The following is a 123,299-nucleotide window of genomic DNA, read 5'->3' as shown; positions in this document are numbered from 1 at the left end:
GCAAGGCCTCATTTAAAATGATATATTCCTTCATTTTGTTTACAAGGGAGGGGCTCGCAGCCACAGACTCAGATTTGCTTCATATCTAATGGAGATAGTATTGAACCGCTTCATACATGGTAGGAATGCAAATTAATCTCTACTTATATGGATGTATGGGTTTTAAAAAGCCATGCATAAATAAAGAGAGATCATGTAATTTTGAGTAGTTCAGGGTTTTGCATTTTCGGAGGAAGGAGAAAAAGAAAAAGAACTCTGCCAGCTTGGTCTTGTTTTCGTATCCACTCCTCATATTTGCAGCAGCCTTTAGATTCAGTCACCACAGATCCCTGTAAATAAGCTGATTTGCTAAACATCACATTATTTACATGATAAGATGCAGTATATTTAGAGAGATATCCAAGAGAGCACTGAATCGCTGTAGATTCGTCTTGACTTGTTTCCTCAAGAAGCTTTCAATGACCTCTGGAGATTTTATGTGTTGGATATTGGATCTTTTTTTTTTTTTTGAACTGGATAGTGATCCACTTTTTTCCTCTTCTTTGACACATGTGCAGCTGCTGTATCACCACCGCCATCCACCATTCAGTGTCTGTCTGGGTCTCCTCCACTATGATTTTTTAATTGTGAGACCTCTGTACTTTTTAAGTTTGACTTTCATGGTTCATATTGGACTTGTGTCCCAACAGGGTTGAGGAGCTCTCAGGGAACCAGCTGTAATATCTGTATCAGCCTCTCCAGTCAGGGTGAGCCATCCCTTTTCAGAGCGACTCTCAGGGCTTCCATGGCAATTTACTCTCACGACTACACAAGAGTCCTCAGAGTCCGCAGAGACCTCGCCAGATAGACAACTAACAACTAACAGCATCTTACGAAAAAATAACACTTTACACAATTTCCCAACATTGTGACTGCGAAGGCCTCGCAACAATGGCGCCGTGCCGAATGCATTCTTTTTAATAAAACCCAATGATTTGATGTGATAAGAGGGAAAATAGTGGGAAATGAATTATATAAACACTGATTTTATGAACTTTTTAGAACAGCTTCGGGGGCTTTGCAGTACACTTGTCAGTTTATTTGAAGTATGTTTGCAATTATTGCATTTGTTAACTCGTGCCACAATTTTTTACTTGACATGTTGCTTTAGGGCATTGACATTATTGATTTAAAAATAAGATGGTTGCGGTCTGAACTCCATTTATGAGCATATCCATAAAACATTTACATACAGTAATATGTTCCCCTCCTCTTTTCCACAAAATCCATTCCACTGCCAAATATTACTGATATTACTGACATTATTATTATCACAGTGCGTCAACATGAGTCAACGTCCACACTCGCACAGCAGGCACGATACTTTCACAAAGCTGTACACAAAGGTTTAACACAGCCTTAGGTTATTAAATGGAAACAATAAGAGCATATATGTCTGTTTTCCTCTTGTCAAGACTCTTTTCAATTTGATGCTAAATGTTTCTGCTAATGAGCAATGGGACTAATGGAGAATAGAGAGGATCTGTCTATTCATTGCATGAGTCAGATTCAAACATTTCACACAAACACCCCAAGGGTATTAAGTTTCTCTCAAGGAAATCACATTGTTTCATATGACGAGGACAACTGAGATTATTCATACAATGAAATTTTAATTGGAAAGAAATCAGGGAAGAGATAGAAAACACACGACTTCAAAGCAAAGTATGACAGGAGTGCTCCATTTTTGTCTCTCTGTTTAACTTTTGAATGTCTCGCACAGCTCGAATACTCTCGGGCATTTATGCACCTTGTTATTCTGATGACAGAACATCAATTACAAATGCCTATCGTGCTTGCTTATCTGTTAGTTACAGATGAGAGTTGTTTCAGCTCGACAGATTGAGATGTGGTGTTACAGATTAAAATCGCCTCGGCAAAGAAGACTCTGTTTGAACTTGAGCACTATTTAAAGCATACCGTGGACTGCAACAACAGTGAACACAATAGAGAATAACAGGGAGCGCATCACAAAAGACAGCTGAGGTCTGTGCATCTTTAATTACACTGAACCTCCTTAGCTTAACATGATACCAGAAACACAGAGAGAATAATTGTTATAATACAGCCTACAGCGAGTTTACTTATTATTATCAGGCTCTTTCTGGTTTGTTTGCTTCTTTTCCTGATTCTGTCTTCATATGTCGCATATAGTTTTCTATATATATATGTGTTAGATCGAGATGAGATTTTGTGTTTCATGTCTTATGATGCTGCAGTTTAATTCACTTTAATTTGTAACATGTTTTGTGGGTGCAAATGTGTGTGTTGTGTCACAAATGTGTGCCGCATGTCAATGTGACAATGTGTCAGCTTCATTATTTGTGTGTACCTACCGTGTGGTGGATATAGGGCAGAGCCTTTGTTTGATATTTATATAAGCAAGAAACACAAAAGACTACAGTACATGTTGAACAACTCCTTTGAACATATAAAGTAAAAAAAAAAAAAAAAAAGAAGGAGAAGAGAAGGGAGCACAACAAAGTGAGGACAGACAGTGCTGAATTGTTTTTTTTTTTAGGGCACATTGGTTTCTTGTGATATATCTTCCAAACTAACAGGGTCAAATGGGGGGGAAAAAAAGAAAAAGAAAGAAAACTGAAACAGGTGGACAAGCGAAGAAAATGAGACAGCTGTAAACAATCAGTGACTCTTTAAAAAAGAATCTAAACACTTTAAATGCCATTTAGACTTGCTTAGAATGACTAATTCTCAACGGGCTCCACTGGCTAATAATTGAGTGTGTAATTGGCTGCTTTGGTTTCACAAGGCGTCGGGAATATTTATCAAAAGGAGAAACCGACACCTCCAGCAGCGTCAACAGTCTGAATCCCGCTTCAGACCCTCCCCAGCATACGGGCGATCCACCAGTTGCACGGCATGATGGTTTTACAGATGACGTGGCCTCCCCGGTAGTAGTACGGCCACGGGTTGAAGCCACCCAGGGGAGCGAAGTAGCGCTGGCAGTGGCGGTAACCACGGCGACAGTGCTGGCAGCAGTAGCCGCGGTCATCCAGACGGCCGTCCAGCTCGATTCCAACGTCTCTCTGTAGAGGACACAGGAGCGGGCAGGGTTACAATCACACACATGACAAATGTCAGTCCTCTCAAGGCAAGGGCAGGAGAGGAGGAGGAGGAGGAGGAGGAGGAGGAGGAAGGCGTGAATTGATGAGCCTGCTTTAGACACAAGAATATATGTTAAAAAAACAAAACAAACCAGAGTGAAAAGATGTGGACGGATGATGAAAATGCAAAGTTGTGTCCTGCGTGATAGCTGTGACAAAGAGATCAAGATAGCGTTGAGAAGGAGCGAGCTTGATTTAAGCTCCAGGAGCATAAAACATGATATAATACCCTTGACCTTTCTATTATACCGGCGGTGGCGCGACTGTCGGTTGCAGAGTGCGCCACCTCTGAATCCTGCATTCACAGCCTCTCAATCTTCAATCAAAGGAACTCCAACATTGGTAGTTACCAGCATAATTACACTATTTCTTTCATCTCTGACCTCTTAACTCCCTCGACCGAAGCCCACACTCTGCACCAAAATGGCTGCCCCTCCTCCAATAGAGCATTCAAATTAGAGCTCCCCACGTCTTGGCGCCCTCCTCCTGACCTTGACTTTAAGTGCGTGGCACATTCCTAAAGCAATTAGCAGAGTAATGATCGCCTAACAAGGATTCTTTCATTTGCTCTTGCTGGCTGCCTCTGAATTTATAGAGGGGCCAAATGAAACCCAAACGAAAGGTAAATTGGGTAGAATTAATGGCCCTTGGATTTTTCCATTGTGCTGGCTGGTTCATGCCCTCGTAGACTCACGGGGGCTGAGTGCCATGCCTTTGATCAAGAGCAACTCCAAATGGGGTTCGGAGAAGTGCCACTTAACTCGGCGCGCGAGTTGAGGCAGCAACTGCCCTCAGTATGCATTTGACCACATTTCAATCTCTTTTAGTAAATGAATCCTCGGAGACAATCCCGCGCCGTCTCGTTAAACTGCTCCGGATCCAGGAGACGACGGCCTGCGCTGACTTCACATTTGGAGAAAAACTGGCATAATTCTCTGCAAGCAGTTGCAATGACTCAGCTACATGCAACAGTGCAGAACAAAACACATCCACTGTTGGGAGTAGAAAATGTGTGGGAATTGTTTAAGAGGACAGGACCCACAGGAACACATGGCTGAGTCCCTCCAGTCCCCTGCTACATTAAGGACGGGAATTAGGGGGGTTTTCTTGCATCCACTGTGTAAGTCAATGCAGTAGTTTTACACACACTTTTTTTTCAGACAGAAAGCAACAAACCCATCAAGCATGACTTATAAAGAAAGCAACCAATGCATTTGATGCTATGATAAATGCTGTGATGTATTGAGTGAAATTACACACTCACGAGACATAGTTAAAACACATAGAGAGGGTGGGACAGATGATATCTGGGATAGCTAGGGCTTGATTTATTACTATGACAAGCACAGGTAGGCTTGCTAATGATTTATTGTTTCAGTCAAGTTTCAGGTCATCAGCTTCCAGGCAACAATCTGTTATGGAAACAACACGAAAGCTGTCAATGGACCAACGATAATCTTATCTGCTCCTCGCAGCCCAAACTGGGAATGTTATGAAATCTAAGGGGCTCCGGCTCCGGGAAAATGAAGAAAAATATTTTATTCAAATGACGTTGTGTTTATCAAAACAAACAGCCAATGGGCAGCATTGTACCTTAAAGACAATTAATCAGAGCTATCCTTTTAAAACGGAGGCTACATATTAATCACTCTGGCTTTGAGTTGCCGTCTCTAGTGGGATGCTGCAGTGATAAGAATGGTTCACCTTGGGAAATCTGAGGCAGTCACTCACAAACAAGCAGCATTAATGAAGAGTAAAAGCCATTACCCCCTTGCTGCATCTGATTTCATCACACACTCAAGCTCATGTAGGCCTATACACATGCAAACACACACTCGCCCACGCGCAGACACCTCCGTGCATAATATGAAGCACTGGATATGAATGAGTCTACAAAGTAGAAAACTGCATCAGTCATTCAATAAGATGTAACGAATCAAAGCACGACTCCTCTAATCTCCACACTTGTTGGTGTTATTTCACACACGCTGATCACCGCTTTTCATGAGCTCATGCCTGGATGTGTTATTAAATCTCATAGCAGAGCTCATCACGTTCATTCTGGGATCCAAACGGCAACGATAACATTTCTGTTTCATACGCTGCTTTGTATTCAAAAAGATTTTTTTTTCTCCAATGAAGACACACACAGGCCAGTGTAACATACGAAATGCTTTGCTGCGTGTCCTGATCTCAGATTTTCATCTCACTGTGCTCTGCAGTCAGCTGGAATGACAATGAAATTGGATGTAATTGAATAAAGAGATAGTCATGTATTTCAGTAAACTCTGCTGGTTTACCAAAGTGATAAGGAGCTTTAGCTTCAGTGTAGCGATTCCTCTGGAGGCAACGACAGCTCGTGCGTTCCTGGATTTGAATTCCTTCAGCTTTTTGCACCTCGGTTATGCATGAATAACCAGCTAGCCTCACCCTGAACATGTCTCCCAGAGGTTTATAACAATGCTCTAAGTTAAACACACAATGCAAACACTCATATACAGGCAGAAAAGACACTCCAAACATGTTTACGTGTGTATGTATGCGAGGTAAATTCATTCTGAAATCCACGCTGTGTGGGTCAAGGACAGTGGCACCATCCTTTCAGCCTTGTCAGATGGTAGTTATTCAGTTTGAGATTTCCAGGGCCACCTCTGACATGGCAGCTGTGGCAAAGGTCAGCTTCATATATCTGTCAGCATTTATTCTGGCAACCATTATTCTGCTCTACAAATGTGCGCCATATTGGGAAGGTGCAACTGAATTTCCGACTTATGAAATGCAGATGAAGTGAATGCATATAAGTGAGAGTGTGTGTGAGCATGACAGATGAAAGGATGAAGGCAGGCAGAGGAATAGTGTGCACGCCTTCTGTCTGTGCGTCTGCACGTCTACATGAGTTCCAGATGAAGCAAGGAAAAAAAAAAAAAAAAACAGGTTTGGCTAACACATGTGGCGTCCTACTGGCATGAGCTAGAGTTCAGACTCCCAATTACAGGCTGCTGCCTGCCCTCCGCTTGGCCACAAAAGCCTTTGTTATCACCGGACCCACAAACAGAGCCTGGATGTGCTGCTGGAATGGATTGCAGTGGTATGCATTACTCAGCTGATAGAGGCAGAGCGTTTCAAAAGGAGAGCCGAGTTTTTCATCCCCTGGTATGTTTTAATTGCATAGCGCTGCATCTCCTGCCGCAGACGATGAGGGAGAAGACAGGGGAGCCGAGGGGAAATTGAAGAGTTGAGCGGGAGGTGTTTCTGGGACGTGCCTGATAAATGTCAACATTATAGGACGTCTCATTTCTCTGCATGTCTCTCACCGTTTGTCACAGCTCTGAGGAACAGACCGAGCTTGGCTCATTATCCCTAAATTTAGCTTTAGTGGCTATTCACCTGTAAGTGCTGAATGTTTGTGTGTGTGTGTGTGTGTGTGTGTGTGTATGTGGGGTTATATGCTTGTGTGGGACCTGTGCATGTTCCTGGTATCTTTAGTGTGCAACTGCTGCTGTTGTTGTTGTATTTCTGTGTTGCTACGAGTGCACAGCTCCCGTGTAATATCCTGCTTTACGTGATTTCCCCTCAGAGTCGTGGGTAATTAATCATACAATATTGAGTAGTTTACATACGGTTCACCAAAACATGCCACCAGCCCTTTCCACTCATTTTATATGCTTTGATAATTACGGCATTATAAATAAATGTAACTTATCTGTGCAGCAATGAGTGACCTTGAGAATTTGCCTTTGTACAGTGCTTTCCACTGCTTCAGAAAAAAGGAAGTGAAAAAGGCACTAACGGGTGCTGTGAGGCACAAGTTGCTGCCTTTGAAAGGCTGGATATTCCTCTCAATTAATGGGGAGACATTAAGGGAGTCTTCAATGAACTGGCCTTACTTAAATAGATATATAGAGCAATTGCTATACCCTCTGGTGCACAGAGTCAGTTTTAACATCAATTAGTGAGCGATTTATATGCAGAAAGAGTCGTGACAGAGCCGGAGCTGATTGAAGTCGCTCTACTGTATCTCGTGGTGTGGTCCCCGGGTGACGTGGCACAAAGCCTCCCACTCACATAGTCGCTGACTGGAACGTGCTCCTCGACGTCACGGGCGAAACGCTGACCTGTGACCTCGGCGTCGGGCGCATCCACATTTCCCTCCTCAGCATCTGACATTGTTGAACAGAAGGAGAGAGAGAGAGAGAGAGAGAGAGAGGGAGGGGGAAAATGTTGTTGAGATGTTTATGTACTTGTGACTGTTTTTCTATTGTTTGATGTAAAATGAGAAAGCTCTTAGATTACATTTTGGCTTGTTCACTCTATTTTCCCAGTAGCTTGATGCTAATTACTACCATTCAGGAGAAATACGCTGGAATTCAGTCCAAGCTTTTTCATGCCCCAGTCAAAGAATGGAGTTGTTGCTGTTGTGGTACTAACGCACAAATCGTTTTCCACAGATCCTAATTAGTAAAGCCTACACATCCCTTTGAAAGAGAATGAATGCCTGAATAAAATTAAGCCCATTGACTCAAGTAGCCTACTCTACTTAAGTACAATTTCTTATTTACTTGAGGCTCGGAGAAACATTTTACTTTTTGTTCCACTACATTTATCTGATGACTGGAGTACATTAACATTTCACATATTGCACACACACTGCAAAAATCTTCATCATCATATCACTACATTTTTACCAAAAGGTTGTCTGCATGTCTGAATAAAGAGATTGTATGTGAAATACATGGAAAACTCACATTTTGAGTTTTAACTTAATTCCTTTACACATCCAACAGTTGTGGAGCAACACTATCATTCATCATTTTCATTCATATTCTTCATCGGTCATGTTTCTTAACACCTGGTGAGTGGGAGTCTCAATCTGCACTTTGTTTTAGCTCTGTTTTTGGTCTCTACCACCTCCTGAGGGAAGTGTTTGGACCATAAGCTGTTAAATGCTCCACTATGTATCTGTCTGCAGTTTGGTGCTATACAGGCCGTGCACAGTGGGGCTTTTTTTTTTTTAGAGATTTTTTCTGTGCTGAAAACAGCTGCCTAGTGCAGCCACAAGAGATGCTATGAAACCATTGAGTGAACCAAAGCATTAAAGTTGCAGGCCTGACAGTTCAACAATGAGCTGAAACTCACTTTAAAGCTCCATAAAGCTGAAAGGAGCTGTCGATTCAGGTGATAATTCTCTGTAGTTCATCACGATGAGCCACCTATTTCATATTGTTTTGACATTGTTATGTCAAACTATATAAAAGCGGTCAATTGCAGCTGCTGTAAGAAAAGTCACATTCATCCATTCAGTTACACATTCATACTGCGCTTTTTTGTACATATTGCATATGGTGTCTAACCAGTCGAGCATTGGTTCAGTGTGTTGCCCAAGGACACATCGACCTGTGGACTGGAGAACCCACGAATCAAACCACCAATCTTCAGGTTAGTGGACGTCCTGCTCTACCTGAACCTGAACCACAGCCAGACTCAGTAGCTATGTTTACCAGTTTAGATGTTCATAAATTGGTAATAATTGTTAATTCTAATGTTGCATTCTGTAATAAGCTGTTATGCTGTAATGAGTATATTCATTCTTAAAGGGATAGTTCACCCTAGAATGATATTTCGCTCATTATCTACTCACCCTCATGTTGACTAAGGGCTGGAAGAATTATCAGAGTCCACCGTCCCTTCTCTGAGTTACAGGGGGTCTCGGCGTAGCAGTGCATTTCAATGCAACGGTTGCAAAGGGACACCAGAGCTCTTCGTAAAAAAACACACACAAAAAAACATCCAAATACCTCCATGATGCTCGTATGTAATGTCCGTCTTGTGCTGAAGCCCCAAATTGCGTAATTGTCCCGAAAAAAATTAAATAAGTCTATATTTTAAGCTTGTTTGTAGCGGAAGCTTCTCGAAGCTCCTCTTCCTGGTCCGTCCAAATCTCGCGTGATTTGCGCCGGCGTCAGTGCGGTTACTGCGAATCACGCGAGATTTGGACGGACCAGGAAGAGGAGCTTCGAGAAGCTTCCGCTACAAACAAGCTTAAAATATAGACTTGTTTAATTTTTCTGGGACAATTACGCAATTTGGGGCTTCAGCACAAGACGGACATTACATACGAGCATCATGGAGGTATTTGGATGTTTTTTTGTGTGTGTTTTTTTACGAAGAGCTCTGGTGTCCCTTTGCAACCGTTGCATTGAAATGCACTGCTACGCCAAGACCCCCTGTAACTAAGAGAAGGGACGGTGGACTCTGATAATTCTTCCAGCCCTTAGTCAACATGAGGGTGAGTAGATAATGAGCGAAATATCATTCTAGAGTGAACTATCCCTTTAATATAAATGTTATTGATACTATTTCAGTGTTCCTACTAAAGTAAAACCTGCATAACTTTCACTTGGACTGAAGTATTTTCACACCAAAAGTTGTAAAAGGCAAAGTATTGATAAGTTTACCCCAGTAAATCATCTGAGAGCTTCTCCCGCCACTGAGCACTGACCATGAGTCTCTCAACTTTCCAAACACACAGAGGGTAGCCTGGGCGGGCTGCTCATATGGTCGAGAAATCATGCGGTCTCTGTGGGCCTATACGTATGGCCTGTGGGGGATGCCCTCCAGCGAGAGTGTTAATAGTCTGCATTTAGAGGTATTGATGCCCCCCTGCTCTCACCACTCAGAGGGGAGGGATGAATCCAGTGGATGGGCAGCTCCTGGCAAATCTCCCAGATCTTGGAGTCGAGGAGGAAGGCTGGATTAACGATGGGCTCCTCCGCAGGAATCCACACTTGGGAGTCCTCCACCTTCATGTCCATGGCCTCAGCCTCATCCACCTGCTAGAAAACACCACACATACACATGCACACACAGTTTACGCATATATGATATAGCACGTCGGAGCTTGCTGAGATGAGTAGGCTTGCGTTTGCACTCTCCTCCCCTGAGCCGCGCAGCAGCTCGAGCCTCATCGTTTTATCTATCACCTTACTGCGAGAGGGCGGCAACTTCTTGACTCCCTCTGCCCTGACTCCCTCCTCTTTCTCTCTCACCCTCTTCTCGAGCCTCCGGCGTGCTCTTTCTATTATACATCATTGAAATTCACAGACAGTGATGATTTGACTTTTAAATGACTTTAGAAGTGGTCTTCATTACTCTGAGTGTGGCTGCAATATCATTTAATGTGACAGACACAATAAAGCCTTGCATTCTCCTCCCTCCTCCCCCTTCGCACCCTCCCTCCCCTGCCCTCCCTCCCTCCCTCCCTCCCTCCCCCTCCACCACAATGCTTCACTTGGCAGCCAGCACTATCAGTGGGCTTAATTTGTTGATACTGTAGTTCATGAGCTGTAAAGTAAACTATTATTGCTTAATGATAGGGACTACATGTCAGTGTTGTCTAATAGAGACATATGAAGGGGATTTGGTAATGCTCTCCCCTAACAGTGCAGATATTTATTTTCTTCATGTATATGTAAATACACACACAAACAAACCCCTCTTCCCATTCCCTTGTTAATTAGCAACCCAGAACAGAAAAACAGTTCACTTGACAAATGTTTTTACAAGGTGATTTTCTCCCAGCCTAAAGCTTAATTGCACATTAGTTAAGCTTGACGTAGATTCCTGGGGCTATAGTAGGAGCAAGAATCATTAATATTGGGTCGCGCACCCTCCCTCCCGTTCACCCCTGTCACTCTCGCTTGAATTAGACTTTCGCTTGCTTCTTGTTTGTCGTTGGGCGACACAGTTGTGACCTGCACAGGAAAACAAAAAAGACTTAAGCACATTCTGTCACATCAAAGCTCGTGTTTTGGGCGCGGCAGGTGTTTAGCCAAGCTTTTGACACACTCTCCCTCACTTTTAAGAGCCGGCCAGTCGACTAATGATGACTCGGAGGACTAGTGTAGCGGGGCGGTGGTGGTACAGCGGCTGGGGTACTCTGGCATTGAGCTGGCACACTCACTGTGCCCGTGCTTGAAGAAATTAAAATCAAACTTGAAGAACACAAACAGCACTCTCTAATTGGACATCTTAACCGCTGAAGCCAAGTGAGTCTTCTCCGGAAAGTAAATGGAGGTCACGACACAGGGCTCACAACATGACTTTGACTTCACAGTTGAGAAACGACTCCAATAACTTGTAGGAGAAAGTGCCTAGGGGGAGGTGGTAAAGGTCAGGAATTTAGCATGGGGTGGGGATTTCTAAATGCCAGTTGACAAGCACAAAGACAACATGATTACACTCTTCTAGTTTATACACACTTTTGAAAGACTTTTCCATTTAGCTATTGACAAATGATATATTATTATGATGTATTACAGACATCTTTTCTTTTTTTTATATCAAGTATTGAACCTTGGGAATGGTGGTAATTTGTTTTGTGTGGCCTGCTCCTGGTGTATGTTCGCGTTGCGCCTACAGTGCACCACTTAATTATACACCAGTTGTGTTGTAGTTAATGAATTTACCCTCTCCCGCCACTGTGTCCCAAGGGGGGAAACACTGTCTACATGACACATTGTTTAAAGTGGTGCTATGTTTGCCAGAGATCAACAAAGATTTTCCCATGACACCCTAGAGCATTCACATAGCGCGCATATAACACAGACAGGAGGGTGTTTATTATGCTGTGCAGTAAATTTTAGTTAACACCCATATTCAAGCGACTCACTCTCATTGAGAGTACTGGTACTCGCTTGAGGGCACTAAAGGCCTGGTCGCGACAACGTTTACAACACTGACGCTTCACTGCAAAAAATCAATTCATCTCAATGGAATCATAAGTGGATTTGCTAGTGGGGGCATATCTGTGCAAATTTTGTCCGTCCAACTTTGGTGAACTTTGATATGCAAATTTGCATCGACAAATGGCAAAACTGTCTTGATCGTGCTGACCTTTGAGGGAACAGACAGCAAGAGAGGCTAAAATGGCGGAAGCTATCGTAGCTTATTAGCTGTGTTGCATAGTCTTGTCAGAGCTGAAACTTCTCCCTAAGAGAAGAGCCACTTTAGTGAAGTAATGAGACAGTCAAGTCAATTGTCCACTTCTATCAAATGGCTCAATACAAGAAAAAAGAACCCCAAACAGCTTTTATCACTGATTAGCATTAGCATATATAGCAGATTGGTGGTAAGCTCAACAGGTAACCAACTGTACCGCTCTCTGGTGAACAGGCCTGGCTGAATACGTCAGCTCTCAGCACTGACTGAGCTCTTATCCAATAAATACATGAGTTAAAATAAACCATGCTGTACTTCTTGCAGGACTTTGTAAGTATCTCATCCTTTGCCATGATGTTGTTCCTCAGCGCACTGTTTTTTCCATTTGCAGTTTTTGTCCGAGTGGGAGGTTTTGGGTTGCTGGGTGAGCTTTGGTCATCCATATTAAGTGGCTGTTTAATGGAGCAAGCAGCATCCATTGACGATGTTAAGGGGTGTGAGGGAGGCGGATGGCGATTTCCATGTCAGAGTGGGAGAACTGGAATGAAGCTCAGGGATTACTCCCTCAGACGTTTCATAGAGGAGGCAAATTGAAAAGGGAGGAAAAAATCCTGGCAAACAAATCATGTTCGTCACCTGGTTCTCCCTCACAGGGGCTGCATTTCCTTATCAGCCCCTTGCAGTTTTTCAGCAGTTTTTTCCATTGTTTTTCACCCCAGCTCTAAAGCCTGCCATGGCTGCTCTGAGCCCTCTCTCCTAAAAGCCTGCAGCTGGGTTAAGCTAGGACCCATTAACATTTGGCTTTAACCCCTGTGAGCTTTATGTGTTTCACCACCCGAGGATGAACTTGTGCTGATCTTGTCCAGGGTCACACGTGGGTGTATTTTCACAGAGGACGGATGCTCTAATGTGAGGACAGACCTTGTTGAGGTCAGGCCAAGGTCACTGTTTATTACCTAAATGTGGCCTCCCTGATATTTACTGTATTTCTCTGGTGCAATCGATTGTTTTTGTGATGAAAATATCCTCTGCAGCAATATCAACAGCAGCAGGCTACACAGTGGTGCACTGCTAAAAAAAAAAAGGAGTAATGACGAAAATAAACTTCCTTGCAGGAAGGAGTGAGGAGAGATGTGTGCCATTTGTATGATATTTTGAATGCATGAATTGAGTAATTGTTTTGACATTTTGGGGAATACATGTATTTGGTTTCTTGCAGGGAATTAGATGAGAAGATCAATCTCACTGTGTCGTGTCTACCAACAGATGGTTGTCCTGTGCACAGCTATAAGCTTGTTCATCTTCCCGGGTGCATAGCTGAAGCCGGAACAATATAAGCAGATATTCCACTGCGCTCTAGGAATGTCTACACCGTCTTCTTTCTCATTAATTTGGTCGTACATCATCACAAATTTGTGAAAAAAACAAACAAAGCAAAACTGTATTTTTGCACTGTAGCGTCTTGGGGTTGTCACTGTGAAGTGGCCACGCAAATTACTGTACCCAGCAGATAACCCCCTGCAAGACCTCAATATGTTCTTTTTTCCAATTTGTTTTCTGCATGGAGTAAACAAATGAAATATAACATATTAATTAGCGCACTTCAATGGTAGACAGATTTTCTCATCTAAACTCTTGGCAACAAAGCCAATATTTCCCAAAGTGTAGAACTATTCCTTTAAACTGCCATCCAAACTACATTTTCATCTAAATAATGAGGAAATATTTTTGATGGACACATCTCCCAGGCAGCAATATGCATCTCCAAAATAATTATTGATACCATATTTCATTAGTTTTCCTACTGTTTCCTACAAAAAACCCATTTGTGGCAACAAAAGCAATATTACTAAAGTGCCTTTGTTTCCTAAACTCTTGTGTGCTTTTTGTATTTGCTGAGTGATGTGATTCGGTCCTCTTCCTTAAGCTCAACCAGTAATCAATACCTGCAGTGTAAAGGCTCTTCACTACACTCTTCACCAGGTCTAGTCATCAACGTAACAACATTTGCAGGTTTCCCAAGACTTGTGTGTTTGGTTTCCTTGTGTTGACCTGAACCTGAACCTGAACCTGAACCTGAACCTGAACCTGAACTCTGCCTTTTCCTCAGATCCCTTGCATTCAGCCCTCTCCGCACGTCTTCCTTGCCCAGCTTGTTGTCTGTGTGTCAGTCTCCTGGTTTGCCTGCCTGCCCTTCTCCATCTACGTAACCATAGCCTCTCGCTCTGGATCTCTCTGTCCCTCCAATTTGTATGAGACGGTTGCATGTTTGGCCGCCTGGTTGTCCCTACCAAGCCTGGCGGTTGATTCAAGCTTCTATAGTGGAGCTCCTGGTGGTAGCAGTGTTCAACTAATCACCATGATTGTTAGAACTACTTAATGCAAACCGTAGTTTAAAACACCCTTTGCATTAATATCTTATGGAACAGAGTGCAGAGTGTTTTATTTCATTAATGGTACTGTAGTCATAATACAAGCTCCTTTGAATACTTGTATGGGCTTGAAGGTATAAGCCTTGTATACGTCACATTCCTGGTCTTAGACAATTCACTTTGGAGCTGTGAATAAAGCCAATTAGGCTTCACTGTGCACAAAAGAAGACAGAAATGGCATGGACATATGGTGCTGCCTGGGCAATTAGTATCTGTAAACGTGGATCAGACATTAAGAAGATGAGAAGGAGGGGGGGGAAAAAAGCAAAACTGTGTTTGGTTTTTGGGTGTAACAGCTTGTGTTCTTAAAGTTAAAACCGAGACTGGGTTTTTACTTGGACTGACAATTGGCTTATTCTGTTTTTTAAAATGAAGCAGTGAGAGCCGAGATATTTGCCAGCTACTTCTTCCCATCTACAATGTGAAATGTAAATGAGAGCATGCTAGCAGTAGAGACATTTGAGAGGAGGATTTTCTCTTTGAACATACGGCTCACTCAGTGAATTGCACTGTGACACTGAAAAATTGGGAATTTTGATTGATTGAATTTCTTCCGTTCCTTTTGCTGAAGTTCACATACAACTGTAAGAACTCAGAAAAGTAAAATGAATCTCTCTAAACTTGGAGAGGGAGCCTCGTGAATCTTACAAAGAAAACATCTTTTAAAAAATACCATTTTAATGGCTTACCTCTCACTCAGAGCTCTCTTGCACCCTTCCCCCTTTAGGCTATTTGGGTAGAGCCTTTGGAGGAGATGATTAAAAATTAATATTGGCTCAAGATTGACAGCAAACACTATTTGATGTGAGCCACAAAGAGGCTATGGGTTTGTGGGCAGCTTTCTGACGGTTTCACAGGCACCACAAACCCCAGTTTATTCTTCAGTGAGAGGGGTAGGGGTGATAGGATAAGATGGACAGGCTGAGGATTCGTGTGGAGCTCGCACTGCTCTACTCTGGTTATCTCCCTACAATATGCATGACAGCTTCTGTAGGACTACAGAGAGTCTGAGGAACAGACAGCTGAGAGAGGAGGCATACCAGTAGCTCCGTGTCCTCAGCCTCCACCTCTGCCACCGTGGGTAGTTTCCTAGTTTGGGTCCTGATGTAGCACCTCTGATGTTTGGCAAAGCGGATCCCAGTGATTCCCTTTGAAAAAAGAAAAAGAAATGAAGGGATACTCAGCAATTCAGACATATGTATCATTCATTAGCTTCCTGTGATGTGGATATCCCACAAGCACTGGGGCGATCGTTTTAAAACGCTCAGCTTTTTGCTGATAATCAAAGCTCTTAAAAAGTCAGAGAAGTTAAAACCTAATGAGTGAGAGGAGGTGCGTTTTGATCTTTTTTTTTTTCCTCCCCGTTTGGCATGGCATGAAGTTGATCGCTGCTTGGACCTTGCACCACCACGGCAAGCTGAATGGAAGTAAAAAAAAAAAAGGCAGGGTGCTCCACATTGGCTGTTTAATACTTCATAGTAGGATATAACGCACAGGAGAGCCAAGTGACATTGTTGAGAATGAAGTGTTTTCTACAGAGAGTGCCCCCATTGAATTAGCCAGTCATAGGTCCCTGTCACTCTCTTAATCTGTGCACTCAAGTGTGGAGTCACTCTTCAGCTCCACTGATGATCCTCCACCATGTGGACTGTAGCTCTATTCATGCTGACACACAGAGCCTCAAAAGGCAAGAAAGATCAGTTAATTCTCTCTCGCTGCCATTCTATGTTAATCTAAGATATTCAGCCAGAATAAGTCTGAAAGAATCTCAGCAGATCAGATTGTATCCAATTTATTTTCTGCCGCGTAGAGCTGCTCATTCAGCACACTGTATTAGTACAGACGGCAGGATCTACATCTGCCACGGCTGCTTTAAAATTGTATCAACTGAAAATTGTAAGAGTGGTACCATGAAAATGGACTTGATTCAATCTAAATTTAATTACAGTAACACGGTGATTGCTATGACATCTCCTTTGAATCGGTTAACTTGACCATGTGGGTGCTATTTCTACATTTTCTGTGGTGCTGTCAGTCTGAAAACCAGATACCAGCCGCACAGGACATGATACAAAGTGATGCCTGTCACAATCTACTGCATGTAATTTCATCTGTGCGGAAAAAGGATGGGACAATAATAGTCTCAAGCACAAAAGCATAATGTTTATGCCGGGCTTGATTGTGATGAGTCTCGGTTTAATTTGGGTCTACTGTATTGGTGAGCTGTAGCAGAAGAGGAGAGGGCAATGTTGTGATGAGATACAATGATTACTGAGGTTGGTCAACCAGAAAATGAAGAAAGACACATTAACACAGAGATGAGAAATGGAAAAGCGATGTCACTTTAACAGACCATGTTCAAATATCCACTTGGCGTAACTGTGTGGAAGATGCTCATCTGCATCTATTCAGGAGAATAAAGAACATGAAGGCGCATGCATCATTCAGCTCCTGTGAATAAAGAACTAAAGTGATGAGAGCATGTACTAGTTTGGACGATGCCTTGATGCTATCACCATCATTTTTTTTGTATCTCAGTCCGACAGCTCACGTTTGACACATTTATCACAGCAGCAGAACATAGCTGGACTTTCTCCCTGCAGATATATCTCCATATGGTGGTGGTGGTATCTTCAACTCCCCCCTAGCCAGAGCCTGCAGGTGGATGCTGGGATGATGGTGGTTGTAGGACTGAAAGAGGGCAAGGCAGAGATGAATGGGAATTTTTTTTGCAGCTTAAATAGACAGCCAAATAGGGAAGGTGTGTTTGTTAGATGATTGTGGACTGTAAGGTGTGCTGCATCTGTAGCAGTAGCTTCTATTGCCGGCCTGAACTTCAGAGACTCACAGGTGTCGCTCACTTTGAGTGACATTTTTTACACATGAAATATCTAAAATCTGCAATACCAATATTGTTGACTTAAATGTCAATGTGAGAGCTATTTACCTGGAAAAGGTGTGAAAAGGCTGAATTATAATTACAACACTTAATCTTGTTTTCAATTTAAGTGCAATAAATCTAACATCTACTATGTATCTATCTACATGACTGTCTCTTTAATATTAGGTATCCTATACTGTATCTGCAAAACTAAAAAACTCAAATGTTAGCCTATATTTTTCAACACTATAGGCTACTTATTTGCTGTTAGTAATGTTGATCATGGTAAAGCCCAAAATCCGAGCAGGATGTTAGGTTACCGTAGGCTATCCTCAACATCAGCTTGTAGCTTTTCTGCAGTCATGGATTTCAAAAAAAGCTCCAAAGATTTAAGGATGGTTGAACGCCAGAGGGGATTTTTGTAGTGTCCGTATTATTTACTCTGAAATAGGATGCAGTAGAGTGTTGAACAGAAAAAAAGAATGGTTAGATTTTTTTTTCAAATTCCCCTTTGACCAACACATCCTTATGGCTAAAGGCTATCTGGAAGACAGACAGCACTGACTACATAGGATATAAAAAGTATAAACCTACAAAGCAGCATTTGGTTGTAGTGACTGTCAAAGAAGAGCCCCTGAAGGCACACAGTGGGGCTAGATGTTGATATTTAGTTGAGTATAGTTTGTGACATACAGTAGCTCGAGTAAAGTTCTGTCAAAGCCAGCAACCAATGCCAACTTCACTTTCATGTGAAATATTGATGACAGCTGATGTTGATAGTTTGTTGTTTTAAGTTGTGTTTTAAGTCACCAAAATCCAACATCTTCCAAATGTCTTATAGCAATGCCATCTTCACATAGGCCTACAGTGTCATCTAGTCATGCGGAAAAGGCGACATCTGTACATTATGTCAAGTAGCCAATGATGAATGAAGAAAATAAAATCACAGGGGATAAAAATTAAACATTAAAATGACAATACAAACATGAGGAGCTTTAAAAGTAATCAATAAAATCATTAAATCAATCCTGAAACAAACAGGGATGTTTGTTTAAATAAGTTTGTATTTCTTGGCACCAGTTAAAAGCCTATAGCTGAGTTCTGTAGCTACTAGATGTAGCCTAATCGATTCAAGGCTTTTTGGTTGATACACAAAAAGAGACTGTTACAGTAGGCTAATCAAGGCGCGAGGTCGAGGATATAAAAGAATGTACTGATTTCAGCATCTCTAGAATTTAAAATGAATCGTAGGCTATTTTAGCGATATTTCTGAGATGGTAAAAGCAAGATTGGACAAGCTTAGTAGGCCTAATGTGTGGTTTAAAGCTAAAATTGCTGACAAAATGCACACCAAGATTTCTTGCAACAGGTTTGATATTTTGCAACCAGCGAGCAGTAGATGGCACGATTTGTTGTCTAAGACTTGGGGTGGGGGCAATAAAAACAATTTCTGTTTTTTAACTGAAAATATCAGTCTACTAAAGTATTTAATTTTTTTTTGGTAATGGCCTTGAGGCTAGCCCTTTCTTGCCTCTTTGCTTTGACTGGCTTTCTCATTGTTTCAGGGAATTGATGACTGGACCTGTGACCATGACAGGTATACAGCACCCCTGAGCAGGCTAAGCTGGGAGGCATAAAGCATCTCTCAGGCTCTTCCCTAAACTGCTCACCGGCCTTGTCTTTTGTCAACAACCTGACCTGCACACAACCTGACAGTCCATCCTATTCCTCCTTCATTTATTAATAAGCACAGATTATGTACGGGCTCCCTCTCTGAGCTAGGTTGTAACATTTTAAAAAGTTAATACTTACTTATTTTTGGTAGCTTGGCACAGTTTTTTTTATTTTTATCTTCCAGATTTTAATAGATTTGCTCAAGGATAACTAGCCTACGGTGTAGCCGCCTAAAGTTGTTTTCTGACTACAATTAGGACTAAAAATGGTGACCAAAATGGATAGACACAAAAAACAATTTGATATCTTACTGACTAAAAAGAGTAGAGAAGGTTGTATATTTACTTGATGATCCAAAATCCGGATGACTATGCTGCATGTTTTACTTCCTGTTTGTCTGAATCGTCTTCCTGGTAAATTGACCTACACTGGCAGCGGCACCATGAATGCACCACCGAGACGTCAGGAGCTAGCTTAACAGTGAAAGTGCTCAAACCAAAGATACTCCTATTTACCGTATTTGCTCAAACTTAAAAAGAATAGGAAGAAAAAGAAAAGAAAATACACGGTGACGGAAAAAGGGACATGCCAACGACAGCGTCGTGACCGGTCGTAAAGGACAAGTTGATTGCTGGAGCCAAGAGGAACTGGTGGTGAAACATGAGGAAGTAGGCTAACTGCCGAGAGAGGATTTCTGTTGCTACCATGGAAACACCTCACCTGACAACAGTCACCAAGCAAATATCAGGTAAAGTTAAGTACACATTTCAAAATGATTTATAAAGAATGCAATGAGGGAGGAGTGCCATTGATTTTCTGGTATGGACAGTGTGTGAGGATCTGAGTTTTTGTTTTATTGGGCTGATTTTACATGGCTGCTACCTTGGCCAGTCTCCCTTTCTGATCACAATGGGATTTCCTGGTCACCTGCTCAAGCCAAGAGTTTAACGTTACTAGCCCATTCATTTGTTTTTAAAAAAAATAAAAGAAAGAAAAGAAAGAAAGGGGACATTACAATCCATTACACAGTACATTATTTTTTCAGATTAGGTCTTAGCCGCACTGAAAAGCCAGTAGCCGAGCTAGCTAAGTTTTGTTTAACATGCTAATCCACTGCTAACTCACTCCTGCTGTGACACTGATTTGAGCCCATCACGCTGCCCTGACAATGCTGAGCAGAGGGATTTGTTGCTGGGCTGTTGTGCAGAGCTTTCAACTGTGATGATGGGTTTTCTCATGTCTGGCTACTCAGGGTTTGTGTTATCAAACAAAACATCATAGAAATGACTGACTCGTCGCAAGAGCTGGATTTACTAATGTTGTTGCATCCTTCTGGACTTCACTGCTTTATCCTCTTTCATGTCTGGATTTATTGCCTAAATTAATAACATCAGACCAGACACCCTGTCTGCAAAGCTGCATTTTTGATCATACAACCTGTCACTTTGTGGCTTGTTGCCGTTGTTATTTTCTTTCACGCTAAAATAACATGGATGAAATCTTACTTGACAGCCAAATGCTGAAGTTTGAATCCAATAGTCTACTCTGCCTGGTCTAAAATGTTCACAATATTTTGTCGGATGACTAATTAAAGACTAAAGTGTCAAGTTAGGCTACACTGTTGTTTGTCTTAATTTATTTATTAACTAAAAATAAAAGGGTTAACTATATGACTGAAAATAACAAGACATCTCACAACTTAGACTTGTATAAGACTAATGATATTAATTGTGAGATTTTAAAGGTTATAGCTACAACTTTTTCATCAAAACGATTAAATTTTCAAAAATAATAACCTACATCTACAGAACGTCTAGATGGGTGCAATTAAAAGTAATAATTTGACAGATTTAGCATTAAGCGGTTAGCAAATTAGCTTAGCTTTAGCTACTAGTCGCTCTAGGCGTACAGCAACCAGTACAATTGAGGAGTATGAGTGCGACACTTACTGTACTGGCTGGTAGTTAACACCTTTAAATGTCCAAAAAGTCATATGGTAAATGGCAATAGGTTTTGTCAAGTTGAGGTTACTACTCTGGATAATCTATGTGGTTAATATACAGTTGTTTGAAAATTGTGAGAAATGAAGGAAAAACATTACATTGTACACAATTTTTTGCTTATTACAGATTGACTACATTCACCTGCAGATTCTTCCAGCTAATCTACTTGTTTATGGATGTTTGGTACCACAATCCAAAAAGTGAGATGCCATTTGAAGGTAAGTAGCTGAAGACTGAGAACTGCTGCATAATGCTCTTAACCATGACTGAATCAGCTATAGCCAGGAATACCTGTAATGAGAGTCTGGCAGAAACAGGGGGAAGTCATGGGTTTAGTAGCTTGTCCAGTTGGCTTGTTTTGTTTTCACTGCTGTTTACACAAGTTGGCACGGTAATGCAGTGGTAAGCTGACAGCAAGAAGCTCTGGCTCTGGGTCCACTGGTTTTCTCCCATAGCTCCACTGAGTAGGAGGATGACCAAGAGTTGTCTGGTTAGTGCACACCACTAACACATCATGTCACAGCGGTGACATAGAGACGATTTGACCGCACATTAAGCTCAGATGATTTCACTTTATAACCAATGGTTCAGCCACACTAAAGAATGACTGAGTGTGGTCAAAACGAAATGGGAAGTGTGGTCAGAACGGTTACACAAACCATTAACAAGAGGCTTACAGCTGTGCAGTCTGGATATGTTCACAAGGACTCAGGACAGCACATACCTCAGTGGTTCACATACAGACAAGTTGACCCCTTAAACACACTGTCTGTGCAGTAGGTCAGTGGGTCTGCAATGTTGCTGCCCTAAATTGCATACTGCTGTAATGTGAAACACTGGAATAGGAGATCACCAATAAAAATAAATGAATAAATAACAAACTGGCATGCAAATAGCACAGTTGTCGTTTCTGTATAGTGGCACAGCCATGGTGATTCACTTAGTTTAAAGGCATTATGGATGAAATGGTAAAGTAAGGCACCCCTTAGTTGTTCTACAAAAAAGATACGTCTCAAAAAGATAACTCTACTACCGATGTAGCTGATGGAAATACAACACCATCTGGTGATGAGTTTGCGTACTCTCTAAAGACATATTGTTTTTTTTTTGTTTTTTTTTATGCTAGACTGTCCATGTTGTTTGGACTAAGTCACAGTAAAAATGAGGTTTTATTAAAAAAGGGTTTACTGATAGGAAATCCTTATCTAAAATGTATCAGTTGCTATAGTTTTGGTTGCTTCACCCCCAATTGTTATCTAGTTTTGTAGCTCTCCTTGGTTGAACACTTAAAAATAAGCATTAATTTGTGTGGTAACACAAGCGCAGTTTGTAATTTTACTGAAGCAAAAATTCAGAACAAGGTTAAGGCCAATTTTCCCATGTGTCTTTGTTTTAATGTAAAAATGATTCTGTTTTTTTCTCTCTCAGGATGTCTCTTTCCCCATTTCATTCCTGTCTCTCCCATTAAAATGAGGTTGGTATTGGCCAGGAACAATAGTGAGTGGATTTCGCCTGTGGTCCACAGTTCTGGTGGTATAATCCCCTCATTTTCCATTCCTCACACACCCCTCAGGCTTGATGGAGATTGTTTTTGAGGTGGCTTTGGTCCCTTTAATGACATGCAATATTCCCATTTTTGCGTTAAACAAAATCAATTCTAACATCAGAGCAGAGGCCACTACTTCATATAACCCTGTTGTAAGTTTAGTGTGAATTTCCCTCCTTTCTTTTTTTGTTATCAAAGTATTTAATTACTCTGCTCGCTTGCTTGTTTGGTCGTCTACCTCAGTGGGACAGCACACTGAATCAAAGAAAATCTCATCAGGGGATGTACTTCACTAACAGGAAGTGGAAAGAGCAACAGGCGCATGTGTTTATGCATGTGTGTGTGAGCTGATCTGTGAGCTGATAAGGAGTCACGCACACATATTGGACTTGTTGAGGGAAAGAGAGAGAGAGAGAGAGAAATAGAGTGATTGCAGAGGTTAAGGTTTCCCGGCGCTGTGCTGGTTTTCCATCATATAGCCATTTTAGATTCACAAAGACCATTGTAGCAAAAACAATAACAACTCAATGCAGGTTTTTGTTTGGGATGAAGTGTATCCTGTAACATTCAGCCTTGCAACCAAACATTTCACAGTAAATAATGGTTTGAGAGAAAGAGCATTCATTACCCAGTCAGGCAGAACGCACCCTTCTCTGAGGTGCAGCATGTGTAACCTCCTGCACACTCGAGCAGGATTTAGGAATGAAAGGTAAGTTAATGAGTTCTGCTGGAGACAAAATTACAGTTGAAAAAAGGTGTAGGAAACAAAAAGAGATGGGCTTCTTAATGGTGTTTGTCTTTGTACTGTGAGGAAGTTTCTGTATGGAATTAACAGTCCTTTACCAGCCCCTCTCTCTGTGGTGCTGTGTGTGCACTTAAAACACACTTAAGTACAGTTGCCACTTTTGCATCAATTACTGGTAGTGTGTGCATGCACGATATTCTTTAAAAGTGTATTCCTGACCCCTGTGTACTCTTTACTTGGAATACTTTCCATTATTTTGTTTTTCAAATGTGTCAAAGGTTTGTCACACCATTTTTTAGTAAAAGTGACAAGGGAGGGGAAAATGCTGCTGAAAAAGAAAATAATATCTCAACAAAGGATTGATCAGGTCAGCTCAGCCTTGTCTCACCAAATGGTGTATAATTAACACACCAATTTCTTTAGTCATTTCATGTCTTGTGCACTTTTTGCTTTTTGCATGTCATTTCACGGCAAGCCATTTCTTCTATTGACTAACCCCAAACCAAAACACTAACCTTATGACAATAAATGACATGCAGGGTTGAGTGGCTTTAAATGAAATGCAAAAAACTTAAAAAAAAAAAGTGTAGACATGACACACAAAACATCCATGGAAAGTGGTGTGCTATTTATACATCATCTCATGTATTACCTAGGTCATCAGCTTCTTTGAAAAGGGCACGGTGTGAACATCCTCATCCTTCCCAAAATAAGGTCGAGGCACAATTACAGCACCAGTTTTTCAGCAGAAGAAGAATAGCTCACACCTTGTAGTTATACTTACATTTTTGAAGTCGTGCACCTCAAGTACCTCCTCACTCCCGTTTCCCATTCTGAAGATCTCAATGCGCTGACCTGGGTCAATCTCCAACATCCCTTCTGTCTCTTCGCCATCCAACACGGCTTTGTATGGGTGGTCATACACCTGCAATGACACAAACAACCATTTGGTAGCTTTACTAATGCAGCATGTCACACGCCTCCATCTATTGTTGGCAATGTTGTTATTCTGCTCCATAGAAATGTAATTATCTGTAGAAACAAAACACTCAGACCAATTTATAAATTTCTCAAACTTCAACATCTAAGAGCTCTGAGCTGAACAAAAGATTACCCCTGTGAATCGCTGCCCACATTTCAGATTGTTTCAGCTATTCAAACAAGTCGGTCGTTGTTCTCATTGACAGCTGTTCCCCTGGTTGGAAAAACAATTGTTTGTGTTCTGGATTAAGACTCCAGACATCGTCTTCCAGTGACAGAGTTAAAAAAAATAAAAAGCTACATCCGTGAAACAGTGACAGAAAAATGTCACAAAAATTACAAGTGTAAATGAGAATGACACAGCTGTACAGGTTGGTGGAAATAAACTAATTAAATAACAATCCCTGTATCAGCAACCCCCATTTTTTAGTCATGGTAAGTCAAGTTAGTCGTTTCTGGCAAACTTTGCCACAGCTTTACTGAAAATGATGACGATTGGACTGATGTGCCACTTGCCTCTGAAAACACAAAATAAACAACAAACAGCTGACACAATGTCAGAATGAAAAATGTAGCGTAACAGAATGGAAATTCAATCTGAATAGGCTTGCATGAGATAGGAAACAAAAATTGTGCTCATGAGTTTAAAATATCTGCTTTGTACTTCTTATGAAAATTTATAAAATGTTAAACCTGCATTAATTAAGGTTTTTTGGCTACTTGCAGGCAGTACAAGTTGTTTTTGTATGGAGAACATGGTAGCAGTCAGTTGTTTATTAATACACCCTAAGCAGACAAGAGAAACACCAGCACTGAGAATCATGCTTCTGGCCACCAAATGAATTTAAGTCCAATATTCACTGTCCCTCTGGAGCTGCCTGAGGGAAATATCTGGTTCTTTCAATGCTCTACTATGTTCATCTGCAAGTTGCTAACTTTGTCTGCCATTTAATGCCGAGCAGGTGGTGTACAGTAGATTTTCTTTTCCATTGAATACACTGTAGCCTCCTGCTGCACCTGGTGAGAGCGAATTCAAGAGAAATTGTAGATTGTAAAATCTAAACCGAGATCCCCTGCTAGAGCTGAGGGAGACTGCAGAGCTGGATGATAATTCTCTCCAGGTGCATCACTAAGAGCAACCTTTTTCAAATCAGACCCATTGTTTAAATTACTGGCTGTAAAAGTTGGGTATTTTCTTTTAAGGATCCTAATCAGACCTATGTGAGAACACTATGATTAATGCATTTTGTGCAATCGTTAATCGCAATTTTTGTATGGCAATTGCTCGTCAACTAAGATTTCATGATTGTGACAGCTCTACTCATTGAAAAATCTGGATCAGGCTTTATGTCCCGCCCACCACTTCCCTAGTCAAATCCAGACTCGGATGAAGAGGACTTCAACAAAATCAGTGACGACCAGACATGTTTGTGCCTAGTTAGTTTATTTTATTAGTTCATGCAGTTTCTTAGCTCAAAACTGGAAACAACTGCCACAGTGCTAGTGATTTTGTTCTGTAGATATATATGTAAATTAATCTCTGGCTGTCTGGATCCCATAAGTATGAGGCTGTCTTTGGTCCTTAGCAGCTCTGAGATGGACATGCAGCCATGACATTGAATATTTATTTTGCTTGCATATTATTATATAAATAACATAATTTGAACATGTTAATTTTTATGGGAAGGGGTCTTTAATTCCTTATAGCTGCTAATACCAGTTAATTCCAAGATGACTTAGCTTTTTAAAATGCTGGGCTCATAAACAAACATCACTGGTGACGACCACTTATGATAATGTGTTGAGAAGCGATAAGTTTAAATACGAAAATGTATTGATAGAATTTTGCCAGAAGAGGTAAATAAAATAAAGACCTTTTGAGTCTCCAGTATGGGTAAAGCCTTTTCTTCACTATTGCCTTAAAGCGGTGTTGTTTATCACAACTGCTTGCTCATGTACTGTTCTTGGACACGCATGGATAGCTCTTAAAATTCCCTGTCTGAAAAACGATTCATGCCCACCAGCTGAAAATATGCTATTAATATTTATGTGAGGGTTGTGTTATGATGAGAAATATATTGCTGAGTTCATCTTCATCTGTCTCAGTGCCAAATCAGAGCCTCGCCAATGAGACGCATGATTAATGAATACACTCAGATGGGAGTCCATCAGGATTTATATCCCTCATCAGAAACATCTGAATGTCCTCTAATGCTCTAACACAAAATTAGCTTTTGCTTTAAACTCTTTTACAACATGTTAAGCATTTACCATGTGTTGTGTCTGCTGTCTTTATATACAGGATATGGAACATTAAAATACACTGCATCACATGTAGCAATGACTTTTCTTTCTGTGGTGGGAGAACAGAGTGATAATGATCAAATGGGATATAATTCTTAATAGAAGATCACTGTTAGAATGGCACTAGCCTATAAATCTCCATTAACATGGGTCACAGTGGCCATGGCTCCAAAGAGAAGTAGAACTTAAAATTGTCAGGAGAAGCCAAATTAAGATGGGCTTGAAATTTAAGTGTCAATTGAGCAGTTATGGATAAAATTGGGGCTATTAAACAGTCTGAAAGTCTGTGTGGTGAATTAAAGTTCTATTTGGGCATATCTTTTATATTAACATAAAGGTGGAATGGGGGAATAGATTCTGGAGGCTTATTGATTTATACTAAAATAGTGAATTACATTTTCAGCAGGCTATCACTTTTGATGAAAATCCAGCAGTGAGAATCTCCCCACCACACCAGGTTGAAATAGATAATAATGTATTACAACAGTTTGACTTCAACTGGTTCAATATCCAAAGCTGCTGCTGTGCACCATAATTGGCATTCTGAAAATAGAAATGAATAGCCTCTGTATGGCCTCTTTTGATACTTATAGATGCGTCAGTACATTGGGGAAACTTGCAGTGTGATTTATGCTGCAGGAGGGGGAGGGTTTTGGAACACAACACAGTGTTTTGGCCCATTGTAGCGGCAGCAATCGCTGTAATTTCTTTTTGTGCTGATTCTCATTATGTTTCGTCCTGCATTTGTTTAAAGGTATGCACCGTGAGATTTAAGCACTTGTTTTGTAATGTACTCATCTTTGTTCTTTTTCTTAATATTGATTAAGGGGAACTTTCCCCTGGCTACAAAAAAAGTTAAAGCTGTGAAAGTTAATGGGCTTCCCCTATGACACTGAACCAGCGGATAAAAGGCCAGCGCATAGGAGAGGCTCCAATTTATGTTACACACACTTTCAAGGGCTCTGAAAGGCTACTGTGTGACCACCTCGGTTATAAGGACTTTTAATACGTTTGAAACTTTAAACAATTATACCACTGTGATATCACAGCTGCAGTAGACACACTTTTTATTTATTAAGTAATAGTTTCAAAATAATCTTAAGTAACTATAATTATGATGACCATGTGTCATAGACTGGAGTGAGGTGTTGATTTAAGAAATTATTTTATGTATTATGCTGCATTTATTGTAGGTGTTGTTCTTTCCACAGAGTTCCAGTTGCCAGTGACCCTGCAGAGGCTTTGTCCTTGTGGCTGTGATCTAAAGACTGAAATCAGATATTTTCTGAATCGTGGCGCAACAGAGGCATAATAAGGTCGGTCTTCCTTCTACATTCCTGCTCGCTTGCATATTTTGGGCAACTTTGTTCCAATGATTGGTGGCCATCAACTCTTAAATGTAAGTGTAACATAAAGCAAATGACAAATTTACATTTAGGCTACCGTACCATCCATGCAATTCTATGGAGTTTTTATAGTATCGTAATCTTCGACAAAAGAAAATGCAGTCTACTTGGCAGTTATCCTTGACACCACAGATCACTTTCCTTTTTTGGTGATTGAAGGCTTGAGCTTTCAAGAAAGTGTTAGGATCGACAGGCTTTTCATACATGAATCCCCTTATGTTTTCTTTTTTTCTTCTCCTGTGGGTCATTGTGATTCTTTGTATGCTGGTTGAAGACCAGTGTTGCATTCTTATGTCTATTTTGTCTCTTGATGGGGAATGAAGTGAGCTTGAGCTTGCTGATCACCCTCATTTCCCCTATGCCCCTCTGTAGTTGAACGTCACACCACACTTTGTTTACCAGCTCCTCTGGACTGTTGAGATCCAACGCCTTTGTTGTGTCTTTGAAGTCATCTTCTGATGGTGATACACAATGACTATTGTGTGAAGTCTTTTCTTTCTAAGGGATTTCACAATGCCTAAGAGTACATTGTTCATTGCACCATTAGGCATTGTAGTGTATTTCTGACCATCTCATGAATGTAAGTCCAATATTTATCCTCCTTTTTCAATTTGTCATTGGTGGAAAGTCTTGAGGGAAATGTGTGGTTCTTAATAGCTTAAAGCAGCTAGTGCTTAACTTTGCTTGTTTGCTATTTGGTGATGAACAAGTCGAGTACTGTGGGTTCAGCAGAGCTTTTTTTTTGCTTTGGTCATAAAACCAAAAATAATGAGCTTAAAGCAGAAGTGAGTGATATATTTGTGTTAATATAAGTCTTAAATAGTTATATCTTCCGACAGCAATCACTTACATAGAGTGTTTGGACTGAAACACGGGTCTCTCAGTCCCTCTGCTCTGCTCTGAGCCGAAGAGAAAACATTTATCGTATCCTACAGTTTTTATCCAATGAGGAGAGAGAACGGCATGCAGGGCTGTGTGTGCAGCCAAGGAACGCCGTGAATGTGGTGACGTAGCGACGAGGACTGTTATGGTGCGTTCAAGGAAACTCGTATTTTTCCGACCGTGAAGTGGTACCAGTTCGATCTGGTACGAGTTCACCGGTCGGAAGTTACGAGTGGCCGTTATAGTGACTTTCACCGGTAAAACAGGTCGGAAAAACACGAGTGGGTTGCCTGGAACGCTACAAAGTCGTAAATTGTGACTTGAAGCTGTAATTTACGATTTCAAAAGCCTGCCTGGAACGCAGCATTAGCGAAAACGACCGGACCACTCACTTCTGCTTTAAATATGCTAAAAAACTCCACAGAGGGGAACTGCAGACTCAGGTGAGCTCCTAATATTTACACACATTTATAAAACATACATTTTTCCATAGCCAATGTAAAAATGATTACTTTGCTTATTTGAGTAAAAACATGTACTTAAAATTTACTGTAACATTACATTGTTTTCTGGAACGATTTCATTTAAAAACTTTATCTTTAGTAGGCCCTAAGTATAACGTCCTCTCTTTGCCTCTTCTCCAATAACCACTATTTCAGAAGAAGCTGTCTTTGTTTGGCCATTCTTTGAAAGCCTGCACAGCTCTGAAATCACATTTCATGATTTTTGGGATTTGACATTTTTCGAAATTCACAAGAGTTTCTTGTCAACATGTGAAGTTTCCTACTGCGGCTATAAGCAGTGGTCTGTAATCTGAAGTTCAGCACTGACTCCCTGTTGTCTCACTAGCATAACAACTTGTAACAGCGTTGAGGTGCCAAAACAACCCCCAGGAATAAAAGCAGTTTGTTTTTAAGAAAGCAAAACATTAACAAAAATATAATGACATCTTCTGGATGTTAGCTTATTGTTATTTTTAACAGTTTATTTGAACACTTAAAGGTTATGTAGTAAACAACCTAGCGCCGTGAAATGCACAGTGATTGCCAAAGAAACACTACTGCGAACCAGACCTTGTTATTTATTTGAAAAACTGCCTTCCACTATGTCCAATATATCCCTCTGGAACAGTTGGTCTTTTCTCACATCATAAGAAGCCTCAGACTGTTGTACAGTGTTAGATAAAGAATTCAGATCTCCACAGCTAGAAAAACATTCAAGCTCAGGAGTGAGGCGATCTGTGCGGAAGCCTTCACAGACAATGCCTTGTTTATTTCCTCTGTTCAAGGTTTCTGTCTGAAGTGGTTCTTAACAACCTCCACCTAGATGGTTTCAAACACAGACTCCCAGTGTGAATGAGAAGCGGCAGGCACAGCCAGGGCTGCAGGTTGTTTGTGTGTAGGTTCTGGTGTGGCACCCGAGGACATTAAGCAAAGGTCACATAGATGTTGTTACAGGTGAGTGGGTCGCAGTTGGCTGTATGTGTGTGTGTATGTGTATTCTTGTGCGGAGAGAAAGAACGTGTGCATATGTGCATCTATGGGGGAGGTGGCCGTGGGAATGAGAGAGATGAGTTGATGACAATATGTCCTCTTAGTTGTCCTTGAGGGTGAGAAGATGGAGGCTCCAGCCAGGCGGAACTGGAAGCCTGTCACTCACGGCGGGGTGGTGATGGCAGTGGAGGTGGCGGCGGTGGTGGTGGTGGTGGCGATGGGGGGCAGGCAGGCAGGGTGGGAGGCGGTGGTGGAGATGGAAAGGTGGCGTGAGGGCTGCGCGGTGCAACGGGCCTCCCGGGAGCCATAGGGATCTGTGTGATAGATCGAGGTGGGCAGTGGCGTAGACAGTCACACCAGTACACGGTGTCCTTTGGGTGTTAGTCCTTTTAAAGTTCTCGCAGACGTGTCAAAAACAAGCTGTGCGTTATGGCATGTTCATATGATACAGCTTATGTCGGATATATCAGCAAGCGTGCATTATGGGTAGAGAGCAACAGAACAGCTAGTTGGTACACTATATAACTAATAATAATCACTGTCACGATTACTTGTGTTCACAATTAATTGCGGTATTAAATGCCACGATTAATTAATCAATCGTAAAGATTCATAAATACCGTCACTTTCCAAAAAAGATTATGTTGGAACCATGTTGGCAGATCAGCACCAAAATAAAGGTCAATGCACAGCCACAGATACCGGTCCATTCACCTAACGTAACATTGAATTGGTAGGAATTAAAATTTTAGCGTGTCATTTGTAATAAAAAAAAAACAATTAAAATAAAGTTAAACATTTGGTATACAGTCGATGACAATTAATTACTTGAATATTTAATAATAATAATAATAATAATAATTGGTCCTATATTAATAGATACCTAAATATTAGTATTTTTTTTAATAAAAAGTATTTTTGGGGGGGCTTTTTCGCCTTTAATGGACAGGACAGTTGAGAGAGAGAGACAGGAAATGGGAGGCGGATATAAGATATAACCATCACAGTCAATACTGAAATACTGATACTTCTGATTCCAAATGTTAGTGTTCTAGGATTGATCCTTATGTTTAAAAAATTAATACTTTAACTTGATTATCATCGGCAGGGACAGAGTAGAAAGTAATAAATCTATCACTGGGATATAGTGTAAATAATGCCTGAATGATAGGAATTTATTCGTATATATATTTATATTTAATCATTTGTGGAATTTCTACGGAGAACGGACTTCTTAGAAGTTTGTGATGTGTGATGGAAGACTGTGAGGCGCCACGGCAACATTGTCAAACACCTGAGATGTAATCACAGGACACAGTATAATGAGCTTGTGCAGCAGTGGTCTTGAAGAAAAGGAGAAGAGAGTTGCTGCTGGGGGGCTGGACAGACTTCAATGACTGAGTCCTTTGGCAGAGACTGGCATTATTCAAGCACAGACGCTACTGGCCACGTTGATCATTGTAATTCACATCTGTCCAGGCTTCAGTTAGTGTGTTAATGTTCAAACAATGGGACTTCTCCTCATTCTTAAAACCATGGAAAGCCATTTTATTGAAATGGATATAAAAAGATATGCTAGCCAAATAAATAAATATGGTCATGAGGTAACTAATGAAAATGAAAAGAGGCTGTAGGGCTACCACTTCGACAAATTCAACTCTATTTTTTATTAATTATTAAAGAATAAGAAAGAGTACTCTGATTATTCTCTTATTTGAAATGGTTATATCCTACCTACTATTTCCCTTCTGTGACTTATTGGGGCTTTTGTATCAGTATCGCACTGGTATCAGTGACATCAGGCTGAGTATTGGATGGCAAAGGACATCAGAGGAATCACACGTCACTGTAGTCCTGTGGCTGAACGCACTTACGCCAGCAGTAATGTTCAAATCATCATTCCTACTGTACTGTATAGTTCTTTATGAAAGTAATTTGTGAGACAGGGTTGTCAAGGTGGAACCTTCATCAAACTCTAGTGAGCGCTTTAAAAACTTGAAGTCTGTTGTTAGAGTTAAGAAAAGAAGGCATATATGGCTGTATTTGAACAACTGATGAAAACCACCATTTATCTGATAAGAGAGACATGACGTGATTTGTGTTTTTGTTTTGCATAAAAGATATTGTGATATTATAAGTTTGGGTGATAGGATTTCTGACAAGATGTGTATGTCTACAAGCATTTCCTGCTAGTAGGTTGTAGGTTTAAGGACAGTCTGTCTTCTGAAGATGTTTTTAAGTGTTACAGTAGGAAAATCACAGGTGTAGATTGTAAAATGAATGGTGGCTTCTTCAGTTTCAGGTGTTATTCATGCTGGCTTTCTGTCACATTGTTAAACTCATAATTGAGTTGTAGGAATATCACTCGTGTGGTGATAAAGACATTCACATATCCCACATAAATTGGTTCTTTTTACGACCAATTGGCCATAATTTATATGATAGAAACCACAGGGCTGTAATTTAAAATGTTGGTTGGACTGACCCATTTGTTTGCATTTCATCCCTCTGACTGGTTTAACAGTGGGGGATTCCTGTTTGAGAGCCGCTTTAAATTGCCAGTCAATGGACCACATAGCAACATTTGATTGGAAGATGCTGAGATTTCTTTACAGTAAGAGTCTCAATACATGGAGATGTACCAACAATGAAACCGCAGATACTGTAGTCATGCTGTCAGGATGTTGAGTCACTCAGAAGTTCATGTCTCCAGCTCTTCTCTATTGTAGTGTGCCAGCAGTAACATTGTTGTTTGTATATGCACAATTAGTGATGACTCCCCACATTTAAGGGGTTTGTTTTGCTGTCTTTTATACAGCTTTTATCTGTGACTCATGGCGCAGCATGTACGTCTTTTAAGTATATCTATTATAGCGTTATTACTTAGAGAGATTTTACTGTGATTTCTTCCTCTAGCTGGCACAAGTGTCAAGTGTCTTGTAAATGAATTGCAGAACCAAAAAAAAAGAGAAAAATACCTCAGTAATGAGTTTTGTCTCCCAGGTATAAATGAAATCTTAGGAGTTCCTTTTTTAATTGAAGAGCTTAAACTCAGAACATCTGGGCATGGAAAAGCAGAGCCAGTTGATCAACACAGCTACAGCTTTCTTGCCAGCTATGCAGGGGAAGCTCCCTCTCTCCCCCTCCCTTCCCCTCTCTGTCCCTTGTCTCTGCTGTTGGCTCCTTGTCCTCCAGCAGACTTATTTTGCAGAGCTCAAGTCTCTTCACATGGGCAGTCACATGAGAACTACTAATGTCTCCCAAGTACTCTGGTTGCGCTCTGGCTGGCAATGTTGTTTTTATTAGAGTTTCTCATTTTCTCAGGAGTAAAAATGGAACATCTCTGTTAGACACTTTGGAAATTGCCACTGCAGAGGTGTAACCTTTTACAAATAGAAGCAAACACAGTCTCTGCCAGAATAATTAATCTTTCCCCAGAATAATGACAATTAAAGACACACACACACACACACACACACACACGCACTTTTGTTTCCAAAAATTCTGCTGCCAGGTTTGTTTTCATTACCTGCAAATTTCTCGTGAAACTCAACACATAAAGCAGAGAGAAGAGCAGGAGCAGGTTCCTATGGAGATATTATTTGAAAATGATGATCCACAGGGGAATAATTATAGTAGGTATAGCTTTTCATACCACAGCGGTGCAGATGGGCCTCACACATGTCACGGATGGTATGGTATGCATATTTGTGGGTGCGCTTTTGCTCGCAAGGTGACTTTAGCAGATTCTATATAAAATCTGAGGAAGGTTAGGGAAAGGTAAAGAGAGGAATAGAGAGAGAGAGAGAGGGAGAGTGGGGGATCTGATTGTGTAGTGTCTTGAGACCACAGGGATTATGCTTGTGGACACTGGTTACCAAGCCTGTCAACTCCCAAGGCCTGGAGAATTCAGATAAATGAAGTAAGAATGGTCTCCGGCTGCCAAACACACGCAGTCTGCTGTTTGGTGATGCCTGCTGAATACAGGCAGCTCGTTCTGGACAGGCGCCAGCTGGGAAAATTCAATTTAGAAAATACTGGTCAGTCACTAATGCATCATCAACTTAGTCAGTACATGGTAAAATGAGCCCACTGGCGGTGCATGACATCAATCTCACTGAAGACAGCCTGACAGCACGCAGAATACAGCACCGTGCAACATGTTGCAACCAGTGGAAATACAGTATGTCGCTGTACATCAGACATATAATGATGACACCGCGTCTGTCTTGTTGTTTGTTTGTTTCAATGTCTATGACAATGAGGACATTTACATACATAGTTATTGACAATGAGAATGATTTCAGTCGGCAAACTCTGCTACTAGAGTTTCTCTGGTGTGTGTGTGTGTGTGTGGCTGTAGCTGTCTTCCTGGAGTTTATTGCATTCAGTGTTGCTGTTTGTTATTCCTAAATATCCTGTTAAGCTCTGAATACAGCACAGTCATCAGTGGACCACTGCGTTGTGTTTACTGTTGCTGAAGAGGATTAAATCTTGTTCATGTGTTGTTTTTCAGTTTTTATGAATTTAGTTAGAAGAATTGCTTGTGTGCCAACAAACTATGATAATGTGGAGCTCAGCTGAAACCAACTCCCCGTCACAGAACAGTGACTTTCACTGGTTGTGAACCTCGGTCACAGCAAATAAAAACCTATGCTCAAAGTTGTCCACATTTTAAGAGTATTTATTTAATGTAATGCCCTACCGCTTTTATATTTAGTCACTAAAATAAGTATATCACAAGATCAAGAACTGAGTTTTCTTGGAAGGGAATTCAAGAGGAATTTCATCCTCCAAATATAAAGCCAAAGCATGTAGCCCCGACTTTTGTCTGGAAGCCGTGTGCGTGTGCCCAGTCAGTGTGTAATGACAGGACGCAAACTCAGGCTCTAAATATAAACAGTTGTAAGGAACTTGAACATTTGTGCACTGTAATTAGCTGTGGTTTTGTTACATGTGGAGGTAAATAGCTGGATGCAAGTAATTAAGTATCAGTGCCCACGTTTGCCCTCTTTTATCCTCAGGAAGTTCTATCAATAGACTCAAGAAACACCAGTGGATGTTCTTACAAACATCTACTGACGATGGAGTGCTTACTACTCACTGACTGACATAAAAAATAATGTAAACTTACTTTTGATAGCTGAATTTAATGGTGTTGTACACTTGAGTGTGAACTCCTACCTTTTGTGGTCTCTTTCTTTTTGTTGTTGTTGGAAGCCATTCAAAAATCACAATCTGAGTACGTGGTGTACAGTATGTAGCATTAAATGAAAAGCTAAAACTAGGTTGGCGTGGGGTTAAAGTGCTTTTGGGAATTCACCCAAGCAATTACTTAAAGCATCAATTTGATGTTAAAATGTTTTGCAGCTGCCAATGCCAGAGGCCAGTTTAAGAAAATGCTAAGGTCATTAGCCTTTCAAAGACTAAGCTAGAACATGTCAAGCTGCAAAAGCTTAATGCTTCCATCTTCCTAAACCACATTAACACTGTTAAAACAAACAGCTAACGGCAATGTACCTCCATTCGGAGCCAATTTTTATTGTTTGATGGTGTATTTTTCTTTTTCAATAAAAAAAAAAACTTGTGAAGGCATTGATGGTCTGTCGTCTCTCTCAGATAGTTCCAGCAAAGCTCGAGTGGAGTTTAATCACTGAGACACGTATAACCACCTAAAACATTGGTCATAAAGGTCAGATTTAGGAGTCAGTCTAACAAGAGCAGAGAGCAAAATCTTCTTTCTAGTCTCACCATTTAGCGCCGGTGTTCAATAATCGCACAAATCCCCTGTGGTTGAAGAAAAGGTCTAAAAATCCCCCACTGACAGAAATATCAAAAGACCAGAATGTAATGTCGCCACAGGTTAAAGGAAAGTGCATTTACCAAAAAGTGAATTATGACATTTCACCACAGAAAACACCCCTGAAGTGCAAAAACACCACCAAACTGATGGTACTTAACAGTGTAAGAGAAGGGTATATCTTTTTTTTTTCCTTTTATGTGCAGCAGACTGGAAAACCATATTACTGAAAGTCTATCCTTGACAAAGAATTGTTTATCTGAGTGAACTCGATGTGAAAATACTCGAGCTGACATAGGTTTGACTCTTCTGCCCTGAGTCTCATATCCGACAGGTGTCATTTCTCTAAAGATTTCAAAGGTATAGTGCAGAACCTGGGGCATTATTTGCTTTCTTGCTTTCTTCTTTGCATTAAATACAGAGCAAAAGGCGAAGGACATTTAGTTCAGATAAGCTTAAAGACTGCAAAAAGTGCAAAAGGGTTTCTCCAGAGTTTAAAATATATCTACTAGCACTAACAAAACCCGCAAATTAACTGGCTGTATGTCCTTTGTTGAAACCCTAGAAACAAACATCTAAGAATGATGATTTGTGTTTTTTAGCAACTCTGTTTTCTACAAATTTTAAAATGTATCCTCATTACGTTATAGAGAAAACACTAGCTGGTCACATAAAATGCATATTTGCTGCAACTGTTTAGTGATACTGTATTTACAGGTTTACTTGCATGGAGTTGCAATATTTGTTGGCTAATAACAGCCCAGAGCAGTGACTTCCCAGAGTCATGACATGCTGGATAAACTGTTCATCAAAAACATCACTGGATGTAAGGGTCTGGTGTTGTCTGAAATCAAATGTGTTGTTCCAAACAGCCATCTTCAAAGGTGGAGTGACGAGCCAGTCGCCATAGAGACAGAGGAGACGTGATATTGCTTGAGAATAGGAATTTATACTAGGAACTGCACACATTTTCACACAGTCGCTCCTGGAAGATAACATTTCTCTCGGTAGTTCACATGAAAAGCGACTGAAAATAATTGTGTAAAGAATGCATAAAAAGACCTGAGGTTGGGAGCTGTGGACAGCAGCTGGCCAATCAGCTGCAGCGAATTTTGGCTTGTTGGTTTTGTTACATAAGTTACAGAGACGATCAGACACTTTGGAGGGAGTCAGTCCCCCCCCCCCCCCCCCCCCCTCCTTTGAGTTTTAATGCTAAGATAAGCTTATTTCCTCCGAGCTCTAGTGTTGTAGTTAATGGAGAGACATACGAGTGTTATGAGTCGTCTCATTTAATTGTCAAAAATAAAGCGACTAAGCATATTTGCCAAAATGTCAAACTATTCCTTAAAGAGAAATACCATACACCCATGGAAAATACTTCCCCGACTGAACTGCTGGGTCAGATGTTTTTTGATGAGCTCTTCACAGGCTAAAAAAGTTGAAGGGAAGAGGGAACAATACTTTAAAAAACAAAACAAAACAAACACAACAGAAGCCACAGCAACCAAAGGAAAGGGTTCCTTGAGCACCTTTTTTGCGAGGAAAGATGCAGCACAGAGATAGCCAAGGCCTCGTGGAATATATGGAACATATTTTTGCAGCAACTCAAGTGGAATCTTGGCAGAAGTCTCGGGGTATCATACTTGCCGTTTTATTTTCATTGCTTAACTCAATTCATCGCCGAGCCTGTGGATCCTGAACGTAGCCCACCTCTCCCTATACTGTCAACCTACTCGTACCTGAAAGGGGTGTAATGACCCACTTTCTCTCCTTGTCCCCCGGCGATTCTGCTGCTTACCACGTTTGACCACCTTGCTGTGGTCAACTACAGTCTGCAGCTGCTGTTAATTTACAGGAGCACTGCGCACCCCCTTTTCCAGCTCTGAAGCATATATGACTAATCACACCAGTCATTTTAAACAACTTGAGCTCTTTCTGGCAATAAATCACCTTGATATGTGCTACTGTGCCCATAATAGAGCCGCGTACAAGAGGGAGGAGGAGGGCAGGGGGAACTTTGGGAGCTATTCACTAGTTTTGGTCAACACGCTATTGTGGAACAAACCGAGGCGACTGGGACATATTGTTGTTTGATGTGTCGTTTGTTTCTTTCATCTCAATAAAAAATCAAAGTGGAAACAGAATTGTATTATTGTGTACAACAGCTCGGGGAATACAAGGTTTCCCTGGACTTCTTACTGAAAACGTATATAGCCTACTCTCCTTCCCTTTTACTCTTTCTTGTAGTTTAAACTTTTACAAAACCTATAACAATATGCTCTATAAATATGCCTGAGGTTTTTCCAAGACACAAAGTTCTGTGTTCAAGCAAATGTGACACTGACCACAGACTGGAAATTAAATCTTGCAAACTTAAATTTAACCAGTGTTTGATCTGCTTTCAACATTTTTTTTTTTAATAATTCAGCCAAGGCCTAGATAAACTAGAAAGAGGAATTGCTGGCTTTTTTCTTCACCTCAATAACATGGAGAAAACAGGGCTTCCAAAATGTCCACGAGTGTACGTTTTATCTCCACCTGCCAACTGTAAGAGAGAACAGAGGGTCTTCACAGGGCTTTTAAAGACGGTGTTAACCACCTTTTCAGGACACGACAAGTGATGTAACATCTCCCACATCCTACCAGCCAACATGAGACCAAAATGGTTTCCACGGTGGCAGCAAACAGTAAAAAGTAGTAAAAAAAAGAAAGAAAGAAATGAAGTTTAACAGTACAAAGGCCCCAGCTATGACTGTGTTGTGCCATTTCTTTTTTCTGTCTGTCATTGTTCCATGTTGCATCTTCCCTTTTTTGCCTTTCGCTGCCAAGTAACCACCGTGCCGAGCTGAGGAACAATCTGCTCCTTGTCAGGAGTGCTGAATGAATCCTGTTGCTTATTGTTGAGGTGAACACGTTATTTGAATACGACCGGTCTCCTGTAATAAAAGGGCTGTTGTGGTTTATGAAATATTCATCAAAGGTATCCCCTGGAGACTCCAGCGCATTCAGATGCATATCTCTGAATCTGAAACAGACTTCTCCAGACAAAAGATTGCAAGCAGCGACTCCGATCGTCTGAACCATGAGGCAGACAGTCACAAAGGGAGTGACCTCTGTAGTGGATATGTCTCCTTGTCGCTCTGCTGGTTTTCAGCCATTTCACCTCTTAATAAATCACAAGGAGCACACTCTGTGATCCAGCAGCTAAGTGGCATTTAAGAAACAGCTTGTGAGAGCTGTAAGGCTGCAATTTGGATCATTTAGATGCAAAGCAATAATTTGGCCAGATGAATGACATTAACAACAACCGGAAAGTTTCGAAGCCATTAAAGAAAAAAGAGTAGTCCAAGTAACATTTTATTAAAAAGCCAGTGAAGACTGAACTTCTGCGGTTCAGGAGGGCGGAAATGCTTTCCCTTTGCTCAGGTTTGCTCAATATTGGGGATGTGACACATTTAAATTCACTGGCGGTTTACCAACTGATGACAATAGATAGTTACTTTGCTATTTATCAGTTCTGTGTGTAGAGCATTTATCTGTGTGCCAACTTATGCGCAGGAAATTGTGCATGGAAAGCAATAAAAGCCATTGTACACTCAGCTTACTGCAAGAATGCCAAGATACAGTTTCTGCCACAAATAACCAATAACAGCGGTTCCAGCAGACATCCACAGTTCAGGTAGGATGATCAAAGTTGGAATCAGAATAACAAGAGTGCGACCACCCCTCTCCTTTTATGATCACAATACAGCTGATATTCCCAGAAAAGCACCAAACTCAACCCGACCACCCTCCTGCACGGCTTCATCAGTGCCTTATAACGTACAGAACAAGCCAGCTACAGTATGTCTGTAACAAGGTAGACCGTTAGAACAATTCCTAACAGAGCTGCTGGGAGATATACAGGCTCATAATTGTTCCAACACTGTTTACACCATGCTCCTGCCTTGAAGACACAATAAAAGAGGGAGTGATAGTCCTATGCAGAGACACTGGCCTATCACAGTGGGACTATGGGTACTGATGAGAAGCTCTTGGTCTGTTGCCATGGCCCCTGTGTGGGTTGCATGTCAGCGGCAGTCTGCCCTTCTTTTTAATAACACTGAAAAATACTTTGAAGACCCACTGTGGGAACACAACACATTATGCTCCCAGTGGTGTGGGCCTGTGATTTTACAGCTTAACATTGTCTCGTGTTATTAAAGCCAAAATCAGGAGCATCATAATTTGACTCAGTTTTTCAGCACAATTCATTATTATCAAACCTACATGGTCCATGATGGTCAGCCTCTGATGAAAGAAATGCAAATTTAGCATTATGAAAGAGCAAATTAGTATTTCAGTAATTCTGCCATTGGTTAGGACCAGAGTGTTTAAAGAGGGAAAAGCCAATGTGATTTTTATTTTTTGTTCTCTTTCGAAATGAGGTGAATGAACAGATTTTCTCTGTGTTGTGCAGTGGGAAGTCGTATCTGGTTTAAGTATGAACATCAACTGTGGCTCCATTACTGTCTGCCACTGTCACTCTCATTAACAACCTCTACGTTCAGTTTAGGTCAAATGTTGGAAAATGAAGACACTGACACTTGGAGCTTAATTGAATTGTTTTTATGCACTGATTAGCACACACGGCTTTTTAATTGCAGAGAGATTTATTTGTTTGTAGATGCAAACTGCCACTATATAATGGGTTGGAATTATTTTCTTGACAATATGCGACAGTGTGACTATATTACAGATACTATGTCGATCTGAAGTCACAACTCCCATCACAGGAGAAAAAATATATTTCTAAATTCCAAACTATAACATGAACATGACGTCTTAATAATACGATTGGAAAACTTAAATTAAATTGCACCCCAAAGCAATTAAGTCCAAATAAAGCAAAGTGTGGAATAACTGTAAAGATTAGTGTATTTAACCATGAATTTCAGTTTCTGTTTTCTGCACAGTAACTGTCAAATGGTTTTAAATGACAGAAAAATAAGCGGTCTGCACCACTGCTGTACTTCCTATAAACAGGGAGTAGATATTTGTCAGTCACTGGACTTGGGAATTACAGAAGATCGTATGGTTAATTTAGCCACAGGTGAGATTGGATGAAAGCAGGTGAACACAGGATCACTTGCGTAAGAACATCAGTGACCTTTGGATCCATCTCGCATGCAGGTTTAAATGAAAGACAGGACATTCTCGACGTAATTAACAAATGCAGATATTAAAGAAAAATGCCTGAAATCATGATTCAAACCTGTGTTATTATTAAAGCTTCTAGTGATGATGATGTGTTAGGATGGTAATTCCCCCAAACTAAACTGATAGAGTGTGAAAATCTGTCTCTCAGCAGGAATGAATTTTGATATTAATATGTAGTGTATGACAGCATTGTTGTTAATTAAACCCTACAACATTTCAACCAGGCTATTATTTGTTCCTGCCAGACAGCTAATGAGCCTCACATTATCCCAGCGAGAGACAAAAGCCCAGAGGACACACTGTACTTTAAGGAGTCTGAAACCATTTCATCTGTCCATATTGTAGCTGCTCATGCAGGTCAGTGGGTCAGTCCGGCTGCCACCGTGAATACAAGGAAAAAGATCTTGACATGCTTTATCACCATGGGCTGACAAAGTGAAGTACATTTTCTGGCCAAATGAGACACAGTAGACACAAAGCAGCTGTCATCCATCATACTTGTGGTGATGAGTGCTAGATAACTACACATTCAGTATGAGAGAAGGAAAATCACAAATACTTAAGAACATTGGATGCTTCAAAATCTCACACATTTTACATTTTAAGTGGCTCTTAAGGCAACTGGACCATCTCGAATCGTGACAATGCACAGTTGTACACACAACTCTTAAAACTGGCTGCTCCTATTATTACTGATACACTGACGCACATTTTTAATTTGACTGTGATCACTGAGAGTATTCCAACTGTATGGAAGACTGCCTTGGTATCTCCTTTACACAAAGGTGGTCCTGCAGATGATTTAAATAATTATCGGCCAATCTCTAAACTGCCTTGCCTGGCTAAAGTATTAGAGCGACTAGTTAATGATCAATTAAAAATATTTTTGTCTACTTTTAACATTTTAAATCCCTTTCAGTCCGGTTATAGATCTGCTCACAGTACTCTCTCAGCAACAGTCAAAGTTACTAACGACATTGTCAAGGCTTTAGATAACAAGCTGGTCTGTGCTACTCTTTTTATTGACCTTTCAAAGGCTTTTGACACAGTAGACCACTCGTTGCTTTTAAATGCCTGGAAACTATTGGTTTTGATAAAAAAAACTAGTGATTGGTTTAATAATTATTTAAATGACAGATTTCAGGCAGTATTGGCTGATGGCTATCAATCAGTATTTGTGCGTGTAACTAAAGGGGTTCCTCAAGGATCCATTTTAGGCCCTATCTTATTCACCCTTTATATCAACAATTTAGGCATCGGCATAGCTAATAGCTCTATTCACCTGTATGCTGATGACACAATTCTTTATTCTGTTGCTCCAACTGCTGACTTAGCTCTTAAAGGACTACACTCTGATTTTAGTACTATGTATAGAGCAAGCTCTAATTAATCTTAAATTAACACTTAACCCAAAAAAGACAAAATACATGATATCCACAAGATTGCACTCTTCCTTGCCATTACACGGTGGTATCTCAACAGCTGACGGGACTCAAATTGAGAGAGTTTCAAGTTACAAATATCTGGGCATTTGGTTATATGACAAACTGTCTTTTAAAACTCATATCTCTGATCTTACCAAAACACTTAAGGGAAAATTATCATTCTTGTATCGTAATAAATCTTGTCTGTCAATGGAATGTAGAGAAGAACTTGTTGTTCAGGCCATTTTCTTATCTGCACTTGATTACGGTGATGTCATTTACATGCATGCTGCTCTCTCTACATTGAAACCCCTGGATGTTTTATTACTGGAGATGTGTTCCGAACCCATCACTGTGTTCTTTATAATAAGGTTGGCTGGCCATCCTTGAGTGTAAGGAGGGAACAACATTGTATGGTTTTTATTTACAAAGCTTTACTTGAAATTTTACCTGTTTATCTTACTAGCTTAATCTCACTTAGAATCTGTAATTTACGCACTCGTTCACAGGACACCTTGGTTTTACAAATTTCCAGTATCAGGACAGAATTGGGGAAGACTGCCTTTCAGTTTTATGCCCCCCAAAAGTGGAATAACCTACACAGGGTGTCCGCGGGGTTTTAAAAAGTATTAAAAAGTGATAAATCAAAAAAGCAAAATTTAATGGCCTTAAAAAGTGATAAATTTGGTCCAAAGGTATTAATTTTAAAGAATAGGTATTATTTTTTTTTCTTTTGGACAATGACTGGTTTTATTTTGATGAAATAGGCGTAATAAAATAAATAAAGCATTACTTGCTTGCGCCGCTACTTCAAAAAAAAAAGGAATGATATTGACGTCATATCAATTCATTGTATTCATTGGCCGCTAGAAATCTAAAATCGTCTTCGCGCGCATAGTTGTCAGGCGGATAGAAGTGCTAGTGAATCTCTTCGGATTTTAGCGTGTGGCAAAACGTTTCGAATATGGGAAAATGCAAGTTTGCAGAAGACTTAAATTGAGATGACAGGCGCCTTGATGTAGCCTATGTGTGTGTCAATGTAGATGCACGTCACGCGCCGCACATCCGATGTGCTCTTTTTTCATGCATTCGCGGCTCACAGCTCCATGAACCTTCTACCGCCAGCCCGGTGTTTAGTCGGACCGGGTCCGGGTCTGCTCCGTTTGAAAGGGCAGGAAGCCCCGAAGCGCTACAGATACAGACACCTGCAGCAGCTGCAGCTTCTACTGAGAGCTGAGGTCAGATGGAACGCACGTGAGACACAGACCGACGGTGCAGATGTGCGGACATTGTTGAAACTTTTCACACTGATGTAAAAAAAAAAAAACATATATATGGCCTACCACTGTGTTCTGTGACGGTAGAGACAGAACCAGGTATTTATTTAAAGAGTTAGTGAGGTGAGTTGGGTGAGGGAGGGAGGTGAGGAAGGAAGACGGAGCGAGGCAAACTGGGTGAGGGAGGGAGGGAGGGAGGTGGAGTGAGGTGAGTGAGGGGGGGGGGCAGGTGAGGGTGGGATCAGGGGAGAGAGGCTGGTGATTGAGAAAGGCATGATAAGATATTTTATTTTTGATCAAATGTTCCTGATGACTTATGGATGATGCCCTGTTGTGCAACCGAGTCTCCTGGGTAATGGTAATGATGTAAGTAAGTGTTGGATGATAAAATCTATGTACATGTCATAAAATCTTTCTGATTGATACTTGGTGCAACTCGATGTCGTGGTGGTATTAAAAAAAATCTGAAGGTAGTGAAAAAAGGTATTAAATGGTAGTAAATTGACTCAAAGATTTGTGTATATACCCTGCTACAAAACTGTCTGAAACTGGATCATCTTATTTCCTTAGATAGTTTAAAAAACTTATTATCGAATGTTTTACAACCTGTATGTAATTGTGAATCATGACCTTGTATATTGTATAATTGTGTTTTGTAATCAGGGCGTCATTGAAAAAGAGAGCTCGCTCTCAATTGACCTTCCCTGAATAAATAAAGGAGAAATGAAAGACGGCCAAAGACAAACAAGTCAAATCTACAACATAGGGGCGCATTGTATAATGGGGTTGACCAATATCGCTAATTAGAATTATAAATAAATAAATATAATTAAAGGAGCAATATGTAAGACTGTGGCCTAAACTGTTGCTACAGGCAAATTCAAAATACTGCAGTGCGTTGTTGAGACTCATAGCGAAGCCTTTTAATGTTAGTATAACGTCAGACATAATCCACAATGCTTGTAGCTGCCGCTCAAAGGTAACGGGCACCCTGGATGCCGAAATGCCACTGACTAGGTGACTGGGAGAGAGCAGTGGGTGGTGCAACAGGTGACATATTGGGTGATTTTATGATAACTTGCCATACTCACTAATTTCTTCGATATAGCTCCTTTAACCCTATAATGCCACAGTAGTACTGTTAACTTTCTGCTTTGCCCACTTTAGAGGTAGAAAATATTTCACAGTCACTGATATGTAAATCCTCTGAATTTTTTTCAACAGTAACTCTATGAAAACTCAAAAGGGGTAAAGATGAATTCATTGTAATAACATTTTCCAGATCATGAACCACTTCTTTTTATGTATGCTTCTTCTAACTTTCTGTTATGCAAATGAAATATGCAAGTTAAAAGTTTGCCCAAACTGTCAGTTTTTAGACACAAAAGACGCCAGACTGAAACTGTGCCGAGAGTGAACTTTATAGAGCAAAATAAGTTTCTTTATTCTTTGGATTTGACTGACATGTGTTTGCTTAATGAAGCTCAGCGGTGTTTCTTTTCCTCACTGTCACAATGTAGTGCTATTTGTTTAGGTAGTGCAGTGTACCTGTAGTTCTCAGTTTTCTAAGGTTATACTGTCACTGTTCCTACATTGGCAAGTTAACACAGGGTATCTGAATCAGTTGTAACTGACCACGTGGTCTCATTCATTTACAAAAAGGGCAAGGTTACAGTAATACGGCTGGGTATTGTGAACCAAAAACCAAACCAAAATTTGGAATCGTTTTGAAATACCAAAGAACGAGTTATCAGTGAATAGATTTGATTTTGGCTCTGTTTATCGATTCCTACTTGTCTAGAAACGTCATGCTTCAAATCAACAGTGTGTCGATTCATGAAGATACAAGCTGGCACGCACAGTAGGGGAGCGCTGGGTCGATTGATACACGGGACGATTGATACACAGCGATTTCCTCGAAAACCACACAAGCTTGAGCCGTCAGATTTTGTCACTATGTTCAGCACTCAACACCGACCAATCCTGGGAAAGCTCGGGAAATTACGTCACGCCATTCAAAAGTTATTAGCGCGAACCGGTTTTTGACTACGGAAAGTAAAATGTTACGTGCGGTAGTTTTTTTGTGATCAAAAGTTGTATTGTGTGTTTCATGCAATAATAATATGACCTAACAACAGATGATTCGTACATAAACAGGTCCTAATGTATGCAATGTCATAGTTTTGAAGTTTAGAGGCAAAACAGGTTGAAGTGTCAGTAATCGCTGCAGGGACGATTGATACAGCTGTTTCAAATGTCCCTCACGCCACCGTGCGTAGTGATTGTGGTCACATTGCGCGATCAATATCTGTATATAAATCACCGAATTAATACCCTATTGTTCTGCAATGAACAACAACCGATTTGAATGAACAACATATTTTTAATAAACACCAGATATTTTTAATGAACAAAACGTGTTTATGACATGAATCAACAGATATTCAGCAAAGTGAGGGGAAAATGCCGAGGGTAAAATGACAATATGTTCAACTGTGTATCCATAAACATGACTTAGGACAGGGAAATAAGTAAATGAAATGAAAATGCAGTCGTCCAACAACTCGTACAAAAGAAGAAAGGCGAGTTTAATCGAAATGCGGATCCTGACAATTACGCACGGGACAAAAATATTTATTTGACCTATTTATATTGTGAGAAATTATGTGACATTTTGGCAATGACGAGTACACTAGTATGTTGTCTGATATTCTGCATAAAAACGAGAGTAATGTCAGTAGTTTCTGTTTAAAACATGCTGTTTCAACCGTCCCTCCTCTGTGTCTCAAACGACCCGCATAGGTGGGACGTTTGAGACAAATGTCAACTTACGTTCAAAGTTATAAAACAGCGCGATCATCCAACATATGTGTTAAATTACACTTGTAACTAAGAGAATACATGTGAGTTGTTGATCACATGATAAAAATGTTTGTGTACATAACGTCATCTTTGAAAAAGACGTTTAAAGCAGAAGTGAGTGATCCGGTCGTTTTCGCTAATGCTGCGTTCCAGGCAGGCTTTTGAAATCGTAAATTACAGCTTCAAGTCACAACTTACGACTTTGTAGCGTTCCAGGCAACCCACTCGTGTTTTTCCGACCTGTTTTACCGGTGAAAGTCACTATAACGGCCACTCGTAACTTCTGACTGTGAACTCGTACCAGATCGAACTGGTACGACTTCACGGTCGGAAAAATACGAGTTTCCTTGAACGCACCATAACAGTCCTCGTCGCTACGTCACCACATTCACGGCGTTCCTTGGCTGCACACACAGCCCTGCATGCCGTTCTCTCTCCTCATTGGATAAAAACTGTAGGATACGATAAATGTTTTCTCCTCGACTCAGAGCAGAGCAGAGGGACTGAGAGACCCGTGTTTCGGTCCAAACACTCTATGTAAGTGATTGCTGTCGGAAGATATAACTATTTAAGACTTATATTAACACAAATATATCACTCACTTCTGCTTTAAATGAAAAGTGTATCAATCGACCCGGCGCTCCCCTATCAGATGATGGGGAGACCACAGTCTGGTTCACCCCAGCAGCAACAACTGTCACTCAATTATACAGGAAAGCAAGCGACCATTCACTGTTAATGTGAAAGATGGAATTAGTTAAATGGCCAAAAGTGTGGCTTCTTTTCATTGTGGAAAACAATGATAGATGCAAAGTATGTGGGAGGCCAGTGAGCTGCAAGTCAGTTTGCAAATCAAAACATTAGGCAGCGCATTGTTGATGTGAAAGATTGTGCCGTGTTTGATTCGTTGCTGCTGCTGCTGCCCTCAGGTAATTTAAAACGCAGCTACCCTGCATCGGTCCGTGATCAATTCACTAACCTAGTGGTTCAAGGATTGCAGTATGACATTCACTCTCATCTTTTTCTTGCTGGAGTGGATTCACTTGTGATTATGGTTAAATTCTGTGATTCTTGGCCTGCAATGGTTTTATTTTCCTCAAATATTTTTCCATATAAATAATTCAAGAGTATAATCCTTTCTACATTTGCTTGTTTTGACTGTTAAAATTACCTCTGGAGCGAGATGTTTATTTGTTGATGGTGGGTGCGGTCTGTGATGTCCTTGACTAGTAAAATCTTATCCAAACTGGAGTGTGAGGGTGGGCAGCACTAAAGTCTGCAGGTGGGTGTAGTCTGTTCAATCACAATCCATACATAAAGATTTTCCATATGCATCTGTTAATAGTTGTATTAGTAAACCAGCACTGTATTGAATCCATTGCTGATATACAGTACATAAAATGCGAATAATACCACTCTGGTAGCATGAGCTGTGCTTGGAGCAGCTTGTCAGAAGCAGAATGAACAGCTGGAAATCAAACATGCAGAGTTTTTGTCTCAGGGATGTTTACCTTATCAATTAAATTTTCTGTCAGGTTTAAATTGAAACATGACGTTGTAACAATATATATGTATATATGGCAGTATAACAAAAAAGGCATAATAGCCTTTGTGAAATTCTAATGCATATCAGAGCATACCTCCAAGTGATCATTGCTATTGGCTTTGAGGCAATGCATACGTTAGCTTTAGAGTTATCAACATATTGGTTTGTTAATGCCTTTGCAACTTACCGCTGTGAGGAGTTTAGATGAGAGCCGGCTGACAGCCAGCTGAGAGTTCACAACATTAAAGGGCCACTGTGATGAAACACCTGAATATGTGACTGAATCTCATCATGAGTGAACAACTGTTACTGTTTTGTGTTTGCCTATATAAAGGAAGGTGCTCTGGTACTGTAGTACCTCAACAGAGCAGCCAAACTTCAGCTCAGTCCACAAATGACAACTCTCAGCCAACACTGTGCCACGTGTGAGTGCTTTTTTTGTGCATGAACTAATGACACACAGCTGACCAAGAAACAGTTAGTTGCAAAGCATCCAATTACTTTTTATCCCCTTAAATTTGGGAGCTCTGTGTTTTAAGGCCTATACCTCCCACATAGTTCTCTCTGTGTGGGAGCTAGCTTGTGGCAAAGCTGCTCAAATTAATGTGAAGACTTAGCTGGCACTTAAATACATTATCCTTTATTCTATCTCAAACTGAATGTGCTGAAACTCACAGCCTGAAAAATAATTAATGTTTAAGTGTCCAAATACTGTATGCTATTGACTTTATTTTTCAAGTCTTGTAATGTGCAAACATTATGCAGATCTTAAAAACTTTTAATCTGGTTGCACAATGTTAAAATACAATTGACATTCACATAGAGAAAGATAATTAATTTGCTTCAGCAGTTTATTAATGCATTTTAATAATATTAGAAAATTAGTTTTATTTCTAAACAAAGATCTTTTGCATCAATCATTGACTAGAAATTCAGCAGACTTCAATTTATGAACCTATGAACACAGGATTAAAGGCTCTTCTATTCAAAAGGATATAGTAAGTTCTTAACAGTTATTTGATTAAAAAAACTGTTTAACACTTAATGGGATTGAGCAAATATCTCACATTTATTGTGTATCAGCTCAAAGGCTACTGACAGCTACTTTAGGTGTAATTGTTTTCTTTGTTTCATGTTTTTCAGAGCTTTGTGATATTGTGAATTAATTCACTCACTTTAAATATCAATATGACTAGTCTGAGTTGTTACCAAATGAGTGATTCGTAGGTCTTCTTCACAGTCATAGAAGGAAAATCACAGTGTTGCTCATGACATAAATGGAGACTGTTTTATTATAATGGAATCCAACACATAATGGGGTCAAAGTGTCTTCTGTGAAAAAGGTCAGCACAAGTGCCCAGCATTAAACTGTAAACCTATGGTGTGGTATGACCACTAGATGTGCTAAAGAGCAAAGTTTTCATGAGTGGGTCTGTTATTTGCTTGTATTTTGTGTTACTGCTTTGTGTATCTGCTACTAACCCAAAGTTTCTTGTGCCAGGTTGTGCGTGGTGTTTATTCACACAGTAAATCAGTGTACTTGAAGAGGAACTAAGTAAGTTTGGTTGCTTTTCTGCTGTTTTGCTAACCCTCCTCCTGGCCATGTGTATTTGTTTACAACGAAGCCGGCAAGAAATCAATCAATAGAGCGGTAGATAAGGTTATATATCATATACGATCTTACGACGTGTATATTGGTGTAGTTTAATCTGTCATAAACAAGAGATTACGGGTTATGGGGCGCGAGACGAGAACTGGAGCACTGGGCGGCGGCCCCCGATCTTGCAAGGTTGGTTTCAGCCAAGGGACACGATAAGTGACCTGCAAGTGGAAGGCAGAGAGCCTCCATTCTCTCTCGTAACAAGTTAAGCCATTTATTAAACCATCATAATTACCCCAAAGCTGTTTAATCAAGGTAAAAAATGTAGCATAGTTAAGGTACAGATACTACATAGTTCCTCTTTAAATGGATAGTTCATTTTGGCAAATTCGCCTATTGCAATAATCCCTATAGTAATAGGGGTAGGTTCATTACCTTTTAATTCATTCAATCAGTGCATGTTGTTTTCAGATCCGCGAGGCAGAGACGTGAGCTGCTCAGCGAACACAATGGAGGTGAATGGTACAGGTCCCTCCCTCAAAACTCATCAAATACACTCTGTGACTATAGGGATTATGGCAATAGGCGAATTTGCCAAAATGTTGAACTGTCCCTTTAAACACAGGGCACCTTTAAAATATTCTTAATTCTTAATGAAGTGTCACGCTTTTTTTCTGTTCCCCTCCTTCAGTGACATGTTCGTGCCTCTTCCCTTTTCTTTCACATTGTCATATACAAAACTGAAGTGATACCAGAATTAAATTATAGTAGAGGAACTCGCTCGCCGCATTATCCAGTATGTCAGCATGTCAGTTTTGATTTTGTCACTTATGGATACATGGTATCTGGAATGAATATCTCATTATTAACGAGGTTCATTACAGCTCTAAAAACAAAGCTGTCTGGCTTACTTTGCCTATTTCCTGTGGAAGCACTTGACGTGTCTCTGGATGAAAGATCTTTCTTTTAAAAGTGGGTTATTTTTTGCAGATTTTTCATGTTTATTTCACCAAACTAAAAAAACAAGTTTTAACAAGTCTGGTAGGTCTAGATAGATGTCAGTAAGATTACAACTTTTCGAGCTGCTCTCATTCTCGGTAGTTTAAATAAAGACCAATCAACCCAGGTTATTTAACCTGCAGTGTTAGACTTGGTTAGCACCAGACAGAGACCTGCATGGGTGATTTAGATGCTGCGTCTCTGCTCAGATATTGAGCAAGGTGAGTAATGGAGCAAACTCACAAAAAGTCAATGCAGCCTTTTAATTGCTGACAGATATATAGCAGAGCACACTGACAGGCATTTTTCAGAAGAGAGATTTACCCATCATCATTCACCGGACTGTATAGCAAAAAGGTAGCAAAAGATTTTGATCTGCGGTCTTAAATGCGCTCAGAGACGACAGATGAACTGAGCATTTCCCGTTTGCCGTTCACCCCTCTGCTTCGGCATTGTGGCTGTGAATGCAACGTCGAAGCTACAAGCAGCGCCGACTTACTGGGAGAGTGAAAGTGGATGTGAAAGCTCAATCACATTCTAAATTGTACAACAGAGCAGAGGAGTCTACTTGGCAGTCACACTTGTGAGACAGGGAGAAGAGAGAAATGGAGACTGCAAAAGGAGAAAAAAAGAGGCACGCATTTGTGTCTGTTTAAACACCGCACTGTACATACAACATGGTGCACATGAGCTGCTGGTGGATTGGCAAAATGAAGTACTGGCAATTAAGATGCAGATCTTTTCTTACACCCATGTGTTCTAGCTTCTAAAAAGAAAATCACAGACACACTAAAATGCTTTATGGAACAATAAATAACTCCCAGTGGGCTTTGCAGTGCTGTCACGCTCTCTGTAGCATTCACCGTCTCAGAAGAAGGCAATGTGCCACAACCGCCATGAAGCCTTCCTACCTCAGGCACTCCACTAAAACAACTCTCTTTTGTTTTTCCCAGTCTGCATCCCCTCCCTCCTCCTCCTCAACTGCTCCCGGAGTAGAAAGAATAATGCATCATCTTAGGAGGCCCACAGCGGCCTACTTTTTTCCAGCCAGGGAGGAACACCGGTGGACACTGGCCGGCTAATGAATGAATGAATGAGCCTGACGTGTAAAATCAGAAAAGATTACAGACTGATGGGCAGGTCTCTGGAAAGGTCCTGCCAAATCAGCTGTTAAGATAAGCCCCGTTGCCTCTGCAGAATAATAATTCCTCTATTTAAGGCTTGGTAAACAAACAGTGAGGGGGGAAAAGTTAGCATCTTGTTTTATTCCTGGAGACAAACTAGGTATAAAGAAACATCTGCAAGACAGAAAGATCAGATCAGATGATCAAATCTTGTTTCTGCCTCCCCTGTTGCATGTTGACATCTCGACAAGAAGGGGACTGCTGGGTATACACAGCCTACGAGCAATAAATAAACAAAGGGGCCAGGCCTTGAAAAGCCATACACCTGTGACCAGTGGAAAAGCAGCAGGCGCAGCAGTGTTCATTAAAGAAGCCAGTCCTGACAGTGAGGCCTTTAAGAGGCCATCAGGAGCGACAACTCAGCAGCTACCTTGGGACTGGAGAGGGGAAGGCATCAAGGTGAGCAATGCAATTTCAGCTTGAATAATGGAGCACTTTCCTGAGGCATGACATTCATGTATTTCTCAGGCAGTTTTGCCACACAGCCCAACAGCACCTGTGAGCTATTCAGGGTACACCAGGAAAAACCGGTTTACAGTGTTTACAGGTTCACAATTACCCTGTGCCTGGCTGCTGGTCTGCAGATAATCGCTCAAAGTGTCTCATGAATTAAAAAATACCACCAAATACATCAAATCTAATGATATGAAAATTTTGATTTTGGACACAGCAGCAACTGCAGACTTGTGTTTTTTTGTTGTTTTTTTAACACAGAAATTTTTGGAAATGATTTCGTCAAGGCAAATTATTCTCACTTTTCCGTTGGATTCACCAGCCAGATTCCATTTTCATGGAGTTGCTGATGTAAACTGGTAATAACAGAGGATTAATTTACAAGGAGGCAAAATCCCCCAGTGGGACTTGTGGCCCAGAACAATAATGAGCACATAGTAAACAGGAATTTGCCGTAAGCCAAAAGAGAATGCAGGGGCACCTAATCTACACACCGAAACACTAAAAGCACACTGATGCATACACAATCAAATGCGCACAAGCACAACCACGCCCTCACACACACACACACACACACACACACACACACACACACACACACACACACACACACACACACACACACACACACACACACAAACACTCACACACATTTGCACACACTCACACATGCAGGCAGTGAAAATGATGGCAAAGTATTTTCCCCAGGCCTCTGTAACAACATATGTTTGCAGGTAATTAAAAGAAGATCCCACGCGGGTATCATGTCATATTGAAATACAATGCACAGAGCAAATTACCTTAGTGCGGTTATTTATACAAAGCCGGGGGCACCGGGTCACGTTGCTTTGGCGATCTCAGAGATAGATGAGTGTTCGCGGCTGAAGTCGTGCTGTGGTTTTGACCTCTAATTAGAAAGCCGAGGTCAAAGCGCATCGTAATGTGTGATACGATGCAGCTGGTAATGCGAGCGTGTGTTTTACTGTTGACTGACAGCTTTTAGTAATTGTTTGTAATGGCAGTACATAAGGTAAACTATCGTCGGAGCAGAAAACTAATACAAGCACGTAGTGGATTTGTGAGCGTGGGCAAAGAACTGAGTCTTAAGAGCAGAACTAATTTTGTTGTCTATGTTTTTTGGTAGTTAGTTTGGAGGCAGCATTAGGGCTTCCTGCGTTTGTTACCTTCAAAGCTGTGGAAGCTCACATTTGTCAGTTTTGGTTTGTATCCTTGCCATGAAGAATCCAACTGAGAGCAGAGTATCCATTGTATTAAACCTGGAAGTAAAGCACCATACTGTTGAACACCACCTTCTAAGTAACGCCAGACTACTTCCTAGTGTGCTCCACCGCCTTTTTCATTTGCCTTTAACTGTGAAAAAGATTTGAGTCTAACAGCCGGTTTACGCCTCTCATTTCAGGTGCTCAGACTCTGTCAAAGCAGCTGGAGGAAACAGTGTGATTTCAAACTGAGAAGAGACCGCGTCAGGAATTTTATCTACAAAACTTGTTTTTTTCACTTGTGAGTCTCTTCCTGTAGACTTTCAAAGCTTTACCTTTTCAATGATTACCACTTTAATATGTTTTGTGCATATTTTTTACTGCCACTCTGTACTTCTAATCTGCTTCATTTTCAGAGGGAAGTGTTTTACTTTTTACTACATTTATCTGATTGCTGGGGTCACTTTGTAGATTAACAAATCTCCATCTTGCCAAGTGATTTCTGTCTGTTATTGAGTCCTGAAAGTCTTATTTTCTTAAAGCGTGTGGGAAACTGTCATTGTTGCCTGATAATTTGAACCCATTTAATAGAATTCAAATGGTTTTATGAAATTTCCAGACTGGGGACATTTCTATTGGCTTTAACTATCCCCGAATCTCGCTTCTTTAAAACTGAAAAAATAAACAATCTGATCAGCCGCTGCTACTTTATACTTCAACTCCACTTCAGTTGAGAGGAAATTTATAGCGCCAGTCACAGGATACTTTGCAGTATCTGATGAATAATACAAATATAATGTAAAAAATAGATTGTGATGAATTATTATCAGTGAAGGTCAGACTTTATTGATCCCCAGGGATGTGCAACTGTGAAACTCCACAGCAGTGTGAAGTGTGTCAAGTAACTGGAATGAATTTCACTTTAAGCAGCTGTAGCATCACAGTAATGTACATATTAATGCATCAATAATTACAACCCATTAATATGATATACATTATTTTGAGATAGTCTGTTTCCCATAATAAGCATGTGTACTTTTAGTAACTGAAGTATTATAAGTTGCTTATGATTTTGTACTTTTGCTACTTTTGGACACATGAGTTCTACTTGTAACATAGCGTTTCTGCCCTGTGGTGCTAATACTTAAAAACAGATCTCAGTACTCCCTCCACCGCTGGTCTGTAAAATATACAGTGGTTACATAAGACCACACCACACATACATTTGTCTCTCCAGTTAATCTTGGTTTGAACAGTGACTGAGCTGCCTGGAGTTAGAGAAATAATAGAACCTAGGTTACATATTGTTTGTACAGTATGTCTCTGTTGGATCCAGACAGATATATTCCTTATGTTTGAGGACTCTGACACAAGCGCTAGACATTGGCGGAATTTGAGCAGTCACCAAAATGCTAATCTTTGTGCTCAAATAAAAAACAACCCCCCCCATCCCCCCACAACTGTTTCCTAAAATAAATGATGTACTCTTCTCTTGGCTTCAGCTGCTGAGCTCTGCTGCCCAGAGTCTATACATGTAGGTGCCAGACTCTGCTCAGGATTAGCTGCTGGTGAGTCAGGAAGTGTCCTGCTGCATTGCACCTAACACCCGTTCACCACACAAGATGCTGGCTGCCACATTAATGCGGGAGAACTAATCCATCCCTCCATCTCTCCGTCTACTATATATCAACCTATCCCACTAGCTTCGGGGGGAAGTCCCCAGAGAGATTCGCAGCGAATACATACCTGAGTTTTTACTGTTCTTCTGTGTCTGTGGGAGCTCCCTTCCCCATCTGACTGACAGGTGATGCTCCTTTGAAGTGGCTCCATCTCACTCACTGATGTGGAGGCCAGAGAATGAGCCTCCCCCCTCAAGACCCCATTAAAGCAAAACCCAGGGTCTGCAGGTTTGATATTCATCGCCCGGGCAACCTCTGCCATCAACACATTTTGTGCCACGTGAGAATGATCACAGCTTATTAAAGTGGAAATAATGACTGCTCTACCTCCGGCATGAAATATTTAACAAGGACAAAGGAGATGGCTCAAAGGTGATTCATATCTATGTTGAAAGGAGAGAACGTGGACAATACCGTCTACTCAGGAAGTGCGGCCGAACCTTGGTTAACAGAAGCTCGGAAGTGACTGGTGGCAATTGAATTTTGTATCTTAATGAAAGCAGAGAGAAAAGCCATAGTGGCGAGGGGGTGGTCTGAGGTAATGTTTATCAGGCATAACAAAGATTTCAGTATAAAAGCAAACGACATCAGTTCCCGTACAGTACAGACAAAGAAGACTCACACACACTCAGACTTGAAATATATGTCCTCGTTCTCAACCATCACTTCATTTTAATCACTCTCTCATTCCCAACCGTGCCCAGAACGTATACAGCATCCAATTTCTGAATGTGAAATTATTGATGTACTTTTCCCTCCAGCTTGGGTAAATTAGCTTTTTTGGCCTCTTGGGAAAATCAAGGGAAGGGAGCAGAGTGAAAATGTTCTCCATCAAATGTGATCGAATTGGATTTTACAAGATGAATTGCCAGGACAAGAGTTTATCCCAATTACATTGCCGAGAGGTTTCAGTCCTGCTGCAGCCACTCTGGTCAACAGCAATTAGGGTCAGCTTTGAGTTATCAGGAACCGTCATTGTGAGAAGATGTTTACAATGTGAGCGGAAAGTAGATAAATGCAACAAGCCAACATTCGCAACGGCAAAAAGTGGTTTGTGGTTTGGTCCAAGAATTCATGAAATTACAGATCTGACAGCCAAAACATGAGCAGAGCAAAACACAGCTGTCTGTTCCATGGCCCACACATCTTTTAATCTTGCAAAATACAATGCAGACTGCAGAGACTGCCTCTGGCCCTTTGTGTGGCCATCCATTTGCCTTATTCGTGTTTTTTTTTTTTCCTTTGATGTGACCTGTATGATTTGCTGATGTGGAAATGCAACATGTCTTTCATCTGTCTCATCAAGACCACACCTTCACAGACAGTGGCAGTAACTCTGATGACTGGCAAACAGGTGATAAAATAAAGAAACAAAACCAAAATCCAAAAACAAACAGTGAGGCGATATTTAGTCTTACCTTCCCCAGGCTGGGGCTCCACAGATATCTCAGGCTGAAAACACATAGAGCCAGCACAAGGAAAACCAAGGCCAGAGCCAGGGCCACTCTCTGGTAGGTGAGGTACTTGGCCTTTTTTTCCTTTACAGACTCGACCTACAAAATAAAACAAAAACAGGAAAAACACAGTCACAGAGAATATTTCAATGCCTATTCTTGTGTAGATTCAGACCATGGATCCCATTCGCATGCTATAAACTGTATAATATGAAGCTATAGCAAAGTTAGCTTAGCACAGAGACTGGAAAGTGAGATAACCTGCTGCCAATACATGAGGTTTACAGGTGGTGGTAAGCAAAGCCAGATTAGCTGTATCAGGCTTCTGCTTCTGGCTTCATACAGAGATGTGAGTTGTATGACTTTTCTCTTTGGTCAAGTGTATAGGGGACGTGATGTGAGGTACTGTAGTTTTTCATTTTTGCACCTATTTGCCCAGTGTTTTGTAGCCTATGGATCAAATACGAAAAAGTCTGGTGAGGTAGTAAGTAGGCTAGGCTGGTAGGCTGGTTTTGCTATACAGTCAAGCTAGCTGTTGCTTAAATTTTTAAAACGAAGCTGTGCCAACTGCTTCCCTCAGATGTGAGTGTGGCATTGATCTTCTCATGTAGCTCAGCAAAAAGCTTAAGGCTGCGATAACAGATTTTTTTTTTTTAGTGGATAGCAGAAATAAGTTGTGAACACGACATTGACTGATCATAGCCTTGTAAGTTGAAATGGCGAGCCTTCTTCATACATTTATCTGTTATACAGCAACATTATCATTCATTTGGAGTCGTGACCACCTGATGAACACTCAGTAATATTCACTCACTCCTATCTCCACATTTGGTTCAGCAGCTCCAGGGAGAAATATCTGTCTCTTTCCCTGTTAAATGCTTGTTTATGTTTATTAGCTGGTCTCTGGCTGTGTCTGTCTGCTGTTTGGTGCTGAGCAGGAAGTGTGAGCAGGTACTGGTGTTTTTTTTTCTTCTCTTCTTCAAAGCAGCTGCAGACCGAAATGAACAGGGAACCAAAAAGATTACTAAGGCACATGCACAGTTTTCATATTTCCAATTGATACGTTGGTATTATGAAAATATAGATTATAGCCATTTTTAGCATATTTTTCACATTTCAAATTTATTTCTTTAATTTACTTCTTTTCTTTTCCCACTTTTATCCAAAAGAAAAGCCATTTGATTGAATTTATCCACCAGGGCGGCCGCTGACAAGAGTATAACCACCCCCGACACTAAGCTCAGGATAGAACAGACTGCTACAAGTGCTACAGAAAGGTTACATGTATTAAACTTTTACTCAAATTAAAACTCTGGCTGCTGTATTCAATTCCCAAAGCTTAAGGCCACAAATTAATAAAGATGGGCTTTTGTTCCAGCAGGGCTCCAGTGGGGAGAAAATGAAAGCTTCTCATTCACACTGGGCCATTTTTGAAGGTCTCAGAGGACAACAGACAGCCAGATATGTAGAAAAAAAAATCGAACCAACTTAAGTTAGCAAAATTGGGGTTGCTTATCTTTGTGTCTGAAAATGATAAAGCAGCTTTGGTTCCATTGTTACTGAGGTTGTTATAGTGGTTCGGATGCACTTGACTGAGCAGCACTTTAACCTGCTGACTTCTTTGTATTATATGTAAGAATTAGATTTGAATAATATTTTTGTGACCTTTGGGCTTACTCTACTCCATACTGTTAACAATAAGCCAAAATAGTTTTAAGAAATACACGTGATATTCATTTTATTATTTTGTAAATGCAGATGTCCGTGGCATGACTAACCTGTACAAATGTGGTTTAGCAATAATGGCACATAGCCACTGTGCACTGGTTTACAATATTATTTGAGTATGGATTGAATGTCTGTTTGGTAAGTCCATTAGCAGGGTGAATTTGGGGTTGAACCAAAGGCACATTGTTCAAAATTTTAACCACATCTTTCCCATGAATTAAATCTGCACCATGACTATTCCACATTTGATATATTAGAGACAGTAGCCACACAACCCCGTGTCACATCAAAGTACTGTACATTCCTGAGGCATGATGAAAAACAGAGGAGCACAATCAGGGAGCCAGAAATTCCTTACGTTGTAAATTTCTAAGAGTGAAGTGGGAGGGAAAAAAAAAAAAAAAAAACGGTGGCTGAAATCCTCTGCTCTCCTGTGGCAGGTTGCATAAGCAGTGGAAACTTAACTAGAGGACAAACCTCTCCCTCTCCCTCTGCCTGTGCTTTGAATATCGAATACTCAGAGGAAGGAGGTGGGATTGAGAGACAGACAGAAATAAAGGCACGGATGGAGACAGAGTGAGTGAGCGGTCTGAGTGTGCAGCAGCCGCCAACTAGTGTTTAAAGGTTTAGGAGTTCAGAATCAGCCTGGCAATTCGCCTTGAGCTTTGTGAGGAAGAGTGCCTGGAGCCCCCTGCTGTTATCATGCAAAGGAGAGGCACTTTCTCAAGAAAACAACAGAAAAAAAGAGAAGTAAAGCCTGCATAACCAACAAGCAGAAGGCTGTAGTTTATCACACCGGGGCACGCTCTTATAAGCATTGAATTCCTCCAGAAACTGTTCTAAAATAAGAAGCCGCAGGTGATTTCTTAATCATAATCATTCACCATCCGTGACTCAGAATGTGTGATGAGCATCTGCTGGAGCAGTTGCTTTGCTTTGATGGACAGTAAAAGAGCTTACTTTTTAATATACATATAAAAACATAATAACACAGTGCTGTGGTGGAATTTATCTGTCCCTCTGTTGCTTTCTCAAGTTTTGCAACAAGTGAAATATGAGAAAAAGAAGAAGGATTTCAGAGCCCAAAATCCCACCTCTCCCTCTCCTCAATAATAAAGGCTCAAATAAAGACAATTCTTGGTGTATATTTGAATGCTGCTTATGTGTGAGAAGCAAGGATATAAAGATATAAAGCAAATACAATGGTTCAGGTGAGACTGAATATAAAAGTGGAAATAAAGGAAAGAAGCAGAAGTGAAAAGCCAAAAGGAATTAGATGGAGAAAATTACTATGCTGAGAAAACTCAGATCAGTCAGCCAGAGACCAAACAGCGCTCCTTCAAAAAAGGCAGACTTCTGACAGATTTTCCTTGCACTTAGATATCACAAGATTTTTTTTTCACCTCTAAACCACTACTCCTGCCACCCACACTTAATTTATTAAGCTGTAAGAGCTGGTGCTCTCATTTTTCCTGACACTGCTGTAACATGAAATTAGTATTATAACAAATAAAATGTGAACTTTATCTAAAATTGTTTGAAGAGTTATTGTTAGTGCCATAAATCAAAATGGAAAAAAAGCAAAAAAAAAAAAAAAAATGGACTCACATCTTTCCACAGAATCTGTTGACTGCTGGATTGACTGCTAGCTTCCATGATGCAAGCACTCAGGAGGAATCTTTCCGATCCTCTTAGCTGGGGAAAATACTAACGCTCTGCAAGGCAAAGAGTCATTCCTTTGCTGAAATTTGGGAGTGTGCTAAAGGGGAGGGAAAATTTCAGATGGAGTGGAATTACTGAAACATTTGTGATACCCATTAAAAGCAAAGCAGATGTCTCTCCTGCCTGCCTGCTCCCATTTCAAAGGTGAAAAGCCACGAATGGATTCAGGCTGAAAAGACAAACCTCTGTTGAATAAATTACATACTATGCTGAGATGAAAATACTGCTGTGCTTCACGTTTTCAATAGATTGCTGTTCAGGGGACACAAAGTTTGCAGATGAAGATAAAGAAAAAGAAATAAAATTATACTTCAGATACTGATCTTTTCACTCCTATTTTCTGAAGTATCAAAAAGAGTTAAAGTACCTTCATTCTGCTTTTGTTCCCCAGCCATTCAGACTTCACACTTGACAACAAATGGGAAACAGTGAAAGAAAAACTCAAATGACTGAATAGTACCGTAACAAAAGAATCAACCTTATGAAATGAGGAGAATGTGAACTTGCGCACATACAGAACTAAAAGAGACATGTAATAATTGTGTGGGAAAAGTGCAGTTATCTCATTATAAATTGACAATAAAATGACATTTACTCCTTCTCCAACTTTGAAAACTACAGAATCTATACAGATAGATTTATTTCATTTAAGTTTATCTGCTGCTCATAAGGCGTCTCCTGCTTTATTTGAAAGTCAGCTCAGACACAGCTGGAGATTTTAAAACCCTTTAGCAGGCAGTTGGCTAATTTGGAGTCAGCTGAATCCTCCTCACACCTTGACAAAAACATACATGGCTCAGAAGAACAAAGTGCAACATTTAAAATCACTGAAACTGTGAAAACATTTTGTTTCAGGTGTGCATACAAAAGAAAATGGTCAAAAACATATCTGAAAAACAAACAAAAAAAAGAACTAGAGATACTAATGTTGCATTGTGAATGGCCTCTGGTGGCCATAATTAAAAAAGTAAATACAACAGGAGCGATGGAGGAAGTTGTGTTACAAAGGAAATTGTGACATAGAGGGCTCTATTTTCCTGGCGCAACTCAGGGGGGCGCAGCGAGGCGAACCCTGGCGCAGCCGGCGCAGTGGTATTTTCCTCCAGTGCAACAACGTGCCTCCTTCACACACAGCTGTTTGTTTATGTTGTGATCTGTGCACACGTGTCTAAATAGTAGGTTACTAAATATGAGTGTCTTTATTAATGGAAAAGGGGTGTGTGTGTGTGTGTGTGTTTTTTTTTTTACCGGGCAACAGCTCTCAATATGTCAGAGCAAACTTGGATAACATCATAACCTCCTCCCTCCCAGACTACTTTTGCATAGTCAGCCCGTGAGGTCTGTTGCGCGACCGTATATTCGGACACTGCGAGCTTGGACCGGACCAGATCAGATTCCTCCTGTCTCACTGCTGCCTCCCTCCTCCACGGTGAAATCAAACTTGCGCCTCGCGCACGGTGGATTTAAAGGCGAGGAGAGGAGCTCATTTGATTGGTGAAGATCTGACTCGGCTGTGTTAAACCCACTCCACGCCTTCTCTCCTCCCTCTATGCCACTTGCGCCGGTGGGAGGGAAGGAGGCGGGATTGCGCCTGGACACGCCCCGTTGGCGAGGCGAAGGCGAAGCGCAGGGCAGATCCGCCACGCCTGCACCTAGTCTAGGAAAATAGAGCCCAGATTCTGCACTAGTGGGAGGTTTTGGTGGATGGATCTTATATTATTTTAACCCAAACAATGATCTTCTTCGAAAACTTGAGGTTATAGCCAGCCAAACCATGACTCTTCGACACCTTTAATCGTGTTTTTATTGTTGTTATTGTGGCCACAAAGGTCCACCACCCCTGCTGCTGATAAATTCATGCAGGATGTGTTATTGTTACCGTGATGGTGAAAGTCTGGTACATCTATCCACACTGTACTCCTGGGGGTTATGGTAAGCAATGTTGTTAAGTTTGGAGAACTTGCTGGAAAACAGCTAAGATACACAGAAGCTCAAATCCCCAGTTGGGGTCAACTGGGCTCAGGAGGGAGAGTGGATTGTTGACTAAGTAGAGGGTCAGTGGTTTGATCCCCAGCTCCAGGAAGCATGCCAAAGTGTCCTTCAGGCAAGATACTAACCCCATGTTGCCCCTGCTGGCCTCTCATTGAGTGTATGGGTTTATATGTGGGTGTGATGTTTGAATGTGAGGGGAGAGGTGACTGTGGCGAGTACTGTGAAGTGGTCAGTTGGACTAGAAAAGTACCAAAACATGCAAAATACGTGAGCTGAACTTTTATGAATCATATGGTTTAATCTGAGGAGTATGAAAGTGTTTGATCATGCCCATAGCCCAGCTAGTAGCTTTTCTTTTCATTGGTCATCTAACCCCTTGGTCGCACTGCACGCGGAAGCTGCGCGCGTGCACTGCGCGCGGCTTCTCAGGCGCTTGGGTGGTCGCACTGGGAGCGTACTTCTCCTCTTCTCTCCACGCCCGTCAGACATCGACTGCAGTCGTCCATACTCGTATTCACTCGGTTACACACACACGTCATTTTAAACATGTGTGTGTGTGCATGTGTCAAATATGTATAGACGGACAAGCAACAACTTCATTAATCATCATTTAATTATTTTATTTTGAAAATTGACCGGATTCTCTCGCCTTTTCTGTGCCCGACTTCCTGTCTGGTACGACCTGGTCTATCCAGCTTGACAGACGGCGCTCGCGGCGCTTGCGGCTCGCGTGAAAAATAGAAATGAACCGATCTGAAGCGCTGCAGGCGCGCGCACTGCGCTCCACAGCGCGAGATGTGCGACCAGGCAGACCTGTTAACATGTGCGCCTATGCGTCCAGTGCGACCAGGCTGTAAGGAGTTAAAGAGACCCCGAGGAGTTTGCTTTTGGTCATAAATGAGTCTCATATTACATGTAATGTGGATGAATCTACGTTACCCACACTTGTTAATGGGTTTTGTCTTTATCGTTATTATTATTTAGTGGTTGGCTCGCCCAGCATATCCTACTTTTGGTTTCGCGGACGCTGCCCAGCGGGTCATGGGGGTCAACGCTGCCGGATCGCCGGTCGGAAGTACGACGGTATCTGATCATCTTCAAACCTCCGACTTTCGTTCTTGATCAATGGAAACATTCTTGGCAAATGTTTTTGCTTTTTCGTCTGTCCAAGAATTTCACCGTGTAGTAGTGAAAACAATTTGCTTTCCAAAACTCCTCGTAGTCCCTTTAACTTAGAAGAAATTGTCCCTCTCTTTTAAAACCTGGTTTATTTTAACCTTAAACCAATCACAGTGCACACTGAGGAAACTGAGGGTAGGTGGGCGCCCTAACTGTTTCGTAGTGCTCAAACTGAATGTTTCCAGTTTGTGCATCATAAGAAGATAAAACTCTATTCACAAAATAACTATTTTTTTCTGATAACACTGGACACATGGGATAAAATAAAAGTCTGCTTCAAACCTAGAAATCATTTTTCACTTCTGGCTCCCATATGGAGAAATCCAGATTCCCCCCCTCATGCCAGGATTTAGTGTTTAGTCTCCAACAGGAAAAGAGTCTGGACCAGCTTATCAAACTCTGTGAAGGAGGAACAATGGAGGCATCCGAGGGCTTGAAGAATAAATATTCTTTACAACACTTTTGTCTGCTATTTACAAATTAGACATTACATACCAAAAAACATGCGGTCTCCAAATGTGAGACTTTCTAAAATAAACTCGTACTGGAAAGAAACTTTGGTTTAAAGTTAAATTATTCTACTGATCACATCTGAAACCAAAGGCAGACTGATATGTCAGATGGAAGAACATATTTGAGCATCAGTTACAGAAAACACACTTATTATTCTGAGTTGTTACACTGATAGAGAGACACAATTTAAATATTAAAGGCTTCATTGCGTACGATCATTGAGAGGCGGGCTTGGTCTAAGATTCCTAAATGTATTAAATACAGTTCAGAAATTGGCACATATCTACATATGTTTTGAGAATGTGCAAAGATAAAAGGTTTTGGAGAGAAGTGAAAGATGAGGTGGTTATTGGATATGACTGGCTCTCACCTCTTCGATGTGTTTTGGCAGCTAAAATGGTGGTGCAAAGGAACAACCACAAAGCTAAATTGATTGAAATAATCTTATTATAGAGCAAGAAAGCCCATTCTCCAATTCTGTATTGTATTGTGAGTATGAGAGAAGCAAACAGATAAAGAGCCGGATGCTATAGTCTGGTTCAGCCATTTACCAGGTTTCCACCCAGTTTTTAATGCAGTTAGTAATGAACCAACTTAAGGGGCTTACAAGGAAAGGGTTAAATAACAAATGGGGTAACTGAAGCTCTTCAGTTGTTGGCACCCCCAGTTCTTGGCAGGCTTAATAATGCCATCCGATGGTTCCCAGTTATTTCCCCTCATACATATACGTAGTACACGGTGCCATTAATAGTTTTTGAAAATGTCACTGCGACTCGGGGAAGGTGTGATCACACCTTCAGTTCCCTCGTCCCTACGGTCAGAGCCGTGTTGGGAAAGTGAACATTTTTCCATTTTTGGTTTGGTTTGTTTTGGTTGATTTAATCAATTTTAGTTGACTCATGACTTGTAAACACTTTTTGTTTTTCAGTAAAATGTCACTCAGTTTGTGAGTTTGTTTCCACCCTGTACATTTAGCAAACACAAGACGACACTCTGTAGTCAGACAGGCAGAAGACAGGAAGAGAAAAGATTATGATTAGGATGGCCCATTATGATGAAGGTCGTGGACGGGAGACAGACCCTGGATGGAGTGCTGGGATGACACATAATGATGCCCTGCTGTTTAAATTTTTAAATTACTGTACCTTCTCAGGTGTAAGACTACCACCAGACACATAATGACAGAGCTAAAAATGCAGCAGCCATGGGTTATGTTTTCAGCCTTACTAAGAAAAAAGAAGGTCAATATTGGACAGTTCTGCAAACCCTGAATTACAGTCAATAACAACAGTTGTATTACATTTTTATTTACAGTGCAGTTTTAAAATTCTGGTCTCCCATGTTACAGATTCATCCACCACCCTGACCTCCGCACCCAGAAGTTGTTGTCTTCATACTCCGAAGTTCTTGTAGGAAACCCCCTAACCTTTCTGGTGTCGGGGGTTCAAACATTTCTGTATCTTGTAAAAGATCTGACATCCACACCCACTTCACATCGTCAGTGTCGTTAACTCTGTGGAGGTAGGAAAAGAAACAAGGGTGGAGTTTCTTTCCACTACTTGTGGCACTCTCAGTTTAACCGTTTGGATCAATTTGGCTGTATAAACACTTTTTGAGTTTGTGGTTAGACAACAGTTTTCAGCATTAACACATTAATCAGACCACAAAATGACCTTTATGTTCTGCCTGACTACATGTAGGGCACACTGCTTCCTCCACTGGTATTAAATTGTGAATTTTAATCACCCAATATGGTCGTAGCATAGCTCTTACAGTATGAGTTTTCTATGTTTGTTTGTTTGTTTTCTCGTTAATTTTGAACTTCTCATAGGGTTAGGCAACTTCTGGTTATCTAATGTCAACAACCAAAGCCTTGACAAATATTTTAGTTTTATGTTATGTTCCAATTGCAATCTCATTCTCGAGAGCACCACATGCAGCTTTCGATAATGATATTATCTAGGTGTAGGTGTACACTTACAATTATCCGGTGCTACTGAAGTTCAAATGCATCTACGTCCTACAGGGATCAAACTAAAGGAACAAACAATTCTAAGTTCAAAGAAAGCCCATGCCTGTTGTGAGGGAACACTCAATGAAACACTTCAAAACAGGAAATGTCTCTCAGCTAGTGACTCTAGAGATCAATAAATATGAATACTAGATTTAACTGATGAATAAACTGTGAAATTTGCTGTAATAATCTTCAATCAGATCCACAAAACACTGAGTTACTGAGTAACAAGTGAGGAAAAATCAAATCAGAATTTAATGATAAGGTGACTCTGAAATGAGCACCAGTTGTTAATTATAAGGTAAATATGTACATGCTTTGAGAGATGTTGGTAATAAAACATTATATACATTATATATATATTATATTATATAACAGTTATGATATTGCATATTGATTACTTTCTGTTATTCACCCCCTTATTAACTCAGGTCACTGTTTACTGGGAATTACTAAATTAGCTCCCTGAGAAGGTCTTTAAGTAATAAATCATTAAGACTTTTACATAAATGAATCTTGCTCTGTTCAGACAGAATAAACTGCCGCAGGAAGTTAGAGCACCTGATTATTTTACTCTGAACTGCAGATCGTTAAAGTTAAGTGTAGACCATATACCATATTACTGTGTTCAGACTTTTGCGTTCTTGTTTGACGCCCTTTCTCCGTTTTATCCTTATCTTCCATTTGCGGTTTTGTGAGGATTAATGTTTGTCTGAATCTTTTTTGCCTTTGGTTTTATTGTTCCTGTTTACAGGTGCCCAAAGCAAAAGCAGGTAATGGTTTCTCAGTGGACCACGTTGCACTGTTTAAATAAAGGTTGAACAAACGGATGAAAAACCCCCCACAAATTTGCCCTCCTCAAAAATAGCACCTGATATTTAAGTCATAAGAAAATTAATGAGCAGTTGATAATTTTGTGCCGCTTATCAGCTGATTGAGAGTGACCTCATTAAGAGAGTGGTCAGTCTGGTGAAAGACACATATCACAGGAAAAATCATTATATAATGTTTCATTAACACAGTATCTCAGTCTCATCATTATAGTCCGTGTGGTCCACAATACGCAGTTACTCAGAGAACTCCATGTACTCAGTGTTTCCTGTAAAATGTCACCCATTGTGTGAGGTTTATCATCACATCACCATCATTACCAACCACAATACTTTGTTAACATCCTGCACTGTGCCGCCGCTGACAGTATCTTTATTATTCTACCTGTTCACCATCTTAAAGACACACAAAACAAACTGCATGTTTAATTTTAATCCTGACATATCTTGTGACAGCGAGCGAAGGATACAGTCTCAACGCACGACTATGTTTAGTGATTTATTCAAACCACCTGTCAGTCCTTTTTATTTTTTTTTCCCATATCATCTCAGATGGCATACAAAGCAAAAACTAAATGGTGTGATAAAAATGTTTTGAAGTGATTCCAGTTTATTAAAAGCACAATTTCACAACCTACAAGTTCCACTTCACACTCGATTAGCACTAGTGAAAAACGACGGCTCGGTCAATACCACCCGAGGTGGAACATTCCGGGTAAAATTGGTCAACCCACAAGCCTTTAGTGTGGCAGGGCAACATTTGAGCACATATTAAGTCTGTCAGATCTGATAGCTGTGGGACCTCGTCAGCTCTTTCCCATTGATATAAATCTTCACAATTACTGTGACATTTTGCTTGGGTAAATCAGGCGACAGGTCTTTGAGGAATACTGTTGTGTCAGCAGCAGAGTTGAGCATCCTGGGACCCTCATTCCCCCGATAGCATTCAGGCCCAGGTGGGGGCTTTGACACCCACAGAATAGAATAAACAGCAATTTACTTTGGGAGTGCATACCAGATACTCACAGATTAGAGCAGAGGTTGATGGGAGCAGCCATGGCAAACCAGGAAGAATCACAAAATAAACATTTGCTCGATCCTCTTCATGCTTCAGGCCTGATAGTTTTGATAGGAATTTCCCTCTTTTGTATTTGTCACTTTGGCAAACACAGACTGAGCATTGTGACCAACGGCAGGACCCATTACAAATCCAACAGACCAAGTTGGATCTTGTGAGTTTTTTTTTAATATATATACTGTAAATAGAACAGTTTTCCATCAGACAACAGTTCTACTAAAAATGACTTGTAGTGTAGTACTGTACTCTGGGCAGGCACTGCCTTCCCAAATTTGCAGAGTATATATTGCTCTATTTTGCAGTGGCCATCTGGAAAAAAGCTGTTTCTTGTTTGCTTTTTTTTTTTTTTTAACTCTTAAGCCTGCCTCTAAAGCCTTGTCGAGCTTCTGTCACTCAAAGAAAAAGCTGTAGTGGAAACCCACTCATTTCCCACATGCACATCCACATTCATTAACAGTCCCTTCCCACATGAAGGGAGACTGTCACTGCTAAAGAAAGAGAAAAAGATGCAGAAGGAATATGTGAAAGAGAGATAGAAATACAAAAAAGCAAAACTGAGCAGGACAGAAAATGTATTTGTGTCTCCTGCTCTTTCTGTCACACACCCAGGCAGACAGGAAAAAAAAAACCCTGATTGATTCCTACAGTTTTAGTCCAGGAACTGGGCCTATACAGGTCAAATGTGACACATAATCCTGTGTGATTTGATTATCTGCCTGCTGCCTCGATGCAGCTACACCACCACAGTCTTTCATTACAGGGGAAGCAGAGGTGGGCAGGAATGGGCTCATCATGAGGAGGCAGTCACGGATCTTGACTCGGTCTAGACAAAAGATCTGAGAGCCTCCATCCGTCATCTTTTCAGGATTCTCCTCATGCTTCAGTGACGGTGGGAAGGAAGTGTACCTCTGCACAGGAAGTTTACACAGCTCTGTTTCCCAGGAGTCACTTGGCTCTTCAGCAGACTGTAGCGAACGCCTTGAAACATCCTGCTGATATACTACTTCTGCAAATTCCTAAGTGCAAAACACTCACAGCCCTAGCAAAGTAGCAACACTTGCAAATGAAACGCTCTCATCAACACTTGTCTGAATATACAGTATGTCAGTGTGCAGCTTCAGCTCGGCGTCCTTTTTTGTATTTATTGTTAATTATTAAGTTTGAGTCCATCAGAATTAAAATACACACAAATTTTCTCCTGCAGCACGCTTCGCTTCTCCAAATGTGCTTTTTTTTTCTTGCTGCTTTGCGTTCATCATAGGGTTGTCTGAGGTTTCCTCCTTGTAAACAGTCCATTAATTAGTCATGTGGAATGAATCACCAAAGATATTCAGTTTACAGAAAAAACCTTAAAACATCATTACTAGCATCTTTTTTGAGAGCGGGATGACAAGGGTAAACCAAAACAGTGAATTTACAGACCAAGTTGGATGATATTTTTATCGCTACGAGCCCCATGCGATCCATTGTTAATGTGATAATATGAATTATAGCCACTTTGAGGTGCAAAATCTCTAAATCTCTCTATTTTTTAGCGTCAACAGCCTCTCAGTTTGTGTTTATTTTAAAGGGAAGATGTGCCGTGTGTTGTAATTTTTAAGGACTTGCCGCTCACTCGGCCTGAGTGCACTCTCAAACTTCGAAACCTACACCTTTTACACATTTTACACAACTTAATATTGATGAAATAAAATCTTCATCCAGAGCGGTGGATAAATCGCTGAGATTAGAAAATATGGTTATTTTATTGTGCACATCATCGTTCCGCCTGTCCATACCTGATGTTGAGGGAGAGGAATGTAACCTCTTAACAGGAGTCAGATGGATAACTATGCGCCATCTCTAAGGAGTTGGTGTGACATACTGAGGAGCCAGATGAATAGGAATGTGGATTATGGCACTGCAAATCTTCCCCAAGTTTATTCATTCATTTCCCAAATCTTACCTTGAAAGTAAAGCTACTTGCTGGGGGATTTTCTCAATTTCTTGCTTGATGGGACAGGTGTATTTACTTACATAATTGTATTCCTCATCCAATTTATAATGCGATTAAATATTAATACAATTCTGAGTTTGAAGAGAGGCAGATCTGTGAAAATTATCTAGACAGCAATATTGTGAAATTGTTCTTCTTGCTGTGCAACTTTTTCAATCACCCATAAATGGAACAGAAGCAGTGAAAGAGAAAATACTGTGCGTCTTAGGATGCATTGAAAATGGTATTTCAACAAATAAAGCAGCCTGAGTGAAAGGTAAAAATAGGTGCAGGTATTTTTCACTGTGATGATCTTGACTCATCTTGGCTGAGCTTTGTTTAGTTAGCAGCAGAGCTCTCTGGAGGAACATTGAGTAGTGTAGTCAAAGTGGAACTCTCCTGAATGAGCTTTGAGCTTCAAGTCCCCAATATCCCAGCGTGTGTGCCAAAGAGTCAGACAATGGAGCCACATGCAAGTCATAGCCAAATCGTAATTACCTCTGCACCCTGCAGAAGCAGACCAATTGACTCCTCTAGATGAATGAGAACAGGTAAAGGGCAGTGATTAGCCACAAGGCCCCAGAAGCTTTGTTTGGTGCAGAGGGAAAGGAAATTCTCTATATAGGTCAGAAGATATGCTTCACTTATTATGGTCTTATTATTCTGTGCAGTTATTATGGGCACAATTCTGCTCAGTACAGGAAACTTTGCTTGTCATGGTCGACTGGCAGTGCACATTCGGTCTAGTACATCCTTATCTGTCTAGTCTGCGTTGCTTGTAGACAGTTCAGTAGCATCATGATCAATTACTTGATGAATTATTAGTGATTAAGGTTACCTGTAATAGATTAACGATTAATTAGTTGCCAAATTGTAACTTCTAAGCTTGTGTAGTCATTCACCAGGAATCCTAATTAAATAGCAATAGATAGTTGTTGATATAAGACTGAGGACATTTTATGGGCAGAAACCAACAGCGTTTGACTGATGTTGTTTTGCTGTCAGTTGTATCCAACAAACAAAACAACAGAACTTTTGGTAAATGGTCAAAACATGAAATGTAACAGCTACAGTCCCAGATAATATTAAAGATAATCTTTCATTTCTACACTTTCATTTTTATTCAGAATGATATTTCAAATTCATCGCTGCAGAAACAAACTCAGTTACAACGGCTTGATTAACTAGTGAGAAACAGCAGCCTAATTACAAACTAACACTTTGGTGATAAAAAATAAGATTAAATCTGCGTGAATCTCATACAATACTACCCAAACTCATTAAACCTGGAAATATTGATTATACGCCCATTAATAAATCAGTAGTTAATTGTTTGCACCTGATGTGTTATTGGAAAGAATGGAGTAATCAATCTAACTAGTTATGAATGTGACTCTGTTTGTTTAATGGGCTTGTGTTTTTACAAGATGAAGCCTTTAAACTATAACTTGTTTTCAGATCTTTTCCCCGCTCATTGCTGCCGGAGACAATTTCCTTGTCAGTCATGAAATATTAATAAAATTAATCACTATCAATAAGGACGTAATGATTCATTCATCGCATGGATCCATTAATTATGAATTATGCTGATTAAACCACATCCGTCTGGCAAAATAAAGAAACAGAATGAATCCCTTCAGCAACAATCAATATGAAATTACTTCAACTGAACTATTCATGACTCTTTAAAAAAAAGTTGGTGAATATTTTTACAGCACAGTACCCATGCCGTTTTACATCATTCACACTTTTCAAAGTGTTTCAAATAATTTAATGCTTCTTGAAACTGCTGAAAATAATCAGAATTTCAGTGGCATTACCATTTGACAATAACTATTTCTTTGGTGTTACATTGCAAATAATAACCCACTGAAAGACTGGAGAAAAAGGACATCACGTCACTTGTCACATGTTTGTGTTTGTGATGGATATGTAATTCCCCCTTAAAACTAAATGTATTCAGTAGACATAAAAAGGAAACTTAATCAAATCAGGAACAATACAGGCGGTCGAACTTTTAAAAGCCACATGCAGTCACTGGGAAGTGTGACAACTTTCATCCACTTAAATTCTCACACGTGTGAGATTTGGTCAGAATGATCTTTCTGAAGCATAAACCAACATGACACAGCTGGCACAATGTGTCAAAGTGAGCACTGAGTCAGTGAAGTGAGCAAAGATTAAATGGTCTGTGAAAACATCTTCTGCTGTGATATCACCATTACACCTGGTAGACTGTGACGACGAGCACGTACAGCATCTGTGATCTAACGTCTCGCATTCAGGCAACAAAGACATAACTGGATATAACTGTGATTTATCTGAGCTCTAACATGATAATCTAGACAATGCAGTGACTGTGGGCTGTCTGAAGCCAACCTGTTTCATTTTAAACAAAAGGTGCCATCATGAGATAGCAGCGCCTTGATAGAGTGCACACACATGATCTTACAACATGCATTAATTGGATTATAACAGTCATCGCTACCTGTAATCTGAATCCCCTGTGGACGACCCATCTGGATCTCCAGTGATGAAAGTAAACAACTGCTAGCTAAATGGTGCTAATGATCACCTAGAAACGAAAGCTAAACTAGGATGAGCTCAACAGCACACAGAACGTTCAACCCTCCAGGGTTTGGGAGAGCAGGATAAATTGCGGCTGTGCAGACTAGAGAGCTCGTGTGTAGGGGCTCCATGGAAAGAGGGAAGTGGTTCCTAAGCAACTATTGGTGATTCGCTGTGGGAAGTGCAGTGGTCATATTGAAAACTGGACTATTACGAGAACTAACGCCCGCCATCTCCACAAAAGGCTTTTTTTTTGCTTGAGCAGTAAGTACATATTAACAGGAACATTGGCTGAATTACAGCATATTAGAATCAAATAGGCAGTTGAAACCTTCTATTCATCAAATTTTTCAGTACTTTAAATTTCTTCTCAAACTGGCTGTAGCTGGTGCCCTTGGAAATGCTGCAGCTGTTGCCAGAGTGAAAAACAAAGCAAGAACTGCAGTAAAACTACAGCTTTCAAAAGAAGACTCAGTATATAATAGAAAAAAGGGCATATATGGGCTTGTTTTTAACAAGTTGAAAGTTGAATTGAGTTTTTTGTAATAGAGTGATGCAAGTAAGACATGGCAGAAGAGTAAATAATAGCGTCAGAGATGGATTAACTGTGTTGGCTGTGTTGAGGAAGCTGCGTTTTGCAGAATGAAAGGGTAAACAGATGAGGGGAACAAACATCTTTGAACAAACTTTTTCCGACCTTTAGTCCGATCTATCCACTACCTCTGCTGGTGACCAGGTAAAGCAGCACCAAGCGAAAGAGAGCAAAGACTATGCAATAAAAACTATAAAAGCACAGTGAGTATTCAGATCCATCACTTAAATTTTGAGTTAGTACAGGAGATACATTAACCCCTGTCCTCTGGCCGCCAGATCCCACCCCCAACATGTACTGTAAATACAGCAGCAGCAGCAGCAGCAGCAGCAGCAGCAGCAGCAGCAGCAGCAGCAGTAACACTTTCGTCTGTGCCGACAGTATGAAAGACTGTGAGTGTGCAACTGAAGTTAGCACCTGTACTATTTGTGAGGCATTTCAAAGAGTGGATCAGTGAACCAGTGTTTGTAGCAAATTCAGCCTCTGTTGATTCATATGCCTTATTTTGTCACTCACCGTTTCCTCTGCCACCTCTGCTGCATCCATAATTGACGTCATAGTTCAAATACATGACCTGAATTTGACTTTTAATTGGAATTAGTAGCCTAATTGTAAAAATAATTGTTCACGTAACAATCCTGCATTGAAGATTCTACTGAAGAAATCAAGTATGGTTCCTTGTATAGACTGTAATTGATGATGATATTATATTATATCATTAATGTATTACTGGTGATATGTATAAGCAGCATTTTATTGTCACTGGAGCTGGATTCACCAACCTCATACTGTACCTACTACTCAGTAAGGCAAGGCAAGGCAGCTTTATTTTTATAGCACATTTCATACACTAGGCCAATTCAAAGTGCTTTACGGAGCAATAAAATATAAAACATAATAAAGGATACAGATTTGCAGTAAAAGAGTTAGAAATAGTAATAGTTTAATCTATACCAATGCATCATATTTCTTTTAGGCCATTAGAGGTTTCATATGTTCTTTGAAGCTATCTGTGAAGTAATTAGCTGCCATAGGTGTCAGATAAATTTTTTAAAAGTACATCTTCCTCTGAATAATACACGGGTAGACATAATAGAGTACCTCAGATAGTAATGAATTAAATGTACTTGGTTACATTTTGATTGTGGAATTGATGAGAAGTTAAAGTTTGCTCCAGTTTTGATTGGGGGGTTTGGATGAAAGCCCAGATGATCAACCAAGCAACTAACACCAACTTACTGTAATATAAACACTGCGTGAATGGACTGTGTTATCATTTTTTTTAATGGTTTAGGCTCAAAAACTGCACTTTTGTGCTGTAGATTATGTGCTGCACGGATGTGGTACTGCTTTTGGCAGGACACTGTGGTTCTCCTGTGAAGGTTTGTGTGAGCATCTGTTGAAAGATTCCCTGCATTGATTGAGTGAAAGCTTCAGCAGAAAATCTGGTTTGTCCAGCAAAAACCTTACACCTCAAGCTGCTCCCACACAGCTGCGTAGATGCCAGTTTCTACCTCGATCATTACTACAGGTGCTGTTTCATTGGCACACCCTCCCTGTAACACTGCCAATCTACTTCCAGTGTGGCCTGACAGTGTAAACCTATATTTTTTATGTGTAGTTTGATTTAAAGGCTTGTATATTACTGTATATAGGGCCATATTTTATTAGTTGTTTGTATTTGCTGCAATGTTTTGCAATAGATAAACAGTTCTAGCCATTGGTAAATAGGTAACTGCGGCTGTAATGCAGAGTCACACTGAAAAACGAACATTTCAACAGTCGTTATGTGAATTAGTTCAGTGCTTTTAAAACCTTGGGGAATAAATTGGAAGCAACTCAATATAAATAGACGACAAAGCCTTCATTTATCTCTGGGCTTACGAACAGAGGGACAAAATAGACCTATTCATCACATATTAATTATCATGATTTGCTTCTACAGACAAGATATTTTGGAGGCCAGAGACTCTTCAAATGGACCTTTACTTTCTGAGAACCTTAATTTAAAGAGGGGCTCTAAATAATTTTAATGCCGTCATCTTTCTCTCTCTCTTTCATCACACAAAGCCAGGAACTGCACACAACTATATTTTAATTTGCAGTAGAGCGATAACTCACCTCATCACTTTAAATTAGGCATACAGTTTAAAATGAAATAACGGCTCTGCTACTCTCCAGTATTTATGTCCAGTTATGAAGGTTGTGGATTGTACTTTAGGGTTGACACAAGTAAAGGGGCTAGAAGTACCCAAACTAATTCATTCACTCAGTTTTTCCTTGTTTTAATATAGCCTCCTGAGACTCAGCAATACAATTTTGTACACTGTGGTGTGCATCATGTTTTAGCTTATTTCTTTTATGCATCTTATGCATCTTATCTTCATAAGCATGGCACCTTATTGAGTCCTGTTGTCCATTACTCAACAAGCACATTTTTATGGGAAATGTAAAAGTGAGCATGATATTGGCAATTTTAAGCATTTCAGTCCCACATTTTGATTGTTTATTATAAATAAACACCTCAGCAACATTTAAGTGGATTTTGACGACTTGTGCAAAAAAGGTAATCTTACGAATGTACACTGTAGTGGACATTGGGACTCTGTACTTGTGTTTGCTTCACATTTTTTTTTAGGAACAGCTCTTTGACAGAGGCTGAGTGAATTCTTTACAAAATCATTGAGGGAGAATCAGAAATAGATTTATCAGAGGATGAGAGTCAAAGGAAAGATGATAACCCTGCAGGAGAGTGTAAAAGTTCAGATGAGGAGGAGTCAGATGAGAGAGATCAAGACACAGAGCTGTTGAGGTGCACAATCTACCTCTATGGGCTGAAATCAAAACAGAGGGTTTTGAGGTTTTAAATGAATGCCTATGGAAATATGCTCCAGAAAACAGATCCCATGATTTTATTCTTGACTCTAAATAATGATTAATCAATAAAAACTGTTCATGGATGGACAGCAAGCCTTTTGTTGAGGTATTATTGGAGCATACGATGCAACTGTTTCTCTTTGTCTCTAAAAAGTCTGAATGCTCTATGAAATACCATTTCAGGAAGAATGTCTAATGATGACAGGTAAATACTTGTGTGTGTTGATAAAAAAAGAACGAAACCAACATGATTGACATTAGTTTAAAAAAAAAAATGTGTTACAGTACTTTAGAGGATAATTCAAGTCTTTCCATGTACATAATAAACATCAAAATATTGCACGTTTAAGAACAATATAGTCCTGTTGTCCACTACAGTGCATGTGTTGTAAAAATTTCTTTGCAATTTTTTCTTTACCACAACAACATTTAAAAAAAAAAGAAAAAAGAAAAATCAGAATCAGAAAACTTTTTTTCCCCTGGGTCTCAGGAGGACACAATTCACCTAGAACCTTAGCAATAATAAATAACCCAACCTCTTAGAGCATTTAAAAAAGTCTTAACCATGGATGTCTTTCCCCAAATGAACAGTACAAGACTATTCAAGTGTTACCTGAACTTTTAATGCATGCTGGTTATGAATATTTGATTAAAATGACCTTCCTAGAGCTATTTCAAGAGGGTAATAAAGTTATGAAGTGTCTGTAATGGCAGCGGTGCAGTAATGGTCGACTTAGATGATGAAACAGAAACCAAAATAATTCTGTGTTTCTCCAGCATATTGACTGATGCAACACCCAGAGGTAAGCACAAACTAGAAAATATGGTTTCCACTGATATAAAAAAAAAATTATCATAGAAACATGGAGTTAGGCTTTAAACTGGTACACACACATCATTGAATATATTTATTTAAATACATAGAATAACCAAATTCTCGACATTTGATATTTGACTTGAGGAAGTTTGTGTTGGATGTGAAAGTAGGGGAGACTGGGGACAGTTGCAACAAGGGACAGTTGCAACAAGCCTTATTTCTCCAATCAGAAACATGCTAAAGTGATGACACTCACACTGCACATTCACAGTTTGACCCTCTACCCACCAATAATAGAAAATACATATTCAGCATCTGCTCCTGCTTGTACTGAGACAAAGTTGTTTTAAGGGTATGAAAGTAGCTTTTTTCATGAGCTGTATTTTTGTCATACTGTCCTGACCTTTTGTATGAATGAATCCAAACATACCTAGTTTGAATCACTGTTTTGTTGACTATCAAATGACATGGTCAGCATGTGTCAGTGTCATTCTGTCTAGCTAGTACAGTACATGATGTTTTGTCATGGCTGACAGGGTGGGGACGGTTGCAACAACTGCCATTTGAATATGGAAGCACTATGCAAATGCAAATAAAATGAAACATTTTTAGTTTAAAATAGGCACAATATATCCATTTTATTCCTCATGATGAACAGAACAGCCAATTATATTAAACCATGAGAGACTAAGATTTCAAAAATAATTCCCCAGATAACTTCCTATAATGAAATATGCAATTTGTAGTTGTATCTTATTCTATGGGACAGACATAGCCACATACTGTATATTTTCCTTTGAAACTTAGAGAAAAGTACATTTATTTGATGTCATACAGTGAATAAATCATCCAAGTAGAGTACATGTTTATAAAAGTTTCTTGTATTGCAAATATTTCCATTCTTCTTGTCTCACACTGAGCTATTGAGTTTTATTACCACTGTTAACCTCTGCACATTGACTCAAGGCCTATGTTCCACGCAAAACAAAACTCCAACTGTTCTCTGAGAAATATTACTAAATAACTAAATAATACTATAGTATTATTGTAAGACAATGCATATTTTAGGAATACTTTGCTTATTGAGACAAAAATCAAAAGTTGATTAGTGAAATTTAATGTATGTTTAATATGTTGCAACCGTCCCTGATCCGTGTTGCAACTGTCCCCACGTTTGGGGTCAGTTGCAACGTCTGGATTCTTCCATTCAAATGAATATTGTGATTGATGTGTCATATGTAACCATCTTTAAATGGTATGACTAATTAGCTGACAAATGTATGTTTAATCTATAAAAGTTTGGTGAGCCTAGTCCAAATAGTCTCAGAGTAACTGAGAAAAATGTAAAAAGTGTTGCAACTGTCCCCAGTCTCCCCTATGTTTTGGATCATGGTCCTGTTGCTGTAATCTGTGCTCACAAACCCAAAAGGCTATATTTCCACTTGTGTGATTATCAGTTGGGAGGACGTTCTTTTCATCTCAGGCTGCTCCATTTTTTCCCCCAAACACACTTTTGGTGATTTTTGGAGAGTTCAGTTACACTTGTTGTTTCCAAAATGATTCTGGCTTATCCAGATGTTTCTTTTGCAGACTTCACACGCTGACTTTTGTGATGAGGTTTGCAGCTAAGTTTTCTTTCTGATGCCTCTTCCATGTAGGTCCTGTTTCTGCACAGTGGAGCACTGCACTGCCACTCCTGTGTCAGCTAAACCCTCCTGCAGTTCCTCTGCAGTCTTTTTTTTTGCCTGGCCTTTCTGCCAATCAGAAGTGTGGTTTGATCTGAAAGTGTTCCTGGTCTTCCAGATCTTGTCTTGACTTCCACTGTTTTCCTCAACAGCCATTTCTCAATGACATTTCAGTCACCAGAAATTTCAATCTGGAAGCACTTTAATGTTTCCATAGCCTCCTCATCCTTGTAGGTATCAATTAGCTTCCTTTTCAGATCTCAGGCAGTTGCTTAGAGGAGCCCATTGTTGTTGAGTGTTACCACAAGGTTCGAAGAGTCAGAGAATTTATCAGCTCTGGAAATGTCATGAGCCGACAATTGATAACGACCTGCCTCACAAGTCCTAATGAGTGAAGTTCTGAGTGTTGTACATCTCCTAGCGTGCCCAAACGTTTGCACAAGCCAATTACTGTTCTTTTTTCTTTTCTTTTTTGCAAAGTTCATGAAATAAAAAGTAACAGGCCATTAACATTTGAAGAAGCTCAGTTTTAAAGTCAGTTTCCTGCAGGGGTTGTATTGACTTGGAAATCAACAGAACATGTAAACTTTTTGAATGCAACTGCACATTTAATGATGTGATAGGACAAATCTTCACAGTGGGCTAAAACATTTAGTCACTCTACACATACAGACCATTTAAAAAACTGTTGCTCAAAGATAATGAAACTTAAATATCAGAAATTCTCAACCTCAAAAACTTTTGACAAAGAAATTCTTCTCAAAGTTGATGTATTTAACAGATTTCTGTCTAGCCTTCAGTGTTCTCTTATGAACTACACTAATTATGGATGTTTCAGAGGCAGACATATAGTTGCTTACAAATCCAATAATACATTAATAAATACCTTTAAATGTCAAGTATATCTGACAACAATTACCCTATAGTGACAAGAGCTTTTAATTTGTCCATTACGTTTGCTGTCAGTACCTTGCTAATGTCAATTAAGTTGTTTACTTACTTGTCTAGACGAAAAATTGGTATCAAGTTCAGTTCCAACTCCTGTGAGTCACTAAAAATCTAAAACTAAACTGATTTGCAGTCTTGCAGATAACATTAGCTTAGTTTAAAGTTGCAGGAAGAAAATGCCACTGCTCAACATGGGACGTCTTAGAGTAGGCTAGCCTACGACCCACATGTAGATAATAGTCAATGTAACGAGGACTGATGGGAACATTTATAGGATGCAACTAAAAGGGGAAAATCCCTCAAATTTGGAGGTTCATCTTCAGAGATCTCACCTAATACCTGTATATAACTAACTAATAACTAAGACTAAGACTAAATAAAAACAAGTCAATTCCTAAAAACTAAACTAAAATTGCTTAATCACTTGTTGAGCTAACTAAAACAAAACTGAATAAAAAAGCAAACTGAATTTTAAAACTATAGTAGCCTATAATAACCTTGTTTCTGTCACTATCACTTTTCTTCAACTGAAGAGGGCATGCTAACATGCTACAGTAGCTCTAGTCCAGTTGGCCCATTGTCATGTTCCAATAAAAAGTAACTTTAATGTCCAGTGAAGTAGCTGCTCAGATTGTATTATAGCCTCTGTATTGTGAATCTAATGATGGATGAAAGTTGAAGTAGGACTGGTACCTGTACATGCTAACATTGGGTTTTTAAGAGTAGGCTAATTGATTAGCTGAGCAAAACATTATCTGAAAGTACAGTAGTTTGATTCCTACTGATTAATCAACAAATTATTCCATGCCAAGATACTAATGATTCACTGGTTTAGCTTTATTAATGTTAGGACTGCTTTTCACTGTTTTATATATACAGTAATAGTAGTTTGTCAGTTTGTCAGTTAAAAACAAGCCATTTAGAGACATCACTCAACCCCTAATGAATGTTAATAGACCAAATAAATAACTGAGAAAATAATCATCTAATTCAATGAAGAAAATGTTTGTAATTTACATATTTTCAGACAATCTGCTTATAAAGGCTAAATCATGTGTTTAAAATGAGCGTGTATTTTTCACACCGAATAGGCTCTGGTAATGAGGAAATCAAAAATTCTGCTGTAAAATCTCATTGAATATGTTTAAGCTGCAATTCACAGCGTTTTGCCTTGAGGCAGGAAGTGTATTGTTAGTCTTGCCCTCCTCCTCCTCAACTGGTCAAGTTCCCAACTGACACTCATCACTCTTTTTAATGAAGGATGTGGCCTGAGGCTGCAGCACTCTGCATCCATGAAGCACACTCTGAAAGAGAGGCGACACTAATGCTAATGCTCAGTGTCTTTTTCAACACGGTCTCTCGTGCTATTTGCGGAGCTCTGTTAATTTGCTTCTTCTGGTTTTCCCTCATTGTAGTTGTTGCTATGACTTCCCTAAAAGCCAGTTGATGGGCTCACTAGCCTATGCCAGCACAGCAGTGGATCGTACAAGATCCATAAACATCACAGAGCGCCTCAAAAAGTCAATTTCAGGCCAAGGTGTTTATGTTTGTATGCACAGAATCATAATGTATAGCACATCTGAAAAAACCTTGAACTGCAGCTTGTGCTGTAATAACAGGTAGTACAGCTGATGTAAAGCCGTTCATTTCTTACACCGCTGCAACAGGGGAACAAAGACAGAGTGGGAACATGGGAAAAGGAACACGCTACTAATTTATCTGTGAATTTAATCAAATGGAACTAAACTGATTAAACTATATTTCATGCAAAGGGACAAAGCGATTTAGTTTATAACATTTCCTCACCTAATGTATAATTTTAATCAACTCATATGTATTCTCTCTTTTAAATGTGCTCATTCAGAAATAATAGGAGCTATAATTGCTGTGTAATTACTTTGTGATGTAATTAGACCATGATTAGCACGACACTGCCTTTATTTATTGGAGCTCTCCTTTTTTTTTTCCTACAGTTTTCCCAGATGTTTTTTCACTCCCTAAAGCAAACATAGTTGCTATGTCCAAGGAGTCTAAACATCACAAGTGAAGCCAATTTAAGCACAGCCGAGTTTTGTTTTCATCCCTTTATCTTGTCAATACTCAACAGCTGGTAGCTAGATTATTTGTTTGCATATAGCAGACCATTTAAGGAACAAAAACATTTAATGATTACTTGGTGTGACAGATGTAATCATATAGGGTCTCCTATGGAAAAAGGAAGCTCTGCTAGTGAAGCTGTTCTCCATTTTAAGCAGCCAACGATGTCTTCATCGGCTTACCAACTGCCTGCAACTTCACTTCCATCCATTACCTTGTCAGAAACTTTGTATTGAAATTGACTTATCTCGTGACTCCCACTCCTTCTACAATACATCTAAAATACTCTCCTGAGACCCAATTTTCTACCTGTATCCCTGTGCCTTCTCGTTTGAGTTATTTCCTCTGTGAGCACAAGTAAGCCATCATGCTGGACAATACCGAAGACAAAAGTTCTTACAATGATGAAACACCCACACAGACACAAACCAAAGAGTCTTGAGGGTGTTTCTGATACTTTTATCTCTTGGCATTTGTGAACCAATAGACGTGAAAAACTTGTCCGTTTAATGATGCGTTCGCTGTTAGATTGTGCAGGAAATCCGAGCAAGTTTAAAGAAATGGAAATGCATGGTAAAAGAGGGAAATAATATGCAGCACATAAAGATAATATTTGACATTTCAACAAGTTGAAGATTTACTTTGCAAAAAAACTGAATTCATGATGGGGCTGATAACTTCACGCAAGCCTATGCCTTTTTTTTTCTTTCTCCAGAGGAACTTAAATTTTGCTCAGGTCATGTGCTAATGCCCAGGCCAACAAAATAATGATGAAGATTTAGACAAGTATTGAGCAGTGGAAAAATATTCATATTCCTGGAGGTGCCATCATTAGCAGCTATACTCCTTGCTCGATGTTTACTCTCTGGGGTAAAGCTGGAATGAATTACAGTAATTGATTGGATGCAAGGAGGTGGATCGAGCACAGAGCTGTCCACATCTCTGACTGATCTCCTTGTTATAACACTTCTTCCTCCTCCCTCTTTGGCCAGTGCCTTTCCGCCTCTCAGCTTCACAGAGGCCGTCCTAACGTATGACCATTGTCTAGAGGTCACTGTGGATGTCCGAGTCATGTGGAGGCAGCTCGTCATGCAGAGCACTGCATGCTTCAGGGAGTAATCACAAGCCTCCAGCTTCCCCCATCAACATTCTTTGCTGCCCTTAGGCCAACAAACCAGATTTTTCATGTCAGCTGGCATGCACCTTCAACTCATAAGTAACTGTTTGACTTTCACAAGTCTCGCATCATCCAAGCATACACACTCCTAGGCAAGGTTGCTATATCCTTGGTCGATAATTATATGCCAGTTATAAGTGTCCACTTGCGCATGCAGATGGGCTGGGCTCCTTAAAAAATCCAGGTAGCAGGTCGAACCCATCTACAAAGACTATTTATCATTCCCTAAGGGGGCAGCCCTCACATCGTGATAATAATTTCGCATATTCCTCATTACTTTTGTTCTCACTCCCTTTGTGCACACAAACACCACCAAACACTCAACAACGGGGGGCATGAGGGGTGTAAATAAGGACAACTTTTTAAAAAGAATTTTCAATGACTTCATGTGTTGTTAATTATCATTGTTCGTTTTCAGGACAACAACCCTACATAAAAAGATTATGTTATATATTTGACTTGCTGACACACAGTTTATAAAACGACACACAAACTGGCAGATATATACTCCTTGTCTGACTTGTGCTTATTTTAAATTATTTGTCCTCTGATGGACAAACATGTAACACACATTGCATAAAAAGTAAAAGTTCAACTTACCAATAAGAAAAAAAAGTTCTGCTACGTTTGTCATCTTATGCAGTAAAAAAAAAAAAAAGCCAATCATTTGAAAAAAAACATCAAAGTAAATGATCCTTCAAAATGCTGACTGATTGCATCAAATCCTGATTGTAGCTCATTACTGCCTAAGTACTTCATCTGAAGTGACAATGATTGTCATTTGTGATGCATGACACATAACTAACTTAGTGGCAGGTATTTATGGACAGTAGTTACTGCTGTGATGTTAGGGAAAGGGAGGTGCATATGTGGTAATGTGGCGGTTTATGGTTACAAGTATATTTACATATTTTTTAAACGTACTACACTGAAAAAAGTATAACCTTGCTCAAACTAAAAAAAATGATGTCCAGATATCACATCTAAAATATTTGACTTCACAGAATCTAAATTGAGTAACTTCATATGACCTAATTATTTTATGTTGATGTAAACAATAATACTGCACTTGACTCAACCTTAATTTTTTGCCTTGATCCAAATTATTTTCTTCACTTTTAGTTATTGAACCAAACTAATAAATTGAAATTGAACCAACCTAATGTATTCACTTTTAACTGATTTAACTTGAATTGTTTGCATTGTCACCAGTTAATTAATTTACATATATCCAAACTATATTTTTTACATTTTATTTGACCCAAAAATAATTTGTTTCCCACCTTATAAACTCTATAAAAAAGACACTTCGCCAACAGATTACATTAAATGTATTTATTAATATTAAACATATTAACCATATGCAACATTAACATTATGCAATCGGCCTTCATTTTTCTTTAAAACTAAAAGAGGGCAGATATGTGTGTAACCCTGGACTATGACTAAACCTGGATGCTGACTAAAATTATACACTGTATAGCATCCCTAAAGGCACTGCAAGGTGGCAAGGGGAGGAGACGGTGGAGAGAAGAGGAGAAAGGCTGGAGAGGGTGATGTGGAGCCAATTGAAAATTAAATAAAACACAGATGCTTCAACAAAGGGTGATATTGTTGTCATTTCCCTGTAATGCCTGGGATTAAACATCCAGACATAAAGTTACTTATTTTTTATTTGTATGTGAAATCATTACAACTTGTATAGCCATGTAAGAATACAATTTTCAGGTACTCTCTTTTATTTTTCATGCCAATCATTCATTTAAACTAAGACTACCTTTGATTTCTTGGGTTAGTCAGGCCAGGAGAAGATATGGAGAGGGGAACAGAGGAAAGGATGAGAGGCAGGAGAGAGGAGGAGAGAGAGCAGGACAGGGCCATGAGGGCAGGGGAGGATATACTGTTAACACACAGGAATAACAGTGAATTGTTTTTGAGAAAACATGCCGTTTTATCACCCTCTGGCAACTGGAATCTCCCTTTGAACTGGGCAGTCTTTATCAATATTGTATCTGAACTTAGAATCTGCTACAACGTTTTCAGCACAGATCTTTAAGAAATACAAGTCAGATAAAAAAAATAGATTAGCAAATGAACCAGGACAAACACACACGTGGTAATAGGCCTATACACAGGCTCTATACAATCTGAACTGTAATAACCGGTAAATGAAATTACATGAAATATTATTCAAAACACTCACTCAAAGCCCAACAATATAACATAGCCTTAAATGGCTACAGCACCCTTGGCTAGGTGCAACTAAGTGCAGAGGTTCTCCCCCTCATAAAGTGCTGACTTGTGGTTACTACAGGCTACCTCAATATAAATGCAACATCTACTGTGTGTGTAAACACACAAGCATGTGTACGCATGTCACACATACTACTGTGCAGTGTGGAGTTCACCATTCAGTTTGCGAATCTTGGAGCTCATCTTGTTGGAACCAAGCTCCATCAGGATCTTCTGAAGAGCCTCAAAGGTAAACCTGAACCCCTGTGGATATTCCATGTTAAGAGCATAACAGAGTCCAAAGAGCATTACCACTCCAGCTGCCACAGAAGGCAACTCACTGAGAACTTCCACACCATCAATGATGATCCCGATCTCTTTTGGCTGTTGTAGAAGGCTGGAGTTATCTCTAAAGACGAAGACCGCCATGGTGGTACTCTCCAGCTCGGCTTGATCTTTCTGGGACATCTGAGGTCAAATATAGGACAAAATGTACAAGTGAACAACTGATTATTAATCACCACATCCAATAGCAGGGCTTTCAAGCTTCCCCCAGGATTATTAAAGTTGCATCTCATCACGGAGAGAAAACAGATTTGGACATACCGTGTATTCTTTTATCAGGTCCTCAACACATTCTCCCAGGTATATGATGAGAGATTTGAGGACACACTCCCTTCTGAGATCAGCATCAGCATCCTGCAGGGACAGTGAAAAAGGGTTACTATGCAGTGTGGAGGATAGGCAAGCTTTTGAATTTCCAGCTCTACCACAAACAGTCGGTGCTTGTACGATTGGATCCATAGCACAATTAATTGAAATCAGAGCGTTACAGGATATGTCAGAGACCACTGACAGTCTCTCTTACAAGAGAGATGATTGGATGTCTCTTTGCCAGGTCAGGCCAATCCTGTCTTTTACAGCGCTCTCTCAAGACCTGCCAGTGGTCATTGACATGTTCTCATCCTGGATGTCTCTGCTTTCACTAATTTGTGCTGTGGAAGAATGTGGATTTGAGCTGGAATCAAGGTATTGTGCAAGCATCTCGCTGGTTTGTGGAAGAGCTGGTATTTGCACTGGTCACTTCACAAATACAACAATGGCAGTAGCTCCCCACCAAGGGAGAAGGCCACAGCAAGGTGAGGAGAGCAGTTCCTCCAAATCCCCCAAAATGCAACTCTGTGTGCACCAGAGGAAGGGCACCTGCTGCTAGTGTGTAAAGAACATTTGCAAAGCCCACACATCCTTGCTTGACACACACACACTTCATACCAACAGTTTAAAAAGATACAGCATTTTTCAAATGACTATAACCATAATCACTGAAATAAAAATGGAAAAGGATACCTATCCCCATCAGACAAGGGTTAAAATGCTAACTGTTGTTAGTGGTTCATTATATACATCATACCTGATCAAGAAACTCCAGGATCATGGCAGTTTTTGCTTTGGTTGCCCCTCCTCTCTTTTTGATGATCTTCAGTAGCTGCGTGGAGTACTTGTCCAGCTGGGCCATAAATCTCGACAGCAGGGGAACTGCAGTAACCCGCAGAAACTCTGCATTGATCTGTACATGAGGAAGCAGTGCACAATATATATATATATATCTATATATCTATAAATTATAAAAAAAAAAATATATATATATATATATATATATTTATAATTTATAGACAAACTTCGCACAAGCATTCATTTCCCACCTCCAGAGTATGAGTTTTATGTAGTCTCTCCTTTACTAAATTGTCAATTATCAAAATGTATAATTCTTCATACACAAATACCCCTCAATCAGTGTTTCCCCCAGAAAATGTGTTAGTTAAGGTGGTGTCTGTCCTGTTGGCGGGGGGTGGGGGGGGGGGGTCGGTGCGCCGTATTAAGTTTTGCTTTCACCATGCGCGCTGCTGTTATGCATGTGTGCTTCTCTGTGGTGTGTAGAGCAGGGGTCTTCAACGTTTTCCAGGCCAAGGACCCCCAAACTGATGGAGAGATGGAGCGGGGACCCCCTACTTATATACAGTATATTGTATAAAATTGTGTTTTATATTTAACTGGTCCTGTAGTGCCATACAGGGCCGTTGTATAGGGGAGAAAGGTGATGATCATTATAGGGGCCCAGCGCCCAGTAGGGCCCACAAAAACCCCAGTAGTCTAATCTTTGTATGACTGAATTATTCTGCATAAGACCCTGACTGATACTCATAGTAATGCTGCATTAGCATCAAAACAAAGTAGGCTAAATAAGAAATGATAATAGATACGTAAAAGTGGAAAAGTCAGGGGGCAGGGTCCCACTTTAGTATACTTTCAGGGGGCCCAGGATTCCTAGCAACGGCCCTGGTGCCATATGCCAAAAGTACCATGTTATGAACTATAAATCACGCTTTTTTTAGGAGTTTGGCTGGTCATGGGACTTTTCGCAGGGACTTACATAAAAAACATATGCCATGCCATCTATGATCACAACGGGTCACAACTACGCTCGTGGTAACTGAACGCTGCTACTACACCAATGAAAGAATTACTAAACCATAAAAAGACAGAGAAAACAAAGCAATGTTTCCCCTACTTAGTTTTTTTCTCTGGCTTTTTATGCATTTATTTTGAAAGGGCAGCTGGAGAGAGACGGGGACGCGGAGAGAAAGTGAGAGGGGGGATTGACACGCAGCGATGGGACTGTCGGAGGGTCGCTGCAGCGGCCGTGCTCTACCAAGACATATGACGCTCGCGACTCACCCCAATCGTCAGCACCGCGGTCACCGGGGCTGATTCTGAGAACTTTTACACCGGGCGCGCCGTGTCATGTCTCGGTTCCACGGAGCGTTTCAGTGACGGCCTGACGCTGCTGCATTGTTGCTGCGCTATGAGCAGACGTGGCGGCGCGCGTTAATGTCACCGTCGTGTGTGTGTGCTGTGAATATCGCTACATTTTTATTTTTTTAAGACGTTAGTTTAGGCGGCAGCTCTTTGTTGTTAAGGCGGCCGCCTTAACAAGAAAGCGCTGCGGGAAACCCTGCCTCAATGATCATTTAGGTCCCACTAGAATGTATGGTCTATAACAATCATGTAACAATTGTTCCCCATTTGGTTGTGTTTTGGTTATGATTTGTTATGATTTGTTGTTGTTCATTGTTACTTCTGTCAAAATTTAGTTAGTTTAATTTATTGTCCACGGTGTGGAAATTTGTTTTTGGTCTCATAAAAACAACAAGCAGGACAACAACAACAACAACAACACTTACACACTTAGTAATTTCAAACTAAATATAATTTTTGATGAAAAAGCAATACTATTACTAGTCTTCACAAAGCCCTGTGGATGTATTATTTCTGAAAAAATGTTTGTTATAATTAGTATGAAAGAGGTTAAGAAAGGTATACCTCTTCCACCTGAAATAGAGCTGGCCATCTTTCCATGAGGTTCTCGATGGAAGGGTTCTGATCTACAACCTCTTGCCTCCTAAACTCGAAGGTCCTGGCCATCTTCTCCCGTATGGTTTTGTCATTGTTTCTCTTCTTTACTTCAGTCAGAAGCAATGTTCTTTCTTGTTCCAGGCTTTCTGGAGTCTCAATGCTGGGCTGAGGATAATAATTGGCCTCACCTCTTCTTGCCTTTTTGTTGTTCTTTGCTGGGCGGGGAAGGGGATCTTCTCGTGACTTGGATTTGAGTGTGTTCACCATGAGCTCAGATGCAAGTCCATGTGACTTCAACTGAGTGCGATAATTGCACATCTTATTCTTGAGTCTCATTTTCCATCCATAGCTCTCATTGAAGGAGTCTGGTTGCCTAAGGCAGGGATGCTTCCTTGTGAGAGCCTCTGCGACATCACTCAGGTCTGCATCATTGGGGTACGCCTTGTAGGAGAAAATCTTCTCTGCCAATCTTTCCAGAATGTCTGACAGCATTTTAGACGTAGGGGTCAGTCTAGTTTGGTTCTGTGTGTATTCAGCATTCCCTTTCTCGAGTTGACCTTCTGTTTCAAAGGAGAAGGTTGGGATGTTGAACTCTTTCGGCCAGGGCTTTGTTCGGAGTCTCTCAGAAGAGCTGCTGCTGAGTATGATTGTGTCATCTGAATCAGTGTGTGTCGATAAGAAGCTTGAATCAGTGAGTGCCGATACGGAGCATGAATCTAGGTCACTCAAATCAGTTGGGGCACTGTCTATGAATTCAAGAATGAGATCAGTATCAGGAACAGTCGGTATGACCTTGATGGTGGTAAGATCCTTGATCGAGGAAGTTGAGCTTAAGTTAACAAATGCTCCTCCAAAGTCAATATCTTTGTATTGCAGCCTGATGCCTCCAGTAAGTTTGTATGCTTCTTTGACCTGTTCAATGAGCTCTTCAACAGTGTCTGGCACCAGTGGTAGATCCATCCTCTCTGAGCTGTCGTCACTCAACAAGATGAGGAGTCGTATGGGATTTGCCATATTGACGGATCAAGGGTCCAGGAAGCTGCTTCAATACCAACTAAAATAACAAAGGACAGGGACACACAAAAGACATGGCATCAGCTCCCACTGCAGGTTTCTACAGATGAATAAAAACATTTGTTCTCAACGGTAGCCTATCTGATCTATCGGGTAATGTTTCAACTAATATTATAGATAATACCACAATACAACATAAGTTGATTTTACCCCCAAATTGTGGACAGGCTCCTCTAGGAAGCCCACACAACAATCATGGTTAGAGTTTGAGTAGGCTTCACCAGGTGAGGGGGGTCAGGTTGAGGACTGTTATTACCTGGATGTGTTGAAGAAGTTGAATGTAAATGGTGATGCCCAGGCAACCGATGAAGTGCAGGCTGGCGTCAAAAAACGTCCTGGATGTCTTTACACTGGGGAAGAGACATGAGAGACAACAGGACTCAGTCAGATACAGACACATATGATGAAGAATACTGAACCTCAGCAGGAGGAAGATTCCGGAGACGGACGAGTGAGCGAGAGAGAGACCCAGGTTAGGAGTTGGGGTCACAACTCATTCTTACCTGGGCGTGTTGAAAAAGGTGTTGGTGTAGATTTTGATGCCCTGACGGCGTGTGTAGTGCAGGAGACTGGAGTCAAACCACGTCCTGGGTGTCTGGAGAAAAAAAGCAGGAGAGACAAAGGGGGAGAGGGAAAGCATTAATTTACATTCAAAACAACCTTGTGTGGGCATAAAGATGACAGGTTAGAGTTGTAATAATGTTTCAGTGTCCCTTTAACTTAGTCCACCATTACAACAGGACTCAGAGACAGATACATGTGATGCAGAATCCTGAACCCCAGCAGCAGAGAAATGAGGATTCCTAGAGCGGGAAAGAGGGAGAACCAGGTTGGGGTCAAGGTCAGAACCGTCATTCTTACCTGGGTGTGTTGAGAGGGGTTGACAGATTGTGAGCAAACAACAGATGTAGTGCAGTAAGCTTGTGTAAAAACACGTCCTGGATGGGTGTGGAGAACAGGAGAGGGGGAAGCAAAGCATTATTTCACATTCACAATCACATTGTGTGAGCATAAAGATGACAGGTTAGAATTGTAATAAGTGCAGTGTCAAATTACCCCAGTGGCAATTAAGTGCCCATTTAACATTTCTAGTAGAATTAATTATATGCAAATATGATGTTTTGATGAAAATGCAGACCTTAAACTTGAATATGTCTCTTCAGGGTAATCAAACGCAATCCTCCCACAGTGTAATCCACCAGCGGATATGGATCCGTCAGTTCATCTGGCGCCACGAGTATTATGTCTTTGGTGGGGCTCACTTTAAGTTCAAAGGCCCTGAAGTGTTCCCAGTGCCATGCACTCAGCTTCCGAACAATGAAAAAAAGATTGTCCTTCAGAACCAACATGTGGATGATTTCAGTGAATTCAGGGATCCCTGCCAAAGATCCATATGCAAGGATCATTCCAGTTCTGTAATTGAATCCATCGTAAGTGACATTCTTTGCCAGACACACATTGTCCACAGCTGGGTGTTTCAGCCGGATAGCTTTTGCGATCTCCTCTTTCAACACATCAAGAGAAAGAGTTGAAACATTTGACACTTCCAGAAGAGGTTTTTGAGGGTACATAAATACCTGCTGTGCCATGTGAAATTGGTGTCGCTCGGCCAAAGACAACAACACATTCTTGAAAGATCTTATATATCGAGCAACTCTTTTAAAAAAACTGTGTTTGGCTTCAAATCTTAAAGTCCAAAGACAAACTAATGGTCCAAATTGATGAATTAGTTGGGGGTAATGTTCCAAATAATGGTGCTTAGGCAGCAGGTTGTAGTCTGGGAAAACCTCTTTAAGTTGTACTCTGTGCTCTGATATCTTGAAATTCAAATATGCAATCGATTCCTCTGTATGAACAGGTGAGACAATAAGGTCCACAATATCCTTTAGATCAGTCAATATTTTCCATGCAGGTTCTTCAACAGGCACCTTCTGGCCAACAAGGAAGGGGAAAAACCTTAACAAGCTCCAGTTTTCGTGCGAATTCCCCCCTATCGTCTTTCGTGTTGCAAAGTTCAATGGCACTGGATGGGGACAATTAACTTTGTCAGTCCACTTAAAGGGGAAATGTAGTATAGACTCGTTTAAATATGCAAGTGTAAAGTATTTCTTAGATGTGAAGATGGACAGACACAAAGCTATCTCTGCAGGAACAATCCCTTCAAATAAATCGTGGACCAGATCCGGGGGGAAACCGGTAGTGACTTTGAAATGACTGAGTTTCTCAGAGAGAACACATCTCCTCTTAACACCACAGAAATTGTTCAGAGATTGTTCTTCGATGGTTTTGAGATGGTCCGAGTGAAGGTCTTCTGTTCTTGATGTAAAAGATCCACTGTCTACTTGCTTAGTTTGAATTTCTGATTTGGAAGCGGTACAAAATCGGCATATGTGACCACTTGAAAAACTCTCAATAAATCCAGCGATGCCGTGGGCTCCAAGATTGTCTGCTATGACACACTGTACTGTTCCCTTAACACATTTCCCTAACTTTGACAAAAACACACCGTGTTGTTCCAAGGAAATTAAATCACAAATGAGAGGCTCGAGTACTGCTTCATAGCCATACAACTTCAAATCATCACTTCTGACTAGAAGAGCCAAGTGTATCGATGACAGTGAAGATTGACAACCGGGGGACAGATTACCTAAAGTCCAATAGAGGGCACAGATCTTATGTTTTCTTCGTGATGTCCCAATGGGGTTGCATATTTCAAAATCATCAATATAAAGGTTAAGTGAAATTGCACAGTCTTTAGACAAAAATGTGTTGTTTCTGAAAAATTCACCATCAAAGGGACAACTGTAAACTGCTTTATCACTGTCGGGTGACTGATATTTCCCTTTCAAATTGGCAGTCTTTTTTAAGATAGAATCTAAATTTAGAATCTGCTGCAGTGTTTTCAGCACAGATACATACTGTAATGATTTTTGTTCCTTTTATCAAGAATATATTCCACTGGTGACACTACACCAAATTCTCTTTTATAATATGACTTGCGCTTCCAAGAAGTAGACAATGGGCCTTGTTTCACTATTGCTTTTTGAATTGGATGGGAAGAACAAAGAACTGTAGCTAGCTCTTCAACAACAGATGCTTCCACATGACAATCGTTATCTCCCAAAACCTGATTAATTGTTTTTAGACTATGTGGCACAGAGACAGTTCCAATAAGATGTTGTAGCTCCTCAAGCAATTCGTTGACAGCTGTACTGGAGACTAAGTATGTATGTTCCAATTTAAGTAAAAGTGAAGCTAATTTCAGTTCAAATTCCTTTTCAAAATCCCTAGACTCTTCAGTGGTTGGCTCACCCAGCTGTACTTCTTCATTCAGGTCAGAGTTCAATGATTCAGAAGGATTGGAACTGAGTGATGATGTGACAATTATTCCACTTTTTAAGTCATCAACGGTGCATGTCTGATGTTTTCTCCATTTATGGGTCCTGAAACTGCTGTATATGTTTGTTTTGTATGAACAACCATCAAACATACAAGAGACTTGTTCATTTTTTTTCAAATGTTGATTGATATGAAGGAAAAAATCATACTCCGTGGAAAGCTGATTGTTGTCACAAATGTAGCACTTGAATGAAGAGACCTTTTGTGTGAACTCCTGAGAAGGATGATTCCTAGTAAGATGTTTTTGTAGACCATTCCATGTCTTAGACGAACAGGGACAATTTTCGTGGATGCATGGGTAAGGACGGCGCCTACCGTGAAACCGATGGTCAATGCGATAGTGTTTTAGTAGCTCAGATCGTGCTGAAAATGACAGGCTGCAGTCTTTGCATTTCCACATCCGATAACTGAGAAAACAAAAGAAGAAATGGTGAATTCCCGAGCTGGCGCAATCAACAGAGCTAAAAATATATTTTTTTAAAATACAGTAATCCATTTGCTACTATGAAAATGTATAGATGAGGGTCTAATATTCAGGGTGATTTGTGAAATGGTTAAAAAGGCGATGTGCAGTGTAGGTGCAACATGTTACCTGCTCAGGTTGGATGGAGATATAGGCTACAGCCAGGGAGCTGAAGAGAGCAGCCTTGTGTTTCTGAAAGCATACAAGATAAAATAAACAAAATACTACTCTCTGAAGACCACATAATACAGAACCAAGAGGTAAACCTTTATGGGTGGAGAGAGCCAGCGTTTTCTCACCAGCAACAGAGCTCAGCCTCAGAGTAATAGCCACACTAGCTGGATGTTAGCAAGTGCTAGCACGTCTCTCTTTCTCTCTCTTGCAGCACCACAAAGGAAAAAAATGCAGTCTGGGTGAAGCGCTGGAGCCGCGAACGGACGATATCTAACGTTAACTAAAGCCTGGAATGTAGTTAACAAGTATGAGAGCCGTTGTAGTGTGCTAGCTCGATGCTAACTTCGACTAGCGTTAGCGGTTAGCATCCGACGCTAACACCCCCATCCCAGCTCAGCACAACGGCTCTCCTGCTCGGTAACTTAGACCAAAACACTGGAGGCTGCCGTTGTTATCGGCCCACGTCTCCAGTGCTTCACTCGAACTGTATTTCCTTACCTTTACGGACCTGACAACTGTTGCTGGAGCCCGAGAGGACGGGCCCAGTCTGCAATATCTGTTTAGCCTGGAATGTAGCCTTTTGGCTAACGTTAGCTTACATTACCGACACTTGTAAAGAGTTAGAAAATATATTTATTATTATTCACGGTCATAGCTGCTACTGCCAACTAGCTAGCCAGCTAACGTTACTGCCAGCTAACGTTACAATCATGCCAGGTAACTTATCGCCCCATATAAGTACTTAAATTGGGCCATTCTTTGCAATTTTAACAACACGAAACACTAAAACATTAATTAATGGCAAAGTCTTTGCTACTTACGTTTATTTTTCGACGAAATCCACCCAGGACGTAAAGGATATCACGATGTCCAGCGTCTGGTCAGCATGCCGAGAGGGAGCTACCGGACTTAACATGTGCGCTGACTGAGCAGTGTGCAGTGCGCATGCGCAGTTCATTTGACTCAACCTAAAAATATTACCTGCAGGTCATGAAGAAAAAAAATAAATTGAGAGAAATCAAAAACTTTGTTTTGGGTCCTTTGGACGTATATTTAGTTCAGTATAAATCAAACTTGATGTATCTAAATGCAAAAAGAATGAGTTTTACAATCAAATCAATAATTTTATACTGTTTTAAATGGCAGTTATTAGTTTGAATGAACAACTGCATGTTACACTTTTTTCAGTGTATACTGAAAGTGTCAGTCTGTCTTGTTGTATACGTGCACTACTGAGTGTGGTTGGAAACATGATGCGGCTGTCACACCAGAGCATTAGCTGCTATTTAGTGTAGCTGAAAGGGCGCCTGGTATCTGTGCATCAGCCTTGAATTCCGACAGAGGTGCAAGAAAACACATCCCCAAATAAATCTGAGAATTTTTTAAAACTGTCTTATTTTTCTGAAAACACCACATGGCATGAATCTACATGCTGTACTTGCAGTTAACATTCATGGCGCCCCGTTTATTTCCCCCCTGCATGGTGTAAATGATTTTGGACAGTCTGAATAACCATGATGGTTTGTTATTCATTTTCTGTTTGATAAGAACATTGCAGGACGCAGAGAGAGCGTTGTCTTCCTCTGTTTCTACCACGACGGCCCAGCTGCAGAGACAGCTGCGGCCTACGTCGACACCTGGTAGAGGAGGGACAGGATATATCACTCCATCGTCGAACTGGATCTCGGCTTGATCTCAGCTCCGAACCAAACTTTATGTTGCTGACTTACGAGTGCTGCAGTAAATAAACATGTAAACACCTGCAAATGTCAGCAGTTCAGACCAATTTGGAGTCTGTTAATTAAAAGATGCTGATTGTAGATTTTCTCACATTCTGGAGGAATTGATGACTAAACAAACACCACAAGGAACAGCAGTAATTCTTATATTTGTACATTCACTAATGAGTTGTTAATGCTAGACTTCACTTTCAATACACCAGTTCCAAAAAAAATAAAAAAATAAAAAAAGAGAAAGCACCACAAGGAACAACTGCAGCACTGTCATGAAAATATTAATTGAAAATGCGCTCTGATGGTGAGATTGGCAGCTCTGTGTATGTGTGGTGACACCAGTATTACGGCAGTGCCGACTGTGGGTCCATGAGGCAATTTCTGTGCACAGTCGAGACCCAGTGAGATACGACTTCCAGTGGCCAGCTTTCAACCCTCACACTCGGAAGCCCTACAAAATAGTCATTACAGAGTTCAGCACAGTCAGCAGATTTCAGGAGAACTTTGTAGCTCCGTGTTGGCAGCCAACTTGATGCTTGTACTCACAGGAGGTTAACCATTGGCTTCCCTTGCTGACATAAAAATATGGAGAGTTGTGACCTCTGCTGCCTATGGATGTGAGATGCAACATCTTATGAGCAATTTAATTTGGTTCTGACACAGCTCAGGCTGAAGTCAGTTATGTTTTATCCAGCTTTATCAGACTCTGACAAGATCTTATTGTCTGATTTTAGGCTGGACTTTTAATTAAATCCTGTGTGGATTAAGTTTTTTTATTGTTATTTTTATCATCATAATGTATAATACTGTCACCTGCTCACTCTCCACACTATACAGCATAACTATATGTTCTTTAAATGCTGTTACACTAGTTTGATTTTGCTTTTTGCCTGTGACAGTGGATAATAAGGACAGGAAAGAAGAAAAGTGTACAACAGCCAACAACGCCTCCCAGCCAGTCAGAGGACACTGAGGTTATACGGTATGTATCTTGAACGATTAACTTGGTAATGGTCCATGTTTTTTGTCTACTGTCAACAAAAAGACCAAAACTAACAGACAAACTAACAAAGTGTTTGTTTGTCTCGGCCGCAGGCCCATTGATTCCAACTGAAGATGTAAATATTTAAAAACAGGGCACAAATACATTTTCTCAATTTGAAGAATTGCTAAACAGTATCCCGAGACACCTGGGAATTATAGTTTGTAGCAGACATTGCTCAACAGAAGTAAATAGCGCTATCACTGGAAACAATTTCTAGCTGTGGATTCAGTGCCCCAGTAAATATGTTCAGCACCAGGATCATGTATCTGAACTGACTCAAAGTAAGCTAACAGTGCCCATGTTCATCATAATGAACCAACGTGTTGCCAGACAGTGCAACAGTGTGGCTCATTCATGTATTTTTAATATTTCTGAGCAACAATGGAGTGATCTGGCACAGATGCATAAGCCTCATCTGGTTTTGGTTAGTCTGGACTGTAAGTTAGCTGGGTCAGCTTATTATTTGTCTGTATTCACAATATGAAAAATACAGAAGATCATCACTGTTATCCTTTAATCATTACCAGGACATCCCAAAAGCTCCCTGTAAAAGAAAAAATTGTTGTTATTACCACGACAATTGTAAATAATGCCTGGCATGTCTTTTTATGTAAGAAATCATGGGCACAAAAAGCTCTTTGAATGTGGAACAGGTGCAGGTGAAATCAATCATGGCAGTCCATCTGGTTTTCTGGGTCATGCTGGGTGTGACTAGGACAGGAAAATATTTTCTCCCAAGTGCAGATGAGTTTTATAGGAAGGAGAAGCTCTATGAAGTGAAGTGGAGCAGACTCCAGCCTCCCCTCCATGAGGGTGTCACACTGGGCCCACATCGTCTGTGCTGCATCATTGCTGTGATCCTTTGTGTAACACTGACTATCTGAAGGGTAGTTTAAAGCCCAACACTTGTTATCCTGAGAAGTTTCTTTCGAGTTGCATCACTCCTCACTTTCGAGCACAACCACAGGGCATACTGTGTTTTGTGATACTTACAGCCCACCTTTGACAGCTCACACCTTTTTCATCCCCTATAATGATTAGAAATAAAGCTGGATATATTTGAAATGAGGATTTGTTCTCTGAAAGTAATTAGGAGGTGATGTCCACAGAACTCATAAAAGGTATTGGTACAATGGTGGTAACCATAGAAACCTTGTGGCCGGAGTGGTCTTCTGGGAGATGTGCTTTAATAATATATTGGCCAAGCAGAGAAGGCAAATATAATATCACTCTATAGAAATGCCAGTCAATGACAGGATATGACTGCATTCCTTTTGAGAGGCTAGATGTCTGAGGGCACATGAGCTGGTAAAACTGAATTGACAACTGGAGTTTTGAAGGAGAATGCCCACAGGTCAAAGTCATATTACCTACAGTACATTACATTTCAGACGCAGATGCAAATGTGTTATACAACCAATCTGTTCCAGAAAGCAGACATAAAATGAGAAATTAGAAATTGAAATAGCATGAAAGACCCATACTTATTATTGCAGCTAGACACACACATTACTTCTCTTTGCACTATAGTGACTGCAGCGCAACAAACTGGTATTGCTTGGCAACCAGCAGTATATGTTGGGTTTTATATTTTTTTGCATGCCTACTTACCAATGTACAAACTAAATCTGCATTACTTTTCAAACACTTGAAAGGGGCGAGGGTGTTTATTTGTTAAGTCTGAAGCTACAACTCAAAAAGAATCAGACATTTGTTGGAAAAACTCACAAATCTGTCAGACATGCACACTTACAAAAGAAAACTTACAAATTAGCAAGAAAAAAATATTTATTGCAAAATAAAACCCTTTTTGAGACAAAAATCCAAGGTTCCTTTTTGTCCATTAAGGAAGGAAACATGTAAGGTTGGACAGACATAGCTTGTTTTGCATTATGCCTGCAGTGGAAGATCAATTGGATTCGGCAACAAGGTAAAACAGTTGTTTTCATTCTTTGTCATTGAGATTCATAAAAGCAGATTCTTTTTTGCCTTTAATGGACAGGAGAGTTGAGAGAGAGACAGGAAATGGGAGGCAGAGAGGGGGGGGGATGACACGCAGGAAAGGGCCGCTCGACACGGGATTCGAACCGGGGCCGCCTGCAGTGAGGACTCAACACATGGGGCGGGTGCTCTAGCAACTGAGCTAAACACTGCTGAATTAAAAGCATATTTTCAAGCCCTTACGCTGCAGGGCAGTTGACACCTTAATGGAGAGGTGAGAGTCAGATCTCAATGAACCGGATCTACATGCCTTTATACTCATAGATATTATTATGGAAATAACTGGGCCACCTTTTAACTCACCGCCATCATTGTTATTAGCTGGATTTGAAGCTCTCATTGAGTTTGCAGGTGTTCCATAGTTCTGCTCTCACATTGATGTCTTTTAATATATGATGGCATAAAAGGATTGAGGAGTGTGGCAACACAGTGTTTCCACATACTGTTGTAAATTATGCTTTTATTTGATAGAGAATGAAGGGAATACACTGAAGGGTAATAATGCTAAGTGCTAAGTACTTGTTAGATAGTCTCTACATAATGATACTATCAAATGATACCAGATAATATATGCATATGACTTTGTAGAGATTATAGTTTAACAAAGGAACAAAGAAAAACAAGGTGGTATTTCAAAATGGATGTTGTTCTTTTGGTTTGTCCCTCAAATTAGACACATACAAAGTTTTACAATACACTCAAACATCTGATATGACTTTCACTCATTTGTTATCCACATTGTCTTATGACAGATGTTGTCTTACACACTACTTTGTAATGTTTTGCTGTAGGCTATACTACTGCTCAGTTGTGTTTGAATCCGTGGATAATTTGCCAAAGATACTGTAATTCTCTCAGGTTGTATTTTCCTTTCCACTTGTTTCAGAGTTACCGCTGTGCATTCATACTAGATAATCCGTCTTCTGTACTTTGTTTGTGAACTGACAGATTCTTTTCATTTTTGCACCTCAAAGTTAAGTCCTTTCTTCAAACCACTCAATATTATGTAATCATAGGTTCCCAGACAGCTGAAGTGTACCATATGCTGTATGGTATTAAAGTTATAAAGTGTACTGCTCTACGCCTTCCTCTCTCAAAAGAAAAGCTACAATGTGACATTAATTTGAAATCGTAAGGTCACATTTTTACAAACAATAGATCTTGATGAACGATTTCCATTCGCTAATACAATTTTGTAATAGATAGTTAAAAGGCCTCATATGGATGTCGTCCGCCATGGCCTCCTTGAGCGCTCACTTTGATTTGAAATTGAAAGCAGCTCTGTGTTACTTTTGCGCTCTGGAATTGATTGTCATTATGTGTCTTTGTCCATTGTAACATTCAATTCGCTGCATAACTCTTGGGTGCAGGCACTCTGAGTTGTTATATAATTAGCCTTGGAGTAGTTCAATTTTAGCCTGACACTATAAGAAGCACTGAGCCGGGTGAAGGGACACTCCAATTTGTCCAATTCCACACTTCTGTGGATTTGAGTAATCATCCCGCTATACTTGCTGATTGGCTCTGAATGGCTGGTACCGAATAGCAACACCATGCAGAAGATATGCTTTTTTTTTGTCTTATGTCTTTTTATCCTTACTTAAGTCATACCTGGAGATTGCATTGAAAATTAAGAACAAAGTCCAGTCTACGAGGAAAAGGAACCCAGACTAATAAAGAGACAGTACATCATCTGCATTAAAAGAGAAACTAAACTGTCTTTCCAGCCAGATTCCTACTGACCTTACCACCATTTATGAGCATTAGTCTGTGACATCCCAGAGGATCTCAGCCACTGATCTGCTAAAGTGATCAAAACTGGAATGTTTTCTTAGCTTTTAGGCACGCAAATAAACTGTAGACTTATTATCTCTCGCTCTCGTAGAAGGATGAGCAGACCATTGAAAAGTTGCATAAGAACTTATAAATGCCTCTCTGTTCACCAAACTAGTGTTATGGTCTTCATGTACCATTTACAGCTTAAACAGCTTTTCCCCTGCTCGAACTCTCCTTCCTCTGTTCCCTTCACACAATCCTAAAAAAAAAGATATATATATCTGAACATGGCAAAGATCCTGGTTTTTCCACTGCAACTTGTGATCACAGCCGTGAGCAGAGACCTAAAGTAAAAGCTAAAAATATTTTTCTGGCCTTCTTCTGTCTCCCCCTTGCATTCTAATGACTTGGATGTACCCATGGTAGATTTATTTGTGAAATGAAAAGAGGCTAATGCTCATTATTCAGTTGTGAAGGACAAGGACAGTGGAAATGATTAGACCTCTGAATCTGCTAAGCGTCTGTAATATGATGCTTTCATAATTGTAATCCATGATAAAGCAGAGTTTCATTCTGCGGTCTGGATGTGCTTTAGCCAAGGAGCTACTTTTGTTCCTGTCCACCTCCTCGCTTTGCCAAGTTATCGTAGCTGATGAGAAACATTCCAGTCCTTTTTTACAGTATTCTTTGTGAGACATGACACTATTCATCCCATTAATATATGTACATGAACACACAAAGTGTAGACATGTTTGGAGAGCAGGAGGTTACCGAGTCTTTTGATTTATGTAGCCTAGATCCAAGAGTAAAAATAGCTAAATGAAATTGTTTGTCAAATTTTTATGCACTTTGTTCCACCGGCTGGCCAAGTTTCTATCAAAGAAAAAAGAAAAAGAAATTCAACAGCTTTTTAAACCAAGGTAGACTTTTATCTATTGCAAATCAGGTTGGTTCTAAGATTCTCTTCACATTCTCTATGGGTGTTTTAGCTGAGAGGCAGCCCAAGGTGAAAGACACTTAATAGTACAGGTATGCGTTACCTCAGACTCTTTGACCTAGCAAGTGCACAATAAGAGACATTGGAAAGTTCTCACAACGAATTTCACCCATTATTGGTAGCGGTGCGTGGCGCAGTGGTTAAGGCGGCCGCCCCATGTAGAGGCTACAGTCCTCAACGCAGGCGTCCCCGGTTTGAATCCCGCGTCGGGCAGACCTTTCCTGCATGTCATTCCCCCTCTCTCTGCCGCCCCCTTTCCTGTCTATTTATACTGTGCACTATCAAATAAAGGCAAAAACGCCAAAAAATATACATAAGAATTTCACCCATTATTGAAATGATCTCAGACCACAAAGCTCCCACCTCTCGCGACTCCCATGACAGATGTAACATGGAGTCACTACTGCATCACCCATGTCAGAGCAGGTTGATATATATATATATTAGGGCTGTCAAACGATTAATTTTTCTAATCGCGATTAATCGCATTTTTTCCATAGTTAACTCGCGATTAATCTCTATTAAAAATATTATATATGGCGCTTTGGACTTTCAACACTCCAAAGTGTTATAATCTCTAGACAAACAACTTTTAGACCAGACCTAGCAGGCCTACCTAACACATGATGCATGAAACTCACACAGAATTCACTTTATGCACAGCTACACTACTTCCTGAAATAAGCCAGCTCGTTTAATTCTTGTCTTACATTATTGGACCAACTGATTAATCCAGGTGTGTCTGACCACTGTGACTACTCAGACACACCTGGATTAATCAGTTGGTCCAATAATGTAAGACAGGAATTAAACGAGCTGGCTTATTTCAGGAAGTAGTGTAGCTGTGCATAAAGTGAATTGAAACGAAGTGCATCCAGTGGAAATTGCTACGCCTCTGCCTGGCCATGTGCATTTGTTGACAACAGAAGCCGTCAAAAAATCAATACATGGCCATGTGCATTTGTTTACAACAAAGCCGTCAAAAAATCAATGGATGGAGCTGTGGATATATGTTAGACTCAGGTTAGACTGTGTATATTTGTGTAGCAACCAACTTGAAGGTGGCTTACCGCCACCTACTGGACTGGAGGTCCCACACTCCAGTCCTCCAGTCCAGCAGACAGAGGACAAAATGGGCCGCGATTAACCGCGATTAAAAAATTTAATCGCGTTAATTTTTTTAATTAATCTCATCGCGATTAACGCGTTAACTCTGACAGCCCTAATATATATATAAGTTATATAAGCAACAGGTGTTGTATTATTGTCCTATATCAAGCACCTATAGAAGAGATTATTGCAGAACTGTAAACTCTCTTTGCAAGATCGTTTTAAAATCCTGTCTCCAAGCAAAGTAATTGATGCAGGTTACTAGGCAATGTGACCTCTGTGTCTTGCGGATGAGTTAATAATATCTTTGGGTACCACCAAACGTACAGTATCTCAGATTTCAGCAATCCCTTTAGCCATGGTTTAATAGTTTAATATAAATTATATTCTCAGATTGTGGTTCTGTCAATTTAAATGTTTCATTTAATATAGCTGGACCAATTAGACAGAGAGGGATATCATTTTACTGCACCTATACCTTTGTCGGTAGTAATGACTGTGAAGACACATTAACAGAGCAGGAGGAGAGGGAGTCATTTGAACTTTTAACCAAATTCAAGTTAATAACCATAAACATTCACATTTCGAAAGTTACAAGGACAGAGGACTTGGTAATTGTGCTTTAGCCCATGGCAAATGAGTTCAGGTACAAGATGTTTCCTTTTTACTGATGAGAGGAGGATCCAGAGCATAAAGCCAAAGCCAAATTTACTTAATGCAGAAAAGAGATAGGACTATTTGATGCTGTCATTTTTCTGGCATATGGCATGAGTGAATCACTGAGCCAGCTCCTAACTTTACTTTCCACTTTCAATTCTCTATAGCCTGGTGTTGAATTCTCAAAATTAAGAATTAAAGTTGGCTTCATCCCACTCAAGTGACCCCCCTTTTCAATTATTACATTTTTAATTTCTGTCCTTCAGTCATGTTTACTCAAAGACAATATCAGCTTATCCTGAAGCAGTCATCAAAAACAGAATTGAGCAGGGACGGAGACATGAAATAAGATCAGTCAGTCTGCAGCCCAAAGTTACAGCCCTTGCCACTCGTATGCAGGTTTTCTTTCAAACTCAACACCGCAGAGACAAGCAGTTGCTAATTAGCGAGTCAGGTGAGGTAACATTCAGCTGGAATGAAAACCTGCAGCCCCAGGGGCCTCACAGACGAAAGACCCACCGAGAAGGAGAGTCTTTAAAAGTGCTAAGAAATAATTTTATCATGTGTGAGAAAATGATGGAGCCATATGCTTTGGTGACAGATTGAAACGGGAAAAAACTGCTCGATCAAGCTCCGTTATAACACCATCGAGAAGTCAAGTGACTGAAAGATATCCTAACTGCATTATGTCGGAGCAATGCTTTGATTCTATCAATGCTATTGGACAAAAGATCTCTTCCATGATCACACCGGCATTATTGAGTTTTTAATCTTCTCAATGCCTGCAGGGATCGCTTTACATGGGCCTTGACAACTTGGTTTCCTACCGTCTCTGAATTGAAACTGACCTGAGTCATCCGTCCCAGTGGGCATTTGAATCACTCTCTTTTTCTGTCCATGCTATTTGTCAGTCTGACAGTCAAGCTGTCAATTTTGTGACATACTGTAACTCGAAAGTATTTTCTGAATTCAAATAGGGGAATAAATGCCACAAAACATGGCAAAGAGTCCATTAGAAAAAACAAAAGACAAAACTGAATATGTCTGAACAAAAGAGTATTTTAAATTGAATATAAAGCGACAAGGTTGGTGATATTCTATATTTTTGTTTTTGTCAACAAATCCCATGAAAAGACTAAAACCAAGATCACTTTAGTCCATGTGTCAATACTGTCTGTCTGTGTTGCTCAGACCTAATCGCTCTTACTGAAGACATAAATCCTTAAAAATGACTCACTATAGTTTGAATTAAAAAGAAAAAGCTCACTTGTCTGAAAGAATATAAGAGAATAGTGCATTTGTTGGCGTCTCTTTTCTACACTAGAGTGTTTAAAGCAGCAGAGCACTGCATGTGGGGTTGTCTCAAAAATAATCTACAGTGCCCGTGCTTATAGTAATGAAGGAAAACATCACCCAGTGCAGCACTGTGGCTCATTGATGTGTTCTTAATAGTTTATTGACAACAGTGGTGGTTTCAGGGGACAAAGGAATAAGCTGTATCAGGCATTGGCTACACAGACTACTTGTTAGTTCGATCAAATTATTTTTGGTTTGGAACATTTATCATGGCACTTGCTGACAAAAAGAAAAATATAGAATATGGATAGTAATGGACCTTTGTATAAGATATTCAATGTAAACCAAAACAGTAGATATTTGCTGCCTTGAATTTGAGCATGCCGTGTGCATCTTTTAATTTAGAGCTTCCAAGATACTACTAGCTGGTTGACGAAGACAGCCAGCTCCCAATTTGACTTTGAGTTTCAGTACCTCAGTGATGGTGTCACTGTCTGTCACACACACACACACACATGATTCACAAGTAGAAAAGAACATCTAGAATGATGCAAAAATAAAGCTCGAAGACACTTGTCTGAGGAAGCAAGTTCCACACAGCACAAGATGTGCTCATCAGGAGACAGTTTCAGCTCAGTTTGTCAAACAGTGCACCTACAGTATCTTGCAGTGAGAGCATGAGCAGCCATAGTAAAGCTTTGCAGGACAATCTACACTACAGTATGTATTTGTGACGAGTGCTGTGAATAGAAGCGATGACCTTTTCATGGCCAAAATGAATACACATATGTATACGTGCAAAAGGCCATGGTCATTGTATTAATGTAGAATACTGATAAGTAGTTATGACAAATATGTGCAGTAATCAGACAAACATCCTTGAACTGGCCTTGTAATGTATTTGTCATGATCAGGAAATATAGGACATTGATGTTGTTGAAAATGAAAAATGAAAATGAAATGAAGAACTGCAACAGGTTAAAATAATAACTTGAAAATAGTGCTTTAAGATTCATATGAGATTTGACATGACCTGAGTTTGTTGTCAGCAAAACTATGTTGTATGCAAAGTCAATGAGCGTCGTGCCACTGGCAAGATACAAGTCTGTGCAAAAAAAGTACACACACACACACACACACACACACACACACACACACACACACACACACACACACACACACACACACACACACACACACACACACACACACACACACACACACACACACACACACACACACACACACACACACACACACACACACACACAGAGGTCTCTTCTTTCTCCTCATAGGCCTCATTAGTCCCAAGTTTTATGAGCTTTAGCCATGAGAACATATCATATTTTGCCTGTATCCATCATCATGGATGATTTTTTGAAGGTTTGCAAGCGAGAATTAGCTTGTACATGCTTCTGCTGTGTAGGTCCGACAGTATATCACGTGATTGCAGCCAATCATTACTGTACTGTATGTGGTTGGACTCTTAGAACATTGTATGTTACGGTGAGTACCAGGACACGGGGACAAGACCATTTATTTGAAGGATTGTGAGAGGTTCCCTTTAACAGCATGTCAGTGCTTTGTAAAAAAAAAAAAAAAGAGAGAAAAAAGAAAAAATGGTGGGGTGGCAATTGCGGAATCACAAAAGGGGTTTCATGGAGCAGATATGACGCATTTTTTTAATCAGACCGAGGTGGCCGTTGTGGGGAAAAATGTTTAGCAGAGTTTTAGCAATCTCTGAAATTCAGTGAGCAGTTGTGTGTGGCATTTTTAGCCTTTCACTGAAGTGCAACCAGATGGGAGTCTTTCTACAGTTAGTAGCTCACACCCAGCAGGCACACACACACACACGCACACACACACACACACACACACACACACACACACACACACACACACACACACACACTGGATTTTTGCTTTAAAAACCCTAATGATCTAGATTTTTCACATTCTCGAATCATGCTACATTGGCTTGAAATCAGCGGTTTGAACCAAACATGTTTCTTTACTGTAAATACAGACATGAGTGTAACTGAAGCATGACCTCACCAGCTCATGCCCAGTCTTGCCAAGGTGATGGGGTAGATGTTGGAGAGGTCTGTGCAACCGACATATTCAGCTCAACTGCTTAGGGGCTGTAAATATGGAGCCTGTTCCAAAACTGATAAACTCTGTCCACTGGTAGTGTTTACACCAGGCTTAAGCCTAGACATATGTTTTGGAAATGAACATCTGCTGAGGCTAGCGATAATCCTATAGGCAGCCCATTAAACACCCGAGGTTCACAGATAAGATATACAGTATCCCTATATTCCCTCTCAGCCCCTATCATCTTGAAACTGATTTCCAATAACATGCATGGGTCTGAACTCTTAAGCTGTCTTTGGCTAATGCTACTTATCTGGTCTAAAACATTAAGCAAGGCCTTTCAGAGGTTAAATTCACACTGACTACCCCAATGAAAGCTTAAATCATTTTACTTAGTGTCAGAGGCGGTTTCCCCATTTATCTGCAAAATCCTGAAGATTAATTTTGGGGGGAACACAAGCACACATTGTGGGTTCAATGTTGAGTAAATCACTTATCTCTATCTGGATTTCACAGAATGATAACACCAGCCAGTGTTTTTTTATTCTGTCACATTTCATATGCTCTTATACTGTAAAGCTGCCACTAACTCAACGATTATCATTTACTATGCGCTCCATCACATTAAATCGTTCTTGTGACTGACCCCACATCATTTAAATCGTGACATAAAAATACCAGCTGCTGAGAAACATGGACATGATTTACATTTTTGTAATTTCAAACTAAGTACCTGGACTGCCTTTCAAGACACAGCACCTCTGAGGTGCTTCATATAAACAGTGTGCTGTCCAGATTTCCTTTGCTGTTAAAGCTTGAGCATAAAATCAGAATCCAAACACTGAATTGTCTCAGGCGACTGGGTCATTAAGATAACTAATCCAAGCTGATGTGTCGAAAACTTCTGATGTTTCTCAAGGCACTTGTAGAAGTCTTTCACACACAAATTTTATTACTCACATTTTCCAAAAATGTCTTAGGAAAACCTCCACTTCAAACTGTAAATGTTGTATTCAGGCAGAGAGACATTCTGAGTAGTAATATTGTGCCTGCTGCAGCTGCACCCTCCTCTAGTGACAAGTGTACTGTAGGTGTGCCTCATGACTCTGACATTTCCATGTGGACTTGAGAAATGTTAGAACATGAAAGCATACATGAACAAGTTTATTAACTGTGGGTGGTAAAAGAAGACCGATGACAGGAGAGCGGTTGCACTCTGTGACAAGAAGGCTCTTTATTTGCAGAAGACAAAATGTTGGTGGCAGTCCAGCATTCATCAGTGTCACAACTGTGCAGTGCTGATGCCACTTAAATGACACAGAAATACAAGTGCATCCATTTAAAATAATGGGCATGGTGCACCTTGCAAATAGGAAAACATTTGCATAAAGCAACCAATCATTATCTAACACTCAAAACAAGGCAAACCCAATGTGGTAAACGACAAATCTCAGACAAATAAATAAAACTTAGTGGTGGTTCTGAATAGTTGGCGCACGGGTCCAAGGTAGGTGGAAACAGTCAAGTCAATTTAAATAAATAAACCATGTCCATTTACTCAAGTGCTGTACTTAACTAGTAATTGAGGTATTTTGTTTCAATTTCTACTTCTCCATCACTATATTTCAGTGGCAAATATTGTACTTTTTACTTCACTGCACAGCTTTTTACTACAATACAGGTTAAGGTCAGGACCACACTTTATTACAGAGAGAAATCCGACAGATCCCACACTGAAACCATACCTCCGGTAGAACCAGGCTCAGTGTGGGCGGCCGTCTGCCTCAACCAGTTAGGTTTGAGAGCAGAAATAGGGGATGGGTGAGTAGAAGGAAAGTAAGTGAGAGAGAGAGAGAGAGAGAGAGAGAGAGAGAGAGAGAGAGAGAGAGAGAGAGAGAGACCATGAACAGCATACATTTTACCATCTGTTGTCTATGCTGATCTACGCGGGGGGGGGGTCTGGAGCCACCCAGAGGCCCCACAGCCCTTAGCCTACCTAAACATACATATAATAATAATAATAATAATAATAATAATAATAATAATAATAATAATAATAATAATAATTGTGAGTAGCCTATAATAAAACAATAAATAAAAAAATATATAATAATAATCATCGTCAACATCCTGAATGTTTTGAAGCTATTTTTTTTTCTATTTATGCACAGACGGTTGTCACATGACCTGATCATTCCGACCGTGCCTTGCAGCTTGCAACCCAGGTGCAACGTGTTGCCTGATGAGCCTGCGTCTCCGTCAGGCTGCAGGCCTGTCGTCATGGCGTCTTTAATCCACAGGTATTCTCTGTACTCTCAGCAAACACTAAAAAAGTTAGTAGCATCATCAACTAACTTATCTTATCCCTAAGTGAAACAACCGGGAGCGCTGGCTTGTTTTTCCGCGTTGTTACAGTAATAATATGAAGCACTGTGTTTGTGTCATGGACAACTTCGGTGCTGGGTGTTGGCCTGCGCACGGAGGGAGAGAGGAGCTGAGCTCTGTCAACAAACACCAAATGCAGTGGGGATATAGTGGACTACAGCTCGGATATTGACCACTTCACCTCCATGAAAGAAAAGAGAAAGAGCCTCAACATCAAACACGGTGAGTCAAACACCTGCTGACTGGCTTTGTGTCTTTGCTAGCTGGGTTCTTTCCTCGTGATTAACTGTCTCTCTGCGGCTGCCTGTGTGTGTTTAAGTCATATTGTGTTGATGTTATTAGAGATGGGATTTATGGCTCTTTGAGGGGAGCCGGATCTTGGTGAGCCGTTCCTTTCAAAGAGCCGTTCAAAAAACTGGCTCATTTGACAGATTTTTTTTTAAAATATTTATTAAGTTTTAAGAAGCCAGCCTGGTGGTAACTCATTTTATCTTGGAAATAATGGGGTGAGATTTGGAACAAAATAATACAAAATTAGATATCCCTCTAATATCTGAGTTTGCACGCCACTTAGTAGACAATGGAGCAGCTTCAATTGACCCTTCGCCAACTCCTCCCACAAACGGCTATTGTCCAATCCTACGTTAGCAACCGTAACTATGGGCCTGGCAAGCTTTCCGCAGTGAGTCATTACGTTTGCTTTTGTGGACACATTTTGAGACTAGGACGAAAAACATTTGTTTGTAGAGAAGGATGTTGTTGTTGCTGCTGCTACTACGGCGGCGGCGGCAGCAGCAATATAGAGATGTTCAGATACGAGCGGACTTTTTGTTCGACTTGAGCAAGTGTAAATATGGGGATAACCATATGTTCACCTCCGAAATGACAGCTGTACTTTTAGGGCTTTTACCTGGGCTTTTAGGCGAGGGATCCTCCAGGCAGGGACTGCTTTCACTGACTGATACAGCCGTGGGAGAAAAAAAAACAGCAGCGAAAGCTGTATGTGGTTCACAATCGCCCAAAAACTTGCAGTTTGACAACGTTTCATGACCAGTGAGATGACCTAAGTCTTCGTGGGTTGATAGACGGTAAAATTACCAGCCCTTACTGCTGCTCTGTACATTGTCCAGTCGTGTCTTTGAACAGATGTTTTATCCTCCTGCGCGAGTCACGTCACTGAAAACTCTGAATGATCTTTGTGACTTCTTCTCTCTATTATCTCAGAACAGTTTATGCAGAAATTTGCTGATATTTCCTTTGAAATCGATACCAAATATTGCCAGGAGCATGGCTGGGAGTGAAAGCTTGCCCGCCGTAGCAACAGTAACCAAGGGGGCGGGGCTTACGCGAAGGGTCAATTGACTGTTATGAACACACAGAGATGTTAAAAAAAAAAAAGAACGGTTCCCAGCTGTGACTCGGTTCCCATCGTTCATGTTAACGAGCCGTTCAATAGAATCGTTTCGTTCGTGAACGTCACAACACTAGATGTTATGGCGGATATGTTGTGTATTGTGCATTGTATGTCTGGTCTATTGAGTTGTCATGCTTAGCATGCAGAGACTCAGAGAAACTGCTATGGCTTTCAATGAGTTTCAATTTTGCCCCACTGGTCTGTGATTTGTGGACGAGAGTGTTTGCCAGGTCTGATAGTTGCATGTGAGAATTTCTTCATCCTTGTTTGTTTTTGAAGCTATGTATTGTATGATGAGGCCTTGGAGACTGCCATGTGCATGCTGAGCAACATAGATAGGCTAACAGTGTAAATCATGCATTGGATGCACGGGTAATCTCTGATGAAAACATGAAGTCATTCAGTGTCTTCAATAGCTTCTGGTCTGTATACCTGTATCAGAGTGGAGGCTTTGTAGTGCTGTGGATCATTTTGTATGCAAGAATGATCTTTAGAAAAGAGTGAGTAACATAGCTACGCAGTGTTCCTTTGTGCTGTTAACACTGGTTTGTGTCTATATCATCCTAAAGTTACTAAGGGTTTTTTGGGGACACTTGGGGGCAGCAGAAACAAGTTGTAATCATTATATAATTTTATGGTGACAACATTATCATTCCCTCAGTGTTGCGTTTCAAGCCACCTGTCAAATGCAAGGCCAATATTGATCCTCTTTTCAATATGTTTTTGGTCTCTACCAACTCTTGAGGGAAATAATTATGGCTCTTAAGCTTCAAAACGCTCCACTAAGTTCAACAGCTAGTCACTAACTTTGTCTTGCTGCTGGCTGGTGCTCAGCAGGTAGGTTTGTGATGAGTGTTTTTTTGAGCTTCTGAAAAGCTGCCTGCTGTGGCAGATGAAAACAACACGATGAGCGTGGTGCAAGTGAAACTGGCCCATACAGCTAAACAATGAGCTGAAACTAATTCAACTGCCCATTTAAAAGAACAGTTAGCCGCTGCCTACTGTAAACCTACAGTACTCCAATAAACTGCTCTGCATGCGTAAAAAGGGCTGAGATATTGTGCTTGAAGTATATGTATAAATCTCTCTCTATATAGGCTATGCCATGCATGGAGCCATCCATGAAATAGCATAAATACCCCAAATTGAAAGAATTAAATGCAAAGGCAGAAATGACAGGAAGCCACCAAGCTGCTTTCTTTATTCAAGCCATCAGCGTCTAAGGTTGTGAGGGTAAATATCGAGAAAAAGAATTTCTCTTTCAAAAGAGCTTTTTCAATGTCACTGCCTTTAAAACTAATCTCTATTCTTTCAATAGCAATGTATTCAAATTTGCGCTGTGAAATGTGTTGTCACTGGAGGGGCTATTTCCCTTCCTCTGATACAGCAGAGGAAAAACAAGAAATGATTCTTGTTTTTTCAGAGATGTGAGGTTTTGCCAATGTTTTATTTGCATATACAGAATATGAGATACAGTTCATTCTTTGTGCGGTGTTGCATGTTATCACAACATCCAGTGTTGAGAGCATGTGACACCAACGAACCCACCGTTTTATACATAAAGCATAAGAAATATAAGACAACATTATCGGACTTAATCTATTTTATTGCATCAAAGACCTATTGCTTGTATAATTGCCTATATTTTCTGGGACTCCATTATTCGCAACCCACTTCTCTGTGATTTACCATGCTGGAAATATATTCATACCTCTCTCCTTTCTGTACTTTTTATGATTTGAACAGAGTTGAGAGTCAAGTTGAAATTTTCTATATTCATGAGACCAAAATAACAGTCTATTGCAAAGTGAGCCTGTGGGGGAAAATGGGAAAGAATAACATAACAAATCCAGACAGAGAGAGCCACATAGCTGTGCCACCACCACTTCCAATCTGTAGCCGGAGATGAGTATCAGTCTGGTCAAAGAGCCTTCCTGTGTGCCGGAGCCGTCCTTGGAACTATTTAATCACAACATGGAACACTGTGGCAAATTTTAGCTTTCTGATTGGCCCACGCTTGACAGCCATGACCATATGGTGGGAAGTGATATACCTACCTGCTATCTTCCTGTGAGTGATGTCTCCAGTAAAAATGATTACTTCATTTAACCACGCATTATTCGGCTGGCTAGGGGTTGTAGCAAAATAAAAATGTATTAGGCCATCGGGTGGTAAAGCACAGCACATCAGCTGAGCCTTTGGGGCTGTCCGTGTGATTGCCTCAAATGTGACTAGTTTCTTAAAAATAAATCGGTAATAAATCAGAAATATTGAAAAAGTGTTTTATGTAAGGAGACCAGTCCTTGAAACAATGTGGCACACAGCTGTCTGCACCGTCCCTTAGTTTATATCGCTTTAATGTCTTTTCTTGATCATTTCAATTTATTTGATATAAGTAAGAGATGTGGTTCACTTGTTCTCAACCTGAGGGTTAAAAGACAGTAGAGAAAAACTAGACTATGATTTATTTTTTATTAAACAATAAAACATTACTTCAGTCCACCCTTTTAGCATTTATAAGCTGTATTTATTTTTATTCATTTTAATTTGATACATTTCTTATAACACACAATAATGAAGTTAAAAGATACATTATGAATGTACTGGTAGCCTATGTCAGCAACTATAACTCCTCCCTATAAAAACAGATACAGTAAACAGTTGTCATTAGTTCAGAAATGTATTGAAGTTACATGTACAATTAACTTGTCTCCATGCATCTGTTGTGTTCGAAGTGGCATTCATACTACATTTAGTACTTGCAAATACGGTAACGCGAAAGTGTCAGTGACTCAGCTAACAACAAATCACAGACATGTAAATTGTGTTGATTGATTCAAAGACGATGTCGATAACGAAGTGGTCACAAGCACAAAAACGTAGGAAACCACTGTTGTACTTTTGCATTCAGTAATAAATGTTGTTCACACTGCCCTAAACACAATGCCAGCTTATGGTCGATTTCACAGTGGCAAGTGAGACGCCTCACAATTGAAAATGCGTCCTGTTTAGTGATATTTGATAGAAATTACATTTACATACCACATGTCTCATAGAAGAGGCAGCGGAGATATGTGGCATTTAGGTAAATGTCACCCTAAGAAATAAACAGTCTCAGAGTTTCATTTCACAAGCACAGACCATTATTCATTAGTGCTGACTGACATACACCACAATTAGAACAATTAATATATTTTAGAGCAACAAAGCAACAAATAAATGCCAGTGAATGATCTTTGGTGCTAGAAATCTTGTGTTAAATGATGGAAATACAGGATATAATTTAGCAATTACCATTTTGCATGCCACATGTGAATTTGAAAATACTACATGTCATTGCCTAGTTCAGCCATTAAACCAACAAATTCAATAATGTTCTCATTATGCATGTGCTCGTGGAGTGTGCACGCTTTTAATGTTGGAAAAACTAGGGCTTTTTATGAGACCCTGTTGTGCATGAGCACAGAGACAATATTAAGTTACAAAATTGAGTTATCATCTCAGCTAAGTGATTCCCAAGGACTCTTATTACATTACCCAATGACATACAGATATATACGGCAGTAAACTGAATATTAAGAAGAGCATGTGATTATATCAATCTGGGATGGTAATGAGAGAGAAATAATTCAGGGCTCGCAAGGACTCGAAAGGAAGATCACATGTGTACCCACTGTTCGAAGGGATCTTATGGTATAATTATACAAGAAGATTATTAAAATTAAATATTCAATACTGAGTACAGGGCTTTGGCTGTTACAGCTACTCCACTATTCCAGCCCCACTACTATTGTATCATTGGTATCCAGCCTAAAGATTTGTCACTGTGTTGTTACTCAATACTGAGTGTTATCATAGCTATTGACCTTATTAGTAGTGGGAATGACAGTTTGCTGTAGAAATTATAAGATGCCATGAAAATCTTCTCCTCCTCTCTATTCAAAGGTAAATTCTACAAACAAGCCTCTGTCACTGTCACTGTCAAGGTGGTCTGATAAGTGCCGACGAGAACTGACATGGCTGCTGATAGAGAGGAAAAACACAAAGCATGCAGTATGTGGGATTCTGCACTGCCGCTCCCGATTCCTCCTTATCACGCAACTATAAATCAGTCATAACCAACTGCTGAGCTATGACAGACAATGTTGTCCTGGACACCTTCATATATTTACTCTCCTTTGTTTACACTTGACACGTACACTTACTATTTTATTTTCACTTAACCGCCTACATCACTCAGAGGCACATTTTCATCACAGAATAGATGGAGTTTTTGTTGAGGACACACTGCATGTTCCCATCAATGTTCCCTCTAATTTTCAAAACACCTGAGCAGAAATTCAACTCCCCTGATGACCTGCTTGAGCGGCTTTGAGCGAAAGCTCAAGCATACACAGTACGTGTACGTCCACATGCTGGTGCTATGGCCTCACCTCTCCAACTCCAAATATCATGATTAATATATAGTAATATGATTTTTATATATATATATGCTCATGATTAATAATTGATTATTTTGAAAACATTACCTAGGCTACTCCAGTTACAGTTAATGATAACAAAATACAATATTGTTTTGGCAAAATAGATTTTGCATTTATTGCCCTATGAACAATTATGTCAAAAAATAACTAACATCAAGTTGATGTCATCAACTCTTGGCACTAGCATTCTTGATATGAACCGTAAAGAGAGGGATGGAAACATTGTCCACTCCACACTTTCCCCTCTGAAAACTCACCTTTTACTTTTGCGTCACTGCACGTCTTGCTAACGACTCCAGTCTCGGTTGAAAAAAAAAAAAATGTCGCCGACTTTCACCGGTGTTCCCTCGTCCGTATTTGTACTGTGACCACAGACTGTGACAGCCACTCCACTTTCAACGACGCGCGTTTTTTCTTTACCTTTCCGGCAGTCTCACAACCCTCCCGTTTAGCCATGGCTGAATTGCTATGCAATAACAAAAACGCCACAACAGCGGCTACCTCTCATAACACATTGATTGGCTGTCAAGCTAAACAACCGCTGCGTATTGGCTGGGCAGCGCCTCGTGGATATGTTTTTTTAAATGATGACTGGCTGACAGCACCACTGTCACCTGTCACTCATTGCAGTGACAAATGCCCACAGAGGTAATAAATTTCACAATTCAAAGCGCACATTAAGGAGAAATAAACCGTAAACTAGTCGGGGATATTCGAGTGTGTAACTTTTTTTGTCTTCTGCGCAAAGAGGTGGGGAGCAGTGCGCAATTGTGCAGTAAAACACCTTAGAGGGAACAGTGGTTCCCATTCTCTGAAACTGAAACTTTTCTTCATGTTACGCTTTTTTTACACAGTTTTTTTTCTGCAAAATTGGACAATTTACCTTGAACTACATGGCTCTTCATCAAATTGGGTTTGTAAAGAAACACATTTGTTGAAACTGTATAAAGATAACATGAATATGAAGGCAAGTTTACTCAAGGTTTATGCACAAATCCAACATTTAAACGACCATTTCTATCACAGAATTCAATCCACAGGGAAATGCTGTTTCCCCACTGTTTATGGTTGACCTTAATATCCCCCAGAGGCAATTTAGTCACTTCAAACAGGTAGAACATTTTCAACCTGTTGCCAAATAAAACCGTCCTTTTTTTTTTTACCACCTCCTGTTTGTTACAATCCATTACGACAGATGATGACCCTTTTCGTCAGCCAGAGATAAGACATTGCCCTTGTCAAAAGCTATCAGCAGAACTCCTCTCTGTGACAAGCAGATTAAATTCACTGCCTGATAGCCTCCTTGAATGATGTGACAAAATAGAGAAATTAAGCATATTTCACTCCTCTTCAAAATTCTGTGAGACACATCTTCATGACCTGATAATTGCACTGAGATTTCTGGTGCCAGAAGTAGCCTAAAGCATATAGAAATGGGTCCATGATTGGAAGGTTATTGGTTTAAACCCCTGACACCCCCCTCAACACCTTGAAGGGGAGAATGAACAAGTACTCCTCTCTCTTTCTCACTAGCAAATGTTGAGGTGCCCTTGAGCAAGGCAATTAACTACTATGTGCTCAAGTGAAATGACTGAATGGCTGATATCAAAAACCCGTCTTTGTGTGTGGCAGCTCCCAGATGTGACTGTACGTCATTATGTAGCTGTGAAGTTGGCAGGGTCTGAAAAAGGAGCAAGGAAAAAGTAAAGGACTAAACTGTATTCATTAGGTGGAAGTCTGCATGTAACAGGCTAAAATGACCCACAGTGTTCCCAAAAAATTGGCATCAGGACTGATCCCTGTGTATTTTAATGGCTTGGTGTTGCTGAAATGCACCCAATCAAATGTCACTATGTGACATTCATTGACTGCACTTTTCCGTGTCTTGTCTCCTCACATCTACTGCTGCAGTGCTGCTCTTCTTGAGGACAGTTTTTTTTCGTGATCACTGGCAAAATGGACATATTCACTAAGCTCCAATGCTAATGACTCTATAATTAAAATCCTTTATCTTCCCACTCTGAGTTGTTAAAGAAGAGCTCTGTTTGTGTAAAGGTAGCAGCGTTTTTAGCTGATTGTTGCTTTTGGCATTTAAAATGACAAATGTCACCAGATGCCAGTCTAACAAACATTAATTCTGTGAATAACTTGGCTGTTGTCAGGGTTATAGAAATGTAGCAAAAAAACTAACACAAAATCTAATATGGCGGAATTTTACGTCACAGGATGCGTTTCATGTTTATAGATGTTTGATTGCTTGATCAGTTATTATTCTTTGCGAGTGTATACACAGTCTAGAAGAAATTTGCTTTGAAGGAATGCCCGAGGACAGTTGCCTGACCTAGAACCAGTGCATGAAAGAAATTACTCTGTGATCTAGAGTAAATAAACTGCATTCACAATAACATTGTAAAGCAGGAAAGTGAGGTGCTAACAGAAGTGAATTGCAATTTGCCCTCCATCAAACTGAGTTAAAATGCACTTCTGTCTCTGAAATTATTTGCATTCTGGGCTGTGTGAAGTTATTTGTTTGTTTTCAGCCATTTAGTTTAATAAGGCTGCTAATATCAATTACTCTAAAGATTGCCTTGTGTCTTTGTCTCTGCTACCGGGGTTATGCACTCGGGGGAGATCAGAGGCAGGAAGAGATCTAACCTCTAAACACACGATTTCTAATTGCTCTGACATTGCTCACGCCATTGGGCCTCATTTGTATGTTCAGGTGAAGGAGCAATTTGGTCTAATGCACTGACACAGATCATTTCCCTCCACCTCTTCTCTCGCTCCTCACCTCTCTTCATCAGGCGAAGGTGGACGGGCAGAGAGAGTAATATACTGAACCCATCTGTTCATCTGTCAGACCTTTTCTCCTCACAATTTATGGCACGTCTATTTGTTGAAGTGCCTTCCCTCCCACGGAGGCCCCCTCCGAGAGAAGCCGCAGAAGTGAACAATCCTCTCACTGGTTTCACAACCTCTGAAGCAGATTTGATGTGTCCAGCCAGATCATTTGTGATGGAGGCTTCAGATGCATTCTACACTAATGGCAGTCAAGGCTACAAATTGCACCCACTTATACCCATATCTCGGTAAGCCTACTGTCTGCGCGTGAGGAGTCTGCCTGACTCCGGCGAGACAGGTGTGCTCCTGGCAGCTCTCTCTGAAGTATTGTCAGGCGTCTTTTAGCAGTTCCGCCCCTATCAAAAGCAGCAAGGGAGACAGGGAGTGGGTGATCCTCTCTCCCCTAAATCAGCTGCTTCCTTTGATCTACTTTGCTAGGTTCACTTGGTTTGGATTATGAAGCCATCTTTATATGCACACACACATATTTTATCCAGCAGGAAGCCAGAATCTATGCCATCTGACACAACCTCTAAAACAACAGCTGATTAACAACAGAAGGCCGATCCATTCCCTCTGCGAGGAAGCTCGGGATTCACCATTGCTCTTATGGCAGACATATGGTAATTTTTTTTCACTTAGCATAAATTATAGTCTAGTACACTTCTGTGCCTGTGCTGGAGGTCTGCTACTAGTGTTGTCACATAGCATTAATGCAAGACATCAGGTTTCACATTTATTTACAAGAAATAGCAAAGGAAAAGTTGCTGTTTCCATTTTCAGTCCTCATCAACATTAGTCATCATACTGTACTCAAACGGCATGACACTCGGATAAAACCAATCCTATAAAGAACAGGAAACACTTGAAGCTCTATTACTGCGTTTGCTATCTGCAGCTTGAATTGTGTCACACCTGAGTGTATGGCTGAAGTGGACTTGTAACTGGAAGCTTGTGTATCTGTGTTTTCACGGAGGTTGAGGAAGTGCAATACAAGTGGAGAAAGTCAACAGCAACACTCAACCTCCCTACAACAGCCGCTGTCAAGGTGTTGTCGACTACTCACGCGGACCTTCTCGCTGTGAATGTAACCGTAGAAGGATACTCTAAGTGCGAATGGCAATCAGCGGCACATAGACACCTCGTCATCTGCAGAATTAAAGCTCTGATTGTCTGAACATTTAAGTGATCACTGTGAAATTGCCAACTCTCTCTCTCTCTCACTGTCTGTCTCCTCTCTGCTCCTGGTGTCTCTATCTGGCTCCTTTCCAAAGCAGTCTCCCTCCTGCTTGAACTTCACCACAGAGTGTCACTCGACATGAAGTCACACTCACAGGACGAGGGTATAAATAAACAGACAGGGTTTGGGTGGCACAGTGGCTCACTGTCACCTCAAAGCCGGAGGATCTTGAGCTTGTTCAATGTGTGTGGAGTTTGTGTTCTCCTCATTCGAAACTCGTCCACCCACCCTAAAAGAAGCACATGTTGGGCTTTAGGAATAGTCTTGCCGAGACATTGGCTTGGTCCTTTGGTGTTCAGCTAATATCCCAGTTTCTTGAAAGCATACTTCACCTGACTGCACTCTATGTTTTTAAGGTACACAGATTTAATATTTACACTGTAGGTCAGTTCAGGTTGCTCCAAAGCAATCACAGCTAAACTAAATAACAGCCAGATTGCTTGTAGAATTAATGAAAATTCTACGAGCGGGGCGGATGGTACTGTATGTTAAAAAGATGAACAATTTTAATTCAATCTTAACTTGATTTCATAAAAAGCAAGATTTTATTAATAATACATTTTTTATGACGAAGCCATACAATATTTATGATTGAGCACTAATCTGAAACTTCTTGAAAGTTAGCCTTCCCTAAATATATATATATATGTGATAGTGAAGCACAAGTGATGGAGTAGAAAATAAATACTGTGAAAGATATATTTGCCTGTATTTCCCAAGTGGATTCAAAAAGTCTAGATTGATTTGATAAAAACTGACTGTACGTCAAAAAATGTAAGTGTGTATTTTGTTTGCCGTCGTCATTTGTCTCGCATCCAGACTGATCAGTATATCAAACATAGGTCATGGCTACAACCTGTCATTGATCTGACAGCCCAACTGCACTTATTACTGCCCACATTTTAGGATTATTGATTTTCTTTTCTGGCTGCATGTTCTCTACAAATGTCTTGAAGCTGTCTTTTAAAGTGGTGCTAAACTGAGGTACGGTTTAACATGTGATGGATACACAGATATGATGACAGATTATTATTGGTTATTGAAACTGAATGACTAACCAGCCTGCGTCAGTCATTTTTTTTTTAACAGTAAAGAAAATGCTAATCAGTGTCGCTAGGTGTGACTCATGCGTGACACAGTTGCCACTGCACATCTGACAACAAGTTCGTGTCAGTACACGCTAGAGTGATAAGTGCAGAGACTCGAGTGGGAATGAGTGTTAAAGAGGTTTATCAAATCAAGTGTGGACTTGCGTTATTAGTTCACGTCTGCTCAAATGGGATAATTTTGTGTTTTAATTAAAACAAGTGAAAACCTAAGCACAAATGTATAATACCAATTATTTTATTAATCGGTCTTATTTTCTCGTTTGATTCAAAAGCAAATCTATCAGTTAACTGTATAATGGACTCTCTGAGTGATTACTCTCGCTTTTGTGAGTTCTATCTCCAGTATAAAAGATCATTATACCCAACACTAACTATCTCTGCTGAAGCGTCCCTTCTTCAGTGAGTGAACAGCAGCATGTCTTCACAGATGTAGGGCCAAGCTGCAGCCTTCCATGGCACATCCGTTTGGAGTGACAGGCTGCCATTCTGATTTAAGCTAATAAAAAATAACCTCCACTTCGCCTCCAGAGCTGACATATTGCATATGCGGATGCAGGAGGAGCAGCAATTTATTTCTTCACAAGGGGTCACTTGTATTTTTAATAATTCATCCAGCATATGTTGAGTTGTCAGTTGCCGCGCTTTGATCAAAAGCTAGCCTGTCTCTCGCTGGGCCATCAATTTCCAATGAAAGTATTTGGACTTCAGCGCACACCTGCCATGAACGTGGCACGTAGCTCATCCTCGTATCGCCTTGCATAACACTGCGAAATGGTTTACTCTGAGAGAAGGATTCTTCTGTGGTCGTCTGTGGGAATGAAATGTTGTCATTGCATTCACATCATGGTGGTAAGTAGATGTTTAAACAGCCTAAGACAGAAAGTGGCAGAAATAGAATTTCCACAAGTCTTGCCTTCTGCTGCCCTCTTGGGATGTCCATGCTCCTTTGGCTCCCCTCCTTTAGTCTTAGTGTTGTTTCCTTTCACTGCCTGCCAATTGAGCATTATTATAAAGTTTGTTTTATTCTGCTGTTCAGTCAAATTAGCTCCATCACTTCTCTCCTCCATGTCTCTGCACATTTCTGTTTTGTTAAAGAAGAAAGAACATTTCTGTTAATGTTGTTGCTCTCACTTCTGCGTGTCTTTTGTCCTTAGGGGACAATATAGTTTACAGCCTCTGTGGATGCTTTAATAGCTGCCAATTTGGTACGTTAGACACGTTTTTTTACTTGCGTATTTCTGTTGTATCATTGTTTATACACACTTGCCCCTTGATACAGGTGCGACATGGTTACAGTGTTCAGAAAACAAGCAGATGAAACACTTCACCACCACCCAGCCTCTTCTGTGTGGCGGAAAAAGGAGCTCAATCAAATAACAAAAATAAGACAAGCACAAGAGTGTAAAATAAAAATGCTAATCTCCTAAGGGAATAGGAGACAAAGTTTCAAGTGTCTTTCCATATACTAAACACACGCCACAGTTTTTTATTTGTAGTTTTTTTGGGGTAAGTTGTGATATTGCTGTCTGACACCTTGTAGTTATTTAAGACCCAGCTTAGTATTCATGCAAACATAATTAGAGTGTAAGTAGACTAAGATACCATTTCCCACAAGGTAGTGAGGGGTAGTTGGATAATAAAGTTATGTTTCTATGGCAACTGCCTGCACAGATACAATATCAAGGAAGAGTGAAGAGCAGAGGAGGGGGGGTAGACAAATTCATGAGACTTTGAGTGTGTCTGTCTTCCCTCTCAGAAAATGGTCATCTTGTACAACCACACACTGAGTAATTCAGACTCACAGGTCCACTGAACACACGTCTGTCTCTCTCTCTGTCTGTTTGTCTGTCTCTCTGTCTGTCCATCTATCCATCAAATGTATGAATTCTTTATCTAATGGCAGTTTCATGGTAGATATATGAATAATATATGAAAAATATTCCTTCCTGGAGCTTTGCTGTAAGTATGCCACAGTGTGTAATGTAGGGTACGAAATAATATTTTGGCTTTTCACTGTAATACTGTGCTATGACATTTGACTGGGAGAGTCTATTGATAGTTCGTAGAGCTACACTGTGCATATTTCTAACCGTACAGTACAGGCTGTTGTTTTAAAAAAAGGCATCTCTATAGAATGTATACTAAATATATTCAAGCAACTTACATAAGAAGTGGAGCAGAGTTTAATTCCCAGTTTTCATGAGAGATGTAAAATACAGTAGTGATGGGCACAACATGTACTATAACACCACCTCAGTCAAACTGTGGTGGAACACCTGTCTGCTGTTGACATTATTGAATTAAAGATTTGAGACGTGTCCCTTTTTGAACGGTTTCAATAGGATAAACACAACCCTGAAATGCTTATATTCAAGCATTTCCCTGCATACTAGTGAATATTTTGCTTAATATATTTGTACTTTGTCTGGAGTATGACTTTGAATGCAGGTCTTCATAGGATTGTTCTAACCCCATTGTATTGCTCATTTACTGAGAATAAGTAAAGGATGTAAGGGCTTTTTCCGCCATTGGATGTAGTCCGGCTATACTGTAATTGTGTCCCGTTCGATTGAAGAGGTCTTAATTACTGAAAAATCTAATTGGGAAGAGACGGTGATGAGCCGTTTTCCACTGCTCAAACCAATTCTGCGTTACTGTTGCTGTTGTTTTATTCCACCACTGGGATCCTGCAAGCAATGTCAGACGTTGGTTATTTTTGAGTGATATTTTCACTGTGACCTTGAGAAGTAAAATTTCACTGTAATTGGCTGCACATTAACAGGACCATTTGTGCTCTATTTTGACCCATCCCTCCCACGTTCCTTGTCACCCAGGGACCTAAACAGATGTAGAAATTCTTACAGGCTCCCCTATAATGTCTCTGCTTGCGGTTCTGTTAGTTATTTTAGAGGCTGGATTTGTGTGTGTGTGTGTGTCAAATAAAAACTCTTTATACGCTCTTGTTTATTTATCTCAAGCAAATGTAGTTTCCCCTGTGTTTCTTTAATTATATCACTGTGCTGCCGTCATATTGAATCAACATTTTATTACATTTCATTATTGTACTGAACTGAAAAATACAACTACAAAAATAACTTTGCATGATAAGTGCTCCGTGATGGAACAGGATGAAACTTTCGCTCTTAATTTTTTCTCAGGAGAGAAAACGCATTAACTACTTGTTTGCTTGTTTGTTAAAAAATCAAAGTAAATATAAAAATGTTATTTTAGAAGACTGCAATTCGTCCAGACAACACTATGCATCCATGCAATGATATTGTACTATACATAACAAGTGGGGCTTGGAGACAAAGAAAACAAAAGCTTTGGGTAATGACCAAACAACACTGGAGAATTACTATGCCTGATTAGAAAAACATAATGACAAACTGCCACAAAAGGCATTTTTGGTTGCTGTTGAAGT

General features: G+C 40.3%; 1 protein-coding gene and 1 long non-coding RNA gene across 2 annotated transcripts; both read right to left on the bottom strand.

Moving 5' to 3' along the window:
* Positions 1–1,676: 1,676 nt before the first annotated feature.
* On the bottom strand, positions 1,677–60,606 carry tnmd (tenomodulin). The gene is made up of 7 exons (XM_083980488.1): positions 60,482–60,606; positions 57,110–57,244; positions 24,167–24,307; positions 15,574–15,681; positions 9,835–9,997; positions 7,230–7,324; positions 1,677–3,086 (listed from the first exon to the last, which is right to left on the bottom strand). The coding sequence occupies exons 1-7, from the start codon at positions 60,527–60,529 to the stop codon at positions 2,877–2,879; spliced, it is 900 nt and encodes a 299-aa protein (XP_083836614.1). The 5' UTR covers positions 60,530–60,606; the 3' UTR covers positions 1,677–2,876.
* Positions 60,607–85,578: 24,972 nt separating this feature from the next.
* LOC310992634 lies at positions 85,579–86,676 on the bottom strand. Its single transcript, XR_014595704.1, has 3 exons — positions 86,581–86,676; positions 85,776–85,868; positions 85,579–85,637 (listed from the first exon to the last, which is right to left on the bottom strand). It is a non-coding gene; the product is annotated as an uncharacterized lncRNA (long non-coding RNA).
* Positions 86,677–123,299: the final 36,623 nt, after the last annotated feature.

This window comes from Trachurus trachurus (genome assembly GCF_905171665.1).
Source record: "Trachurus trachurus genome assembly, chromosome: 10".
NCBI lineage: Eukaryota > Metazoa > Chordata > Actinopteri > Carangiformes > Carangidae > Trachurus > Trachurus trachurus.
Note: the sequence above shows the minus strand (reverse complement) of the source record. Positions and strands in the feature narration are given on the sequence as shown.

What these genes read in the sequence shown, in the direction of transcription:
- tnmd (XM_083980488.1), bottom strand. Translation starts at nt 60,529, where the DNA reads ATGGAAGCTAGCAGTCAATCCAGCAGTCAACAGATTCTGTGGAAAGAT. An exon ending in CTGAGGACACGGAGCTACTG is followed by an intron (nt 9,998 to 15,573) that starts GTATGCCTCCTC and finishes GGTGTTTTCTAG; the next exon opens with CAGGTGGATGAGGCTGAGGC. An exon ending in TCATCCCTCCCCTCTGAGTG is followed by an intron (nt 7,325 to 9,834) that starts GTGAGAGCAGGG and finishes CAACAATGTCAG; the next exon opens with ATGCTGAGGAGGGAAATGTG.